Source organism: Medicago sativa, chromosome 8, assembly GCF_051527215.1.
Source record: "Medicago sativa cultivar Bolivia chromosome 8, Bolivia_mono, whole genome shotgun sequence".
Lineage (NCBI taxonomy): Eukaryota > Viridiplantae > Streptophyta > Magnoliopsida > Fabales > Fabaceae > Medicago > Medicago sativa.
Genome location: NC_140756.1, coordinates 22,029,443 through 22,173,621, shown reverse-complemented (window position 1 = coordinate 22,173,621; position 144,179 = coordinate 22,029,443). Strand labels below are relative to the sequence as shown.

Genomic DNA, 144,179 nt, shown 5'->3' with positions numbered 1-144,179 from the left:
GAAAAACTTATAGTATATTTGTTTGTACAAACATATTTTTATTTTATGATATTAAAATAAAGGGCAAAGATCTTAAACTTGACCATTGTGATATGAAATACTCGAGTTGGTCAAAATTCATTTAGTATAAAATAAAGCAGTCATATGATACATCGTGTGGCTATCATTGATTCATTCATTTTTCCGCTGAATTTATGTTCAAGGTAAAATGGGACGAACTGCAATGCAATCGTTCCAAACTTTGTCATTCCTCTTCAAAATTTCTGTTTTGTTTTTGGCATATGCTGGCCATTGGAGTGCATTTCTTGTCAAGTCATAATGGCAGGATTTTCCAACATCATTCACAAGGCTATGACAACAATAATCACTAACAATTTGATTTCCAACAAATACAGCAGAGAATATTTGTTTACCACATTCTGCAGGCTTTAATTTGCTTGCACAATTAGTTAAATACTTCTCATACGACGACAATGGCCTTGGGGCAGAAGTAACATCATGGGAAGGACCCCCAGAAGGTGGCTGAGAAATTTCAGAACACAATGACGTTGTGAAAAGCAAAGTAAAACTGATCATAATAGTCACAACATCGTAAAAGCCATTGAATGATGCCATGCCTATTTAGAGAATGATAGTTTAATCAAATTCTTAAAGATGATTTGCTTAGGTGAATTGGTTATGAACAAATTCTTATTTATAATATATGTAACACTATATTAACGTAAAAATGTATTTAGTATGTTCTTGTAACTCTCATAAAATACTAAGAAAGGTAAGTTTTCAAGTTCTAGAGAAACCGAGTTTTTTTATTGTTTTTTTAACTTCTCTTACAACTTTTACATATTAAAATAATCTAATTTTGTAACTTGCAAAAGTTTATGTTACATTTTAAAACGATACTTAAAATTTAGAAAATAGACATTATTTTTTATTTCGAAGAAATCTCACTTTTACCTAGACATTTTGTATCCTATTTTGACTTGTAGTATTTTTTTAAAAGAACTATTTAATCAAGTCGGTCCACGATATCATGGGTTTCTTTTGGACTAATATTAAATTTGGATAATGATAGGTTAAATCAGTTCTAAAAGGTTTAAAATAAAAGCTTACGTGTCAATAGAATATGATATACAAAGAATGAGGTAAATAAAGATAGATAATCAACTATGTTAGGACAAAGAGATTGTGTTCATATTTCTAAGAACTAATCATTACCCCGAAGTAAATCATTTTTCCACAAAACAGTGATTAGAAACAAATACATGAAGCATGTATTTAGTAATATCATCTCCATACGCCCTCATTCAAATCCAAAGGATAGGGAAAGAGACATGAGCAAATAGTGATTGACGAGGTGATCGTGTTTTCTACTATTCTTACATTAGGCGCCCAACTAATTCACATATAAAAATATGATACTTTTTATGTATTGTGTCTTCTAAATCAACTGTATAAAAGCTATTTTTCATTAAAAATTTAAACTTATGGATTATGTTCTTGAAGCTTTTCATTATTTTTTCATGCTTTAATTTGTTTTTTGGTTTTGACTTATTTAAAGTTATTTTAAACCGCGTAAATGAAATAGTTTTTTCAAAATATAAAATAAGAATGTACATGAAGTTCTACTAGTTTTTTTGTTATTGAAATTACAGTTTTTCAATATGACTTTTTTAACCACTAGTATGTGTTTGCTGATTATAAGAATTGGGGAAGGAAACTCACCTAATCGAACAAATATATTAGTTTACTTATTTAGGGTTCAACCTGCACTTTTATAACTTGTTTTAAAATTAATGGTTTAATCTTTTTTTGTTGTGAAGTTTTGGAATTTATTAGTTTTTCTAATAGTTTTTGAGACTCACATAATGGATCATGTAAGATAATTGAAACTCTAGTATTAGTTTAAATAAATATATTGGCTCGTATTAAATATCCTAAAAAGTATAAACTAAGCTTAAGTTATCAGTAGAAAGTATGGACTAGACTTTCTTAGTAGTATTATTTTTGCGGATTTGTGTTATTTTAGTGATATATTGTTTTTTATTTTCTTTGCCTACGTCTTGATATTTTGGAATGAGAGATAGAATGTTAGAGAGAGATATAGTGAAAAATGAGAGAGAATAGTCTACTTTCTGAGGTAATTACGAGCATATTTACTTTAATATTTCCAAAAGGCGGTCCATATGATTTTTGTTAGTTTTTATGTAATTTGTAAGAAACGACTATTTGATATTAATTTTGATGAGAAAAACTTATAGTATATTTGTTTGTACAAACATATTTTTATTTTATGATATTAAAATAAAGGGCAAAGATCTTAAACTTGACCATTGTGATATGAAATACTCGAGTTGGTCAAAATTCATTTAGTATAAAATAAAGCAGTCATATGATACATCGTGTGGCTATCATTGATTCATTCATTTTTCCGCTGAATTTATGTTCAAGGTAAAATGGGACGAACTGCAATGCAATCGTTCCAAACTTTGTCATTCCTCTTCAAAATTTCTGTTTTGTTTTTGGCATATGCTGGCCATTGGAGTGCATTTCTTGTCAAGTCATAATGGCAGGATTTTCCAACATCATTCACAAGGCTATGACAACAATAATCACTAACAATTTGATTTCCAACAAATACAGCAGAGAATATTTGTTTACCACATTCTGCAGGCTTTAATTTGCTTGCACAATTAGTTAAATACTTCTCATACGACGACAATGGCCTTGGGGCAGAAGTAACATCATGGGAAGGACCTCCAGAAGGTGGCTGATAAATTTCAGAACACAATGACGTTGTGAAAAACAAAGTAAAAGTGATCATAATAGTCACAACATCGTAAAAGCCATTGAATGATGACATGCCTATTTAGAGAATGATAGTTTAATCAAATTCTTAAAGATGATTTGCTTAGGTGAATTGGTTATGAACAAATTCTTATTTATAATATATGTAACACTATATTAACGTAAAAATGTATTTAGTATGTTCTTGTAACTCTCATAAAATACTAAGAAAGGTAAGTTTTCAAGTTCTAGAGAAACCGAGTTTTTTTATTGTTTTTTTAACTTCTCTTACAACTTTTACATATTAAAATAATCAAATTTTGTAACTTGCAAAAGTTTATGTTACATTTTAAAACGATACTTAAAATTTATAAAATAGACATTACTTTTTATTTCGAAGAAATCTCACTTTTACCTAGACATTTTGTATCCTATTTTGATTTGTCGTATTTTTTTAAAAAAACTATTTAATCAAGTCGGTCCACGATATCATGGGTTTCTTTTGGACTAATATTAAATTTGGATAATGATAGGTTAAATCAGTTCTAAAAGGTTTAAAATAAAAGCTTACGTGTCAATAGTATATGATTGTACAAAGAATGAGGTAAATAAAGATAGATAATCAACTATGTTAGGACAAAGAGATTGTGTTCATATTTCTAAGAACTAATCATTACCCCGAAGTAAATCATTTTTCCACAAAACAATGATTAGAAACAAATACATGAAGCATGTATTTAGTAATATCATCTCCATACGCCCTCATTCAAATCCAAAGGATAGGGAAAGAGACATGAGCAAATAGTGATTGGCGAGGTGATCGTGTTTTCTACTATTCTTACATTAGGCGCCCAACTAATTCACATATAAAAATATGATACTTTTTATGTATTGTGTCTTCTAAATCAACTGTATAAAAGCTATTTTTCATTAAAAATTTAAACTTATGGATTATGTTCTTGAAGCTTTTCATTATTTTTTCATGCTTTAATTTGTTTTTTGGTTTTGACTTCTTTAAAGTTATTTTAAACCGCGTAAATGAAATAGTTTTTTCAAAATATAAAATAAGAATATACATGAAGTTCTACTAGTTTTTTTTTTATTGAAATTACAGTTTTTCAATATGACTTTTTTAACCACTAGTATGTGTTTGTTGATTATAAGAATTGGGGAAGGAAACTCACCTAATCGAACAAATATATTAGTTTACTTATTTAGGGTTCAACCTGCACTTTGATAACTTGTTTTAAAATTAATGGTTTAATCTTTTTTTGTTGTGAAGTTTTGGAATTTATTAGTTTTTCTAATAGTTTTTGAGACTCACATAATGGATCATGTAAGATAATTGAAACTCTAGTATTAGTTTAAATAAATATATTGGCTCGTATTAAATATCCTAAAAAGTATCAACTAAGCTTAAGTTATCAGTAGAAAGTATGGACTAGACTTTCTTAGTAGTATTATTTTTGCGGATTTGTGTTATTTTAGTGATATATTGTTTTTTATTTTCTTTGCCTACGTCTTGATATTTTGGAATGAGAGATAGAAAGTTAGAGAGAGATATAGTGAAAAATGAGAGAGAATAGTCTACTTTCTGAGGTAATTACGAGCATATTTACTTTAATATTTCCAAAAGGCGGTGCATATGATTTTTGTTTGTTTTTATGTAATTTCTAAGAAACGACTATTTGATATTAATTTTGATGAGAAAAACTTATAGTATATTTGTTTGTACAAACATATTTTTATTTTATGATATTAAAATAAAGGGCAAAGATCTTAAACTAAACCATTGTGATATGAAATACTCGAGTTGGTCAAAATTCATTTAGTATAAAATAAAATAGTCATATGATACATCGTGTGGCTATCATTGATTCATTCATTTTTCCGCTGAATTTATGTTCAAGGTAAAATGGGACGAACTGCAATGCAATCGTTCCAAACTTTGTCATTCCTCTTCAAAATTTCAGTTTTGTTTTTGGCATATGCTGGCCATTGGAGTGCATTTCTTGTCAAGTCATAATGGCAGGATTTTCCAACATCATTCACAAGGCTATGACAACAATAATCACTAACAATTTGATTTCCAACAAATACAGCAGAGAATATTTGTTTACCACATTCTGCAGGCTTTAATTTGCTTGCACAATTAGTTAAATACTTCTCATACGACGACAATGGCCTTGGGGCAGAAGTAACATCATGGGAAGGACCCCCAGAAGGTGGCTGAGAAATTTCAGAACACAATGACGTTGTGAAAAGCAAAGTAAAACTGATCATAATAGTCACAACATCGTAAAAGCCATTGAATGATGCCATGCCTATTTAGAGAATGATAGTTTAATCAAATTCTTAAAGATGATTTGCTTAGGTGAATTGGTTATGAACAAATTCTTATTTATAATATATGTAACACTATATTAACGTAAAAATGTATTTAGTATGTTCTTGTAACTCTCATAAAATACTAAGAAAGGTAAGTTTTCAAGTTCTAGAGAAACCGAGTTTTTTTATTGTTTTTTTAACTTCTCTTACAATTTTTACATATTAAAATAATCTAATTTTGTAACTTGCAAAAGTTTATGTTACATTTTAAAACGATACTTAAAATTTAGAAAATAGACATTATTTTTTATTTCGAAGAAATCTCACTTTTACCTAGACATTTTGTATCCTATTTTGACTTGTAGTATTTTTTTAAAAGAACTATTTAATCAAGTCGGTCCACGATATCATGGGTTTCTTTTGGACTAATATTAAATTTGGATAATGATAGGTTAAATCAGTTCTAAAAGGTTTAAAATAACAGCTTACGTGTCAATAGAATATGATATACAAAGAATGAGGTAAATAAAGATAGATAATCAACTATGTTAGGACAAAGAGATTGTGTTCATATTTCTAAGAACTAATCATTACCCCGAAGTAAATCATTTTTCCACAAAACAGTGATTAGAAACAAATACATGAAGCATGTATTTAGTAATATCATCTCCATACGCCCTCATTCAAATCCAAAGGATAGGGAAAGAGACATGAGCAAATAGTGATTGACGAGGTGATCGTGTTTTCTACTATTCTTACATTAGGCGCCCAACTAATTCACATATAAAAATATGATACTTTTTATGTATTGTGTCTTCTAAATCAACTGTATAAAAGCTATTTTTCATTAAAAATTTAAACTTATGGATTATGTTCTTGAAGCTTTTCATTATTTTTTCATGCTTTAATTTGTTTTTTGGTTTTGACTTATTTAAAGTTATTTTAAACCGCGTAAATGAAATAGTTTTTTCAAAATATAAAATAAGAATGTACATGAAGTTCTACTAGTTTTTTTGTTATTGAAATTACAGTTTTTCAATATGACTTTTTTAACCACTAGTATGTGTTTGCTGATTATAAGAATTGGGGAAGGAAACTCACCTAATCGAACAAATATATTAGTTTACTTATTTAGGGTTCAACCTGCACTTTTATAACTTGTTTTAAAATTAATGGTTTAATCTTTTTTTGTTGTGAAGTTTTGGAATTTATTAGTTTTTCTAATAGTTTTTGAGACTCACATAATGGATCATGTAAGATAATTGAAACTCTAGTATTAGTTTAAATAAATATATTGGCTCGTATTAAATATCCTAAAAAGTATCAACTAAGCTTAAGTTATCAGTAGAAAGTATGGACTAGACTTTCTTAGTAGTATTATTTTTGCGGATTTGTGTTATTTTAGTGATATATTGTTTTTTATTTTCTTTGCCTACGTCTTGATATTTTGGAATGAGAGATAGAAAGTTAGAGAGAGATATAGTGAAAAATGAGAGAGAATAGTCTACTTTCTGAGGTAATTACGAGCATATTTACTTTAATATTTCCAAAAGGCGGTCCATATGATTTTTGTTTGTTTTTATGTAATTTGTAAGAAACGACTATTTGATATTAATTTTGATGAGAAAAACTTATAGTATATTTGTTTGTACAAACATATTTTTATTTTATGATATTAAAATAAAGGGCAAAGATCTTAAACTAGACCATTGTGATATGAAATACTCGAGTTGGTCAAAATTCATTTAGTATAAAATAAAATAGTCATATGATATATCGTGTGGCTATCATTGATTCATTCATTTTTCCGCTGAATTTATGTTCAAGGTAAAATGGGACGAACTGCAATGCAATCGTTCCAAACTTTGTCATTCCTCTTCAAAATTTCAGTTTTGTTTTTGGCATATGCTGGCCATTGGAGTGCATTTCTTGTCAAGTCATAATGGCAGGATTTTCCAACATCATTCACAAGGCTATGACAACAATAATCACTAACAATTTGATTTCCAACAAATACAGCAGAGAATATTTGTTTACCACATTCTGCAGGCTTTAATTTGCTTGCACAATTAGTTAAATACTTCTCATACGACGACAATGGCCTTGGGGCAGAAGTAACATCATGGGAAGGACCCCCAGAAGGTGGCTGAGAAATTTCAGAACACAATGACGTTGTGAAAAGCAAAGTAAAACTGATCATAATAGTCACAACATCGTAAAAGCCATTGAATGATGCCATGCCTATTTAGAGAATGATAGTTTAATCAAATTCTTAAAGATGATTTGCTTAGGTGAATTGGTTATGAACAAATTCTTATTTATAATATATGTAACACTATATTAACGTAAAAATGTATTTAGTATGTTCTTGTAACTCTCATAAAATACTAAGAAAGGTAAGTTTTCAAGTTCTAGAGAAACCGAGTTTTTTTATTGTTTTTTTAACTTCTCTTACAACTTTTACATATTAAAATAATCTAATTTTGTAACTTGCAAAAGTTTATGTTACATTTTAAAACGATACTTAAAATTTAGAAAATAGACATTATTTTTTATTTCGAAGAAATCTCACTTTTACCTAGACATTTTGTATCCTATTTTGACTTGTAGTATTTTTTTAAAAGAACTATTTAATCAAGTCGGTCCACGATATCATGGGTTTCTTTTGGACTAATATTAAATTTGGATAATGATAGGTTAAATCAGTTCTAAAAGGTTTAAAATAAAAGCTTACGTGTCAATAGAATATGATATACAAAGAATGAGGTAAATAAAGATAGATAATCAACTATGTTAGGACAAAGAGATTGTGTTCATATTTCTAAGAACTAATCATTACCCCGAAGTAAATCATTTTTCCACAAAACAGTGATTAGAAACAAATACATGAAGCATGTATTTAGTAATATCATCTCCATACGCCCTCATTCAAATCCAAAGGATAGGGAAAGAGACATGAGCAAATAGTGATTGACGAGGTGATCGTGTTTTCTACTATTCTTACATTAGGCGCCCAACTAATTCACATATAAAAATATGATACTTTTTATGTATTGTGTCTTCTAAATCAACTGTATAAAAGCTATTTTTCATTAAAAATTTAAACTTATGGATTATGTTCTTGAAGCTTTTCATTATTTTTTCATGCTTTAATTTGTTTTTTGGTTTTGACTTATTTAAAGTTATTTTAAACCGCGTAAATGAAATAGTTTTTTCAAAATATAAAATAAGAATGTACATGAAGTTCTACTAGTTTTTTTGTTATTGAAATTACAGTTTTTCAATATGACTTTTTTAACCACTAGTATGTGTTTGCTGATTATAAGAATTGGGGAAGGAAACTCACCTAATCGAACAAATATATTAGTTTACTTATTTAGGATTCAACCTGCACTTTTATAACTTGTTTTAAAATTAATGGTTTAATCTTTTTTTGTTGTGAAGTTTTGGAATTTATTAGTTTTTCTAATAGTTTTTGAGACTCACATAATGGATCATGTAAGATAATTGAAACTCTAGTATTAGTTTAAATAAATATATTGGCTCGTATTAAATATCCTAAAAAGTATCAACTAAGCTTAAGTTATCAGTAGAAAGTATGGACTAGACTTTCTTAGTAGTATTATTTTTGCGGATTTGTGTTATTTTAGTGATATATTGCTTTTTATTTTCTTTGCCTACGTCTTGATATTTTGGAATGAGAGATAGAAAGTTAGAGAGAGATATAGTGAAAAATGAGAGAGAATAGTCTACTTTCTGAGGTAATTACGAGCATATTTACTTTAATATTTCCAAAAGGCGGTCCATATGATTTTTGTTTGTTTTTATGTAATTTGTAAGAAACGACTATTTGATATTAATTTTGATGAGAAAAACTTATAGTATATTTGTTTGTACAAACATATTTTTATTTTATGATATTAAAATAAAGGGCAAAGATCTTAAACTAGACCATTGTGATATGAAATACTCGAGTTGGTCAAAATTCATTTAGTATAAAATAAAATAGTCATATGATACATCGTGTGGCTATCATTGATTCATTCATTTTTCCGCTGAATTTATGTTCAAGGTAAAATGGGACGAACTGCAATGCAATCGTTCCAAACTTTGTCATTCCTCTTCAAAATTTCAGTTTTGTTTTTGGCATATGCTGGCCATTGGAGTGCATTTCTTGTCAAGTCATAATGGCAGGATTTTCCAACATCATTCACAAGGCTATGACAACAATAATCACTAACAATTTGATTTCCGACAAATACAGCAGAGAATATTTGTTTACCACATTCTGCAGGCTTTAATTTGTGTAACACCCATACTAGACGTATCTAGAAAGTCTAGCATGTGCGTTATTTTAGTATTGGATACATTAAAAAAATTACAACATAATTACTCCGAATGAATTTATATACAACAACACGCGTTCGTACTATGTCAAACTCCATAACTTATCTAAATTAAAATAAATACATCCTTGAGATCCATAATCTTCATGCTTCAGGTACGAACGAGCTCTTGCTGAAAATCCATCCGGCTACTATCTTGACGTCCAATCTGATATCTGAAACAAATAAGGATTGGGATGAGACATAATGTCTCAGTGAGTTCCCCTAAATCCTAGGCTATAGGTAACCTCAGGGGAAAGCTACGGTCACCACGTGTCTACATTACAACCTAACGGTTGATTATACGTGTGTGGGGACTTGCGTTCTTAGACGGTTGTGCATACTAGGGCCGTCTTAATATTCTTAACTTGTTATTGGCTTCTCATCTTACTCGTGTCATGGCGGTTAAGGGGAAACTAATACCGCAATGCCAAGATACTATCTACGCATCAAGGCATTCACTTGCTAAAGTCATGACACAACTCTAAACCGGACGATTAGGGAAACCTATGATCGTCTTCGGTATATCTTTCTTTACTCGCTTACTTGCTTACTTGAATAAGTTGCATCTATCTTAAACTTGCCACCAAAGTGACTCTTTCTAGCTTGCTAGTTCTTGACTATCTTCTTCTTTATTCTTTCTACTTCTTGACAGTCTATGCCAAGGTTCTATGACATAACACATAAATATATGATGAATATGCATAGTCAGCTTTATTGATTATGTTAGCGTGTAACAAACAACTTATCTGAGTTCATTTTACGGATTAGTTCCGAGTGGAGTAACCCCGGAAGTTAATCCCTTACTACCGGTGAAAATGCTTTGCAATAGCGCACCGGACTCCCTTAGTGAACGTGCGGGTCCCTTACGGCTTACCCCATTCCCCTTGGAGAACCTTTTATATCCAACCTTGGAAGGAATATAAAAGACACGACACCTTAACTTAGTGAAATGCGGCTCCCTTTCGGCTTAACCATTCCCCTTGGGGAACCCCTTGAATCCAACCTTGGAAGGATTACAAGAGACATAACACTCTTTCTTTCTTATAAGTCTTAGTCTTATGCATATATGATGGTTAAACCTAGTCATACTATCTCTTTTACCTCGGATCTTTAAACGATCCCACTAGAGGTAACTTAAAGCTTGCTTATCTTACTTTGTGAATGGATACGGAATCGATTCACGTCTTGCCATACTCACATGGCACTTGCTTCTTGACGAAGATAATACTCACATTACCTTGCGTCTTATCAAGCATATTACTAATGCAAAGCATTCTATTCCTTTCTAACTATTCTAGTTCTCGATAACTATACCGAGGCTCTAGCTCTTCCCTTTCTTAATGGTTGACTTGCTACCCTGACTTATCTTACTATTCTTTCATTGCCATGCTTTGCTAACTATGCCAAATACTTGCTCCTTCTCAAGAAATCTTTACTTAAAATTAGCCAATAGAATCTTGGTTTGAGGGATTTATTTTCAAAAAGACTGCTCGGGTAACACCGGCTCGAAGGACGACAACAAGGCCTGAGACAAGCAAACAATGCCGTAGGCACTGTCTTGCTCGCGAGGCGAGCAGCATTACTCGCCGTGGCGAGCTGCATTGCTCGCGAGGCGAGCTAGGGGCGAGTAGTACCCCTGGTTCGGTTGTCTTGCTCGCCATGGCGAGCTCACTTGCTCGCGAGGCGAGCTGTGACAGTCCAGCCTGCATAAAAAGTGTTCTTGACCCAAAAGCCTCAAAACCAAATACCCTTATGCATAGTATGATTCTAGAGGTCATAGGAAACTTGAGAAACATTTGAATGGCAAGCATTGGCAAGTTTAACAAGCATAACATGAAAAGGGGTGCTTACATACTATATGCAAACCCTAACAACTTCATTTCTTATCTTACAAGTCAAACACATAAATTCAAGGTGGGAAATCTATCTAAGGAACTCACCTAAAACAAGTTCTTGAAGCATCAAGAAATTCCAAGCCCAATCAAGCCAAAACCCTAGATTTGTTCCTCTTGTTTCCTTGGCTCAAGCTTTACCAATCTTGTTGTTCTTTCTTGCATATAAAGACACCTTGACCATGAAGAAACTTTAGCTTGAATCATTTTTGTACTTTCCAACAAACAAACCCTAGCCCTTGATTTCAAAGCAAACCCTTAGTTATTTCTAGCTTGATTCAACAATCCCATGAAACATATTCTTCAAAAGCTCCCAAAATCATAACCCAAAGCCCTAGCTCCTTGCTCAAAACCAAACCCTAGATTATGAATCCATTCTTGGAAGAAAGATTAAAGAAAACCAACAAATCCCAAGCTTACTTGAGTTAAAGAGATCAAAAGGGAGTAAGATGAATTCACTTATCATGGGAGGAAGAAGATTTAAAAAGATTGGTGAAGAGAAGAGAGGAAGAGGGCATGAGCTTAGAGAGAGAAGGGAGGGGAAAGAAAATCTTTGCCATCTTAGAGAGAGAAAGAAAATAGAGAATGAGATATTTTGGGATAAAATCAATTAAATATCCTTCCCACGTGAAATTACCAAAATGCCCTTGCCTTTAAGCGTGTTATATTCGTCTCTGATACTTACTCTGTAATAAGCTGACATTACATAATAAATATTCTCCATTAACTTTCTTTCAAAATACGTTCTCTGGGACGATCGACTGATACAGTTCAGACACTGACAGGCGGGATGTTACAATTTGCTTGCACAATTAGTTAAATACTTCTCATACGACGACAATGGCCTTGGGGCAGAAGTAACATCATGGGAAGGACCTCCAGAAGGTGGCTGAGAAATTTCAGAACACAATGACGTTGTGAAAAGCAAAGTAAAACTGATCATAATAGTCACAACATCGTAAAAGCCATTGAATGATGCCATGCCTATTTAGAGAATGATAGTTTAATCAAATTCTTAAAGATGATTTGCTTAGGTGAATTGGTTATGAACAAATTCTTATTTATAATATATGTAACACTATATTAACGTAAAAATGTATTTAGTATGTTCTTGTAACTCTCATAAAATACTAAGAAAGGTAAGTTTTCAAGTTCTAGAGAAACCGAGTTTTTTTATTGTTTTTTTAACTTCTCTTACAACTTTTACATATTAAAATAATCTAATTTTGTAACTTGCAAAAGTTTATGTTACATTTTAAAACGATACTTAAAATTTAGAAAATAGACATTATTTTTTATTTCGAAGAAATCTCACTTTTACCTAGACATTTTGTATCCTATTTTGACTTGTCGTATTTTTTTTAAAAAACTATTTAATCAAGTCGGTCCACGATATCATGGGTTTCTTTTGGACTAATATTAAATTTGGATAATGATAGGTTAAATCAGTTCTAAAAGGTTTAAAATAAAAGCTTACGTGTCAATAGAATATGATATACAAAGAATGAGGTAAACAAAGATAGATAATCAACTATGTTAGGACAAAGAGATTGTGTTCATATTTCTAAGAACTAATCATTACCCCGAAGTAAATCATTTTTCCACAAAACAATGATTAGAAACAAATACATGAAGCATGTATTTAGTAATATCATCTCCATACGCCCTCATTCAAATCCAAAGGATAGGGAAAGAGACATGAGCAAATAGTGATTGGCGAGGTGATCGTGTTTTCTACTATTCTTACATTAGGCGCCCAACTAATTCACATATAAAAATATGATACTTTTTATGTATTGTGTCTTCTAAATCAACTGTATAAAAGCTATTTTTCATTAAAAATTTAAACTTATGGATTATGTTCTTGAAGCTTTTCATTATTTTTTCATGCTTTAATTTGTTTTTTGGTTTTGACTTATTTAAAGTTATTTTAAACCGCGTAAATGAAATAGTTTTTTCAAAATATAAAATAAGAATGTACATGAAGTTCTACTAGTTTTTTTGTTATTGAAATTACAGTTTTTCAATATGACTTTTTTAACCACTAGTATGTGTTTGCTGATTATAAGAATTGGGGAAGGAAACTCACCTAATCGAACAAATATATTAGTTTACTTATTTAGGATTCAACCTGCACTTTTATAACTTGTTTTAAAATTAATGGTTTAATCTTTTTTTGTTGTGAAGTTTTGGAATTTATTAGTTTTTCTAATAGTTTTTGAGACTCACATAATGGATCATGTAAGATAATTGAAACTCTAGTATTAGTTTAAATAAATATATTGGCTCGTATTAAATATCCTAAAAAGTATCAACTAAGCTTAAGTTATCAGTAGAAAGTATGGACTAGACTTTCTTAGTAGTATTATTTTTGCGGATTTGTGTTATTTTAGTGATATATTGTTTTTTATTTTCTTTGCCTACGTCTTGATATTTTGGAATGAGAGATAGAAAGTTAGAGAGAGATATAGTGAAAAATGAGAGAGAATAGTCTACTTTCTGAGGTAATTACGAGCATATTTACTTTAATATTTCCAAAAGGCGGTCCATATGATTTTTGTTTGTTTTTATGTAATTTGTAAGAAACGACTATTTGATATTAATTTTGATGAGAAAAACTTATAGTATATTTGTTTGTACAAACATATTTTTATTTTATGATATTAAAATAAAGGGCAAAGATCTTAAACTAGACCATTGTGATATGAAATACTCGAGTTGGTCAAAATTCATTTAGTATAAAATAAAATAGTCATATGATACATCGTGTGGCTATCATTGATTCATTCATTTTTCCGCTGAATTTATGTTCAAGGTAAAATGGGACGAACTGCAATGCAATCGTTCCAAACTTTGTCATTCCTCTTCAAAATTTCAGTTTTGTTTTTGGCATATGCTGGCCATTGGAGTGCATTTCTTGTCAAGTCATAATGGCAGGATTTTCCAACATCATTCACAAGGCTATGACAACAATAATCACTAACAATTTGATTTCCGACAAATATAGTAGAGAATATTTGTTTACCACATTCTGCAGGCTTTAATTTGTGTAACACCCATACTAGACGTATCTAGAAAGTCTAGCATGTGCGTTATTTTAGTATTGGATACATTAAAAAAATTACAACATAATTACTCCGAATGAATTTATATACAACAACACGCGTTCGTACTATGTCAAACTCCATAACTTATCTAAATTAAAATAAATACATCCTTGAGATCCATAATCTTCATGCTTCAGGTACGAACGAGCTCTTGCTGAAAATCCATCCGGCTACTATCTTGACGTCCAATCTGATATCTGAAACAAATAAGGATTGGGATGAGACATAATGTCTCAGTGAGTTCCCCTAAATCCTAGGCTATAGGTAACCTCAGGGGAAAGCTACGGTCACCACGTGTCTACATTACAACCTAACGGTTGATTATACGTGTGTGGGGACTTGCGTTCTTAGACGGTTGTGCATACTAGGGCCGTCTTAATATTCTTAACTTGTTATTGGCTTCTCATCTTACTCGTGTCATGGCGGTTAAGGGGAAACTAATACCGCAATGCCAAGATACTATCTACGCATCAAGGCATTCACTTGCTAAAGTCATGACACAACTCTAAACCGGACGATTAGGGAAACCTATGATCGTCTTCGGTATATCTTTCTTTACTCGCTTACTTGCTTACTTGAATAAGTTGCATCTATCTTAAACTTGCCACCAAAGTGACTCTTTCTAGCTTGCTAGTTCTTGACTATCTTCTTCTTTATTCTTTCTACTTCTTGACAGTCTATGCCAAGGTTCTATGACATAACACATAAATATATGATGAATATGCATAGTCAGCTTTATTGATTATGTTAGCGTGTAACAAACAACTTATCTGAGTTCATTTTACGGATTAGTTCCGAGTGGAGTAACCCCGGAAGTTAATCCCTTACTACCGGTGAAAATGCTTTGCAATAGCGCATCGGACTCCCTTAGTGAACGTGCGGGTCCCTTACGGCTTACCCCATTCCCCTTGGAGAACCTTTTATATCCAACCTTGGAAGGAATATAAAAGACACGACACCTTAACTTAGTGAAATGCGGCTCCCTTTCGGCTTAACCATTCCCCTTGGGGAACCCCTTGAATCCAACCTTGGAAGGATTACAAGAGACATAACACTCTTTCTTTCTTATAAGTCTTAGTCTTATGCATATATGATGGTTAAACCTAGTCATACTATCTCTTTTACCTCGGATCTTTAAACGATCCCACTAGAGGTAACTTAAAGCTTGCTTATCTTACTTTGTGAATGGATACGGAATCGATTCACGTCTTGCCATACTCACATGGCACTTGCTTCTTGACGAAGATAATACTCACATTACCTTGCGTCTTATCAAGCATATTACTAATGCAAAGCATTCTATTCCTTTCTAACTATTCTAGTTCTCGATAACTATACCGAGGCTCTAGCTCTTCCCTTTCTTAATGGTTGACTTGCTACCCTGACTTATCTTACTATTCTTTCATTGCCATGCTTTGCTAACTATGCCAAATACTTGCTCCTTCTCAAGAAATCTTTACTTAAAATTAGCCAATAGAATCTTGGTTTGAGGGATTTATTTTCAAAAAGACTGCTCGGGTAACACCGGCTCGAAGGACGACAACAAGGCCTGAGACAAGCAAACAATGCCGTAGGCACTGTCTTGCTCGCGAGGCGAGCAGCATTACTCGCCGTGGCGAGCTGCATTGCTCGCGAGGCGAGCTAGGGGCGAGTAGTACCCCTGGTTCGGTTGTCTTGCTCGCCATGGCGAGCTCACTTGCTCGCGAGGCGAGCTGTGACAGTCCAGCCTGCATAAAAAGTGTTCTTGACCCAAAAGCCTCAAAACCAAATACCCTTATGCATAGTATGATTCTAGAGGTCATAGGAAACTTGAGAAACATTTGAATGGCAAGCATTGGCAAGTTTAACAAGCATAACATGAAAAGGGGTGCTTACATACTATATGCAAACCCTAACAACTTCATTTCTTATCTTACAAGTCAAACACATAAATTCAAGGTGGGAAATCTATCTAAGGAACTCACCTAAAACAAGTTCTTGAAGCATCAAGAAATTCCAAGCCCAATCAAGCCAAAACCCTAGATTTGTTCCTCTTGTTTCCTTGGCTCAAGCTTTACCAAACTTGTTGTTCTTTCTTGCATATAAAGACACCTTGACCATGAAGAAACTTTAGCTTGAATCATTTTTGTACTTTCCAACAAACAAACCCTAGCCCTTGATTTCAAAGCAAACCCTTAGTTATTTCTAGCTTGATTCAACAATCCCATGAAACATATTCTTCAAAAGCTCCCAAAATCATAACCCAAAGCCCTAGCTCCTTGCTCAAAACCAAACCCTAGATTATGAATCCATTCTTGGAAGAAAGATTAAAGAAAACCAACAAATCCCAAGCTTACTTGAGTTAAAGAGATCAAAAGGGAGTAAGATGAATTCACTTATCATGGGAGGAAGAAGATTTAAAAAGATTGGTGAAGAGAAGAGAGGAAGAGGGCGTGAGCTTAGAGAGAGAAGGGAGGGGAAAGAAAATCTTTGCCATCTTAGAGAGAGAAAGAAAATAGAGAATGAGATATTTTGGGATAAAATCAATTAAATATCCTTCCCACGTGAAATTACCAAAATGCCCTTGCCTTTAAGCGTGTTATATTCGTCTCTGATACTTACTCTGTAATAAGCTGACATTACATAATAAATATTCTCCATTAACTTTCTTTCAAAATACGTTCTCTGGGACGATCGACTGATACAGTTCAGACACTGACAGGCGGGATGTTACAATTTGCTTGCACAATTAGTTAAATACTTCTCATACGACGACAATGGCCTTGGGGCAGAAGTAACATCATGGGAAGGACCTCCAGAAGGTGGCTGAGAAATTTCAGAACACAATGACGTTGTGAAAAGCAAAGTAAAACTGATCATAATAGTCACAACATCGTAAAAGCCATTGAATGATGCCATGCCTATTTAGAGAATGATAGTTTAATCAAATTCTTAAAGATGATTTGCTTAGGTGAATTGGTTATGAACAAATTCTTATTTATAATATATGTAACACTATATTAACGTAAAAATGTATTTAGTATGTTCTTGTAACTCTCATAAAATACTAAGAAAGGTAAGTTTTCAAGTTCTAGAGAAACCGAGTTTTTTTATTGTTTTTTTAACTTCTCTTACAACTTTTACATATTAAAATAATCTAATTTTGTAACTTGCAAAAGTTTATGTTACATTTTAAAACGATACTTAAAATTTAGAAAATAGACATTATTTTTTATTTCGAAGAAATCTCACTTTTACCTAGACATTTTGTATCCTATTTTGACTTGTCGTATTTTTTTAAAAAAACTATTTAATCAAGTCGGTCCACGATATCATGGGTTTCTTTTGGACTAATATTAAATTTGGATAATGATAGGTTAAATCAGTTCTAAAAGGTTTAAAATAAAAGCTTACGTGTCAATAGAATATGATATACAAAGAATGAGGTAAACAAAGATAGATAATCAACTATGTTAGGACAAAGAGATTGTGTTCATATTTCTAAGAACTAATCATTACCCCGAAGTAAATCATTTTTCCACAAAACAATGATTAGAAACAAATACATGAAGCATGTATTTAGTAATATCATCTCCATACGCCCTCATTCAAATCCAAAGGATAGGGAAAGAGACATGAGCAAATAGTGATTGGCGAGGTGATCGTGTTTTCTACTATTCTTACATTAGGCGCCCAACTAATTCACATATAAAAATATGATACTTTTTATGTATTGTGTCTTCTAAATCAACTGTATAAAAGCTATTTTTCATTAAAAATTTAAACTTATGGATTATGTTCTTGAAGCTTTTCATTATTTTTTCATGCTTTAATTTGTTTTTTGGTTTTGACTTATTTAAAGTTATTTTAAACCGCGTAAATGAAATAGTTTTTTCAAAATATAAAATAAGAATGTACATGAAGTTCTACTAGTTTTTTTTATTGAAATTACAGTTTTTCAATATGACTTTTTTAACCACTAGTATGTGTTTGCTGATTATAAGAATTGGGGAAGGAAACTCACCTAATCGAACAAATATATTAGTTTACTTATTTAGGGTTCAACCTGCACTTTTATAACTTGTTTTAAAATTAATGCTTTAATCTTTTTTTGTTGTGAAGTTTTGGAATTTATTAGTTTTTCTAATAGTTTTTGAGACTCACATAATGGATCATGTAAGATAATTGCAACTCTAGTATTAGTTTAAATAAATATATTGGCTCGTATTAAATATCCTAAAAAGTATCAACTAAGCTTAAGTTATCAATAGAAAGTATGGACTAGACTTTCTTAGTAGTATTATTTTTGCGGATTTGTGTTATTTTAGTGATATATTGTTTTTTATTTTCTTTGCCTACGTCTTGATATTTTGGAATGAGAGATAGAAAGTTAGAGAGAGATATAGTGAAAAATGAGAGAGAATAGTCTACTTTTTGAGGTAATTACGAGCATATTTACTTTAATATTTCCAAAAGGCGGTCCATATGATTTTTGTTTGTTTTAATGTAATTTGTAAGAAACGACTATTTGATATTAATTTTGATGAGAAAAACTTATAGTATATTTGTTTGTACAAACATATTTTTATTTTATGATATTAAAATAAAGGGAAAAGATCTTAAACTAGACCATTGTGATATGAAATACTCGAGTTGGTCAAAATTCATTTAGTATAAAATAAAATAGTCATATGATACATCGTGTGGCTATCATTGATTCATTCATTTTTCCGCTGAATTTATGTTCAATGTAAAATGGGACGAACTGCAATGCAATCGTTCCAAACTTTGTCATTCCTCTTCAAAATTTCAGTTTTGTTTTTGGCATATGCTGGCCATTGGAGTGCATTTCTTGTCAAGTCATAATGGCAGGATTTTCCAACATCATTCACAAGGCTATGACAACAATAATCACTAATAATTTGATTTCCGACAAATACAGCAGAGAATATTTGTTTACCACATTCTGCAGGCTTTAATTTGCTTGCACAATTAGTTAAATACTTCTCATACGACGACAATGGCCTTGGGGCAGAAGTAACATCATGGGAAGGACCTCCAGAAGGTGGCTGAGAAATTTCAGAACACAATGACGTTGTGAAAAGCAAAGTAAAACTGATCATAATAGTCACAACATCGTAAAAGCCATTGAATGATGCCATGCCTATTTAGAGAATGATAGTTTAATCAAATTCTTAAAGATGATTGCTTAGGTGAATTGGTTATGAACAAATTCTTATTTATAATATATGTAACACTATATTAACGTAAAAATGTATTTAGTATGTTGTTGTAACTCTCATAAAATACTAAGAAAGGTAAGTTTTCAAGTTCTAGAGAAACCGGGTTTTTTTATTGTTTTTTTAACTTCTCTTACAACTTTTACATATTAAAATAATCTAATTTTGTAACTTGCAAAAGTTTATGTTACATTTTAAAATGATACTTAAAATTTATAAAACAAACATTATTTTTTATTTCGAAGAAATCTCACTTTTACCTAGACATTTTGTATCCTATTTTGACTTGTCGTATTTTTTTTAAAAAACTATTTATTCAAGTCGGTCCACGATATCATGGTTTTCTTTTGGACTAATATTAAATTTGGATAATGATAGGTTAAATCAATTCTAAAAGGTTTAAAATAAAATCTTACGTGTCAATAGAATATGATATACAAAGAATGAGGTAAACAAAGATAGATAATCAACTATGTTAGGACAAAGAGATTGTGTTCATATTTCTAAGAACTAATCATTACCCCGAAGTAAATCATTTTTCCACAAAACAATGATTAGAAACAAATACATGAAGCATGTATTTAGTAATATCATCTCCATACGCCCTCATTCAAATCCAAAGGATAGGGAAAGAGACATGAGCAAATAGTGATTGGCGAGGTGATCGTGTTTTCTACTATTCTTACATTAGGCGCCCAACTAATTCACATATAAAAATATGATACTTTTTATGAATTGTGTCTTCTAAATCAACTGTATAAAAGCTATTTTTCATTAAAAATTTAAACTTATGGATTATGTTCTTGAAGCTTTTCATTATTTTTTCATGCTTTAATTTGTTTTTTGGTTTTGACTTATTTAAAGTTATTTTAAACCACGTAAATGAAATAGTTTTTTCAAAATATAAAATAAGAATGTACATGAAGTTCTACTAGTTTTTTTTATTGAAATTACAGTTTTTCAATATGACTTTTTTAACCACTAGTATGTGTTTGCTGATTATAAGAATTGGGGAAGGAAACTCACCTAATCGAACAAATATATTAGTTTACTTATTTAGGGTTCAACCTGCACTTTTATAACTTGTTTTAAAATTAATGGTTTAATCTTTTTTTGTTGTGAAGTTTTGGAATTTATTAGTTTTTCTAATAGTTTTTGAGACTCACATAATGGATCATGTAAGATAAATGAAACTCTAGTATTAGTTTAAATAAATATATTGGCTCGTATTAAATATCCTAAAAAGTATCAACTAAGCTTAAGTTATCAATAGAAAGTATGGACTAGACTTTCTTAGTAGTATTATTTTTGCGGATTTGTGTTATTTTAGTGATATATTGTTTTTTATTTTCTTTGCCTACGTCTTGATATTTTGGAATGAGAGATAGAAAGTTAGAGAGAGATATAGTGAAAAATGAGAGAGAATAGTCTACTTTCTGAGGTAATTACGAGCATATTTACTTTAATATTTCCAAAAGGCGGTCCATATGATTTTTGTTTGTTTTTATGTAATTTGTAAGAAACGACTATTTGATATTAATTTTGATGAGAAAAACTTATAGTATATTTGTTTGTACAAACATATTTCTATTTTATGATATTAAAATAAAGGGCAAAGATCTTAAACTAAACCATTGTGATATGAAATACTCGAGTTGGTCAAAATTCATTTAGTATAAAATAAAATAGTCATATGATACATCGTGTGGCTATCATTGATTCATTCATTTTTCCGCTGAATTTATGTTCAAGGTAAAATGGGACGAACTGCAATGCAATCGTTCCAAACTTTGTCATTCCTCTTCAAAATTTCAGTTTCGTTTTTGGCATATGCTGGCCATTGGAGTGCATTTCTTGTCAGGTCATAATGGCAGGATTTTCCAACATCATTCACAAGGCTATGACAACAATAATCACTAACAATTTGATTTCCGACAAATACAGCAGAGAATATTTGTTTACCACATTCTGCAGGCTTTAATTTGCTTGCACAATTAGTTAAATACTTCTCATACGACGACAATGGCCTTGGGGCAGAAGTAACATCATGGGAAGGACCGCCAGAAGGTGGCTGAGAAATTTCAGAACACAATGACGTTGTGAAAAGCAAAGTAAAATTGATCATAATAGTCACAACATCGTAAAAGCCATTGAATGATGCCATGCCTATTTAGAGAATGATAGTTTAATCAAATTCTTAAAGATGATTGCTTAGGTGAATTGGTTACGAACAAATTCTTATTTATAATATATGTAACACTATATTAACGTAAAAATGTATTTAGTATGTTGTTGTAACTCTCATAAAATACTAAGAAATTTAAGTTTTCAAGTTCTAGAGAAACCGGGTTTTTTTATTGTTTTTTTAACTTCTCTTACAACTTTTACATATTAAAATAATCTAATTTTGTAACTTGCAAAAGTTTATGTTACATTTTAAAATGATACTTAAAATTTATAAAACAGACATTATTTTTTATTTCGAAGAAATCTCACTTTTACCTAGACATTTTGTATCCTATTTTGACTTGTCGTATTTTTTTTAAAAATCTATTTATTCAAGTCGGTCCACGATATCATGGTTTTCTTTTGGACTAATATTAAATTTGGATAATGATAGCTTAAATCAATTCTAAAAGGTTTAAAATAAAATCTTACGTGTCAATAGAATATGATATACAAAGAATGAGGTAAACAAAGATAGATAATCAACTATGTTAGGACAAAGAGATTGTGTTCATATTTCTAAGAACTAATCATTACCCCGAAGTAAATCATTTTTCCACAAAACAATGATTAGAAACAAATACATGAAGCATGTATTTAGTAATATCATCACCATACGCCCTCATTCAAATCCAAAGGATAGGGAAAGAGACATGAGCAAATAGTGATTGGCGAGGTGATCGTGTTTTCTACTATTCTTACATTAGGCGCCCAACTAATTCACATATAAAAATATGATACTTTTTATGAATTGTGTCTTCTAAATCAACTGTATAAAAGCTATTTTTCATTAAAAATTTAAACTTATGGATTATGTTCTTGAAGCTTTTCATTATTTTTTCATGCTTTAATTTGTTTTTTGGTTTTGACTTATTTAAAGTTATTTTAAACCACGTAAATGAAATAGTTTTTTCAAAATATAAAATAAGAATGTACATGAAGTTCTACTAGTTTTTTTTTATTGAAATTACAGTTTTTCAATATGACTTTTTTAACCACTAGTACGTGTTTGCTGATTATAAGAATTGGGGAAGGAAACTCACCTAATCGAACAAATATATTAGTTTACTTATTTAGGGTTCAACCTGCACTTTTATAACTTGTTTTAAAATTAATGGTTTAATCTTTTTTTGTTGTGAAGTTTTGGAATTTATTAGTTTTTCTAATAGTTTTTGAGACTCACATAATGGATCATGTAAGATAAATGAAACTCTAGTATTAGTTTAAATAAATATATTGGCTCGTATTAAATATCCTAAAAAGTATCAACTAAGCTTAAGTTATCAATAGAAAGTATGGACTAGACTTTCTTAGTAGTATTATTTTTGCGGATTTGTGTTATTTTAGTGATATATTGTTTTTTATTTTCTTTGCCTACGTCTTGATATTTTGGAATGAGAGATAGAAAGTTAGAGAGAGATATAGTGAAAAATGAGAGAGAATAGTCTACTTTCTGAGGTAATTACGAGCATATTTACTTTAATATTTCCAAAAGGCGGTCCATATGATTTTTGTTTGTTTTTATGTAATTTGTAAGAAACGACTATTTGATATTAATTTTGATGAGAAAAACTTATAGTATATTTGTTTGTACAAACATATTTCTATTTTATGATATTAAAATAAAGGGCAAAGATCTTAAACTAAACCATTGTGATATGAAATACTCGAGTTGGTCAAAATTCATTTAGTATAAAATAAAATAGTCATATGATATGTAACATCCCGCTCGTCAGCTAATGGAAAATTCATATGTTAAATGTATCAGAGGAATTAAATTCATGGAAAAGTAAGATAATGGAAATATTTTATGACATGTCAGCATATTACGGATAAAGTATCAGTTTCAGATTAAACACGCTTGAGGCAGGGGCATAATGGAAATTTCGCACGAAAGGGGTATTTAAGTGGCTTTGGCCCAAAATATTCATTCTTCACTTGTCTTTCTCTCTCTAGGGTTGAGAGAAAGAGTTCTCTTCTCCCTCTCTCTCTAGGATCAAGCATGGATTATGGTAGCTTTGCAAGCAAGAATCAAGTGGGAGAATGGATTTAAGCATAGTTTGGTTGGGAAGCTTTGGATCATGGATGAAGCATGAGCTAGGGTTTGGGCTTGAAGCTTGAGGAATTGCAAGGAACACGTTAAGGTGAGTTCCATAGATAGATTACCCACCTTTGGGATTGATTAATCTTGTAGGAAAAATCATGATTTATGTTAGTTAGTGTTTATGGAACTTTAGTACCCCAAGCCAATCCTAGGTGATTATATGTTAAAATTGCCATGAGTTATGTTTAAATAAGTCTATATATGTTGTTGGATGTATTTGGTGCATTACAGGGTCGAATTGGACGAGTTTTGGGTCGAAAATGGCGAAAACCCGCGGCCGGAACACGCGAAAACGCAGAATTCGCAGCGCTGCGCCTGAACAAGGGCGCTAGGCGCCCACAAGTCAGGGAGCCAGCGCTAGGCGCCCTTCCTCTGGCGCCAGGCGCCCCAGACAGGACAACGTTCGCGTTGTTCTGCGCTCGGGTGCTTGGGGGCAGTCGCGTGGGGGTCCGTAGCGATCGTTTCGGTGTGTTCTTGTACTTTTTTCACTTGTTTTTCTACTGGAACAAATATGGTTTTATCAAATCTTAAGAACTTATAAACGGCTTGGAATTCGGGTTTTCGGCACGTCCGGTCTTTAGTAACTATTGGGAATTTGCACAACTCGTCAATTGATCCTTGCATCATTAATCATGGCAATGTTAGCATAAATTACAAGGATGGCTCAAGAGAGTTTAAGCATGATGGGGTAGTAATGAACTAGGAAAGGGAATGTATGTAGAGCCTCGGCTTAGCTAGTCGAGAACTAGTATGTTTAGCAAGAATCACTAGAAAGATAAGACGCGAAGTGTAATCTCTTCGCACAAGAGCTAGTATGATTTAGCAAGTACGTAAGCCGTGGTTTGACTAGTTAGTCTCTCCACCATGATTAGGTATGAATATGAACAAGTAAGAGTTTACCACTAATCGGTTCGATTAAGGTTCCGAGGTAAACACTCAAGTATGTATATGTTAACTTATGTATACGACAAGACTATGATTAATATGTGTAGGTGACATGTCTCTTGCTATCCACATCAGGGGGATACAAGGGGTTCTCGTAATGAGAACGATTTAAGCCGTAAGGGACCCGCATGTCACCGAGTAAACAAGATGTAGGTGTTCGTGTCTCTTGATATCCACGTCAGGGGGATACAAGAGGTTCTCGACCTAAGGGGAACGATTCAAGCCGCAAGGGACCCGCACGACACCGAGGGAGTCCGATGTACGTACATCGGTCATGTATGGGATTGATCTCGGGGTTACTCCACCCGGGACTATCCGTAAAATGAATCAAGATAATAACTGGTTGTTCAACGCTAACCCATGAATGAACTTAGACACGATTATGTTTATGATGAATATGATTATGTTATGTTTATGCTCATGATCGAGCCCATGTATGATATGTTTAAGAACAAGACTAAGAGCATGAAATGCTATTAGACGAGAGCAAGATATGTATAGGACAAGTAAAGAAAGCTATGGCCGTGACGACCCTAGGTTTCCCTAATCGTCCGGATTAGAATCATGTCATGAATATGCTATGTTATTTATGTTTAGGGCTTGTGACGTAGAGTGTACACTTGGTAATGCGGTTTAGGTTCCCTCAACCGCCATGACATGTATAGGTGAGAAGCCTATAACAAGTGAGATATGACTATGACGGCCCTAGTATGCACTACCGTCTAAGTATGCATGTCCCCACACACGTATAATCAACCGTCAGGTTGTAATGTAGACACGTGGTGACCGTAGGTTTCCCCTTGAGGTTGCCTATAGCCTAGGATTAGGGGAACTCACTGAGACATTATGTCTCATTCCAATCCTTATTTGTTTCAGATAAGCAGGATGATTATGTATGTGCTGAGCCGGATGGATATTACTTCAAGAGTTCGTTCGTAAAGCTGCAGGACATTATGGACATCAAGGATGTATTTTTATGTATGGTTGAGTTGTATTGTATTATGATTTATACGAACGTAACTTGATGTAAATATTATTCGTTCGAAGTTTTTAATTGTTGTATATTTTAATGTATCCAGTACTAATGTTAGCGCACGTGCCAGACTTTCTAGATACGTCTGGTATGGGTGTTACAATTGGTATCAGAGCAGGTCGATTCAGACCGTGCCTTGGGTCATTAAATTACAACTAAGGTAGTGGGACCATTGGGTTCCGGGTAAATGTTCTATTTGTTGTTGTTAGTTGAGCCTGATCAACTCAATTTAGCAGTCAACGATTAGAACGGATGCCTGAGAGCTGAATAGGACCCAAGAGGGATGAAGTATATGATGAAGAAGTTTGACTGTGCCAAACGGTGGCCGGTGAACTAATCAAGTGGAAGTGTGAATCCTCCGGGAATGTAAGGTATGTTAAGAAGGAACGTTCCAACAATGTCAGGTAAGATTTTAGTGATACTTTATGTACCCGTAAGTGAAGAAGTTGGATATATGTATCTAACCATGATCAAAAGTTTCGGTAAGAATTGTTGTTGGAACGGATTTATGATATTCTAGAATGTCCGAACAAGGCTACAAGGTAGTAAGAGGTCGGTGTATGTTGACGGAGTCAGCGGGCTCTCAGGATAGCAATATGAGAATGAAGTTAAGGATTCAAGAGAAAGTTTTATGTTATCAGGAGTAAGACATTGATTTCCGACGTGCCAAGAATTGTATCGAAAAAGGTTGATGTTGCCATGCATATGTTATAGAATATTTTACGACGATAGGAATGAATGATGTGCATTTTATACTTGAGAATAAGAGTTTTATGCAACAAATGTTTTCTGAAAAATACTGTTGGAGAAGCTCACCAATAGCAAGCCTGGGACGAAATTTTTCCGTTTTTTGTGAAACCTACTAGTTCGATCCTATGGTTTGCAATGACTATTGGGGAGATGTCTTCACAATAAATTTTACGTGACGAAAATCTTTTAAGACATCAAGTAATGAATGCATATCACCTCCTACAATTTCTAAGGAAAAGGACGTGGACAACCATCAACGAAAACGATACGGTTTAAGGTATTTTTGGAAGTTAATGTGTTGATGTGTCAAGAACAAGCCAAGATCAAGAGTATAGAAGTTCCTGCATTTAGAAGGAAAGTCACCAATGTTTATGCATGAGGTATGATGTAAGAATTAAAGCGGTGCAGAGTTATGAGAAAATCACAAGATTCATCGATTATGTGGAATTATGACGTATCGCTCGAACCTATGTTTTGCTTAATATACTTGCTAGGCTCGATATGATGTTGAAACATAAAGTAAATAATTTAGAAATATTTACGCGTATGGGTCGTTGAAGTTGATATTTTGAAAATTCACGAGATTTTCTAGGAACCGGTTTGCTATGATACTCGTAGAGCGAGCTAGACTTATGATAATCTAGAATTGATGACACATATGTGCTATCAACTCGTTCTATGAATTTAGAGCAACGGCCGGGGCCAAAACTCAATATATTTATAAAGTAGAAAATTATCAACGTCAATGACTTGTGCGCTAGTTTACGAAGTTTTCTTTAAAAGGAAAAATTAATGAGCAAGCATTGGTATGATTAAGCAAAATATAGTCCGCGAGAATGCGAAGGTACAAAGATTAGATGTTCAAGAAAGTTATGTTCAAGTGCTAGATGGGTTGTTAATGGAAATTTAGTTTACTCAAAAATAAGTTCAGATATGATATGTATGGTAAGTGCAACCAGCAAGAAAGTAAGGTTTACCCCCGAGTCAAGTATTATGAGCATAAGATAAACCATGATGAGTTTTGAATTCACAAGACAAGTGTAAGGTTGTGATGTTGGTTACAACATGGAAGATCTTGAGAATAATTCAAGAAGTAAATAATCAAGGGATAAGCATGAATTGAAGTCTCAATTGCTCTAACGGATTAGAGTAATGGTTTAAACCAACCGGTGGGAATCAGAGTAGCGCCATGGAAGCTAATCGTTAATTATGAAACATGGAAATTTTAGTATGTATGAATTTTAGTGAAGAATGTTCGGTTGGTAATGCAAGTTTAGCAGAAGCATCATAAGATAAGTGAGGAGTTCTTGATGTGATAAGTAAGTATGAATGTTTATATAGATAGCATTGGCCAAGGTAAAAGTTTTAAGTATGTGCCATCACCTAAGTAAGATGAGAATGACGAGAATTGCCTTGTATGAATTGGTCAGGATGCACGAAAGATGATAATGGGAAGTATGTAAGGTTCAGAAGGTTACATTTCGTGACTCAAGTAAAGAATCAAGGCATCAAGAATGGTGACCGGTTTCGGAAAAGGTATTAACGCTCAAGCGATAACCGAATGAGTTAATGTGGAGAATCAAGTTAGTGTTCCGAAGAAGAGGAATAAGTTTATGTTAAGAGGTCCAAGGATTGTTTACGGATATGTAAGCGGTATGGCAAGTATGTATAACGGTTGAATAAGGGAAGAATTTATCTTCGAAGTTAAGTATGTTATCATGAAAGGAGATGCAACTCTCGAGTTGTGCAATGAGAATCATACTCTCGTATGCAATACTTGTTGAGTGAAAACGATATTTGTTAAGACATGTTAAGTCATGATTTTAGCACTTTTAAAAGTTAAGATTGGTATTATGGAACTTGGGAACGATGTTTTTATTTAAACTCATGGGATTATACATTTTCGAAACTGATGAGATACGTCGTAAGTAAACTCACTTAAGGCGTACAAACTTCAGGACCAACTTGTTGTGGACAAGTTTTGGGCGAGTTGTAAAATCTTTTTCAAAATATAGAAACTCGTCCGGTGGTACTGGGGTGTTTTTATCAGTTTTGGAGATGATAAAATCCTTTTTAAACCATGTATTTATACGTTCCAAGAACCTGAATACCAGAGCTTAAGAAAATTTTCTTCAAGAAAGATTTTAGAACACGTATCGTTATCATTTAACAAGAGATGGCACTTGAAAGTATGTACATGTTATGGAAACGACAACGTGCGTATGAAGTTAATAACAAGTAGGATACACAACAGTGTGTTAAGAGTATACGATGTATGTGCAAGTAGATGTGCTAGGAGTTTCAAGGCATGTGGACCACGATGTTGATGTTAGATGGTCAGATGAAAGGGCAAAATTTGATTTCACTCCTCTATGTCAAGCTTTATGAGTTACCCATTAGTTCGGGTGCGATAAGATGCAATGACATCGAAAGATTTCCTAAGGCTCTGAAAAGAGATAAGAGATTCGTGGAATCGTCTAGGAGAGTAATGAAAGTAAGGGACATGTGTCTCAAGGTACAGTAAGATGTATGTATGAAAGATGTCTTAATGTTGCAAGAAGGCACTGTAGGGCAAACCTGGGCTCTGGTAGGATTCCAGTTAAAAGGCAAACCCTGAGTGTTCATGTCTATGACAAGATACCATTAGGCATGGATTATGTTAAGCGGGTAAGATCCGAGTCTGGGATAATAAGTTATGTGTAGCAAAGTAAGTTCGAAATCATAATATACTAAGAAAACTCTAAGTGAGTGAAATTAAGATCAATAAGGTATTGTTCAGTTATATGTGGATTAAGGAACGAGATAAGGACATGAACCGATGGACCCTTCCGATATGTACGAATGGAAAGAGTTTGGCTCAGACCACGTATGGTAAGTTTTGGTCATGATGATTGGTAGTTGACCTCTAAATTTCGAGGACGAAATTTTTTTAAGGGGGGTAGGGTGTAACATCCCGCTCGTCAGCTAATGGAAAATTCATATGTTAAATGTATCAGAGGAATTAAATTCATGGAAAAGTAAGATAATGGAAATATTTTATGACATGTCAGCATATTACGGATAAAGTATCAGTGTCAGATTAAACACGCTTGAGGCAGGGGCATAATGGAAATTTCGCACGAAAGGGGTATTTAAGTGGCTTTGGCCCAAAATATTCATTCTTCACTTGTCTTTCTCTCTCTAGGGTTGAGAGAAAGAGTTCTCTTCTCCCTCTCTCTCTAGGATCGCCCTCTCCCTCCATAATAATCATCCAAACTTTCTTAACATCATGATCAAGCATGGATTATGGTAGCTTTGCAAGCAAGAATCAAGTGGGAGAATGGATTTAAGCATAGTTTGGTTGGGAAGCTTTGGATCATGGATGAAGCATGAGCTAGGGTTTGGGCTTGAAGCTTGAGGAATTGCAAGGAACACGTTAAGGTGAGTTCCATAGATAGATTACCCACCTTTGGGATTGATTAATCTTGTAGGAAAAATCATGATTTATGTTAGTTAGTGTTTATGGAACTTTAGTACCCCAAGCCAATCCTAGGTGATTATATGTTAAAATTGCCATGAGTTATGTTTAAATAAGTCTATATATGTTTTTGGATGTATTTGGTGCATTACAGGGTCGAATTGGACGAGTTTTGGGTCGAAAATGGCGAAAACCCGCGGCCGGAACACGCGAAAACGCAGAATTCGCAGCGCTGCGCCTGAACAAGGGCGCTAGGCGCCCACAAGTCAGGGAGCCAGCGCTAGGCGCCCTTCCTCTGGCGCCAGGCGCCCCAGACAGGACAACGTTCGCGTTGTTCTGCGCTCGGGTGCTTGGGGGCAGTCGCGTGGGGGTCCGTAGCGATCGTTTCGGTGTGTTCTTGTACTGTTTTCACTTTTTTTTCTACTGGAACAAATATGGTTTTATCAAATCTTAAGAACTTATAAACGGCTTGGAATTCGGGTTTTCGGCACGTCCGGTCTTTAGTAACTATTGGGAATTTGCACAACTCGTCAATTGATCCTTGCATCATTAATCATGGCAATGTTAGCATAAATTACAAGGATGGCTCAAGAGAGTTTAAGCATGATGGGGTAGTAATGAACTAGGAAAGGGAATGTATGTAGAGCCTCGGCTTAGCTAGTCGAGAACTAGTATGTTTAGCAAGAATCACTAGAAAGATAAGACGCGAAGTGTAATCTCTTCGCACAAGAGCTAGTATGATTTAGCAAGTACGTAAGCCGTGGTTTGACTAGTTAGTCTCTCCACCATGATTAGGTATGAATATGAACAAGTAAGAGTTTACCACTAATCGGTTCGATTAAGGTTCCGAGGTAAACACTCAAGTATGTATATGTTAACTTATGTATACGACAAGACTATGATTAATATGTGTAGGTGACATGTCTCTTGCTATCCACATCACGGGGATACAAGGGGTTCTCGTAATGAGAACGATTTAAGCCGTAAGGGACCCGCATGTCACTGAGTAAACAAGATGTAGGTGTTCGTGTCTCTTGATATCCACGTCAGGGGGATACAAGAGGTTCTCGACCTAAGGGGAACGATTCAAGCCGCAAGGGACCCGCACGACACCGAGGGAGTCCGATGTACGTACATCGGTCATGTATGGGATTGATCTCGGGGTTACTCCACCCGGGACTATCCGTAAAATGAATCAAGATAATAACTGGTTGTTCAACGCTAACCCATGAATGAACTTAGACACGATTATGTTTATGATGAATATGATTATGTTATGTTTATGCTCATGATCGAGCCCATGTATGATATGTTTAAGAACAAGACTAAGAGCATGAAATGCTATTAGACGAGAGCAAGATATGTATAGGACAAGTAAAGAAAGCTATGGCCGTGACGACCCTAGGTTTCCCTAATCGTCCGGATTAGAATCATGTCATGAATATGCTATGTTATTTATGTTTAGGGCTTGTGACGTAGAGTGTACACTTGGTAATGCGGTTTAGGTTCCCTCAACCGCCATGACATGTATAGGTGAGAAGCCTATAACAAGTGAGATATGACTATGACGGCCCTAGTATGCACTACCGTCTAAGTATGCATGTCCCCACACACGTATAATCAACCGTCAGGTTGTAATGTAGACACGTGGTGACCGTAGGTTTCCCCTTGAGGTTGCCTATAGCCTAGGATTAGGGGAACTCACTGAGACATTATGTCTCATTCCAATCCTTATTTGTTTCAGATAAGCAGGATGATTATGTATGTGCTGAGCCGGATGGATATTACTTCAAGAGTTCGTTCGTAAAGCTGCAGGACATTATGGACATCAAGGATGTATTTTTATGTATGGTTGAGTTGTATTGTATTATGATTTATACGAACGTAACTTGATGTAAATATTATTCGTTCGAAGTTTTTAATTGTTGTATATTTTAATGTATCCAGTACTAATGTTAGCGCACGTGCCAGACTTTCTAGATACGTCTGGTATGGGTGTTACATGATACATCGTGTGGCTATCATTGATTCATTCATTTTTCCGCTGAATTTATGTTCAAGGTAAAATGGGACGAACTGCAATGCAATCGTTCCAAACTTTGTCATTCCTCTTCAAAATTTCAGTTTTGTTTTTGGCATATGCTGGCCATTGGAGTGCATTTCTTGTCAAGTCATAATGGCAGGATTTTCCAACATCATTCACAAGGCTATGACAACAATAATCACTAACAATTTGATTTCCGACAAATACAGCAGAGAATATTTGTTTACCACATTCTGCAGGCTTTAATTTGCTTGCACAATTAGTTAAATACTTCTCATACGACGACAATGGCCTTGGGGCAGAAGTAACATCATGGGAAGGACCTCCAGAAGGTGGCTGAGAAATTTCAGAACACAATGACGTTGTGAAAAGCAAAGTAAAACTGATCATAATAGTCACAACATCGTAAAAGCCATTGAATGATGCCATGCCTATTTAGAGAATGATAGTTTAATCAAATTCTTAAAGATGATTTGCTTAGGTGAATTGGTTATGAACAAATTCTTATTTATAATATATGTAACACTATATTAACGTAAAAATGTATTTAGTATGTTGTTGTAACTCTCAAAAAATACTAAGAAAGGTAAGTTTTCAAGTTCTAGAGAAACCGGGTTTTTTTATTGTTTTTTTAACTTCTCTTACAACTTTTACATATTAAAATAATCTAATTTTGTAACTTGCAAAAGTTTATGTTACATTTTAAAATGATACTTAAAATTTATAAAACAGACATTATTTTTTATTTCGAAGAAATCTCACTTTTACCTAGACATTTTGTATCCTATTTTGACTTGTCGTATTTTTTTTTAAAAACTATTTATTCAAGTCGGTCCACGATATCATGGTTTTCTTTTGGACTAATATTAAATTTGGATAATGATAGGTTAAATCAATTCTAAAAGGTTTGAAATAAAATCTTACGTGTCAATAGAATATGATATACAAAGAATGAGGTAAACAAAGATAGATAATCAACTATGTTAGGACAAAGAGATTGTGTTCATATTTCTAAGAACTAATCATTACCCCGAAGTAAATCATTTTTCCACAAAACAATGATTAGAAACAAATACATGAAGCATGTATTTAGTAATATCATCTCCATACGCCCTCATTCAAATCCAAAGGATAGGGAAAGAGACATGAGCAAATAGTGATTGGCGAGGTGATCGTGTTTTCTACTATTCTTACATTAGGCGCCCAACTAATTCACATATAAAAATATGATACTTTTTATGTATTGTGTCTTCTAAATCAACTGTATAAAAGCTATTTTTCATTAAAAATTTAAACTTATGGATTATGTTCTTGAAGCTTTTCATTATTTTTTCATGCTTTAATTTGTTTTTTGGTTTTGACTTATTTAAAGTTATTTTAAACCACGTAAATGAAATAGTTTTTTCAAAATATAAAATAAGAATGTACATGAAGTTCTACTAGTTTTTTTTATTGAAATTACAGTTTTTCAATATGACTTTTTTAACCACTAGTATGTGTTTGCTAATTATAAGAATTGGGGAAGGAAACTCACCTAATCGAACAAATATATTAGTTTACTTATTTAGGGTTCAACCTGCACTTTTATAACTTGTTTTAAAATTAATGGTTTAATCTTTTTTTGTTGTGAAGTTTTGGAATTTATTAGTTTTTCTAATAGTTTTTGAGACTCACATAATGGATCATGTAAGATAAATGAAACTCTAGTATTAGTTTAAATAAATATATTGGCTCGTATTAAATATCCTAAAAAGTATCAACTAAGCTTAAGTTATCAATAGAAAGTATGGACTAGACTTTCTTAGTAGTATTATTTTTGCGGATTTGTGTTATTTTAGTGATATATTGTTTTTTATTTTCTTTGCCTACGTCTTGATATTTTGGAATGAGAGATAGAAAGTTAGAGAGAGATATAGTGAAAAATGAGAGAGAATAGTCTACTTTCTGAGGTAATTACGAGCATATTTACTTTAATATTTCCAAAAGGCGGTCCATATGATTTTTGTTTGTTTTTATGTAATTTGTAAGAAACGACTATTTGATATTAATTTTGATGAGAAAAACTTATAGTATATTTGTTTGTACAAACATATTTCTATTTTATGATATTAAAATAAAGGGCAAAGATCTTAAACTAGACCATTGTGATATGAAATACTCGAGTTGGTCAAAATTCATTTAGTATAAAATAAAATAGTCATATGATACATCGTGTGGCTATCATTGATTCATTCATTTTTCCGCTGAATTTATGTTCAAGGTAAAATGGGACGAACTGCAATGCAATCGTTCCAAACTTTGTCATTCCTCTTCAAAATTTCAGTTTTGTTTTTGGCATATGCTGGCCATTGGAGTGCATTTCTTGTCAAGTCATAATGGCAGGATTTTCCAACATCATTCACAAGGCTATGACAACAATAATCACTAACAATTTGATTTCCGACAAATACAGCAGAGAATATTTGTTTACCACATTCTGCAGGCTTTAATTTGCTTGCACAATTAGTTAAATACTTCTCATACGACGACAATGGCCTTGGGGCAGAAGTAACATCATGGGAAGGACCTCCAGAAGGTGGCTGAGAAATTTCAGAACACAATGACGTTGTGAAAAGCAAAGTAAAACTGATCATAATAGTCACAACATCGTAAAAGCCATTGAATGATGCCATGCCTATTTAGAGAATGATAGTTTAATCAAATTCTTAAAGATGATTTGCTTAGGTGAATTGGTTATGAACAAATTCTTATTTATAATATATGTAACACTATATTAACGTAAAAATGTATTTAATATGTTGTTGTAACTCTCAAAAAATACTAAGAAAGGTAAGTTTTCAAGTTCTAGAGAAACCGGGTTTTTTTATTGTTTTTTAACTTCTCTTACCACTTTTACATATTAAAATAATCTAATTTTGTAACTTGCAAAAGTTTATGTTACATTTTAAAATGATACTTAAAATTTATAAAACAGACATTATTTTTTATTTCGAAGAAATCTCACTTTTACCTAGACATTTTGTATCCTATTTTGACTTGTCGTATTTTTTTTAAAAAACTATTTAATCAAGTCGGTCCACGATATCATGGTTTTCTTTTGGACTAATATTAAATTTGGATAATGATAGGTTAAATCAATTCTAAAAGGTTTAAAATAAAATCTTACGTGTCAATAGAATATGATATACAAAGAATGAGGTAAACAAAGATAGATAATCAACTATGTTAGGACAAAGAGATTGTGTTCATATTTCTAAGAACTAATCATTACCCCGAAGTAAATCATTTTTCCACAAAACAATGATTAGAAACAAATACATGAAGCATGTATTTAGTAATATCATCTCCATACGCCCTCATTCAAATCCAAAGGATAGGGAAAGAGACATGAGCAAATAGTGATTGGCGAGGTGATCTTGTTTTCTACTATTCTTACATTAGGCGCCCAACTAATTCACATATAAAAATATGATACTTTTTATGTATTGTGTCTTCTAAATCAACTGTATAAAAGCTATTTTTCATTAAAAATTTAAACTTATGGATTATGTTCTTGAAGCTTTTCATTATTTTTTCATGCTTTAATTTGTTTTTTGGTTTTGACTTATTTAAAGTTATTTTAAACCACGTAAATGAAATAGTTTTTTCAAAATATAAAATAAGAATGTACATGAAGTTCTACTAGTTTTTTTTATTGAAATTACAGTTTTTCAATATGACTTTTTTAACCACTAGTATGTGTTTGCTGATTCTAAGAATTGGGGAAGGAAACTCACCTAATCGAACAAATATATTAGTTTACTTATTTAGGGTTCAACCTGCACTTTTATAACTTGTTTTAAAATTAATGGTTTAATCTTTTTTTGTTGTGAAGTTTTGGAATTTATTAGTTTTTCTAATAGTTTTTGAGACTCACATAATGGATCATGTAAGATAAATGAAACTCTAGTATTAGTTTAAATAAATATATTGGCTCGTATTAAATATCCTAAAAAGTATCAACTAAGCTTAAGTTATCAATAGAAAGTATGGACTAGACTTTCTTAGTAGTATTATTTTTGCGGATTTGTGTTATTTTATTGATATATTGTTTTTTATTTTCTTTGCCTACGTCTTGATATTTTGGAATGAGAGATAGAAAGTTAGAGAGAGATATAGTGAAAAATGAGAGAGAATAGTCTACTTTCTGAGGTAATTACGAGCATATTTACTTTAATATTTCCAAAAGGCGGTCCATATGATTTTTGTTTGTTTTTATGTAATTTGTAAGAAACGACTATTTGATATTAATTTTGATGAGAAAAACTTATAGTATATTTGTTTGTACAAACATATTTCTATTTTATGATATTAAAATAAAGGGCAAAGATCTTAAACTAAACCATTGTGATATGAAATACTCGAGTTGGTCAAAATTCATTTAGTATAAAATAAAATAGTCATATGATACATCGTGTGGCTATCATTGATTCATTCATTTTTCCGCTGAATTTATGTTCAAGGTAAAATGGGACGAACTGCAATGCAATCGTTCCAAACTTTGTTATTCCTCTTCAAAATTTCAGTTTTGTTTTTGGCATATGTTGGCCATTGGAGTGCATTTCTTGTCAAGTCATAATGGCAGGATTTTCCAACATCATTCACAAGGCTATGACAACAATAATCACTAACAATTTGATTTCCGACAAATACAGCATAGAATATTTGTTTACCACATCCTGCAGGCTTTAATTTGCTTGCACAATTAGTTAAATACTTCTCATACGACGACAATGGCCTTGGGGCAGAAGTAACATCATGGGAAGGACCTCCAGAAGGTGGCTGAGAAATTTCAGAACACAATGACGTTGTGAAAAGCAAAGTAAAACTGATCATAATAGTCACAACATCGTAAAAGCCATTGAATGATGCCATGCCTATTTAGAGAATGATAGTTTAATCAAATTCTTAAAGATGATTTGCTTAGGTGAATTGGTTATGAACAAATTCTTATTTATAATATATGTAACACTATATTAACGTAAAAATGTATTTAGTATGTTGTTGTAACTCTCAAAAAATACTAAGAAAGGTAAGTTTTCAAGTTCTAGAGAAACCGGGTTTTTTTATTGTTTTTTTAACTTCTCTTACAACTTTTACATATTAAAATAATCTAATTTTGTAACTTGCAAAAGTTTATGTTACATTTTAAAATGATACTTAAAATTTATAAAACAGACATTATTTTTTATTTCGAAGAAATCTCACTTTTACCTAGACATTTTGTATCCTATTTTGACTTGTCGTATTTTTTTTAAAAAACTATTTAATCAAGTCGGTCCACGATATCATGGTTTTCTTTTGGACTAATATTAAATTTGGATAATGATAGGTTAAATCAATTCTAAAAGGTTTAAAATAAAATCTTACGTGTCAATAGAATATGATATACAAAGAATGAGGTAAACAAAGATAGATAATCAACTATGTTAGGACAAAGAGATTGTGTTCATATTTCTAAGAACTAATCATTACCCCGAAGTAAATCATTTTTCCACAAAACAATGATTAGAAACAAATACATGAAGCATGTATTTAGTAATATCATCTCCATACGCCCTCATTCAAATCCAAAGGATAGGGAAAGAGACATGAGCAAATAGTGATTGGCGAGGTGATCTTGTTTTCTACTATTCTTACATTAGGCGCCCAACTAATTCACATATAAAAATATGATACTTTTTATGTATTGTGTCTTCTAAATCAACTGTATAAAAGCTATTTTTCATTAAAAATTTAAACTTATGGATTATGTTCTTGAAGCTTTTCATTATTTTTTCATGCTTTAATTTGTTTTTTGGTTTTGACTTATTTAAAGTTATTTTAAACCACGTAAATGAAATAGTTTTTTCAAAATATAAAATAAGAATGTACACTAGTTTTTTTTATTGAAATTACAGTTTTTCAATATGACTTTTTTAACCACTAGTATGTGTTTGCTGATTCTAAGAATTGGGGAAGGAAACTCACCTAATCGAACAAATATATTAGTTTACTTATTTAGGGTTCAACCTGCACTTTTATAACTTGTTTTAAAATTAATGGTTTAATCTTTTTTTGTTGTGAAGTTTTGGAATTTATTAGTTTTTCTAATAGTTTTTGAGACTCACATAATGGATCATGTAAGATAAATGAAACTCTAGTATTAGTTTAAATAAATATATTGGCTCGTATTAAATATCCTAAAAAGTATCAACTAAGCTTAAGTTATCAATAGAAAGTATGGACTAGACTTTCTTAGTAGTATTATTTTTGCGGATTTGTGTTATTTTAGTGATATATTGTTTTTTATTTTCTTTGCCTACGTCTTGATATTTTGGAATGAGAGATAGAAAGTTAGAGAGAGATATAGTGAAAAATGAGAGAGAATAGTCTACTTTCTGAGGTAATTACGAGCATATTTACTTTAATATTTCCAAAAGGCGGTCCATATGATTTTTGTTTGTTTTTATGTAATTTGTAAGAAACGACTATTTGATATTAATTTTGATGAGAAAAACTTATAGTATATTTGTTTGTACAAACATATTTCTATTTTATGATATTAAAATAAAGGGCAAAGATCTTAAACTAAACCATTGTGATATGAAATACTCGAGTTGGTCAAAATTCATTTAGTATAAAATAAAATAGTCATATGATACATCGTGTGGCTATCATTGATTCATTCATTTTTCCGCTGAATTTATGTTCAAGGTAAAATGGGACGAACTGCAATGCAATCGTTCCAAACTTTGTTATTCCTCTTCAAAATTTCAGTTTTGTTTTTGGCATATGTTGGCCATTGGAGTGCATTTCTTGTCAAGTCATAATGGCAGGATTTTCCAACATCATTCACAAGGCTATGACAACAATAATCACTAACAATTTGATTTCCGACAAATACAGCATAGAATATTTGTTTACCACATCCTGCAGGCTTTAATTTGCTTGCACAATTAGTTAAATACTTCTCATACGACGACAATGGCCTTGGGGCAGAAGTAACATCATGGGAAGGACCTCCAGAAGGTGGCTGAGAAATTTCAGAACACAATGACGTTGTGAAAAGCAAAGTAAAACTGATCATAATAGTCACAACATCGTAAAAGCCATTGAATGATGCCATGCCTATTTAGAGAATGATAGTTTAATCAAATTCTTAAAGATGATTTGCTTAGGTGAATTGGTTATGAACAAATTCTTATTTATAATATATGTAACACTATATTAACGTAAAAATGTATTTAGTATGTTGTTGTAACTCTCAAATAATACTAAGAAAGGTAAGTTTTCAAGTTCTAGAGAAACCGGGTTTTTTTATTGTTTTTTTAACTTCTCTTACAACTTTTACATATTAAAATAATCTAATTTTGTAACTTGCAAAAGTTTATGTTACATTTTAAAATGATACTTAAAATTTATAAAACAGACATTATTTTTTATTTCGAAGAAATCTCACTTTTACCTAGACATTTTGTATCCTATTTTGACTTGTCGTATTTTTTTTAAAAAACTATTTATTCAAGTCGGTCCACGATATCATGGTTTTCTTTTGGACTAATATTAAATTTGGATAATGATAGGTTAAATCAATTCTAAAAGGTTTAAAATAAAATCTTACGTGTCAATAGAATATGATATACAAAGAATGAGGTAAACAAAGATAGATAATCAACTATGTTAGGACAAAGAGATTGTGTTCATATTTCTAAGAACTAATCATTACCCCGAAGTAAATCATTTTTCCACAAAACAATGATTAGAAACAAATACATGAAGCATGTATTTAGTAATATCATCTCCATACGCCCTCATTCAAATCCAAAGGATAGGGAAAGAGACATGAGCAAATAGTGATTGGCGAGGTGATCGTGTTTTCTACTATTCTTACATTAGGCGCCCAACTAATTCACATATAAAAATATGATACTTTTTATGTATTGTGTCTTCTAAATCAACTGTATAAAAGCTATTTTTCATTAAAAATTTAAACTTATGGATTATGTTCTTGAAGCTTTTCATTATTTTTTCATGCTTTAATTTGTTTTTTGGTTTTGACTTATTTAAAGTTATTTTAAACCACGTAAATGAAATAGTTTTTTCAAAATATAAAATAAGAATGTACATGAAGTTCTACTAGTTTTTTTTATTGAAATTACAGTTTTTCAATATGACTTTTTTAACCACTAGTATGTGTTTGCTAATTATAAGAATTGGGGAAGGAAACTCACCTAATCGAACAAATATATTAGTTTACTTATTTAGGGTTCAACCTGCACTTTTATAACTTGTTTTAAAATTAATGGTTTAATCTTTTTTTGTTGTGAAGTTTTGGAATTTATTAGTTTTTCTAATAGTTTTTGAGACTCACATAATGGATCATGTAAGATAAATGAAACTCTAGTATTAGTTTAAATAAATATATTGGCTCGTATTAAATATCCTAAAAAGTATCAACTAAGCTTAAGTTATCAATAGAAAGTATGGACTAGACTTCCTTAGTAGTATTATTTTTGCGGATTTGTGTTATTTTAGTGATATATTGTTTTTTATTTTCTTTGCCTACGTCTTGATATTTTGGAATGAGAGATAGAAAGTTAGAGAGAGATATAGTGAAAAATGAGAGAGAATAGTCTACTTTCTGAGGTAATTACGAGCATATTTACTTTAATATTTCCAAAAAGCGGTCCATATGATTTTTGTTTGTTTTTATGTAATTTGTAAGAAACGACTATTTGATATTAATTTTGATGAGAAAAACTTATAGTATATTTGTTTGTACAAACATATTTCTATTTTATGATATTAAAATAAAGGGCAAAGATCTTAAACTAGACCATTGTGATATGAAATACTCGAGTTGGTCAAAATTCATTTAGTATAAAATAAAATAGTCATATGATACATCGTGTGGCTATCATTGATTCATTCATTTTTCCGCTGAATTTATGTTCAAGGTAAAATGGGACGAACTGCAATGCAATCGTTCCAAACTTTGTCATTCCTCTTCAAAATTTCAGTTTTGTTTTTGGCATATGCTGGCCATTGGAGTGCATTTCTTGTCAAGTCATAATGGCAGGATTTTCCAACATCATTCACAAGGCTATGACAACAATAATCACTAACAATTTGATTTCCGACAAATACAGCAGAGAATATTTGTTTACCACATTCTGCAGGCTTTAATTTGCTTGCACAATTAGTTAAATACTTCTCATACGACGACAATGGCCTTGTGTAACACCCATATATGAAAATATCTAGAATATTCATAAGAGTGCTAGGACTGATATTGGATACATTAATTATACAATATTGGAACCACATTAAGTCTCGAGTCTAGGTACAACATCACTCCAAAGTTCCTATGTTACATTATCATACATAAAGTTCACCGAACAAAGTCTAAATACATGATTCATTACAAGCTCTTATAATATAACATATGCTTCTACTAGTACAACACCAAGTTGATTCCTCATGAGCACAATCAATCCAAAGCTTTTTCTTTACCTTTTCCACGTGAAACCTGAGAACCTGAACAAAAAGGAGGGGGATGAGACATAACGCCTCAGTGAGTTCTATCTACCCCTAAGCTAGTGATAACCTTGGGGAGAAACCTACGGTTACCACGTGCCTACTATACAACCTGACGGTTGATTATACGTGTGTGATTGTACTTATCTAGACGGTAGTGCTTACTAATCCCGTCATAGATTTCTACTTATTGTTTTAGGCTTGCTATCTCTATACGTGACATCGCGGTCATGGGAAAAATCTAAGACCGCTAGGCCAAGATACCCTGTATGTATCGAGGCCTATACATAAAGTTATGTCACGTTATCAAGTCGGACGATTAGGGGAAAACTATATTCGTCATTGACAAAAACTATCTTTAACTATTCTATTCATAAGCTGGAACGTATCTAACGTCATCTCGTAACCAATATAATTAAGTTAGGAGTTAGCGTTGAACAATAACATATCTGAATTCATTTTACGGAAAGTCCCGGGGTGGAGTAAACCCGAGCACAATCCCTATCTAACCGGTGGAACCTATCTAAGGTATAACCAACGGTACTCCCTAAGCGACGTGCGGGTCCCTTACGGCTAATCCCGTTTCACCTAATGGAAACCTCCCGAGACCAACCTAGTGTGGTCACGTGAGACACGGCACCTACATGTTATTAAAACATACTTTGTGAATAAAATATCTAATCATATCACATTCTAGCATACATCGTCTCTATGATGATGTTCTATTCTCGACAAGCTATGCCGAGGCTCTATGTTCAACCCTTTCTAAGTATGTTACTACCCCATCATATTACAACTCTCTCAAGCTATCCTTGTGTCATATGTTAAGATTGCCATGGTTTTTGATTTAAAGTTCAATGGATGATGAGTGCAACTTTTAGATAATTTCTAAAGACCAAAAGTGCCGAAAACCCAAGTTCCAAGCCGTTTATAAATTCTAAGTTTTGATGAAATCATGTTTGTTCCAGTTGTAAAATATGTGAAAACAGCGGAAATATGTTTCAACGCGATCGCATCGGAACCCCACAGGACTGGCACCAAGCACCCGAGCACAAAACAACTCGAAAATTGCACTGTCAGGGGCGCCTGGCGCCAGAAGGTGGGCGCCTAGCGCTAGCTCTCTGACTTCAGGGCGCCTAGCGCCCTTGCTCAGGCGCAGTGCTGCGAACTTTTGCGTTTTCGCGTGTTCCGGCCGCGGGTTTTCGCCATTTTCGACCCAAAACTTGGCCAACTCGAACCTGTAATGCACTAAACTCATCCAATAACATATATGGCTCATTTAAACATGTCTCATGGCAAATTTTAACACATAACATCAAGGATTAGATTGGGGATAACAAATCTCATAAAAACTAAACTATCATATTACTTGATTTTCTTCACAAGATTGAACAACCCAAAGGTAGGATGACTATCTAGAGAACTCACCTTGCTCAAAAGAAATGAAACTCTAATGTTCTAAGCTCAAACCAACATCCTAGATGAGTAGAGATCAAAAGGAGATAGCTTGCTTCATGATCCTATGCTACTTCCTTCAAAGACTAATCAACCATCCTTGCTTGCTTGGAGTAGAGATTTAAGATGAGAATGAATTTAAGTAGAGATTGGGGTTGGATTTCTAGAGATGGAAGAGAGCTAAATGTTTGCAAACCCTAGTGAGAGAAAGCCAAAGAGATAATGAATATTTTGGGCTCAATTTCCTTAAGTATACCTTTAGCGCAAATTCCTAATATGCCCCTGTCTTAAACGTGCGTATTATTTGTTAACAGGTATTAAGTCTCGATATAAAAGAGCGGGATGTTACACTCTACCCCCTTAAAAAAATTTCGTCCTCGAAATTTAGAATTTACCTGAAAACAAATGTGGATACTGATTCAACATCTCCGATTCTAATTCCCATGTAGCTTCACCATCCGGCGAACCTTTCCATACAACCTTCACTATGGGAATTTCTTTGCTTCTGAGAGTCTTGACATCACGGTCTACTATCTTTTCTGGTTCTGGTTGAAATGTCAAGTCTGATTTCAGCTCTATAGAATCTAACTCAACTGATTGGAAAGGATCCGGCACGTACTTCTTCAATTGAGACACATGAAACACATCGTGCAATCCTGACATAGCTGGTGGTAAAGCTAACTGGTAAGCCACTGGTCCGACACGTTTGAGTATCAAAAACGGTCCTATGTACCTAGGACACAACTTCTTGGTTCTAAAAACTCCTCTCAAACCCAGTTTAGGCGTAACTTTCAGGAACACATGATCACCTTCTTCAAACTCTAAAGGTCTTCGTCTATTGTCCACATAACTTTTCTGACGACTCTGAGCTATTTTCATCTTCTCTTGTATTGACTTAATCTTCAAAGTCGTTTCTTGAATGATCTCTGGCCCAATGATACTCTTATCTCCAACCTCGGCCCAACACAAAGGGGTTCTACATTTCCTACCATACAACGCTTCATATGGTGCCATCCCAATACTTGAGTGATAGCTATTGTTGTAGGAAAATTCTATCAAAGGTAAGTGATGGTTCCAACTTCCCCCATCTTCCAAAACACAAGCACGTAACATGTCTTCTAGAGTTTGGATAGTCCTCTCTGACTGTCCATCTGTCTGAGGGTGATGCGACGTGCTTAGCTTCAATTTAGTTCCCAAAGCTCTCTGAAAAGCTCTCCAAAAGTGTGAAGTAAAGATTGGATCCCTATCTGACACGATACTCACTAGAACTCCGTGTAACTTGACAATCTCGGAAATAAACAAATCCGCATATTGTGATGTTTTGTAGGTAGACTTTACCGGTAAGAAATGAGCTGATTTGGTTAGCCTATCCACAATTACCCAAATTGAATCATGACCTCTTTGAGTACGGGGTAAACCTCCTACAAAATCCATGGTAATGTGCTCCCATTTCCACTGAGGGATCTCCAATGGTTGTAACATACCAGCTGGTCTCTGATGTTCTATCTTGACTTGTTGACATATAATACACCGTGCTACAAATTCAGCAATATCCGTTTTCATGCCAGGCCACCAATACTCCTTCCTCAAATCTCGATACATCTTGGTAGCACCAGGGTGAATTGAAAAACTACTCTTGTGTGCTTCCTCCAAAATCAATCTTCTAAGCTCTTGATCATTTGGCACACATAACCTTCCTTCAAACAACATTGCTCCATCTGAAGCCATAGAGAATTCTGGGTGAACACTCCTTTTCTGAAGCTCTGAATCAACAATCTGAGCCTGAATAATTCTTGATCGCAAATCACATGAAACCTCTAATCTGTGCAACCAAATACCATCATTACCTTCTGTAACCCCAAGATTAAGGTCTCGGACCTTCTCATACATATTACAAGTGTGCATCATCACTTCCGCTTGAGCTATAGCTTTACGACTCAAAGCGTCCGCTACAACATTGGCCTTTCCCGGATGATATTTCAAATCAAAGTCAAAATCTTTCAGATACTCCATCCAACGTCGTTGCCTCATGTTCAAATCCCTTTGATCAAACAAGTACTTTAGGCTCTTGTGATCACTAAACAACTCAAAATGTGCTCCATACAAATGATGCCTCCATATCTTCAAAACAAAAATTATGGCTGCCAACTCTAAGTCATGAGTAGGATAATTTTCTTCATGCGTTTTGAGTTGCCTAGATGCATATGCTATCACATTATTATCTTGCATAAGTACTCCACCAAGTCCCTTAGAAGATGCATCACAAAACACAACGTACTTTTTCTCCGGGTCGGGTATGGCTAAGACTGGAGCTTGAGTTAACTTCTTCTTTAGAGTTCTAAAACTCTTCTCACATTCTTCATCCCATACAAATGGCACATCTTTCCTCATGAGTCGGGTTAAGGGTAGAGCAATCTGAGAAAACTTCATGATAAACCGTCGGTAATATCCAGCTAATCCCAAAAAGCTACGAATCTCTGAAACATTCCTTGGTCTTGTCCAATTTTGAACAGCTTCAACTTTAGATTGATCAACGGCCACACCACCTTGAGATATTACATGACCAAGGAACTTGACCTCTGACAACCAGAACTCACACTTGCTAAACTTTGCATATAACTGTTTTTCTCGAAGAATATCCAACACTATCCTCAAATGTTGCGCATGCTCTTGCGGATTCTTAGAATAAACCAATATGTCATCGATGAAAATAATGACAAATTGATCTAAATAAGGCTGAAAAATCCGATTCATATAATCCATAAAAACTGCTGGAGCATTGGATACGCCAAAAGGCATTACCAAAAATTCATAGTGCCCGTAACGCGTTCTGAAAGCCGTTTTGGACACATCTGAGGATTTAATACGAATCTGATGATATCCTGACCTGAGATCAATTTTAGAGAACACAGATGCCCCCTTAAGTTGATCAAGCAAATCATCAATCCTTGGCAAAGGATACTTATTCTTGATAGTCACCTTGTTCAGCTGACGATAATCAATACACAGCCGCATGCTGCCATCTTTCTTCTTGACTAACAAAACTGGTGCACCCCATGGAGACACACTAGGCCTGATGAAATGCTTCTGAATAAGCTCTTCCAATTGAGTCTTCAATTCTTTGAGTTCTAAGGGTGACATTCTGTAAGGTGCTACTGACACTGGTTCGGCTCCCGGAATCAAATCAATCGAAAACTCAATTTCTCTTTCCGGTGGCAAGCTAGTGATATCCGCAGGAAAAACATCCAGGTACTCACTTACAACAGGAATATCACTTGGACTCAAATCTGACTCTGAAGTCACCGTGAGCATGACATAAAAACCTCTATCCTGAGCACAAATAAACTGAGCCATCTGATACGTATGCTTAATCAATTCTGACAAGGCTACTCCTTCCACCGTATCACTAGTAGGCATATAAATACTCTTTTCAGCACATCCTATATATACATGATTGGCTGACAACCAGTCCATACCCAAAATAACATCGAGTTGCTTCATCGGAAGGCATACTAAATCTATATAGTACGTCTTGCTAGATACGGTGATGGGACAATTTTCACAAACATAATTCGCTATAATACTCCCGTCAGTGGCCGTGGTTACTTTCATAGGAGGATTTAATAATGAAACAGACAACTGAAGAGCCTCAACACATTGAAATGAAATGAAGGAACATGATGCACCACAATCAAATAAAACATTAACAGGATTCTGGCCAAGAAAACACGTACCACCAATCAAGTCTTCATTTGCCTGGGCTTTCTTTCCATCTAGTGAATAAACCCTGCCTCTGGTCATTGTGGTACTTACACCTTTGCCTTTGTCTCCTCTGTTTGGACAATTTGACATGTAATGTCCCGTCTGACCACAAGCATAACAAGAGTTATCGCCAAGCCTACATTCTCCCATATGAGCCTTTCCACATTTCTTACAAGTCGGATAAGATTTGAACGAGCCTGACTGCTTCCCTCTCTGCGGGGACCCCCTCGGCTTCAACTTTTCATGATGCCTGTCAACAAAGCTTCCTCTTCTTCTATCAAAAGCGGTAGTACCTTCTTTAACAGCTCTATCAAAACCTCTTTCGGCCTCCAAGCTGTTATGCACCATCTCATCATAATCTGTTACCCTTTGCTGACTTACTACTGCATAGAGTTCTCCCCTCAAAGCATGCTTATAATGATTAACTTTCCACATCTCATTAGCCGCATACTCGTTGTGAGTAGAGTAATGAGACAACTCCTCAAACTTCTTCGTGAAATCTGTCACCGACATATGACCTTGCTTCAAGTGGAGAAATTCTTGTTCCTTCCTTACCTTGTATGACAAAGGAAGATACTTATCCTTCATCACTTGTTTGAAGTTCTCCCAGTTCAAAGCTAACCCATTGGTCTCCATCCTACGCCGAGCAGTTTCCCACCAATCAAGCGCTGCACCTCGGAATTGATTCGTTGCAAAGATCACCTTATCTTCCTCAGTACAATTAACCATCTGAAAAATCTTTTCCATCTGCTTGATCCACCTTTTTGCTTCAGGTGGCTCACCACTACCATCGAACTCTGGTGGATGGTTCCGGTTAAATTCCCGAAAGATTGGATTTCCCACAATGGGAGGTGGTGGAGGGGGCTGATGAAAACCACCTGGACCTTGCTGCATATATGCAGCCCATTGCTGCTGAGCCTGAGCATTCTGCTGCATTTGCTGCTGCATCTGCTGCTGCATCATATTCATCATCTGTTGGTTTTGTTGCATCAACTGCGCCCACATCTGGGCATCAGGGTTAACATTATCCTCCTCATTCTGATTAGCTCTTGGCCGGCCTCTTGCCCTTCGCGCTCCAGACATTATCGCTCTAACTGTCATATTTAAGTCAAAGTGATCAGTTTTAACCAAATATAACAATGAGGACAAATATCCTAAGCTCAAAAAGAACAACTACTCATATTGTATCATTAATGACCCAAGGCACGATCTGAATCGACCTGCTCTGATACCAATTGTAACACCCATATATGAAAATATCTAGAATATTCATAAGAGTGCTAGGACTGATATTGGATACATTAATTATACAATATTGGAACCACATTAAGTCTCGAGTCTAGGTACAACATCACTCCGAAGTTCCTATGTTACATTATCATACATAAAGTTCACCGAACAAAGTCTAAATACATGATTCATTACAAGCTCTTATAATATAACATATGCTTCTACTAGTACAACACCAAGTTGATTCCTCATGAGCACAATCAATCCAAAGCTTTTTCTTTACCTTTTCCACGTGAAACCTGAGAACCTGAACAAAAAGGAGGGGGATGAGACATAACGCCTCAGTGAGTTCTATCTACCCCTAAGCTAGTGATAACCTTGGGGAGAAACCTACGGTTACCACGTGCCTACTATACAACCTGACGGTTGATTATACGTGTGTGATTGTACTTATCTAGACGGTAGTGCTTACTAATCCCGTCATAGATTTCTACTTATTGTTTTAGGCTTGCTATCTCTATACGTGACATCGCGGTCATGGGAAAAATCTAAGACCGCTAGGCCAAGATACCCTGTATGCATCGAGGCCTATACATAAAGTTATGTCACGTTATCAAGTCGGACGATTAGGGGAAAACTATATTCGTCATTGACAAAAACTATCTTTAACTATTCTATTCATAAGCTGGAACGTATCTAACGTCATCTCGTAACCAATATAATTAAGTTAGGAGTTAGCGTTGAACAATAACATACCTGAATTCATTTTACGGAAAGTCCCGGGGTGGAGTAAACCCGAGCACAATCCCTATCTAACCGGTGGAACCTATCTAAGGTATAACCAACGGTACTCCCTAAGCGACGTGCGGGTCCCTTACGGCTAATCCCGTTTCACCTAATGGAAACCTCCCGAGACCAACCTAGTGTGGTCACGTGAGACACGGCACCTACATGTTATTAAAACATACTTTGTGAATAAAATATCTAATCATATCACATTCTAGCATACATCGTCTCTAAGATGATGTTCTATTCTCGACAAGCTATGCCGAGGCTCTATGTTCAACCCTTTCTAAGTATGTTACTACCCCATCATATTACAACTCTCTCTAGCTATCCTTGTGTCATATGTTAAGATTGCCATGGTTTTTGATTTAAAGTTCAATGGATGATGAGTGCAACTTTTAGATAATTTCTAAAGACCAAAAGTGCCGAAAACCCAAGTTCCAAGCCGTTTATAAATTCTAAGTTTTGATGAAATCATGTTTGTTCCAGTTGTAAAATATGTGAAAACAGCGGAAATATGTTTCAACGCGATCGCATCGGACCCCCACAGGACTGGCACCAAGCACCCGAGCACAAAACAACTCGAAAATTGCACTGTCAGGGGCGCCTGGCGCCAGAAGGTGGGCGCCTAGCGCTAGCTCTCTGACTTCAGGGCGCCTAGCTGATAGAGCCAAACCGCAAGCGCACGGCCTATCGAAGTAATAGTAGTAAGTAGAGTATCGTTCCGCTAGGGAGTTGGTCAATTTAATTAACTTTCAATGAATGATTAGAGGAGAGAAAGTTGGTTAGAAAGGGTTTGATTGCTGAAGGTAAAAACAATAATAATAAAAGGGTCTTAGGATCATTGGTTCATCTTAATAACTAATCCTTCACTTGACAAAACCTAAACTTCTAATTTCATGGTTTACACACTAATTTCTAAAGATCGGTTTCCCTTAGCCCCTCACCTTTCCGATGAAAGTCCGGTGAGAGTTTACTTCTAGGAACCAAGCCTATTTCACTGCCATGATTACTAGAAGATGCATAGAGGATTGAAACTACTCTTTGTCTCAATAGTTGCAAAGACTATTTCACTGTTTTGCAACTATTGTCTAGATTCACTTGTTCCAACATCAAAGCTCCGCTCTCGCTTTATGAATTGATGTTTGGGATGATGGATTAACGATTATCAAACCCTCCGCTTTCGCTTCCACAGTTTGATAATTGTTAATCCACGTTAAGACGGTGAATCTAGATTAGAAATTAGGGTTACATGGAAATTAGGGTTTAGACATGTTTTGTTTAGGATTGAGTCATTAGACTCCCCAATAATCCTAAGACTAAGAAGTCTACTCACTCATGTTCATCGTAGACATGGAGGAAGAAGAGAGAAATACGGTAAAATAAATTGCAAAGAAAGTAAAAGGAAAATAAAGACTTTTATTAAAATAGCAATTGAAATAAACAAAGGTAAAGATGATTGTTCATGGTGGAGAGCTACTCTATTTATAGCTTTACAATCGACTTAGAAACTAAGCAACTAAAAGGGTAAAACAGTAAAGCTGCAACAGGGTAACTTGGCCTTGAAGAAAAAGCAGCAAAAAGTGGCTCTGGAGGGTGGCACGGCCGTGCCACATGTTGGCACTGGCCGTGCCAAGCTTCTGACTTGGTGGGAACATATTTTTGTCCCGTATCTTCGTATTCTTGTGCTGTATTTGCTCTAGTCCTCTTTCTTTTGCTCCAAGACACCTTCCACCATATATTTATTCCTAAAATAAAATAAAACATAATTTGAAGTAAAATATTCTAATATAAAATAAAATGCAATAAAACTAAATCAAATCTAAAATAAAACTAAACTAAATAAGGCAATAATTAATACTATCTAAGACTCATCAAACTCCCCCACACTTGAATCTTTGCTTGTCCTCAAGCAAAAGGCAGCAACATAGTAGCAACAAAAGATTTGATTATGGCAATATTAAGAACAAATGTCTCTAGAGAAAGGCCTTGCCTCAAGTACACTAATTACTATTTCAAATACTTCTCATGAACCTATTCTACCCAACATCAAGTCTCAAGTGAGTGTGTGTGTGCAGTCCAACCCTTTTCTTGCTCCTGTATAAGACAGATATTATGAGGAATAGGTTCTATCCTTAGTGCTAAAGTAACCGAGAAAAGTCCTTTCTTCATTTCATATAAGAGTGATGGGAATTTGAGTTAAACATTAAATTAGATATAACAATTAAGCACAAGGGGCTGCAGATGCTTAGGGGCTATCTATCCTCGTAGGGAGTCTTCTCGGATGTAATTGTCCTTTCCCCCTAGATTCAAAATCACCCTAAGTAGTGCTGCAAAATTATTGTTTGTTTCATCTCCGCGTAGGAAGTCTTTTTGGATGTAATTGTCCTTTCCCCCTAGCATTGATGAATTTGTTTCACTTTAGGTTCAAATTAGGGAGTCACCACCACAATTAGGAAGTTAGGGATTGTCCTTTCCCCCACATGTTGGTGCCATTCTCCCGCCCCATTTAACATTAACAAATTAATAAGAATATAACAATTAAGAGCAATTTGATTAATTTTCCCACACAAACTTATACTACTTTTACTCTTAAGACTTTAAAGGGTCTAAGTTAACACTAAAGATAGAACGTGTTCCTTAAAATACCTATTCATACATTTACTCAAGGATTGCAACCGGGTGCTTTTCTCATTGGAGAATTTCACAATAAAACATGATATGGGTATAGCAAGAACACAAGAAACACAAGAAACTATTTTCATGTACAAGAGGCGACCTAAAGAAGAGATAAAACAAAAATTTTCATGCCATTTTTACATTAAAAAAACAAGCTACTTAGTCATGCCTCTTGCTATAAAAACAAAACGAAAGAATAAAGTTCAAGGGAGTTTGGACACTACGACTCTAGACACTTTATTAGGCCCCCCCCACACTTAGGGGAAGCATTGTCCTCAATGATTCAAAAGAAAAAGAAATTAAAAGAAGAAGAAGAAGGAGTAGAAGAAGATGATAGAGATAGGGAGAAGAAGAATGGAAGAGAGGAAGAGGAAAGCTCACATTTGTTTATTGAGGTCCGTAAGGAGGACCTTGAAGTTGGAGGTGTTGCATCATCCGACGGAGCATCTCATTATTTTCATCATTGACACGGTTGCCCCTTTGAACTTCATTGCGAAGGCCGGAGATCTCAACACCTTGCCTTTGTTGCTCGGTGCTCATCCTCTCGATTTCATTGTGAATCCATGTCCATTGTTGATTTTCATGAAGCTCACCGGTTTCATGGCCATGGTGCCCCTCTTCATGGTGCAAGTTAGCACCTTCTCCTTCATCATGGTGCAAGTTAGCACCTTCTCCCTCATCATCACCAAGAACCTGCACATCATTAACATACAACCAATTTTCTTCCACCTCGGTGGTAGTCCGAGATGGGTTAGGCAATAAAAACATGATTGGCACGTTTAGCTTAAGTTGGTAATGGAGGGGTGGACGATGTTTGATGAAATTCATAGCAATAAGGGTCTCTATGTTAAGCCTATTATTTCCCTCAATTGGTTTGATCCCCTCATCTTCACCCACTCCAAAACACCTAGCTATATATGTAATGATGCCACCCACCACTATGTCTCCTCTACCGGCCGGTCTAGTACCGACAAAGTCTAGGTGATCAATCAAATAAAAACAGGTATTGACGGGGTGGTTGTGGAGCATTGCCCATAGCATGAACAACTCATCGGTTCTAGTGTTTCCTAGCTCGGTTCTACCCCAAATAGTGCAAGCCATTACCCTCTGAAGGTACCTAAGTACGGGGTTGTGAATATTGCTAGCTTTGTTCGCCCTAGGGACGTATTTGTTAAGACCGGTGATTTGTTTCCAAAAGGCAGCTGGGTCATAGTTATCCGGTTTAAGGCTGGGATCCCAATGATCATGAATATATCCCTCATTTGCAAAGCCTAAGGCATCACAAAAGTGCTGAAGTGACATGTCATAATCAATATTCATTAACTGGAAAACAACTCTATGGTTAGGGTTATCAAAATTCATCTTATCTTTAGTAAAATCTATTGAGCTCAAGAATTCATACGTGAAATTTTCATAACCCCTCATAGGTTTCAGCAATTCAGTCCAACCTAACTTTCCTATCAACCTAGTAACATCATCAAGCAGCTCTAGCATATCTAAAGTATGGGAATCAGGATAACGAGAAGGGTGCAGATGTTTAGAGATAAGATTTTTATACCTGTCCCTTTGCTTGTTGTTTTTGAACTGGATCCCATGATTCTTCACTTGGGCTTGCTTCTTTGGGGGAGGTCCTCCTTGAGAGCTTGCTGGTTCTTTACCACTTCTTCTTGAAGCCATTGACCTTTGGTAGAATTGGTTTTGAAGGTTTAGGGTTTGGGAAAATTTTTGGTGGAAAGGATTGGTTTAGGGTTGAGGTTGATGTTTAAGGAAGTTTTGTTGGTTTGGATATGGAGATTGGTTAAGGTTTTGTGGTGTTTGGGTTAGGTTTTGAAGGATTAGGGTTTTGGTGAATTGTGGGTTTGGATGGATGAAAGATGTTTTTGATTGGTGGTTTTTATTTTGGGTGAAGTTTGTGGTTGATTGGTGAAAGAATGGAGTGATTTGGTTAAGAATTGAGGGAGATATGAAGGTTTGAAGGTTTGAAGGTTATGGTGGTTTAGAGAGAAGTTTGAAAGATGAAAGAGGGTTGTGGTTTGTGAATGAGGAAGAAGGAAGAAAAATTTGAAGTTATAGGGTGCTAGAAGTCGGGCACGGCCGTGCCACCTATTGGCACGGGCCGTGCCATCATTCTGACTTCAATGGCCATTTTTTTTGTTAAAAACTTGGCACGGCCGTGCCATACCTAGCACGGGCCGTGCCACCTTTCTGGTCCTGGGGGCTTCAGAATTTTTCAATTTCTTGGTTTTCTTCGAATCAAACTTGGACAATTACCTACAAAACAACTTAAAACAAAGAAAAACAAAAGAAAAGCAATTAAATGCGTGGGTTGCCTCCCACGAAGCGCTCTTTTAATGTCATTAGCTTGACGGTTAGAAAGAGTCCTTAGAATGGATCAAAGATATCATATTGTGTAGATGACGCTATAAAACGTTCTTTCACAACATGATCGTTAAGCATGCAACAAGAGTAAAGAGCGGGACCCTTCATAACATTTTCCAACTCGTATCCTACCATTTTATCACTCACTTGAAAGACTATCCTACCAAGTTTCACATCAATGAGAGCTCCCGCAGTTGCGAGGAAAGGTCTACCTAGGATTATAGGGACGTCGTCGTCCTCTTCAATGTCAACGACTACAAAATCAGTGGGGATGTATATCCCCTCTATCTTAATAGGTATGTCCTCGACAAATCCTACAAGTTTCATGGTAGAACGATCAGCTATCTTTAGTTCCATTTCGGTAGGTTTCAATTCTCCTATCCCTATCCTTTTAAGAAGAGACAAAGGCAGCAAACTAACACTAGCTCCTAAGTCACATAAGGCTTTGTTTATGGTTTCATTCCCAATTTCACATGGTATGGCAAAGCTACCTGGATCTCTAAGCTTAGGGGGTGCTTCTTGGATGATTGCACTAGTTTCCTTAGCCAAGGCTATTGTCTCATTATGCTCTATAGCCCTTTTCTTTGAAAAAATTTTCTTTAAAAACTTGGCATAAAGAGGCATCCTAGACAAAGCTTCAGCAAAGGGAAGTTTAATGCAAATTTTCCTAAGTATGTTAACAAATTTTTCAAATTTACCCTCTAATTTAAGCTTTTCGGGATTTAAGGGGGATGGAGTTTTGTTTTCTTCAAGTGGTTTAGCTTCTTCTATCACAACTTTATCACCTAAGGGCTTGACATTTTCTTTCCCAATGTTTTTAACCTTAGCAAAAGTTTCGCCTAACTTACTACCCCTAAAAGATATGACATTAACTTGGGCTTTGGGGTTGGCTTCGGTTTGACCAGGAAAGACTCCCGGTGTTTGGGAAGATGTAGCCACTTGTTGGGCTATTTGAGCGATTTGAGTTTCAAGCATTTTAGAGTGAGTAGCAATAGAATCAACCTTGGTATTGAGCTTGGAAAGAGAATCATTCAGAAATCCAGTTTGGTTTTTAAGTTCTTGAAGTTGTTTGTTTTGGCTGGCAATAGAATTTTCCAACAAAATTTCCAAATTGGATTTTTGAGTGAATCTTTGGTTGTTTGCATAACCGGGTGGTGCTACTTGTCCATAGGGATTTTGGTTTTTATAAAAATTTTGATTTTGTCGCATCCCTTGGTTGTATTGAGCATAATTCATTTGCTCAACACCATTAATAGCACAACCTAGTTGGCAATCAACACCAGCATGACCAGCTATACCACATATTTCACAAGAAGGAGTAGATGCAGAATTGATAGCACTAACATTGAATTTTTCAAGTTTTTCAGTTAGTGTATCAATTTTAGAAGCAAGGTGATCATAGTTAGAGACTTCGTGTATACCTTCCTCCTTTTTGGAGGGTGAAGAACTAGAGATGGCTCTCTCGTCGGTCCATTTGTAATGATTCTGAGCCATGTCTTCAATCAAGGCATACGCCTCCGTGTAATTCTTGTTCATAAGTGCTCCACCTGCAGCTGCATCAACAGACATCTTAGTGGTATAAGACAAGCCATTATAAAAAGTGTGGACTATAAGCCACTTCTCTAGGCCATGGTGGGGACAAAGTCTTAGCATTTCCTTGAAACGCTCCCACGCCTCATAGAGAGATTCCCCATCTTTTTGATTGAACCGCGTGATTTGGTCTCTAAGTTTAGCGGTTTTAGATGGTGGAAAGAAACGGGCAAGGAATGCTTGCCTCATCTGATCCCATGAAGTAATGGAACCGACTTCGAGGGAATGGAACCAAGCGCTAGCTCTATCCCTTAAGGAAAAGGGAAAGAGATGAAGTCTTACGGCTTCTTGGTTCTCCTTCATGGTTCCACTAATTCGTAGGAAAACAGAGATGTGAAGATTGGGATCCTCAGTGGGGGATCCCGAGAATTGGTTTTGCTGCACCAAGTTAAGTAGGGCAGGCTTGATTTCAAAGTTGTCATCCTCAACCGTTGGGTACACTATAACAGCTTGTGGCTCAGCCGTAGACGGCGTTGCATACTCTTTGAGAGTGCGATTGGCCATGGCGGTGTTATTTTGTGCTGCTCTCCTCCTTCTATGTAAGAACCTTTCGATCTCGGGTATGAATACCGCTTGATTTCTAGTTCTTCGCATACAAGGTTGAGAACCCAAGAAGTTAACGATAACAGAAAAAAATAAAAAAGGTTAAAAATAAAAAAAAAAGAAAAGAGAAAGAAGAGAGAATTCTAATCACTAAGAAAAATCTAATTAAATTAGTTAACTCCTCGGCAACGGCGCCAAAAACTTGATAGAGCCAAACCGCAAGCGCACGGCCTATCGAAGTAATAGTAGTAAGTAGAGTATCGTTCCGCTAGGGAGTTGGTCAATTTAATTAACTTTCGATGAATGATTAGAGGAGAGAAAGTTGGTTAGAAAGGGTTTGATTGCTGAAGGTAAAAACAATAATAATAAAAGGGTCTTAGGATCATTGGTTCATCTTAATAACTAATCCTTCACTTGACAAAACCTAAACTTCTAATTTCATGGTTTACACACTAATTTCTAAAGACCGGTTTCCCTTAGCCCCTCACCTTTCCGATGAAAGTCCGGTGAGAGTTTACTTCTAGCAACCAAGCCTATTTCACTGACATGATTACTAGAAGATGCATAGAGGATTGAAACTACTCTTTGTCTCAATAGTTGCAAAGACTATTTCACTGTTTTGCAACTATTGTCTAGATTCACTTGTTCCAACATCAAAGCTCCGCTCTCGCTTTATGAATTGATGTTTGGGATGATGGATTAACGATTATCAAACCCTCCGCTTTCGCTTCCACAGTTTGATAATTGTTAATCCACGTTAAGACGGTGAATCTAGATTAGAAATTAGGGTTACATGGAAATTAGGGTTTAGACATGTTTTGTTTAGGATTGAGTCATTAGACTCCCCAATAATCCTAAGACTAAGAAGTCTACTCACTCATGTTCATCGTAGACATGGAGGAAGAAGAGAGAAATACGGTAAAATAAATTGCAAAGAAAGTAAAAGGAAAATAAAGACTTTTATTAAAATAGCAATTGAAATAAACAAAGGTAAAGATGATTGTTCATGGTGGAGAGCTACTCTATTTATAGCTTTACAATCGACTTAGAAACTAAGCAACTAAAAGGGTAAAACAGTAAAGCTGCAACAGGGTAACTTGGCCTTGAAGAAAAAGCAGCAAAAAGTGGCTCTGGAGGGTGGCACGGCCGTGCCACATGTTGGCACTGGCCGTGCCAAGCTTCTGACTTGGTGGGAACATATTTTTGTCCCGTATCTTCGTATTCTTGTGCTGTATTTGCTCTAGTCCTCTTTCCTTTGCTCCAAGACACCTTCCACCATATATCTATTCCTAAAATAAAATAAAACATAATTTGAAGTAAAATATTCTAATATAAAATAAAATGCAATAAAACTAAATCAAATCTAAAATAAAACTAAACTAAATAAGGCAATAATTAATACTATCTAAGACTCATCACTAGCGCCCTTGCTCAGGCGCAGCGCTGCGAACTTTTGCGTTTTCGCGTGTTCCGGCCGCGGGTTTTCGCCATTTTCGACCCAAAACTTGGCCAACTCGAACCTGTAATGCACTAAACTCATCCAATAACATATATGGCTCATTTAAACATGTCTCATGGCAAATTTTAACACATAACATCAAGGATTAGATTGGGGATAACAAATCTCATAAAAACTAAACTATCATATTACTTGATTTTCTTCACAAGATTGAACAACCCAAAGGTAGGATGACTATCTAGAGAACTCACCTTGCTCAAAAGAAATGAAACTCTAATGTTCTAAGCTCAAACCAACATCCTAGATGAGTAGAGATCAAAAGGAGATAGCTTGCTTCATGATCCTATGCTACTTCCTTCAAAGACTAATCAACCATCCTTGCTTGCTTGGAGTAGAGATTCAAGATGAGAATGAATTTAAGTAGAGATTGGGGTTGGATTTCTAGAGATGGAAAAGAGCTAAATGTTTGCAAACCCTAGTGAGAGAAAGCCAAAGAGATAATGAATATTTTGGGCTCAATTTCCTTAAGTATACCTTTAGCGCAAATTCCTAATAAGCCCCTGTCTTAAACGTGCGTATTATTTGTTAACAGGTATTAAGTCTCGATATAAAAGAGCGGGATGTTACACCTTGGGGCAGAAGTAACATCATGGGAAGGACCTCCAGAAGGTGGCTGAGAAATTTCAGAACACAATGACGTTGTGAAAAGCAAAGTAAAACTGATCATAATAGTCACAACATCGTAAAAGCCATTGAATGATGCCATGCCTATTTAGAGAATGATAGTTTAATCAAATTCTTAAAGATGATTTGCTTAGGTGAATTGGTTATGAACAAATTCTTATTTATAATATATGTAACACTATATTAACGTAAAAATGTATTTAGTATGTTGTTGTAACTCTCATAAAATACTAAGAAAGGTAAGTTTTCAAGTTCTAGAGAAACCGGGTTTTTTTATTGTTTTTTTAACTTCTCTTACAACTTTTACATATTAAAATAATCTAATTTTGTAACTTGCAAAAGTTTATGTTACATTTTAAAATGATACTTAAAATTTATAAAACAGACATTATTTTTTATTTCGAAGAAATCTCACTTTTACCTAGACATTTTGTATCCTATTTTGACTTGTCGTATTTTTTTTAAAAAACTATTTAATCAAGTCGGTCCACGATATCATGGTTTTCTTTTGGACTAATATTAAATTTGGATAATGATAGGTTAAATCAATTCTAAAAGGTTTAAAATAAAATCTTACGTGACAATAGAATATGATATACAAAGAATGAGGTAAACAAAGATAGATAATCAACTATGTTAGGACAAAGAGATTGTGTTCATATTTCTAAGAACTAATCATTACCCCGAAGTAAATCATTTTTCCACAAAACAATGATTAGAAACAAATACATGAAGCATGTATTTAGTAATATCATCTCCATACGCCCTCATTCAAATCCAAAGGATAGGGAAAGAGACATGAGCAAATAGTGATTGGCGAGGTGATCTTGTTTTCTACTATTCTTACATTAGGCGCCCAACTAATTCACATATAAAAATATGATACTTTTTATGTATTGTGTCTTCTAAATCAACTGTATAAAAGCTATTTTTCATTAAAAATTTAAACTTATGGATTATGTTCTTGAAGCTTTTCATTATTTTTTCATGCTTTAATTTGTTTTTTGGTTTTGACTTATTTAAAGTTATTTTAAACCACGTAAATGAAATAGTTTTTTCAAATTATAAAATAAGAATGTACATGAAGTTCTACTAGTTTTTTTTATTGAAATTACAGTTTTTCAATATGACTTTTTTAACCACTAGTATGTGTTTGCTGATTATAAGAATTGGGGAAGGAAACTCACCTAATCGAACAAATATATTAGTTTACTTATTTAGGGTTCAACCTGCACTTTTATAACTTGTTTTAAAATTAATGGTTTAATCTTTTTTTGTTGTGAAGTTTTGGAATTTATTAGTTTTTCTAATTGTTTTTGAGACTCACATAATGGATCATGTAAGATAAATGAAACTCTAGTATTAGTTTAAATAAATATATTGGCTCGTATTAAATATCCTAAAAAGTATCAACTAAGCTTAAGTTATCAATAGAAAGTATGGACTAGACTTTCTTAGTAGTATTATTTTTGCGGATTTGTGTTATTTTAGTGATATATTGTTTTTTATTTTCTTTGCCTACGTCTTGATATTTTGGAATGAGAGATAGAAAGTTAGAGAGAGATATAGTGAAAAATGAGAGAGAATAGTCTACTTTCTGAGGTAATTACGAGCATATTTACTTTAATATTTCCAAAAGGCGGTCCATATGATTTTTGTTTGTTTTTATGTAATTTGTAAGAAACGACTATTTGATATTAATTTTGATGAGAAAAACTTATAGTATATTTGTTTGTACAAACATATTTCTATTTTATGATATTAAAATAAAGGGCAAAGATCTTAAACTAGACCATTGTGATATGAAATACTCGAGTTGGTCAAAATTCATTTAGTATAAAATAAAATAGTCATATGATACATCGTGTGGCTATCATTGATTCATTCATTTTTCCGCTGAATTTATGTTCAAGGTAAAATGGGACGAACTGCAATGCAATCGTTCCAAACTTTGTCATTCCTCTTCAAAATTTCAGTTTTGTTTTTGGTATATGCTGGCCATTGGAGTGCATTTCTTGTCAAGTCATAATGGCAGGATTTTCCAACATCATTCACAAGGCTATGACAACAATAATCACTAACAATTTGATTTCCGACAAATACAGCAGAGAATATTTGTTTACCACATTCTGCAGGCTTTAATTTGCTTGCACAATTAGTTAAATACTTCTCATACGACGACAATGGCCTTGGGGCAGAAGTAACATCATGGGAAAGACCTCCAGAAGGTGGCTGAGAAATTTCAGAACACAATGACGTTGTGAAAAGCAAAGTAAAACTGATCATAATAGTGACAACATCGTAAAAGCCATTGAATGATGCCATGCCTATTTAGAGAATGATAGTTTAATCAAATTCTTAAAGATGACTTGCTTAGGTGAATTGGTTATGAACAAATTCTTATTTATAATATATGTAACACTATATTAACGTAAAAATGTATTTAGTATGTTGTTGTAACTCTCATAAAATACTAAGAAAGGTAAGTTTTCAAGTTCTAGAGAAACCGGGTTTTTTTATTGTTTTTTTAACTTCTCTTACAACTTTTACATATTAAAATAATCTAATTTTGTAACTTGTAAAAGTTTATGTTACATTTTAAAATGATACTTAAAATTTATAAAACAGACATTATTTTTTATTTCGAAGAAATCTCACTTTTACCTAGACATTTTGTATCCTATTTTGACTTGTCGTATTTTTTTTAAAAAACTATTTAATCAAGTCGGTCCACGATATCATGGTTTTCTTTTGGACTAATATTAAATTTGGATAATGATAGGTTAAATCAATTCTAAAAGGTTTAAAATAAAATCTTACGTGACAATAGAATATGATATACAAAGAATGAGGTAAACAAAGATAGATAATCAATTATGTTAGGACAAAGAGATTGTGTTCATATTTCTAAGAACTAATCATTACCCCGAAGTAAATCATTTTTCCACAAAACAATGATTAGAAACAAATACATGAAGCATGTATTTAGTAATATCATCTCCATACGCCCTCATTCAAATCCAAAGGATAGGGAAAGAGACATGAGCAAATAGTGATTGGCGAGGTGATCTTGTTTTCTACTATTCTTACATTAGGCGCCCAACTAATTCACATATAAAAATATGATACTTTTTATGTATTGTGTCTTCTAAATCAACTGTATAAAAGCTATTTTTCATTAAAAATTTAAACTTATGGATTATGTTCTTGAAGCTTTTCATTATTTTTTCATGCTTTAATTTGTTTTTTGGTTTTGACTTATTTAAAGTTATTTTAAACCACGTAAATGAAATAGTTTTTTCAAATTATAAAATAAGAATGTACATGAAGTTCTACTAGTTTTTTTTATTGAAATTACAGTTTTTCAATATGACTTTTTTAACCACTAGTATGTGTTTGCTGATTATAAGAATTGGGGAAGGAAACTCACCTAATCGAACAAATATATTAGTTTACTTATTTAGGGTTCAACCTGCACTTTTATAACTTGTTTTAAAATTAATGGTTTAATCTTTTTTTGTTGTGAAGTTTTGGAATTTATTAGTTTTTCTAATTGTTTTTGAGACTCACATAATGGATCATGTAAGATAAATGAAACTCTAGTATTAGTTTAAATAAATATATTGGCTCGTATTAAATATCCTAAAAAGTATCAACTAAGCTTAAGTTATCAATAGAAAGTATGGACTAGACTTTCTTAGTAGTATTATTTTTGCGGATTTGTGTTATTTTAGTGATATATTGTTTTTTATTTTCTTTGCCTACGTCTTGATATTTTGGAATGAGAGATAGAAAGTTAGAGAGAGATATAGTGAAAAATGAGAGAGAATAGTCTACTTTCTGAGGTAATTACGAGCATATTTACTTTAATATTTCCAAAAGGCGGTCCATATGATTTTTGTTTGTTTTTATGTAATTTGTAAGAAACGACTATTTGATATTAATTTTGATGAGAAAAACTTATAGTATATTTGTTTGTACAAACATATTTCTATTTTATGATATTAAAATAAAGGGCAAAGATCTTAAACTAGACCATTGTGATATGAAATACTCGAGTTGGTCAAAATTCATTTAGTATAAAATAAAATAGTCATATGATACATCGTGTGGCTATCATTGATTCATTCATTTTTCCGCTGAATTTATGTTCAAGGTAAAATGGGACGAACTGCAATGCAATCGTTCCAAACTTTGTCATTCCTCTTCAAAATTTCAGTTTTGTTTTTGGCATATGCTGGCCATTGGAGTGCATTTCTTGTCAAGTCATAATGGCAGGATTTTCCAACATCATTCACAAGGCTATGACAACAATAATCATTAACAATTTGATTTCCGACAAATACAGCAGAGAATATTTGTTTACCACATTCTGCAGGCTTTAATTTGCTTGCACAATTAGTTAAATACTGTAACACCCTATTTCTAATAAGCTGTAAAACGCGCGAATATACAACCATATCCTAGAAATAGATGCTACGTCGCCAAATAAACCACAATTGATACATGCATAACGATCATGTCACATCACATAGCAGCGGAACATATACATATAATTCATAGACATATCTGGATCTCCAATAAAATACATATGTATTCTCCAAACTCCAAATAACAAAATAGCTCAACAATTTCAAAACATAAAGTCAAATAACAACATGCAAAGACTATCCTAGATCAGAGCCCTAATCTAGACACTTGCATGAAAAAGAGGACTCCACTCCTCGGCATCAACAAGCAACACTAAGCATCCTGCACGCCGTCTACCCGTCCATACAGAAAGGTAGGCGGTCCACCACAGACCACTGAGGGTTAGCATTACATCATCATAATCCACGAAAAACATTTATCATGAACATTGGAAATGAAAGAATATATATATTCAAGAATACAGAATAACAAATCATACATGTATTCACAAGTATTCATGATTCTCATACCATTCAAACCATTCCATACAATCATTCCAAGTTCATATCAACAAGTGCATCATACACGTATCACATATACATAACCCTCCCTCCTAGAACACTAGCACCACATGATCATTATTATCCCCCATCACTTACATTGCAAGCTATCACATTAATATCATAGCATAGCATGCATATTCAACCTCTAATCAAGTCATCAACAAAAGCTCATCATTTATCAACATCAATCAATGAAAACATTACTCACTTCATTACTCATCTAGCATGCTTATCTCAACAAGTACAATTCATCATATCGAAGTTATAAGCAAGCCTGATCATTATCAAAGAACATCACCACATCATATATGTATATATACAAATCTCACCTCATCATTATTATTAAAATAACCATCATCCATTGATTTACCAAGTGCATAAGCACAAACAATTAAGACATGCAATTAGAGCATAATACAATTATTCACAACCATCCACAAAATTCACCAATGTACATATACACCAATCCACATAATCACAACATTCACCAAATTTCACCAATACACAAATTCACCAAGTCATATATTCAATTATGACACAACTCATCAATTATTCAAATGCATGCAATGTTCTAGACTCTTCTCTAGATGCATGTGGTACCAAAACACCTCAAGGTCGTCACCTTCGATGCAACAAAAACATCGTACTCACCTCAATTGGATATAAAATCCGCCACCATCAGTCTTGGATATAAAATCCACCACCATCAGTCATGAATGCATGAACATATGACTCAACTACAAATGCATATGTTCACACAAACAATAATCACCTCACCATCACCAATACATGTATATATGCAATCATCAATGATTCACCACCAACTTAACATATATACAATCACCAACAACATCAAAAATCACACAACATGAAGTTGTCACATAATTACACCACCAATCATCTTCACATAACATATAACAATTCTCCATAAAGGATTCGCAATCAATTGGTTCTCAAAAGTCATCTTTAGTCAAGTTCGTCTCTCAAAGTCAAAATATTCAAGTATTTGAGCATTTAAGTCAAAACCAAGTAAACAAGCTCAATTGCCTATGCCATGTACTCTCACAAGTCACATATATATGCAGTAGAGATTACATAAGCATTTCATCGGCCAAATGCGACGAATTCACGAAAAACTCAAAGTTCGTCTCATTTTATCACTTTTCACAAAATTTTCCATTTTCAAAGCAAAACAAGTTCAAACTTGATGGAACCAATCACAACCATTTTTAGAAATCATATAAACATTATACAACTCTAATCCCACTTCAATTTTCGAAGAAAACGGGTTTTTAGAAAAATCGACGTTTGGACCGTTTTTACAAAAGTTAGACGATTTTTCATAAATTCAAGTCCAAACCAAATCAAATCATGTTCCAATAGGATTAAAGGTGTAAACAGAGATTAATTATGTCCAAAGAAACATTTTAGAAGTATCGGATTGGTCCCCAAGTGCTCGAAAACAAAAATCAAAATTTGCTGAACTGAGGCTAGGACGCTTAAGCGTCCTCTGCACGCTTAAGCGTCCCTGCTCCAGTAGCTCCTGGAACAGCACGCTTTTGGCACGCTTCTGGGACGCTGATGGGATGCTTAAGCGTCCTAAGCACGCGAAAGCGTCCTACATCAGATTCCCAGAACTCAGTTACGGGTTCTAACCCAAATTCATCCCAAAATCCCATTTTCAATCCCCCAAATCACCAAAACAAGTTCCAGAAAGTGTTTATAGGTCAAAATAGGTTCAATACACTTAAACACATACAAGTTTTGGAATTAAATCATCAACATAACCAAATTCACCAATTTCTCAATTCATTCTCAACTTTCAACAACAATATCAAATCTCATCATTAATTCACCAATCTTGATACCCAAAGTACCAATTCAACAACAACATGTTCCAAATCAATAACAACAACTAATGAACACAAATTCATGCATAATTCAACATCACAACATCAATTCTCATCAAACTTGCTCAAGAACACAAAATACCAATAACTATGCATTTGAACATGTTAATTCACATACTAACATGCAATTATCACATAAATCATGTTCTCAAACATAACAACAACAATTATGCACGAATTTGACAACAATTGGGTTCAATTCATCAATTTAACACAAATGGGTAAAAAGAAAAAAAGATATGAATTATGGTTGAAACCTAACCCTCTTACCTCTAGCACCAAGAATCTCTAACCCAAGCTTCAATTGAGCTCCTAGATGATGAATCCCCTCTTCAAGCTCTAACCCTTGTTCTTCCCTCTAGCCTCTTTCTCTTCTCTTCTCAAATGAAATGAAAAATGTTTCTAAAACCTAGTTTTACCAACAACTAGAGTTTATATACTAGCTCTACTCAATTGGGCTTATTTCTTAAACCTTAATGGGCCTAACCCATTTCTATTCTAACACTCAAAATGTCACTACTCACTTACCGGTAAAATATAACACTAACGGTCACTTAACGGTAAATAAAATAATTACTACACCCTCTAGCAATTAGTAAAATAAAACCCTCACTAAACACTAAAAATAATTTTCTGCAAAATTACAAAATTGCCACTGCCCTCAAAATGACCAAAATGCCCCCTAAGCCCAAAATGACTAAAATACCCTTCTAACACCGAACTCTACGAATCCCAACCAAAAATACACACAGAGACAATTAATCACATAAGAGCACATAGAACACACATAAATAAATAATAAAATAAATCTAGCGAAAAACGGGCTGTTACAACTCTCCCCCACTAAAAAGAATTTTCGCCCTCGAAAATTACCTGAAGGAAACAACTCTGGATACGCAACCCTCATCCTACTCTCCGATTCCCAAGTGGCACTCTCACCCGTCGGTCCAACCCAAATCACTTTAACCAAAACGATCTCCTTGCCACGCAGACGCTTCACCTCACGATCCTCAATTCTAACCGGCCAAGTCTCAATGGTCAAATTATCTCTAACTTCCAAATCATCCACTTGAATCACATGAGACGCATCATACACATATTTCCTCAACTGAGATACATGAAACACATCATGAAGATTCGACAAAGATGGCGGTAACGCAATCCGATACGCTACAACCCCAACCTTTTCAACAATCTCAAACGGTCCAACAAAACGAGGAGTCAACTTCCGACACTTCAAAGCACGTCCAACACCAGTTACAGGATTCACTCTCAAAAACACATGATCACCAACCTAAAACTCAAGGTCCTTCCTCCTCTTATCATGATAACTCTTCTGCCTACTCTGAGACGCTCTCATCTTCTCTTGGATCATCTTAACCTTCTTGGTCGTCTCTTGCACAACTTCCGGTCCTAACAAAGCACTTTCTCCTGAAGCATACCAACACAACGGAGTCCTACACCTCCGACCATACAAAGCCTCAAACGGTGCCATTCCGATACTAGAATGAAAACTGTTGTTGTAAGTAAACTCAATCAACGGTAAACATTCAATCCAACTGACACCTTGCTCCAAGACACAAGCTCTCAACAAATCTTCCAAACTCTGAATAGTCCTCTCCGTCTGACCATCAGTCTGGGGATGATAAGCAGAACTCAATCTCAACTTAGTTCCCAAAGCATCTTGCAAACTCTCCCAAAACTTAGAAGTAAACCTCGGATCCCGATCCGACACAATACTAGAAGGAACACCATGCAATCTAACAATCTGCTCAATATAGATCTCAGCCAACTTAGCCACAGACATATCAGTCTTAATAGGAACAAAATGTGCCGACTTCGTCAACAGATCGACAATCACCCAAATAGAATCAAAACCCTTAGCAGTCTTCGGCAACGCTCCAACAAAGTCCATTGATATACTATCCCACTTCCACTCTGGCACAGACAACGGTTGCATCAAACCTGACGTCTTCTGATGTTCAATCTTAGACTTCTGACAAACCAAACAAGCATACACAAACTCTGCAATATCCTTCTTCATTCCAGGCCACCAAAACAACCTCTTCAAATCCTGATACATCTTAGTCGCTCCGGGATGAATACTCAAACTACTTCTGTGACCTTCTTCCAAAATCTGCCTCTTAAGCTCAAGAACTCTCGGTACACAAACACGATCACGAAACATCAAAACACCGTTCTCATCCAATCTAAAGTCTCCACCTTTGCCTTGATTAACCAACACCACTCGATCTACAAGTTCCAAATCTTCCTTCTGACCATTCTTGATCTCCTCCAGAATATTACTTGTCAACTTCAACATTCCCAACCTCACACCATTCGGTGTCAATTCACTAACCAAACTCAAATCTCGAAACTGCTCAATCAACTCTAACTCTTTCACCATCAAAGCAGACATATGCAACGACTTCCTACTCAAAGCATCAACAACAACATTGGCCTTTCCAGGATGATAGTTCAACTGGAAGTCAAAATCCTTAAGATACTCTAACCATCTCCTCTGCCTCATATTCAACTCCTTCTGGTCAAACAAGTACTTCAAACTCTTATGGTCACTGAACACTTCAAACTTAGAACCATACAGATAATGCCTCCAAATCTTCAACACATACACAACGGCCGCTAATTCTAAATCATGAGTCGGATAATTCTTCTCATGCACTTTCAACTGCCTCGAAGCATAAGCCACAACCTGACGATTCTGCATAAGCACACCACCAAGACCCATCTTAGAAGCATCACAATACACAACAAACGATTCCTTCGGATTCGGCAAAATCAACACTGGAGCTGACGTCAACCTCTTCTTCAACTCTTGGAAACTCTTTTCACACTTAGCATCCCAAACATAAGCTTGTCCTTTCCGAGTCAACTGCGTCAATGGCAACGCCAACTTAGAGAATCCCTCAATGAACCTCCGATAATAACCTGCCAATCCAAGAAAGCTTCTAACCTTAAAAACAGACTTAGGTGATTCCCATTGCAACACTGCATCAACCTTCGACGGATCCACCGCAATGCCACCTTTAGAAATCACATGACCAAGGAAACTCACTTCCCGCAACCAGAACTCACACTTCGACAACTTAGCAAACAACCTATTGTCCTTCAAGACTCCCAACACAATCCTCAAATGCTCGGCATGTTCTTCTTCAGACTTCGAATATACCAAAATATCATCTATAAACACCACCACAAAACGGTCCAGAAAAGGATGAAATATCCTATTCATGTATTCCATGAAAACACCTGGCGCATTAGACACTCCAAATGGCATCACAGAATACTCATAGTGTCCATACCTCGTTCTGAACGCAGTTTTGGATATATCTTCCGCCTTCACTCTAATCTGATGATATCCTGATCTCAAATCAATCTTGCTAAACACTTCTGCACCAACCAACTGATCCATCAAATCATCAATCCTCGGAAGCGGATACCGATTCTTGATTGTCACCTTGTTCAACTGCCGATAATCCACACACAACCTCATGCTTCCATCTTTCTTCTTAACTAACAACACAGGAGCTCCCCACGGACAAACACTCGGCCTGATAAACTGTTTCTCGAGCAACTCTTCCAACTGTTTCTTCAACTCACCCAATTCTGATGCAGACATCCGATAAGGCGCAATCGAAATAGGACTCGTTCCAGGCACCAAGTCAATTGCAAACTCAACCTCTCTCTCCGGTGGTAACTCGGTAATGTCGTCCGGAAAAACTTCTGGAAATTCTTGCACTACCGGCAAATCACCAACTCCTTTCTCACTACTCTCCTTCAAGGAAGCAAACATCATGAACACACAAGCTTCGCCATCCAAAGACTTCTTCACTTGCTCCGCGGTTAAGAACCTTAACACAAACCACAACCAACTGAGCCTTCGCCGCCAAAGATACCTTCCCTTGCCAGACTAAACATACCTGAAGCAACCTGCTACTCCCCCACTACGCTCAAACCCACCTAAAAGACGGAACAACACAACAAGTACCGACAATACTCCCGTACATGTCACATACAACAGGAAAATTCAACGGGTTTTGGTCTGGACAAGACCGACCACGGCTCTGATACCAACTTGTAACACCCTATTTCTAATAAGCTGTAAAACGCGCGAATATACAACCATATCCTAGAAATAGATGCTACGTCGCCAAATAAACCACAATTGATACATGCATAACGATCATGTCACATCACATAGCAGCGGAACATATACATATAATTCATAGACATATCTGGATCTCCAATAAAATACATATGTATTCTCCAAACTCCAAATAACAAAATAGCTCAACAATTTCAAAACATAAAGTCAAATAACAACATGCAAAGACTATCCTAGATCAGAGCCCTAATCTAGACACTTGCATGAAAAAGAGGACTCCACTCCTCGGCATCAACAAGCAACACTAAGCATCCTGCACGCCGTCTACCCGTCCATACAGAAAGGTAGGCGGTCCACCACAGACCACTGAGGGTTAGCATTACATCATCATAATCCACGAAAAACATTTATCATGAACATTGGAAATGAAAGAATATATATATTCAAGAATACAGAATAACAAATCATACATGTATTCACAAGTATTCATGATTCTCATACCATTCAAACCATTCCATACAATCATTCCAAGTTCATATCAACAAGTGCATCATACACGTATCACATATACATAACCCTCCCTCCTAGAACACTAGCACCACATGATCATTATTATCCCCCATCACTTACATTGCAAGCTATCACATTAATATCATAGCATAGCATGCATATTCAACCTCTAATCAAGTCATCAACAAAAGCTCATCATTTATCAACATCAATCAATGAAAACATTACTCACTTCATTACTCATCTAGCATGCTTATCTCAACAAGTACAATTCATCATATCGAAGTTATAAGCAAGCCATCATCATTATCAAAGAACATCACCACATCATATATGTATATATACAAATCTCACCTCATCATTATTATTAAAATAACCATCATCCATTGATTTACCAAGTGCATAAGCACAAACAATTAAGACATGCAATTAGAGCATAATACAATTATTCACAACCATCCACAAAATTCACCAATGTACATATACACCAATCCACATAATCACAACATTCACCAAATTTCACCAATACACAAATTCACCAAGTCATATATTCAATTATGACACAACTCATCAATTATTCAAATGCATGCAATGTTCTAGACTCTTCTCTAGATGCATGTGGTACCAAAACACCTCAAGGTCGTCACCTTCGATGCAACAAAAACATCGTACTCACCTCAATTGGATATAAAATCCGCCACCATCAGTCTTGGATATAAAATCCACCACCATCAGTCATGAATGCATGAACATATGACTCAACTACAAATGCATATGTTCACACAAACAATAATCACCTCACCATCACCAATACATGTATATATGCAATCATCAATGATTCACCACCAACTTAACATATATACAATCACCAACAACATCAAAAATCACACAACATGAAGTTGTCACATAATTACACCACCAATCATCTTCACATAACATATAACAATTCTCCATAAAGGATTCGCAATCAATTGGTTCTCAAAAGTCATCTTTAGTCAAGTTCGTCTCTCAAAGTCAAAATATTCAAGTATTTGAGCATTTAAGTCAAAACCAAGTAAACAAGCTCAATTGCCTATGCCATGTACTCTCACAAGTCACATATATATGCAGTAGAGATTACATAAGCATTTCATCGGCCAAATGCGACGAATTCACGAAAAACTCAAAGTTCGTCTCATTTTATCACTTTTCACAAAATTTTCCATTTTCAAAGCAAAACAAGTTCAAACTTGATGGAACCAATCACAACCATTTTTAGAAATCATATAAACATTATACAACTCTAATCCCACTTCAATTTTCGAAGAAAACGGGTTTTTAGAAAAATCGACGTTTGGACCGTTTTTACAAAAGTTAGACGATTTTTCATAAATTCAAGTCCAAACCAAATCAAATCATGTTCCAATAGGATTAAAGGTGTAAACAGAGATTAATTATGTCCAAAGAAACATTTTAGAAGTATCGGATTGGTCCCCAAGTGCTCGAAAACAAAAATCAAAATTTGCTGAACTGAGGCTAGGACGCTTAAGCGTCCTCTGCACGCTTAAGCGTCCCTGCTCCAGTAGCTCCTGGAACAGCACGCTTTTGGCACGCTTCTGGGACGCTGATGGGATGCTTAAGCGTCCTAAGCACGCGAAAGCGTCCTACATCAGATTCCCAGAACTCAGTTACGGGTTCTAACCCAAATTCATCCCAAAATCCCATTTTCAATCCCCCAAATCACCAAAACAAGTTCCAGAAAGTGTTTATAGGTCAAAATAGGTTCAATACACTTAAACACATACAAGTTTTGGAATTAAATCATCAACATAACCAAATTCACCAATTTCTCAATTCATTCTCAACTTTCAACAACAATATCAAATCTCATCATTAATTCACCAATCTTGATACCCAAAGTACCAATTCAACAACAACATGTTCCAAATCAATAACAACAACTAATGAACACAAATTCATGCATAATTCAACATCACAACATCAATTCTCATCAAACTTGCTCAAGAACACAAAATACCAATAACTATGCATTTGAACATGTTAATTCACATACTAACATGCAATTATCACATAAATCATGTTCTCAAACATAACAACAACAATTATGCACGAATTTGACAACAATTGGGTTCAATTCATCAATTTAACACAAATGGGTAAAGAGAAAAAAAGATATGAATTATGGTTGAAACCTAACCCTCTTACCTCTAGCACCAAGAATCTCTAACCCAAGCTTCAATTGAGCTCCTAGATGATGAATCCCCTCTTCAAGCTCTAACCCTTGTTCTTCCCTCTAGCCTCTTTCTCTTCTCTTCTCAAATGAAATGAAAAATGTTTCTAAAACCTAGTTTTACCAACAACTAGAGTTTATATACTAGCTCTACTCAATTGGGCTTATTTCTTAAACCTTAATGGGCCTAACCCATTTCTATTCTAACACTCAAAATGTCACTACTCACTTACCGGTAAAATATAACACTAACGGTCACTTAACGGTAAATAAAATAATTACTACACCCTCTAGCAATTAGTAAAATAAAACCCTCACTAAACACTAAAAATAATTTTCTGCAAAATTACAAAATTGCCACTGCCCTCAAAATGACCAAAATGCCCCCTAAGCCCAAAATGACTAAAATACCCTTCTAACACCGAACTCTACGAATCCCAACCAAAAATACACACAGAGACAATTAATCACATAAGAGCACATAGAACACACATAAATAAATAATAAAATAAATCTAGCGAAAAACGGGCTGTTACAAATACTTCTCATACGACGACAATGGCCTTGGGGCAGAAGTAACATCATGGGAAGGACCTCCAGAAGGTGGCTGAGAAATTTCAGAACACAATGACGTTGTGAAAAGCAAAGTAAAACTGATCATAATAGTCACAACATCGTAAAAGCCATTGAATGATGCCATGCCTATTTAGAGAATGATAGTTTAATCAAATTCTTAAAGATGATTTGCTTAGGTGAATTGGTTATGAACAAATTCTTATTTATAATATATGTAACACTATATTAACGTAAAAATGTATTTAGTATGTTGTTGTAACTCTCATAAAATACTAAGAAAGGTAAGTTTTCAAGTTCTAGAGAAACCGGGTTTTTTTATTGTTTTTTTAACTTCTCTTACAACTTTTACATATTAAAATAATCTAATTTTGTAACTTGCAAAAGTTTATGTTACATTTTAAAATGATACTTAAAATTTATAAAACAGACATTATTTTTTATTTCGAAGAAATCTCACTTTTACCTAGACATTTTGTATCCTATTTTGACTTGTCGTATTTTTTTTAAAAAACTATTTAATCAAGTCGGTCCACGATATCATGGTTTTCTTTTGGACTAATATTAAATTTGGATAATGATAGGTTAAATCAATTCTAAAAGGTTTAAAATAAAATCTTACGTGACAATAGAATATGATATACAAAGAATGAGGTAAACAAAGATAGATAATCAACTATGTTAGGACAAAGAGATTGTGTTCATATTTCTAAGAACTAATCATTACCCCGAAGTAAATCATTTTTCCACAAAACAATGATTAGAAACAAATACATGAAGCATGTATTTAGTAATATCATCTCCATACGCCCTCATAATTCAAATCCAAAGGATAGGGAAAGAGACATGAGCAAATAGTGATTGGCAAGGTGATCGTGTTTTCTACTATTCTTACATTAGGCGCCCAACTAATTCACATATAAAAATATGATACTTTTTATGTATTGTATCTTCTAAATCAACTGTATAAAAGCTATTTTTCATTAAAAATTTAAACTTATGGATTATATAATTGAAGCTTTTCATTATTTTTTCATGCTTTAATTTGTTTTTTGGTTTTGACTTATTTAAAGTTATTTTAAACCGCGTAAATGAAATAGTTTTTTCAAAATATAAAATAAGAATGTACATGAAGTTCTACTAGTTTTTTTTATTGAAATTACAGTTTTTCAATATGACTTTTTTAACCACTACTATGTGTTTGCTGATTATAAGAATTGGGGAAGGAAACTCACCTAATCGAACAAATATATTAGTTTACTTATTTAGGGTTCAACCTGCACTTTTATAACTTGTTTTAAAATTAATGGTTTAATCTTTTTTTGTTGTGAAGTTTTGGAATTTATTAGTTTTTCTAATAGTTTTTGAGACTCACATAATGGATCATGTAAGATAAATGAAACTCTAGTATTAGTTTAAATAAATATATTGGCTCGTATTAAATATCCTAAAAAGTATCAACTAAGCTTAAGTTATCAATAGAAAGTATGGACTAGACTTTCTTAGTAGTATTATTTTTGCGGATTTGTGTTATTTTAGTGATATATTGTTTTTTATTTTCTTTGCCTACGTCTTGATATTTTGGAATGAGAGATAGAAAGTTAGAGAGAGATATAGTGAAAAATGAGAGAGAATAGTCTACTTTCTGAGGTAATTACGAGCATATTTACTTTAATATTTCCAAAAGGCGGTCCATATGATTTTTGTTTGTTTTTATGTAATTTGTAAGAAACGACTATTTGATATTAATTTTGATGAGAAAAACTTATAGTATATTTGTTTGTACAAACATATTTCTATTTTATGATATTAAAATAAAGGGCAAAGATCTTAAACTAGACCATTGTGATATGAAATACTCGAGTTGGTCAAAATTCATTTAGTATAAAATAAAATAGTCATATGATACATCGTGTGGCTATCATTGATTCATTCATTTTTCCGCTGAATTTATGTTCAAGGTAAAATGGGACGAACTGCAATGCAATCGTTCCAAACTTTGTCATTCCTCTTCAAAATTTCAGTTTTGTTTTTGGCATATGCTGGCCATTGGAGTGCATTTCTTGTCAAGTCATAATGGCAGGATTTTCCAACATCATTCACAAGGCTATGACAACAATAATCACTAACAATTTGATTTCCGACAAATACAGCAGAGAATATTTGTTTACCACATTCTGCAGGCTTTAATTTGCTTGCACAATTAGTTAAATACTTCTCATACGACGACAATGGCCTTGGGGCAGAAGTAACATCATGGGAAGGACCTCCAGAAGGTGGCTGAGAAATTTCAGAACACAATGACGTTGTGAAAAGCAAAGTAAAACTGATCATAATAGTCACAACATCGTAAAAGCCATTGAATGATGCCATGCCTATTTAGAGAATGATAGTTTAATCAAATTCTTAAAGATGATTTGCTTAGGTGAATTGGTTATGAACAAATTCTTATTTATAATATATGTAACACTATATTAACGTAAAAATGTATTTAGTATGTTGTTGTAACTCTCATAAAATACTAAGAAAGGTAAGTTTTCAAGTTCTAGAGAAACCGGGTTTTTTTATTGTTTTTTTAACTTCTCTTACAACTTTTACATATTAAAATAATCTAATTTTGTAACTTGCAAAAGTTTATGTTACATTTTAAAATGATACTTAAAATTTATAAAACAGACATTATTTTTTATTTCGAAGAAATCTCACTTTTACCTAGACATTTTGTATCCTATTTTGACTTGTCGTATTTTTTTAAAAAAACTATTTAATCAAGTCGGTCCACGATATCATGGTTTTCTTTTGGACTAATATTAAATTTGGATAATGATAGGTTAAATCAATTCTAAAAGGTTTAAAATAAAATCTTACGTGACAATAGAATATGATATACAAAGAATGAGGTAAACAAAGATAGATAATCAACTATGTTAGGACAAAGAGATTGTGTTCATATTTCTAAGAACTAATCATTACCCCGAAGTAAATCATTTTTCCACAAAACAATGATTAGAAACAAATACATGAAGCATGTATTTAGTAATATCATCTCCATACGCCCTCATTCAAATCCAAAGGATAGGGAAAGAGACATGAGCAAATAGTGATTGGCGAGGTGATCGTGTTTTCTACTATTCTTACATTAGGCGCCCAACTAATTCACATATAAAAATATGATACTTTTTATGTATTGTATCTTCTAAATCAACTGTATAAAAGCTATTTTTTCATTAAAAATTTAAACTTATGGATTATATAATTGAAGCTTTTCATTATTTTTTCATGCTTTAATTTGTTTTTTGGTTTTGACTTATTTAAAGTTATTTTAAACCGCGTAAATGAAATAGTTTTTTCAAAATATAAAATAAGAATGTACATGAAGTTCTACTAGTTTTTTTTTATTGAAATTACAGTTTTTCAATATGACTTTTTTAACCACTAGTATGTGTTTGCTGATTATAAGAATTGGGGAAGGAAACTCACCTAATCGAACAAATATATTAGTTTACTTATTTAGGGTTCAACCTGCACTTTTATAACTTGTTTTAAAATTAATGGTTTAATCTTTTTTTGTTGTGAAGTTTTGGAATTTATTAGTTTTTCTAATAGTTTTTGAGACTCACATAATGGATCATGTAAGATAAATGAAACTCTAGTATTAGTTTAAATAAATATATTGGCTCGTATTAAATATCCTAAAAAGTATCAACTAAGCTTAAGTTATCAATAGAAAGTATGGACTAGACTTTCTTAGTAGTATTATTTTTGCGGATTTGTGTTATTTTAGTGATATATTGTTTTTTATTTTCTTTGCCTACGTCTTGATATTTTGGAATGAGAGATAGAAAGTTAGAGAGAGATATAGTGAAAAATGAGAGAGTATAGTCTACTTTCTGAGGTAATTACGAGCATATTTACTTTAATATTTCCAAAAGGCGGTCCATATGATTTTTGTTTGTTTTTATGTAATTTGTAAGAAACGACTATTTGATATTAATTTTGATGAGAAAAACTTATAGTATATTTGTTTGTACAAACATATTTCTATTTTATGATATTAAAATAAAGGGCAAAGATCTTAAACTAGACCATTGTGATATGAAATACTCGAGTTGGTCAAAATTCATTTAGTATAAAATAAAATAGTCATATGATACATCGTGTGGCTATCATTGATTCATTCATTTTTCCGCTGAATTTATGTTCAAGGTAAAATGGGACGAACTGCAATGCAATCGTTCCAAACTTTGTCATTCCTCTTCAAAATTTCAGTTTTGTTTTTGGCATATGCTGGCCATTGGAGTGCATTTCTTGTCAAGTCATAATGGCAGGATTTTCCAACATCATTCACAAGGCTATGACAACAATAATCACTAACAATTTGATTTCCGACAAATACAGCAGAGAATATTTGTTTACCACATTCTGCAGGCTTTAATTTGCTTGCACAATTAGTTAAATACTTCTCATACGACGACAATGGCCTTGGGGCAGAAGTAACATCATGGGAAGGACCTCCAGAAGATGGCTGAGAAATTTCAGAACACAATGACGTTGTGAAAAGCAAAGTAAAACTGATCATAATTGTCACAACATCGTAAAAGCCATTGAATGATGCCATGCCTATTTAGAGAATGATAGTTTAATCAAATTCTTAAAGATGATTTGCTTAGGTGAATTGGTTATGAACAAATTCTTATTTATAATATATGTAACACTATATTAACGTAAAAATGTATTTAGTATGTTGTTGTAACTCTCATAAAATACTAAGAAAGGTAAGTTTTCAAGTTCTAGAGAAACCGGGTTTGTTTATTGTTTTTTTAACTTCTCTTACAACTTTTACATATTAAAATAATCTAATTTTGTAACTTGCAAAAGTTTATGTTACATTTTAAAATGATACTTAAAATTTATAAAACAGACATTATTTTTTATTTCGAAGAAATCTCACTTTTACCTAGACATTTTGTATCCTATTTTGACTTGTCGTATTTTTTTAAAAAAACTATTTAATCAAGTCGGTCCACGATATCATGGTTTTCTTTTGGACTAATATTAAATTTGGATAATGATAGGTTAAATCAATTCTAAAAGGTTTAAAATAAAATCTTACGTGACAATAGAATATGATATACAAAGAATGAGGTAAACAAAGATAGATAATCAACTATGTTAGGACAAAGAGATTGTGTTCATATTTCTAAGAACTAATCATTACCCCGAAGTAAATCATTTTTCCACAAAACAATGATTAGAAACAAATACATGAAGCATGTATTTAGTAATATCATCTCCATACGCCCTCATTCAAATCCAAAGGATAGGGAAAGAGACATGAGCAAATAGTGATTGGCGAGGTGATCGTGTTTTCTACTATTCTTACATTAGGCGCCCAACTAATTCATATATAAAAATATGATACTTTTTATGTATTGTGTCTTCTAAATCAACTGTATAAAAGCTATTTTTCATTAAAAATTTAAACTTATGGATTATATAATTGAAGCTTTTCATTATTTTTTCATGCTTTAATTTGTTTTTTGGTTTTGACTTATTTAAAGTTATTTTAAACCGCGTAAATGAAATAGTTTTTTCAAAATATAAAATAAGAATGTACATGAAGTTCTACTAGTTTTTTTTTTATTGAAATTACAGTTTTTCAATATGACTTTTTTAACCACTAGTATGTGTTTGCTGATTATAAGAATTGGGGAAGGAAACTCACCTAATCGAACAAATATATTAGTTTACTTATTTAGGGTTCAACCTGCACTTTTATAACTTGTTTTAAAATTAATGGTTTAATCTTTTTTTGTTGTGAAGTTTTGGAATTTATTAGTTTTTCTAATAGTTTTTGAGACTCACATAATGGATCATGTAAGATAATTGAAACTCTAGTATTAGTTTAAATAAATATATTGGCTCGTATTAAATATCCTAAAAAGTATCAACTAAGCTTAAGTTATCAATAGAAAGTATGGACTAGACTTTCTTAGTAGTATTATTTTTGCGGATTTGTGTTATTTTAGTGATATATTGTTTTTTATTTTCTTTGCCTACGTCTTGATATTTTGGAATGAGAGATAGAAAGTTAGAGAGAGATATAGTGAAAAATGAGAGAGTATAGTCTACTTTCTGAGGTAATTACGAGCATATTTACTTTAATATTTCCAAAAGGCGGTCCATATGATTTTTGTTTGTTTTTATGTAATTTGTAAGAAACGACTATTTGATATTAATTTTGATGAGAATAACTTATAGTATATTTGTTTGTACAAACATATTTCTATTTTATGATATTAAAATAAAGGGCAAAGATCTTAAACTAGACCATTGTGATATGAAATACTCGAGTTGGTCAAAATTCATTTAGTATAAAATAAAATAGTCATATGATACATCGTGTGGCTATCATTGATTCATTCATTTTTCCGCTGAATTTATGTTCAAGGTAAAATGGGACGAACTGCAATGCAATCGTTCCAAACTTTGTCATTCCTCTTCAAAATTTCAGTTTTGTTTTTGGCATATGCTGGCCATTGGAGTGCATTTCTTGTCAAGTCATAATGGCAGGATTTTCCAACATCATTCACAAGGCTATGACAACAATAATCACTAACAATTTGATTTCCGACAAATACAGCAGAGAATATTTGTTTACCACATTCTGCAGGCTTTAATTTGCTTGCACAATTAGTTAAATACTTCTCATACGACGACAATGGCCTTGGGGCAGAAGTAACATCATGGGAAGGACCTCCAGAAGGTGGCTGATAAATTTCAGAACACAATGACGTTGCGAAAAGCAAAGTAAAATTGATCATAATAGTCACAACTGTAACACCCATACTAGACGTATCTAGAAAGTCTAACATGTGCATTAGTTTAGTACTGGATACAATAAATTTTTGCAACAATAAAACTTTTGAATAAATGTTTATACAACAACATGCGTTCGAACATAACTAACATAAACATCTCAACCATACATATATAATTACATCCTTAAAGTCCAAAGCATCCTGCAGCGACACGAACGCACACTTGCTGAAACATCCATCCGGCTACTAGCTTGCTAATCCAACCTGTTAATCTAAAACAAATAAGGATTGGGATGAGACATAATGTCTCAGTGAGTTCCGCCTAATCCTAGGCTATAGGTAACCTCAGGGGAAACCTACGGTCACCACGTGTCTAAAATACAACCTGCCGGTTGATTATACGTGTGTGGGGACATGCTTTCTTAGACGGCGGTGCTTGCTAGGGCCGTCTTAGTGTTCTTAGCTTGTTATAGGTTTCTCTTCTTATTCGTGTCAAGGCGGTTAAGGGGAAACTAAAACCGCAATGCCAAGATACTATCTACGCATCAAGGCCTTCACTTGCTAAAGTCTTGACACGACTCTAAACCGGACGATTAGGGAAAACCTAAGATCGTCGTCGGTATAGCTCTCTTTACTTGCTCACTTACTTACTTGAATAAGTTGTAGCTATCTTAATCTTGTCACAAAAGTGACTCTTTCTAGCCTGCTAGTTCTTGACGGTCTATGCCAAGGCTCTATGACATAACACTTAACCACATCTAATGCAATGCATAGTTAGGTTCATTGATTAAGTTAGCGTTGAACAAACAATTATCTTGATTCAAATTTTACGGATTAGTTCCGGGTGGAGTAGTTCCGAAATCAAATCCTCTTTCTACCGGTGAAAGGCTTAGCAAGAGCGCACCGGACTCCCTTAGTGAACGTGCGGGTCCCTTACGGCTTACCCCATTCCCCTTGGGAAACCTTTTATACCCATCCTTGGATGGAATACAAAAGACACGACACTCTTTCTTTCTTTCTTAAGTACTTTTTTAGTGACATGCATGAAGGTTAAACTTAACCATGCTAATTCTCTTTTACCTCGGATCCTAAACGATCCATCTAGAGGTAATCTTAATGCTTGCTTATCTTTCTTTGTGAATAGTTATCTAACCTTTCACACTTAGCATAAATACATTCTATGCATAACTCTATGCTTAACTATCTAGTTCTCGACAAGCTATGTCGAGGCTCTATATTCTTTCCCTTTCTTACTAATTAACTTGCTACCCATTCCATAACATAATTCTCTCATTTGCCATACTTTGCTAACTTGTCAAATACTTGCTTATTTCTTAATAAAACATTTAAATACCTATGCCTTGATGTCATGACTTGAGGGGTTTAACATAGTATAAGAATGCTCTAGAAAGCTGGACCGAAGTGCGTTTAAAAGGGACTGAAGCGAGCAAACAGCATGATGTCATGCTGTTACTCGCATCTGCGAGTTGCTCTACTCGCATCTGCGAGTTGCTTGCATGCAACTTACCCATTCGGTCTTCCAGCTCGCTATTGCGAGTACTTTACTCGCAACTGCGAGTTATGACAGTCCAGACCTGCAAAATTGGTGTTTTTGACCCAAAATCCTCAAATCCAAATGACTCAAAGCATAATATGACTCTAATGATCATTTAAAACTTCTAAAACATTTGTATAACAAGTATTTGCAAGCTTTGCAAGCATGGCATAAAAGGGGCAACTAAACTTATACTCATAAACCTTAAAATGCATATTAGCCTTACAAGACAAACACATAATCCCAAAGGGTGGGAACTATCTAAGGAACTCACCTAATGAATTCTTGTAACATCACCAAGTTCTAAACTCCAACAAGCATCATCTTGCCTTCACATAACCAAGCCCAAGTATGCTTCCTTGTTCCAAAGCTTTAGGTTAACCAAGCAACACAACCCCCAAAGCTTTCTAACCCAAAACCCTAATCTTGAATATCTTCTAAAGAGGAGAGGAAGTGAAAACAAACTTAATCCAAGCTACTCAATCTCTTGAAGGGTGATGGAGAAACCAAACTTGATAAAGAATCCATGAGGAAGGAGATTTGATAAGTTGGTGTGGTGAGGAGAGAAGAAAGGGCCGATGGAGAGGAAGAGAGGGAGAAGAAAATCTTTCCAAAGACTAGGAGAGAGAAAGAAAATGGGAAATGAGATATTTTTGTTGCCCAAAACCAATTAAATATCCCTCTCGCGTGAAATTACAAATATGCCCCTGCCTCAAGCGTATCTTAATGGCACTGATAATTTATCCGTAAATAACTGACATCACGCAAAATATTCCCATTAAACTTCCTTTTAATAATATACTATCTCTGGGACGATCGACTGGTAATATACAGTTACTAACAGGCGGGATGTTACAACAACATCGTAAAAGCCATTGAATGATGCCATGCCTATTTAGAGAATGTGTAACACCCATACTAGACGTATCTAGAAAGTCTAGCATGTGCGTTAGATTAGTACTGGATACATTAAAATTTACAACAAAACAACTACGACTGAATATATATATATATATATATATATATATATATATATATATATATACAACCAAATGCGTTCGTACATAATAATACAACTCAACTTTCTAAAGTATAAAGAATGCGTCCTTGCATATCCATCTCATCCTGCAGCGGTACGAACGAACACTTGTCGCATCATCCATTCGGCTACTAGCTTGCTAATCCAACCTGTTTATCTGAAACAAAAGAGGATTGGAATGAGACATAATGTCTCAGTGAGTTCCCCTAAATCCTAGGCTATAGGTAACCTCGGGGGAAACCTACGGTCACCACGTGTCTAAAATACAACCTGACGGTTGATTATACGTGTGTGTGGACTTGCATACTTAGACGGTCGTGCATACTAGGGCCGTCGTAATCTTATCTCACTTGTTAAAGGCTTCACTTCCTATACGTGTCATGGCGGTCAAGGGGAATCTAAAACCGCAATGCCAAGAATACGCTCTACGCATCAAGGCCTAAGCATACTATAATCATGACACAATTCTAAACCGGACGATTAGGGGGAACCTAAGATCGTCATCGGTATATCTTTCTCTATTCTTGCTCTATGCATAACTATGTTGTATCTAACAACATATTCTATCTTGCTATCATGCTAGTTTTGACGATCTACGTATATGTTCTACTATTCTTGACGATCTACGTCAAGGCTCTACTAATTCTTGACGATCTACGTCAAGGCTCTATGACATAACATAAATATATCTAATAAATATGCATAGTCAAGTTCATTCATAAAGTTAGCGTTTAACAAACAATTATTATCTGAGTTCATTTTACGGAAAGCCCCGAGTGGAGTAACCCCGAGCGCAATCCCTATCTATCCGATGGAAACCTATCTAAGGTATAACCAACGGCACTCCTGCAGTGACGTGCGGGATCCTTACGGCTAACCCCGTTTCTCCTAATGGAAACCCCTTGAACCAACCTAGTGTAATAGCCCGATTTTCGTTAGATTTATTTTATTATTTATTTGTGTTTGTTATATGTGCTCTTATGTGATTAATTGCCTCTGTGTGTATTTTTGGTTGGGGTTCGTAGAATTCGGTGTTAGAAGGGTATTTTAGTCATTTTGGACTTAGGGGTATTTTGGTCATTTTGAGGGCAGGGGTAATTTTGTAATTTTTGCCAAAGGTTATTTTTAGTGCTTAGTGAGGGTTTTATTTTACTAAGTGTTGGAGAGTGTAGTAATTATTTTATTTACCGTTAAGTGACCGTTAGTGTTATATTTTACCGGTAAGTGAGTAGTAACATTTTTGAGGTTGAATTAGAAATGGGTTAGGCCCATTAAGGTTGTGAGATAAGCCCATTAAGTGAGGCTTTATAAACTTGTGTTAGTGAAGAGATAGGGTTACAAACATTTTCATTTCATTTCACAATTAGAGAGAGTTAGAGAGAAAAGCTCAAGAGGAGAAAAAGGGTTTTGAAGAGAAGGCACTAGCTAGTGATTGTGGAGAATTAAGGTAAGAGGGTTAGGCTTCACTCATAATTTCATAACTTTTCTCTTTTACCCATTTTCATGAAATTGATGAATTGGTTTTAATTGATGTAAATTCGTGCATAATTGTTGTTGTTATGTTTGAGAACATGATTTGTATGATAATTGTGTTGTTGTTGTTGAATTTGTATGTCAAAATGGATATATATGAATATGATATGATTTTGTGTGAAATTGATGAAGAATGAAGTTGTGGTTGTTAAATTGTGGATGATTTCATGATTAGATGTTGTTGTTGTTGTTGTTAGATGTGTTGTTGATGAATTGATGCATTGGGTATCATGAATTGGAGAATTATGATGAGATTTGTTGTTGTGGTTCAAATTTGTGAAGTTGTGTTAAGTTGTTCATGTGAAGGACCAAAATGAAATTTTGATATATGAAGTTGTTGGCTGAGTTTTTGATATTGATGGATGAATTGAACTTGGTAGAATTTCTGTTTTCATGTTGCGATTTTGTTAGTCGAGTCGTTTGGGAGAAAACGGGATTTTCGTGTGAAAATTTGAGTGTTAACCGTTTTGAAAAATGAGTATGATGTGAGGTTTTGGAAAATGATTTTGGGATGGTTGAAACTTGAATTTTTCTGCACATTATGATAGAGCTAAGTGTTAGGAGAATGTAGGCGAAAACGGCATCGAAAACGGATTAACGGTTTGATTTTTATGCTCGAAAACGTGAAGGTTAAAAATCTGATGCTGTCTGTCAAACTAAGAACGTGCCACGATGCGGGACCAACGTGCCACGATTCTGCCCAGAAATTTTAGTGTTTTTGACTCTGGAAAAATCGTGCCACGATGGGAGACCCACGTGCCACGATCCTGTTTGACAAGGAACCCTAAAAATGCATTTTTCTTCAATCCAATTGCTTCCAAACTTGTTCCAAAGTGTAGGGGCTTTATCCTAACCATCAAGGGGTGTTTTATGAAGGAAATAACTTTGTTTAAAGGGGTCTATTGAGTTCTTATGTTGCTTGGCATTGAAATGAATTAATTAAGAGACGAACTTAGTGAATCGTATGATTTCGTTGTGTTTGACCGATGAATTGCTTATGTAATCTCTATTGCACGCATATGTGACTTATGAGAATACATGGCATAGGCAATTGAACTGTTTACTTGGTTTTGGCTTAGGTGCTCAATTATTTTCAATATTTTGATTTTTGAGACGAACTTGATTGAAAATGATCATTGAAGGCCAATTGCTTATGAACCCTCTATGATTAGATTGATATGATTATGAGATGACGTATGAATGGTTGTTAGGTGATTAATATGATGTTGTGATCATATGTTGTAATTGTTCTTTTATTTGGAATGTAAGCAACTATGTGGAGATATGAACTATATGATATAGTTGAATGATGATTATAGCCGTTGACTTAATGCCGTTGATTATAGCCTTTGAATTGTTGTGAACATATGCATAGTGAATTGAGTCATATGTTCATGCATCATATGCGTGTCGGATGTTATATCCATATTGATGTTGACTATAGCCGTTGATAATGATGTTTTTGTTGCATCATGGGTGACGACCTTGAGGAGAATTGGTACCACATGCATCTAGAGAAGAGTCTAGAACATTGCATGCATTTGAATAATTGATGAGTTGTGTCATAATTGAATATATGACTTGGTGAATTTGTGTATTGGTGAAATTTGGTGAATGTTGTGATTGTGTGGATGGATGTATATGTACATTGGTGAATTTTGTGGATGATTGTGAATGATTGTAATATGCTCTAATTGCATGTCTTAATTGTTTGTGCTTATACACTTGGTGAATCAATTGATGTTGGTTATTTTAATAATAATGATGAGGTGATATTTGTATATGTATGTATACATATATGATGTAGTGATGTTCTTTGATAATGATGATGGCTTGCTTATAACTTCGATATGATGAATTGTACTTGTTGAGATAAGCATGCTAGATGAGTAATGAAGTGAGTAATGTTTTCATTGATTGATGTTGATAAATGATGAGCTTTTGTTGATGACTTGATTAGAGGTTGTATATACATGCTAGGCTATAATGTGATAGCTTGAAATGTAAGTGACGGGGGATAGTAATAATCATGTGATGCTAGTGTTCTAGGAGGGAGGGTTATGTATATGTGATACGTGTATGGTACACTTGTTGATATGAACTTGGAATGATAATATGCATGTGTTGTGATTACTTATGAATATATGTATGGATTGTTATTCTTGAATATATTCTTTCATTTCCAATGTTCATGATAAATGTTTTTCGTGGATTATGATGATGTAATGCTAACCCTCAGTGGTCTGTGGTGGACCGCCTACCTTTCTGTATGGACGGGTAGACGGCGTGCAGGATGCTTAGTTGTTTGCTTGATGATGCCGAGGAGTGGAGTTCCTCTTTTATATGCAAGTGTCTAGATTAGGGCTCTGATCTAGGATAGTTCTTGCAAGTTGGTTTTTATTTTTGGACCATGTATTTTGGAGTTGAGATGTGGAGATGTTTTGTGAGTTATATGTCTGTTCCGCTGCTATGTGGTATAACATGATCCTTATGCATGTATGAATTGTGGTTATTCGGAGACGTAGCATCTATTTCTAGAATATTTCTGATGTATTCGCGCGTTTTACCGCTTAATAGAAATAGGGTGTTACACCTAGTGTGGACACAAGAGACACGACCACTACATCTTGTTTACTAGGTGACATGCGGGTTCCTTACGGCTAACCCCGTTTCACCTAATGGAAACCCCTTGAGCCATCCTAGTGTGTACACAAGAGACATGGCACCTTTAACTTAAAAGTCTTGGTCTATATATATATATGCATGAGTATTAAATCTATAAATGCTATCTCTTTTACCTCGGATGCCTATACAATCCGACTAGAGGTAAACTATATGCTTGCTTAACTTGCTATGTGAAGAGATGTCTGATCAATTCACGTCTGGCCACACTCGTATGGCACTCTAGTTTCTATACGAAGAGAATACTCTATATCACTTCGTATCTAATCAAGCATACTACTCATGCCTAGCATTCTATTCATTACTAACTATTCTAGTTCTTGACAAGCTATGTCAAGGCTCTATTTTCATCCCATGCCTAGTTCTTTGCTACCCGAGTAACTCGGCTAAACTCTCTTGAATCACTCTTGCCATTCATGTTAAGATTGCCATGATTTTCTTTTCAAGAATCGTTTGATGTTATGTGCATTGCCTAGATGTTGTTTTGGGGTTATAAAGTTATAAAACGTCGAAAGAAAGACTCCGGAATGCCCCACGGACCACAGGATGGACCAACAGGCCAAAAGCGTGTTGGCCAAACCAGAGGGCTGCGCTAATAGCGCCCCTGGAGCGTGGGTCATCTGAAGAATTTCGCTATTAGCGTAGATTTCGCTAATAGCGTAGTTCTTCGGGTCTGTGGTACCAAATTTCCAATTTTTGACCCAAAACTCAATCTAATGGTTCCTGCAATGCACCAGAACATCCAGCAACATATATATACTTTATAAAACAACTTACATAGCAATATTAACATGTACAAAGCAAGATCAAGGCTAGGGTACTAAAATTCATATTTCTCTAATCTTAACAAAAATCATGTTTTGCTTGCAATTAAACACAAAATCCCAAAGGTGGGTTCTATCTAAGAACTCACCTAATGATTAGCACTTGATCTTCAAGCTTCAAGCATCAACCCTAACTTCCTCTTCGTTCTTGATCTTTAGCCCTTTCCTCCAAACCATGCTTTAATCTCTTCCTCCACTTGTTTCTTGCTTGATAAGCTGCCTTAATCCTTGCTTGATCATGATTTGGAAGAAGATTGGATGTCTTAGAGAGGAGAGGGAGGCGAAATTCTAGAGAGAAGGAGGAGAGAAAGGTTTTCCCAAAAACCTAGAGAGAGAAAGTGTGGGTAGAAATGAAGGAAAATGGCCCTTGTGGCCTTATATAGTCGCTTGCGACGTTTTACCACTTTGCCCTTCGCCTTAGTCGTGTTTACCTGACACTGACACATAAGCCCATGCTTGACTGATATTACTCATTAATATCTTTCGTTGTACTTAACATTCTTCCCCAAAATCTCTTTCCATGAATCTTAGTCCTCTGATACATTTAACAGATGAAATTTCCCTTTAGCTGACAAGCGGGATATTACACTCTACCCCCCTTAAAAAAAAATTTCGTCCTCGAAATTTAGAATCATCTACCAATCATCGCAACAAAAATCTATTTCCTTTGGTTTCTGCTATACGATATCTAATCAAAACCACTCTAGGAAGGTTGAAGAATACTTTTCTCAATAAAGCATACAATTTATCCTCTTTCTTATTCTGCATATGATTGAATATGGTCTCTTCAATCTTACTATCTTTATCAAAATCACAGAACTGTCTGAGAACATAGTGATTAAAACTAACTTTTGTTATAAGAGGATTTCTTGTCTCGGATCTATTCCTTCCCTGCTTAGCATGAACTATGCATCTACGTAACTTTTCTCTATATGAATTACTCAGGATTTGCCCTGCAGTGCTTACGTGTACCTAACACATCTTCCATGTATACATCTTATCATGCATACATAATCTGTTTTACCGCACATTGCGATTTATGCTTCTTACTGTTGCTACTTATCTTGATGATTCTACTCATCTCTAATCATAGTCTTATGAAACCTTTCTATCTCTTCATAATCTCCCTATACTGCAATTCATGGGTAACTTGTCTAGCTTGGCATGAAGAAGTGAACTCAACTACACTGATTCATCTGACAATCTATTAACCTGTCTGGCGGTTCACATACTCTTGAAACTTTCTACTAAGTCCTTTTGCACTTGCATTGAACACTCTTAGCACAAATCCGTGCATCCCGTATGACACTAATATCACATGGGCCTTGTCATTCATTCATAAAAACTTTATCTTCTACTATTGGCATACTTTCTAGCGCCATTGCTTGTTAGTTAATAACGATACTCATTCTAGCTTTTGTTTCTAAGAGTTTCTAAACTTTGGTACATAGGTTCTTGGAACGAATAAATACATGACTAGAAAAATATCATTTTTAAAACTGAGTCTATACTAGTACTGCAGAACCACAAGACGAGTCTTTATATCTGAAAAAGGTTTTACGACTCTCCTTCACACTTGTCTCTAACAAGCTGGTCCTGAAGTCTGTACGTCTTAAGTGAGCTTACTCGCTTACGACGTATCTCTTTAGTTTTAACAATGTGAAATTTCATGTTTTTAAAATAACCATCGTTCCCAAGTTCCTTAATACCAATATTAACTCTAAAAGTTATAAAATCATGGCTTGACACCATTCTAGAAAGTATCGTTATCATTTAACAAGTATGGTATAAGAGGGTACGTACTTCGTCAGGCAGAACTCATAAATCGTACTCCATTAACATAGCACATACTCTTTCTGACTAACCAACAGCTCTTCTACGAATTCGACATCATCAAAAAGGCAACTCGATTAATTCATATGTGTTAACTCTAGTCTTTCTCATCTTACCTGAGTGAAGATGCTTTCTTTAAACTTTTACTTTAACCATTACTGACTGCATAAGCATCTATACTTACTTAGCATAACGAGAACTCCTCGCTTTCCACATAATACTTCTCACTGAAATGGTATTTCTATCTCGAACATTTTCACAAAGATTCTTACTACAAAATTCCATGTTCCATGGCTACTGTTCGCAACTTAAGTAATTAACTTCCGTTGCGCTACTCTGATTCCCACCGGTTGGCTTCAACCAATACTCTGATCCGTTGAGACGAGTGAACTTTATTCTTCTTCTATTATTACATTAATATCTGCTTGAACTCTGCTCGATATTTCTATGTTGCATTCTACTCTGCAACCACGCTCTAATCTTTGCTGGTAAGATTGAATCTCAAGGAAACTTACCTCTGGACATATCAATGTCATACTTACTCTTATTCCCGAGCAACTTAACTCAAGGAGCACATCTTTGCTATTACATACCTACTATTCCATGAAACGCTCTTACAACCTCCCATGGTAGACTAATCTTGCATTCGGACATACTTCCTTATGCATCTAACATTGTAGCTTCGTATCTCGCATACTATGTGTAACATCCCGCTCTTTACCTAATGGAATTTTTATCCGACAAACGTATCAGAGGACTAAGAGTCATGGAAAATAAGTATGGACTTATGTATTAGAGTCAAGCTAAACACGTTTAAAGCAAGGGCAATTGGGTAATTGCACGTGGTAAGGATATTTATTTGGTTTTCTCCCAAAATATCTCATTCCTTTCCATCTTTCCTCTCTCTAGGTTTGGAGAAAAAGGAATTGCTCTTCCTTCTCTCTACTCTTCTCCATCGCCCTCTTCCCTCACTCACTCCATCAATCCTTTCCAAATCTTTCTCTTTTTATGGCAAGCTTCTAAATTATGTTCTCTCATCATCTCTTGAGTTAAGGAAACTTGGGGTTTTGTTTGATTTCTCTATGTCTCATCTCAAAAATGGATTCAAGAGTTAGGGTTTGGTTTTGTGGTAATATGGAAGATGGTTCAAGCTAGGTTTACTTCAAGATTAAGAATCATGGTGTTTGTGTGACAAGAAAGAGCAATAGGATGGATTGGATTAAGTCAAGGAAACAAGTGTTCAAGAGCTAGGATGGGAGATTTCTTGAGCTAGAGGCTTGGAGCTATCACAAGAACATGTCTAGGTGAGTTCCATAGATAGATTACCCACCTTTGGGATTGATTAATCTTGTAGAAAATCATGATTCTATGTTAGTTTAAATTTTATGGAACTTTAGTACCCCAAGCCAATCCTAGTTGTTTACATGTTAAAATTGCCATGAGATATGTTTAAATAAGTCTATGTATGTTGTTGGATGGATTTGGTGCATTACAGGGTCGAATTGGACGAGTTTTGGGTCGAAAATGGCGAAAACCCGCGGCCGGAACACGCGAAAACGCAGAATTCGCAGCGCTGCGCCTGTACAAGGGCGCTAGGCGCCCACACACAGGGAGCCAGCGCTAGGCGCCCCACTCCTGGCGCCAGGCGCCCCAGACAGGACAACGTTCGCGTTGTTCTGCGCTCGGGTGCTTGGGGGCAGTCGCGTGGGGGTCTGTAGCGATCGTTTCGGTGTGTTCTTGTACTGTTTTCACTTGTTTTTCTACTGGAACAAATATGGTTTTATCAAATCTTAAGAACTTATAAATGGCTTGGAATTCGGGTTTTCGGCACTTTCGGTCTTTAGAAAGTATTGAAAATTTGCACGCATCGTCAATTGATCCTTGCATCCTTAATCGTGGCAATCTTAGCATGTAACACGAGGGTGGCTCAAGAGAGCTTAAGTATGATGGGGTAGTAATAAGCTAAGAAAGGGAATGTATGTAGAGCCTCGGCTTAGCTAGTCGAGAACTAGTATGTTTAGCACGACTCCCTAGAAGGATAAGACGCGAAGTGTAATCTCTTCGCACAAGAGCTAGTATGATTTAGCAAGTACGTAAGCCGTGGTTTGACTAGTTAGTCTCTTCACCATGATTAGGTATGTTTATGATCAAGTATAGGTTACCAATAATCGGATCGATCAAGGTTCCGAGGTAAACATGTATGTATGATTATGTTTAACTTATGCACGACAAGACTATGACTACTAAGTGTAGGTGACATGTCTCTTGATATCCACATCAGGGGGATACAAGGGGTTCTCATTATGAGAACGATTCAAGCCGTAAGGGACCCGCATGTCACTGAGTAACAAGACGTAGGTGCTCGTGTCTCTTGTTATCCACGCCAGGGGGATACGGGAGGTTCTCGACCTAAGGGGAACGGTTTAAGCCGCAAGGGACCCGCACGACACCGAGGGAGTCCGATGTACGTACATCGGTCATGTATGGGATTGTTCTCGGGGTTACTCCACCCGGGACTATCCGTAAAATGAATCAAGATAATAACTGTTTGTTCAACGCTAACCCATGAATGAACTTAGACACGATTATGTTTATGATGATGATTATGTTATGTTTATGCTCATGATCGACCCCATGTATGATATGTTTAAGAACAACAATAAGAGCATGAGATGCTATTAGGCGAGAGCAAAATATGTATAGGACAAGTAAAGAATATGATACCGATGACGGTCTTAGGATTCCCCTAATCGTCCGGTTTAGAATCGTGTCATGATTATGTTATGCTTAGGCCTCGATACTTAGCGTGTATTCTTGGCAATGCGGTTTTAGGTTCCCCCTCGACCGCCATGACATGTATAGGTGAGAAGCCTAAAACAAGTGAGATATGACTATGACGGCCCTAGTATGCACTACCGTCTAAGTATGCATGTCCCCACACACGTATAATCAACCGTCAGGTTGTAATGTAGACACGTGGTGACCGTAGGTTTCCCCTTGAGGTTGCCTATAGCCTAGGATTAGGGGAACTCACTGAGACATTATGTCTCATCCCAATCCTTATTTGTTTCAGATAAGCAGGATGTTTATGCATGTTCGGAGCCGGATGAATATTACTTCAAGGGTTCGTTCGTAAAGCTGCAGGACGTTATGGATATCAAGGACGTATTTTATGTATGGATGAGTTGGGTTGTATTATTATTTATATGAACGTAACTTGATGTAAATATTATTCATTTGAAGTTTTTAATTGTTGTATATTTTAATGTATCCAGTACTAATATTAACGCACGTGCCAGACTTTCTAAATACGTCTGGTATGGGTGTTACAATTGGTATCAGAGCAGGTCGATTCAGATCGTGCCTTGGGTCATTAGATCACAACTAAGGTAGTGGGACCATTGGGTTCCAGGTAAAAGTTCTAATTGTTGTTGTTAGTTGAGCCTGATCAACTCAATTTAGCATTCGACGATTGGAATGGATGCCTGAGAGCTGAATAGGACCCAGGAGGAACGAAGTATGTGATGGAGATGCACTGGAAAGTGTGAACTCGGATAAATATTAGAAAGAGTTTGATCGTGCCAAAAGGTGGTCGGTGAACTAAGCAAGCACAAGTGTGAATCCTCCGGGAATGTAAGGCATGTTAAGAAAGAACGCTCCGACAATTCGAGTATGATGTTAGTGATACTTTAAGTATCCGTAAGTGAAGAAGTTGGATATATATATATATATATATTCTGGAACGTAAGTGTGAGACTACAATTGAAGGATAAGTCGACACATGTTGATGGAATTAGTAAGCTCTCAGGGATTGAGATATGAGAACAAAGATTTATATGTTCAGCGAGAATAAGGTTCTAATAGTGAATGAAGTTGAAGTCTTATGTGGAATTTTTATGTGTCAAGTGATATGATGAACAAGACAATGGTTCCTAATGTGCCGTGAATTGAATTGATTGGTGTTAATGCTTGTCGTGCAACAGTTATGAAATTATTTTTTTTATGATGACCAGAATGAATGATGTGCATCAGATTACTTGAGAAAATGAGATTTTTATGTGAAGTATGTTTTCTTGAAAACTAATTTTTAGAAAATACGCCAATAGCAAAAATTTCACTAATAGCGAAATTACTCCAGAGGATTTCGCTAATAGCGAAACTGGGGCGAAAATTTTCAGTTTTTCCAAAAACTGTCATTTTGTCTCTAGGGCCTTAGTAGCTGTTGGGGGTTGTTTTTACCATCTTTTAGGTAACCAATACTCTCTATAACATCAAGTATCGAATGCACATCACATCCTATGATTTCTAAGGAAGAAATGCATGGACAACTATTAACGGAATCAATCCGGTTCAAGGTAACATTAGAACTTAACGTGGCAGGAGCTGGCGAAGAACTTGGGTCAAGAGTTTTAAGGTTTGACTTATGGAACGGATTAAGTGGATGCAAAGACATGAGATGGAAAGTAAAGTGGTAGAGAATTATACGAATGTCACAAGATTTTCAGGTTTTATGAAGTCATGAGTACCCCCGGATCTATGTTTTGCTTAATTGAATTGCTAAAGCCCGTTAAATGTTGAATTCAAAAGTTTACAAGATTTTAGAAAGGTAGACACATATGGGTGATTGGAGTTGATGTTTATAGATTTTAAAATGGAATTTTGTAGGTACCGGTTGTTACGACTCACGTAGAGTGGGCTAAACTCACGGGAACTAAAGTTAGATGACACAGTTGTGTTGTCAACTTATTCCGTGATTTTAGAGCAACGACTGGGGCCAAACTTATTACGTTTTTATATAAAGAGAAATTGTCAACGCCAATGACCCGTGTGTTGTATTATAATGTTTTCTTAAAGAAAGAAATTGACGAACAAGCATCCGTTGATTACGCAAAACATAGTATACGAGAATACAGGGATGCAATAAAGCAAGATCAAGAAAAGCATGTATAATTTATGATGAGTCTTCTATGGGAAATTCGAGATTGCTCGGAGACAAGTTTAAAGTATGATAAGTACATGTCATAAGGTAAACTCAACTAAGGAGAAAGTAGGGTCTATCCTCAAGTAAAGTATTATGGTGATGTGACAAGTCTAAAGGTGTAAGATTTTGGCATTGGTTACCACATGATAGGTCTTGACAAGAGTTCAAGAAGATGATGCTCATATGTAGAGTTTCAGTTGTCTTAATGGATTAGAATATTGGTTAAAGCTAACTGATGGGAATCAGAGTGGCGCAACGAAAGTTAATAGATAAAGTTTCGGACAGTAACCATGGAACTTGAAAGTAAGAGTCTTCTTAAGAGGTATTATGGAACAAGCGAGGAGTTCTCGGAATATTGAATAAGTAATGAGACTGATCCGGTCAGCGAAGAATATGACAAAGGCATAATGGATATGACTTTATTTAAGTATGATAAGAAGGATATACGTAAGGATATGTGCTATGACAAAAAAAAAATGCAGGTAAGAGTCGAAAGGTTTCTTTTTGCAACTCAAATTAAAGATGGAATTATCAAGTGTGAGGCCGGTATTAAAAGAAGAAGTATTATGCAGGATGAGGTGACATTGTGTGAACGTAACCGGATATGATGTTTTGAAGATTCACGTTATTTGTTCTCAGAATGAGGAGATGAGATAATGTTATGAGGGTCAAGGATCCTATATGAATTATGTTATGCAATTATGCGAGTACCCAAGATATGCATGTAAGTCAAGAAAGAATAAGAAAGAAGTTACTTTAAAGTTCAAGAATTTCATTCTGGATGGAGATATAAATCATGAGTTATGCACGATTAAGTGCATACTCTCTTATGTCAGACCTGTTAAACGATCACGATACTTGCTATGAAGATTTCGAACTATGATTTAAAAACTCTTAAAATTTAAAATGGGTATTGAGAGACTTGGAAACGAAATTATTTAAACATGACAATTTTTTTCATAAAATTCTTTTAAAAGATTATGTCTCTATTCGTTCCAAGGATCCGAATACTCATGTTTAGAAAACTTTTTAAAGTAATATGTTAGAACGAGTATCGTTATGATTTAAAAGAAGCGACATTAGGAAATATGCGATTGTTATGGTGAGTAAGATGTGTTGATGTAACCAACAAAGTTGCTCGAAAAGTATTATGAAGCGCACAAGTATATGATAAGAGTATTCAAATGCAAAAGGTTTAACTCGGAAGTTTTAAGAGCATGTAAGTTACGAGATGGGTTGATGAATGTTATATGTATAGGCGTAATTAATTTCACCTCTCTATGACAAGTTATATGAGTCATCCATAAATTTGGGTGCAATAGGAATGGTAATGAGATCGAAAGATTTCTTAAGACTCTGAAAAGAGACAAGAAATTTGTAGAATCGTCAAGATAAGTAATGTTGGAGTGAGGAAAATGTCTCAAGGTACACTAAGTAGACTGATGTATGAATTATACGTTACACGATAGGATTATGTATACATGAAAAGATGTTTTAACGTTACAAGTAAGCACTGCAGGGCAAACCTGGTTTCTGGTAGGATTCCAGTTAAAAGGCAAATCCTGAGTGTTCATGTTTATGACAAGATACCATTAGGAATGGTTATGTTAAGCGGGTAAGATCCGAGTTTGAGACAATAAGTTTATGTGTAGCAAGGTAAGTTCTGAATCATGATATACTAAGAAAACTCTAAGTTTGAGTGATATTAAGACCAAGAAGGCTATGCTCTGTTGCATGTGGGTTAAGAAACAAGATGATTGGTAGTCGATCTCTAAATTTCGAGGACGAAATTTCTTTAAGGGGGGTAGAATGTAACATCCCGCTCTTTACCTAATGGAATTTTTATCCGACAAACGTATCAGAGGACTAAGAGTCATGGAAAATAAGTATGGACTTATGTATTACAGTCAAGCTAAACACGTTTAAAGCAAGGGCAATTGGGTAATTGCACGTGGTAAGGATATTTATTTGGTTTTCTCCCAAAATATCTCATTCCTTTCCATCTTTCCTCTCTCTAGGTTTGGAGAAAAAGGAATTGCTCTTCCTTCTCTCTACTCTTCTCCATCGCCCTCTTCCCTCACTCACTCCATCAATCCTTTCCAAATCTTTCTCTTTTTATGGCAAGCTTCTAAATTATGTTCTCTCATCATCTCTTGAGTTAAGGAAACTTGGGGTTTTGTTTGATTTCTCTATGTCTCATCTCAAAAATGGATTCAAGAGTTAGGGTTTGGTTTTGTGGTAATATGGAAGATGGTTCAAGCTAGGTTTACTTCAAGATTAAGAATCATGGTGTTTGTGTGACAAGAAAGAGCAATAGGATGGATTGGATTAAGTCAAGGAAACAAGTGTTCAAGAGCTAGGATGGGAGATTGCTTGAGCTAGAGGCTTGGAGCTATCACAAGAACATGTCTAGGTGAGTTCCATAGATAGATTACCCACCTTTGGGATTGATTAATCTTGTAGAAAATCATGATTCTATGATAGTTTAAATTTTATGGAACTTTAGTACCCCAAGCCAATCCTAGTTGTTTACATGTTAAAATTGCCATGAGATATGTTTAAATAAGTCTATGTATGTTGTTGGATGGATTTGGTGCATTACAGGGTCGAATTGGACGAGTTTTGGGTCGAAAATGGCGAAAACCCGCGGCCGGAACACGCGAAAACGCAGAATTCGCAGCGCTGCGCCTGTACAAGGGCGCTAGGCGCCCACACACAGGGAGCCAGCGCTAGGCGCCCCACTCCTGGCGCCAGGCGCCCCAGACAGGACAACGTTCGCGTTGTTCTGCGCTCGGGTGCTTGGGGGCAGTCGCGTGGGGGTCTGTAGCGATCGTTTCGGTGTGTTCTTGTACTGTTTTCACTTGTTTTTCGACTGGAACAAATATGGTTTTATCAAATCTTAAGAACTTATAAATGGCTTGGAATTCGGGTTTTCGGCACTTTCGGTCTTTAGAAAGTATTGAAAATTTGCACGCATCGTCAATTGATCCTTGCATCCTTAATCGTGGCAATCTTAGCATGTAACACGAGGGTGGCTCAAGAGAGCTTAAGTATGATGGGGTAGTAATAAGCTAAGAAAGGGAATGTATGTAGAGCCTCGGCTTAGCTAGTCGAGAACTAGTATGTTTAGCACGACTCCCTAGAAGGATAAGACGCGAAGTGTAATCTCTTCGCACAAGAGCTAGTATGATTTAGCAAGTACGTAAGCCGTGGTTTGACTAGTTAGTCTCTTCACCATGATTAGGTATGTTTATGATCAAGTATAGGTTACCAATAATCGGATCGATCAAGGTTCCGAGGTAAACATGTATGTATGATTATGTTTAACTTATGCACGACAAGACTATGACTACTAAGTGTAGGTGACATGTCTCTTGATATCCACATCAGGGGGATACAAGGGGTTCTCATTATGAGAACGATTCAAGCCGTAAGGGACCCGCATGTCACTGAGTAACAAGACGTAGGTGCTCGTGTCTCTTGTTATCCACGCCAGGGGGATACGGGAGGTTCTCGACCTAAGGGGAACGGTTTAAGCCGCAAGGGACCCGCACGACACCGAGGGAGTCCGATGTACGTACATCGGTCATGTATGGGATTGTTCTCGGGGTTACTCCACCCGGGACTATCCGTAAAATGAATCAAGATAATAACTGTTTGTTCAACGCTAACCCATGAATGAACTTAGACACGATTATGTTTATGATGATGATTATGTTATGTTTATGCTCATGATCGACCCCATGTATGATATGTTTAAGAACAACAATAAGAGCATGAGATGCTATTAGGCGAGAGCAAAATATGTATAGGACAAGTAAAGAATATGATACCGATGACGGTCTTAGGATTCCCCTAATCGTCCGGTTTAGAATCGTGTCATGATTATGTTATGCTTAGGCCTCGATACTTAGCGTGTATTCTTGGCAATGCGGTTTTAGGTTCCCCCTCGACCGCCATGACATGTATAGGTGAGAAGCCTAAAACAAGTGAGATATGACTATGACGGCCCTAGTATGCACTACCGTCTAAGTATGCATGTCCCCACACACGTATAATCAACCGTCAGGTTGTAATGTAGACACGTGGTGACCGTAGGTTTCCCCTTGAGGTTGCCTATAGCCTAGGATTAGGGGAACTCACTGAGACATTATGTCTCATCCCAATCCTTATTTGTTTCAGATAAGCAGGATGTTTATGCATGTTCGGAGCCGGATGAATATTACTTCAAGGGTTCGTTCGTAAAGCTGCAGGACGTTATGGATATCAAGGACGTATTTTATGTATGGATGAGTTGGGTTGTATTATTATTTATATGAACGTAACTTGATGTAAATATTATTCATTTGAAGTTTTTAATTGTTGTATATTTTAATGTATCCAGTACTAATATTAACGCACGTGCCAGACTTTCTAGATACGTCTGGTATGGGTGTTACACTATGTTTTGCTCAATCCTTTCTATGCTTGCTCGTTAATTTTTCTTTCTAAGAAAATTTCGTAAATTAGCACACGGGTCATTGACGTTGATGATTTTCAACTATATAAAACATATACTGAATCTAGGTCCCAGTCGTTACTCTAAAATCTCAGGACGAGTTGATAACACGTATGTGTCATCAAATCTTAGTCCTAGTGAGTTTAGCCCAAACTACGCGAGTCGTAACAAACCGGTACCTACAAAATTTCATTTTGAATTTCAAAAATGTCAACTTCAATCACCCATATGCGTATGTCTTTCTAAAATCATGTAAATTTTACAACTTAGCATCCTAACGAGCCTTCGCAAGTTCATCAAGCAAAACATAGATTCGAGGGGTACTCTTAACTCTGCGAAATCCAAAATCCTCGTGATTTCATATGACTTTGCATCATTTAACTTCTTGCTTCATGATTTCACATCTGTGACTTCCATTCTAGATATTGGTGCCTCTAAACTCTTGGTCCAAACTCATTCTTATTTCTTGACACATTAAATTCCAAAGTCACGTTAAACCGAATCGATTTTCGTTGATGGTTGCCCATGCCTTTTTCCCTTTTTGAAAACTTTAGGGGGTGATATGCATTCGTCACTCAATATCAAAAAAAACAATTTCTCATTGCATAAAAGATGGTGAAGACAACTCTCCAATAGTCACTGCATTCCCTAGAGACGAACTGAAAAATTTCGCTTCGGGTTCGCTATTGATGAGTTTCTTCAGCTCAATTTTTAAAAACATACTTTGCACGAAAATTCTTATTTCTCAAGTAACCTAATGCACATCATTCTTCCCTAGCATCGTAAAACATTCTATAATATATGCATGGCAAGCATCAACCTAATTCGATACAATTCTCGGCACTTTAGAAACTGATGCTTCATTCATGATAACATAAAACTTTCACTGAATCCTTTTCTACTACGAGTAACTTATTTTTCTGCGTTACCAATTAACGTAGCTTCCCGAACATTAGAACCTTGTTCACTTTGAACATTCAAGTCCATAATCTCAATAACATAACGCTATTCCTGAGAGTCTACTAATCCCGTCAACCTACGTCGACTGCTCTCTATCTTGTAGCCTTGCGCTTACCTTCTGGAATACAATTTCCGTTCTAATTACGACCCTTACTGAAGATTCAGGTCCTGCTAAGATATTTTCATATCCTTCTCTTATGGGTATACGAAGTATCATCAACAACTTACCCAACGCTGTCTAAACGTCCCTTCTCAACATTGCCTTACATTCCCGGAGGATTCATACTTCTACTTGCTTAGTTTACCGGCCACCTACTGGCACGATCAACTTCTTACTAATACTCATTCTGAGTTCTTGCTTCTAAGTTCACACTTTCCGGTGTATCTTCATCACATACATCGCTCCTCCAGGGTCCTATTCAGCTCTCAGGCATCCATTCTAATCGTCGAATGCTAAATTGAGTTGATCAGACTCAACTAACAACAACAACTAGAACATTTACCCGGAACCCAATGGTCCCACTACCTTTGTTGTAACTTAATGACCCAAGGCACGATCTGAATCGACCTGCTCTGATACCAAATGTAACACCCATACTAGACGTATCTAGAAAGTCTAGCATGTGCGTTAGATTAGTACTGGATACATTAAAATTTACAACAAAACAACTACGAATGAATATATATATATATATACAACCAAATGCGTTCGTACATAATAATACAACTCAACTTTCTAAAGTATAAAGAATGCGTCCTTGCATATCCATCTCATCCTGCAGCGGTACGAACGAACACTTGTCGCATCATCCATTCGGCTACTAGCTTGCTAATCCAACCTGTTTATCTGAAACAAAAGAGGATTGGGATGAGACATAATGTCTCAGTGAGTTCCCCTAAATCCTAGGCTATAGGTAACCTCGGGGGAAACCTACGGTCACCACGTGTCTAAAATACAACCTGACGGTTGATTATATGTGTGTGTGGACTTGCATACTTAGACGGTCGTGCATACTAGGGCCGTCCTAATCTTATCTCACTTGTTAAAGGCTTCACTTCCTATACGTGTCATGGCGGTCAAGGGGAATCTAAAACCGCAATGCCAAGAATACGCTCTACGCATCAAGGCCTAAGCATACTATAATCATGACACAATTCTAAACCGGACGATTAGGGGGAACCTAAGATCGTCATCGGTATATCTTTCTCTATTCTTGCTCTATGCATAACTATGTTGTATCTAACAACATATTCTATCTTGCTATCATGCTAGTTTTGACGATCTACGTATATGTTCTACTATTCTTGATGATCTACGTCAAGGCTCTACTAATTCTTGACGATCTACGTCAAGGCTCTATGACATAACATAAATATATCTAATAAATATGCATAGTCAAGTTCATTCATAAAGTTAGCGTTTAACAAACAATTATTATCTGAGTTCATTTTACGGAAAGCCCCGAGTGGAGTAACCCCGAGCGCAATCCCTATCTATCCGATGGAAACCTATCTAAGGTATAACCAACGGCACTCATGCAGTGACGTGCGGGATCCTTACGGCTAACCCCGTTTCTCCTAATGGAAACCCCTTGAACCAACCTAGTGTGGACACAAGAGACACGACCACTACATCTTGTTTACTAGGTGACATGCGGGTTCCTTACGGCTAACCCCGTTTCACCTAATGGAAACCCCTTGAGCCATCCTAGTGTGGACACAAGAGACATGGCACCTTTAACTTAAAAGTCTTGGTCTATATATATATATATATGCATGAGTATTAAATCTATAAATGCTATCTCTTTTACCTCGGATGCCTATACGATCCGACTAGAGGTAAACTATATCCTTGCTTAACTTGCTATGTGAAGAGATGTCTGATCAATTCACGTCTGGCCACACTCGTATGGCACTCTAGTTTCTATACGAAGAGAATACTCTATATCACTTCGTATCTAATCAAGCATACTACTCATGCCTAGCATTCTATTCATTACTAACTATTCTAGTTCTTGACAAGCTATGTCAAGGCTCTATTTTCATCCCATGCCTAGTTCTTTGCTACCCGAGTAACTCGGCTAAACTCTCTTGAATCACTCTTGCCATTCATGTTAAGATTGCCATGATTTTCTTTTCAAGAATCGTTTGATGTTATGTGCATTGCCTAGATGTTGTTTTGGGGTTATAAAGTTATAAAACGTCGAAAGAAAGACTCCGGAATGCCCCACGGACCCCAGGATGGACCAACAGGCCAAAAGCTTGTTGGCCAAACCAGAGGGTTGCGCTAATAGCGCCCCTGGAGCGTGGGTCATCTGAAGAACTAATCATTACCCCGAAGTAAATCATTTTTCCACAAAACAATGATTAGAAACAAATACATGAAGCATGTATTTAGTAATATCATCTCCATACGCCCTCATTCAAATCCAAAGGATAGGGAAAGAGACATGAGCAAATAGTGATTGGCGAGGTGATCGTGTTTTCTACTATTCTTACATTAGGCGCCCAACTAATTCACATATATAAATATGATACTTTTTATGTATTGTGTCTTCTAAATCAACTGTATAAAAGCTATTTTTCATTAAAAATTTAAACTTATGGATTATGTTCTTGAAGCTTTTCATTATTTTTTCATGCTTTAATTTGTTTTTTGGTTTTGACTTATTTAAAGTTATTTTAAACCGCGTAAATGAAATAGTTTTTTCAAATTATAAAATAAGAATGTACATGAAGTTCTACTAGTTTTTTTTTATTGAAACTACAGTTTTTCAATATGACTTTTTTAACCACTAGTATGTGTTTGCTGATTATAAGAATTGGGGAAGGAAACTCACCTAATCGAACAAATATATTAGTTTACTTATTTAGGGTTCAACCTGCACTTTTATAACTTGTTTTAAAATTAATGGTTTAATCTTTTTTTGTTGTGAAGTTTTGGAATTTATTAGTTTTTCTAATAGTTTTTGAGACTCACATAATGGATCATGTAATATAACTGAAACTCTAGTATTAGTTTAAATAAATATATTGGCTCGTATTAAATATCCAAAAAAGTATCAACTAAGCTTAAGTTATCAATAGAAAGTATGGACTAGACTTTCTTAGTAGTATTATTTTTGCGGATTTGTGTTATTTTAGTGATATATTGTTTTTTATTTTCTTTGCCTACGTCTTGATATTTTGGAATGAGAGATAGAAAGTTAGAGAGAGATATAGTGAAAAATGAGAGAGAACAGTCTACTTTTTGAGGTAATTACGAGCATATTTACTTTAATATTTCCAAAAGGCGGTCCATATGATTTTTGTTTGTTTTTATGTAATTTGTAAGAAACGACTATTTGATATTAATTTTGATGAGAAAAACTTATAGTATATTGTTTGTACAAACATATTTTTATTTTATGATGTTAAAATAAAGGGCAAAGATCTTAAACTAGACCATTGTGATATGAAATACTCGAGTTGGTCAAAATTCATTTAGTATAAAATAAAATAGTCATATGATACATCGTGTGGCTATCATTGATTCATTCATTTCTCCGCTGAATTTATGTTCAAGGTAAAATGGGACGAACTGCAATGCAATCGTTCCAAACTTTGTCATTCCTCTTCAAAATTTCAGTTTTGTTTTTGGCATATGCTGGCCATTGGAGTGCATTTCTTGTCAAGTCATAATGGCAGGATTTTCCAACATCATTCACAAGGCTATGACAACAATAATCACTAACAATTTGATTTCCAACAAATACAGCAGAGAATATTTGTTTACCACATTCTGCAGGCTTTAATTTGCTTGCACAATTAGTTAAATACTTCTCATACGACGACAATGGCCTTGGGGCAGAAGTAACATCATGGGAAGGACCTCCAGAAGGTGGCTGAGAAATTTCAGAACACAATGACGTTGTGAAAAGCAAAGTAAAACTGATCATAATAGTGACAACATCGTAAAAGCCATTGAATGATGCCATGCCTATTTAGAGAATGATAGTTTAATCAAATTCTTAAAGATGATTTGCTTAGGTGAATTGGTTGTGAACAAATTCTTATTTATAATATATGTAACACTATATTAACGTAAAAATGTATTTAGTATGTTGTTGTAACTCTCATAAAATACTAAGATAGGTAAGTTTTCAAGTTCTAGAGAAACCGGGTTTTTTTTATTGTTTTTTTAACTTCTCCTACAACTTTTACTTATTAAAATAATCTAATTTTGTAACTTGCAAAAGTTTATATTACATTTTAAAATGATACTTAAAATTTATAAAACAGACATTATTTTTTATTTCGAAGAAATCTCACTTTTACCTAGACATTTTGTATCCTATTTTGACTTGTCGTATTTTTTTAAAAAAACTATTTAATCAAGTCGGTCCACGATATCATGGTTTTCTTTTGGACTAATATTAAATTTGGATAATGATAGGTTAAATCATTTCTAAAAGGTTTAAAATAAAATCTTACGTGTCAATAGAATATGATATACAAAGAATGAGGTAAACAAAGATAGATAATCAACTATGTTAGGACAAAGAGATTGTGTTCATATTTCTAAGAACTAATCATTACCCCGAAGTAAATCATTTTTCCACAAAACAATGATTAGAAACAAATACATGAAGCATGTATTTAGTAATATCATCTCCATACGCCCTCATTCAAATCCAAAGGATAGGGAAAGAGACATGAGCAAATAGTGATTGGCGAGGTGATCTTGTTTTCTACTATTCTTACATTAGGCGCCCAACTAATTCACATATAAAAATATGATACTTTTTATGTATTGTGTCTTCTAAATCAACTGTATAAAAGCTATTTTTCATTAAAAATTTAAACTTATGGATTATGTTCTTGAAGCTTTTCATTATTTTTTCATGCTTTAATTTGTTTTTTGGTTTTGACTTATTTAAAGTTATTTTAAACCGCGTAAATGAAATAGTTTTTTCAAAATATAAATTAAAAATGTACATGAAGTTCTACTAGTTTTTTTTTATTGAAATTATAGTTTTTCAATATGACTTTTTTAACCACTAGTATGTGTTTGCTGATTATAAGAATTGGGGAAGGAAACTCACCTAATCGAACAAATATATTAGTTTACTTATTTAGGGTTCAACCTGCACTTTTATAACTTGTTTTAAAATTAATGGTTTAATCTTTTTTTGTTGTGAAGTTTTGGAATTTATTAGTTTTTCTAATAGTTTTTGAGACTCACATAATGGATCATGTAAGATAACTGAAACTCTAGTATTAGTTTAAATAAATATATTGGCTCGTATTAAATATCCAAAAAAGTATCAACTAAGCTTAAGTTATCAATAGAAAGTATGGACTAGACTTTCTTAGTAGTATTATTTTTGCGGATTTGTGTTATTTTAGTGATATATTGTTTTTTATTTTCTTTGCCTACGTCTTGATATTTTGGAATGAGAGATAGAAAGTTAGAGAGAGATATAGTGAAAAATGAGAGAGAATAGTCTACTTTTTGAGGTAATTACGAGCATATTTACTTTAATATTTCCAAAAGGCGGTCCATATGATTTTTGTTTTTTTTTATGTAATTTGTAAGAAACGACTATTTGATATTAATTTTGATGAGAAAAACTTATAGTATATTTGTTTGTACAAACATATTTTTATTTTATGATATTAAAATAAATGGCAAAGATCTTAAACTAGACCATTGTGATATGAAATACTCGAGTTGGTCAAAATTCATTTAGTATAAAATAAAATAGTCATATGATACATCGTGTGGCTATCATTGATTCATTCATTTTTCCGCTGAATTTATGTTCAAGGTAAAATGGGACGAACTGCAATGCAATCGTTCCAAACTTTGTCATTCCTCTTCAAAATTTCAGTTTTGTTTTTGGCATATGCTGGCCATTGGAGTGCATTTCTTGTCAAGTCATAATGGCAGGATTTTCCAACATCATTCACAAGGCTATGACAACAATAATCACTAACAATTTGATTTCCAACAAATACAGCAGAAAATATTTGTTTACCACATTCTGCAGGCTTTAATTTGCTTGCACAATTAGTTAAATACTTCTCATACGACGACAATGGCCTTGGGGCAGAAGTAACATCATGGGAAGGACCTCCAGAAGGTGGCTGAGAAATTTCAGAACACAATGACGTTGTGAAAAGCAAAGTAAAACTGATCATAATAGTGACAACATCATAAAAGCCATTGAATGATGCCATGCCTATTTAGAGAATGATAGTTTAATCAAATTCTTAAAGATGATTTGCTTAGGTGAATTGGTTGTGAACAAATTCTTATTTATAATATATGTAACACTATATTAACGTAAAAATGTATTTAGTATGTTGTTGTAACTCTCATAAAATACTAAGATAGGTAAGTTTTCAAGTTCTAGAGAAACCGGGTTTTTTTTATTGTTTTTTTAACTTCTCCTACAACTTTTACTTATTAAAATAATCTAATTTTGTAACTTGCAAAAGTTTATATTACATTTTAAAATGATACTTAAAATTTATAAAACAGACATTATTTTTTATTTCGAAGAAATCTCACTTTTACCTAGACATTTTGTATCCTATTTTGACTTGTCGTATTTTTTTAAAAAAACTATTTAATCAAGTCGGTCCACGATATCATGGTTTTCTTTTGGACTAATATTAAATTTGGATAATGATAGGTTAAATCATTTCTAAAAGGTTTAAAATAAAATCTTACGTGTCAATAGAATATGATATACAAAGAATGAGGTAAACAAAGATAGATAATCAACTATGTTAGGACAAAGAGATTGTGTTCATATTTCTAAGAACTAATCATTACCCCGAAGTAAATCATTTTTCCACAAAACAATGATTAGAAACAAATACATGAAGCATGTATTTAGTAATATCATCTCCATACACCCTCATTCAAATCCAAAGGATAGGGAAAGAGACATGAGCAAATAGTGATTGGCGAGGTGATCTTGTTTTCTACTATTCTTACATTAGGCGCCCAACTAATTCACATATAAAAATATGATACTTTTTATGTATTGTGTCTTCTAAATCAACTGTATAAAAGCTATTTTTCATTAAAAATTTAAACTTATGGATTATGTTCTTGAAGCTTTTCATTATTTTTTCATGCTTTAATTTGTTTTTTGGTTTTGACTTATTTAAAGTTATTTTAAACCGCGTAAATGAAATAGTTTTTTCAAAATATAAATTAAAAATGTACATGAAGTTCTACTAGTTTTTTTTTATTGAAATTATAGTTTTTCAATATGACTTTTTTAACCACTAGTATGTGTTTGCTGATTATAAGAATTGGGGAAGGAAACTCACCTAATCGAACAAATATATTAGTTTACTTATTTAGGGTTCAACCTGCACTTTTATAACTTGTTTTAAAATTAATGGTTTAATCTTTTTTTGTTGTGAAGTTTTGGAATTTATTAGTTTTTCTAATAGTTTTTGAGACTCACATAATGGATCATGTAAGATAACTGAAACTCTAGTATTAGTTTAAATAAATATATTGGCTCGTATTAAATATCCAAAAAAGTATCAACTAAGCTTAAGTTATCAATAGAAAGTATGGACTAGACTTTCTTAGTAGTATTATTTTTGCGGATTTGTGTTATTTTAGTGATATATTGTTTTTTATTTTCTTTGCCTACGTCTTGATATTTTGGAATGAGAGATAGAAAGTTAGAGAGAGATATAGTGAAAAATGAGAGAGAATAGTCTACTTTTTGAGGTAATTACGAGCATATTTACTTTAATATTTCCAAAAGGCGGTCCATATGATTTTTGTTTTTTTTTATGTAATTTGTAAGAAACGACTATTTGATATTAATTTTGATGAGAAAAACTTATAGTATATTTGTTTGTACAAACATATTTTTATTTTATGATATTAAAATAAATGGCAAAGATCTTAAACTAGACCATTGTGATATGAAATACTCGAGTTGGTCAAAATTCATTTAGTATAAAATAAAATAGTCATATGATACATCGTGTGGCTATCATTGATTCATTCATTTTTCCGCTGAATTTATGTTCAAGGTAAAATGGGACGAACTGCAATGCAATCGTTCCAAACTTTGTCATTCCTCTTCAAAATTTCAGTTTTGTTTTTGGCATATGCTGGCCATTGGAGTGCATTTCTTGTCAAGTCATAATGGCAGGATTTTCCAACATCATTCACAAGGCTATGACAACAATAATCACTAACAATTTGATTTCCAACAAATACAGCAGAGAATGTAACATCCCAGACTGCTTACAGGATTGCCGACTAACCCCACAAACCAACACGAGTCTTTTCAGCATGCTTTGTCCTCACTCACATGCTTACCGGGAAACTTCCCGGTAGGTCACCCATCCTAGTACTACTCCAAGCCAAGCACGCTTAACTGTGGAGTTCCTATGGATTGAGCTCCCGAAAAGAAGATGCATCTTGTTGATATGGGTAGTACCTAACAATTCTTATAAGCCTTCCTTCAACCATGTAGTCCCATACCTACACGGCCTCCGGATCCCTCTCATTCCGATGTGTTTCGGTTCCTACTATTGTCGTGGGGGTCCCTTGCGGCTTAAACCGTTCCCCTTAGGTCGGGAACCTTTCGTATCCACCTAGCGGGATATCGAAAGCCACGACGTGGGTGTTACAATTGGTATCAGAGCAGGTCGATTCAGACCGTGCCTTGGGTCATTAAATTACAACTAAGGTAGTGGGACCATTGGGTTCCGGGTAAATGTTCTAGTTGTTGATGTTAGTTGAGCCTGATCAACTCAATTTAACATTCAGTGATTAGAATGGATGCCTGAGAGCTGAATAGGACCCAGGAGGAATGAAGTATATGATGAAGTAGTTTGATCGTGCCAAAAGGTGGCCGGTGAACTAATCAAGTAGAAGTGTGAATCCTCTGGGAATGTAAAGCATGTTAAGAAGAAACGTTCCGACAATGTCAGGTAAGATGATAACGATACTCCACAGTTAAGCGTGCTTGGCTTGGAGTAGTACTAGGATAGGTGACCTACCGGGAAGTTTCCCGGTAAGCATGTGAGTGAGGACAAAGCATGCTGAAAAGACTCGTGTTGGTTTGTGGGGTTAGTCGGCAATCCTGTAAGCAGTCTGGGATGTTACAGAGAATATTTGTTTACCACATTCTGCAGGCTTTAATTTGCTTGCACAATTAGTTAAATACTTCTCATACGACGACAATGGCCTTGGGGCAGAAGTAACATCATGGGAAGGACCTCCAGAAGGTGGCTGAGAAATTTCAGAACACAATGACGTTGTGAAAAGCAAAGTAAAACTGATCATAATAGTGACAACATCGTAAAAGCCATTGAATGATGCCATGCCTATTTAGAGAATGATAGTTTAATCAAATTCTTAAAGATGATTTGCTTAGGTGAATTGGTTATGAACAAATTCTTATTTATAATATATGTAACACTATATTAACGTAAAAATGTATTTAGTATGTTGTTGTAACTCTCATAAAATACCAAGATAGGTAAGTTTTCAAGTTCTAGAGAAACCGGGTTTTTTTTATTGTTTTTTTAACTTCTCCTACAACTTTTACTTATTAAAATAATCTAATTTTGTAACTTGCAAAAGTTTATGTTACATTTTAAAATGATACTTAAAATTTATAAAACAGACATTATTTTTTATTTCGAAGAAATCTCACTTTTACCTAGACATTTTGTATCCTATTTTGACTTGTCGTATTTTTTTAAAAAAACTATTTAATCAAGTCGGTCCACGATATCATGGTTTTCTTTTGGACTAATATTAAATTTGGATAATGATAGGTTAAATCATTTCTAAAAGGTTTAAAATAAAATCTTACGTGTCAATAGAATATAATATACAAAGAATGAGGTAAACAAAGATAGATAATCAACTATGTTAGGACAAAGAGATTGTGTTCATATTTCTAAGAACTAATCATTACCCCGAAGTAAATCATTTTTCCACAAAACAATGATTAGAAACAAATACATGAAGCATGTATTTAGTAATATCATCTCCATACGCCCTCATTCAAATCCAAAGGATAGGGAAAGAGACATGAGCAAATAGTGATTGGCGAGGTGATCTTGTTTTCTACTATTCTTACATTAGGCGCCCAACTAATTCACATATAAAAATATGATACTTTTTATGTATTGTGTCTTCTAAATCAACTGTATAAAAGCTATTTTTCATTAAAAATTTAAACTTATGGATTATGTTCTTGAAGCTTTTCATTATTTTTTCATGCTTTAATTTGTTTTTTGGTTTTGACTTATTTAAAGTTATTTTAAACCACGTAAATGAAATAGTTTTTTCAAATTATAAAATAAGAATGTACATGAAGTTTTACTAGTTTTTTTTATTGAAATTACAGTTTTTCAATATGACTTTTTTAACCACTAGTATGTGTTTGCTGATTATAAGAATTGGGGAAGGAAACTCACCTAATCGAACAAATATATTAGTTTACTTATTTAGGGTTCAACCTGCACTTTTATAACTTGTTTTAAAATTAATGGTTTAATCTTTTTTTGTTGTGAAGTTTTGGAATTTATTAGTTTTTCTAATAGTTTTTGAGACTCACATAATGGATCATGTAATATAACTGAAACTCTAGTATTAGTTTAAATAAATATATTGGCTCGTATTAAATATCCAAAAAAGTATCAACTAAGCTTAAGTTATCAATAGAAAGTATGGACTAGACTTTCTTAGTAGTATTATTTTTGCGGATTTGTGTTATTTTAGTGATATATTGTTTTTTATTTTCTTTGCCTACGTCTTGATATTTTGGAATGAGAGATAGAAAGTTAGAGAGAGATATAGTGAAAAATGAGAGAGAACAGTCTACTTTTTGAGGTAATTACGAGCATATTTACTTTAATATTTCCAAAAGGCGGTCCATATGATTTTTGTTTGTTTTTATGTAATTTGTAAGAAACGACTATTTGATATTAATTTTGATGAGAAAAACTTATAGTATATTGTTTGTACAAACATATTTTTATTTTATGATGTTAAAATAAAGGGCAAAGATCTTAAACTAGACCATTGTGATATGAAATACTCGAGTTGGTCAAAATTCATTTAGTATAAAATAAAATAGTCATATGATACATCGTGTGGCTATCATTGATTCATTCATTTCTCCGCTGAATTTATGTTCAAGGTAAAATGGGACGAACTGCAATGCAATCGTTCCAAACTTTGTCATTCCTCTTCAAAATTTCAGTTTTGTTTTTGGCATATGCTGGCCATTGGAGTGCATTTCTTGTCAAGTCATAATGGCAGGATTTTCCAACATCATTCACAAGGCTATGACAACAATAATCACTAACAATTTGATTTCCAACAAATACAGCAGAGAATATTTGTTTACCACATTCTGCAGGCTTTAATTTGCTTGCACAATTAGTTAAATACTTCTCATACGACGACAATGGCCTTGGGGCAGAAGTAACATCATGGGAAGGACCTCCAGAAGGTGGCTGAGAAATTTCAGAACACAATGACGTTGTGAAAAGCAAAGTAAAACTGATCATAATAGTGACAACATCGTAAAAGCCATTGAATGATGCCATGCCTATTTAGAGAATGATAGTTTAATCAAATTCTTAAAGATGATTTGCTTAGGTGAATTGGTTGTGAACAAATTCTTATTTATAATATATGTAACACTATATTAACGTAAAAATGTATTTAGTATGTTGTTGTAACTCTCATAAAATACTAAGATAGGTAAGTTTTCAAGTTCTAGAGAAACCGGGTTTTTTTTATTGTTTTTTTAACTTCTCCTACAACTTTTACTTATTAAAATAATCTAATTTTGTAACTTGCAAAAGTTTATGTTACATTTTAAAATGATACTTAAAATTTATAAAACAGACATTATTTTTTATTTCGAAGAAATCTCACTTTTACCTAGACATTTTGTATCCTATTTTGACTTGTCGTATTTTTTTTAAAAAACTATTTAATCAAGTCGGTCCACGATATCATGGTTTTCTTTTGGACTAATATTAAATTTGGATAATGATAGGTTAAATCATTTCTAAAAGGTTTAAAATAAAATCTTACGTGTCAATAGAATATGATATACAAAGAATGAGGTAAACAAAGATAGATAATCAACTATGTTAGGACAAAGAGATTGTGTTCATATTTCTAAGAACTAATCATTACCCCGAAGTAAATCATTTTTCCACAAAACAATGATTAGAAACAAATACATGAAGCATGTATTTAGTAATATCATCTCCATACGCCCTCATTCAAATCCAAAGGATAGGGAAAGAGACATGAGCAAATAGTGACTGGCGAGGTGATCGTGTTTTCTACTATTCTTACATTAGGCGCCCAACTAATTCACATATAAAAATATGATACTTTTTATGTATTGTGTCTTCTAAATCAACTGTATAAAAGCTATTTTTCATTAAAAATTTAAACTTATGGATTATGTTCTTGAAGCTTTTCATTATTTTTTCATGCTTTAATTTGTTTTTTGGTTTTGACTTATTTAAAGTTATTTTAAACCGCGTAAATGAAATAGTTTTTTCAAAATATAAATTAAGAATGCACATGAAGTTCTACTAGTTTTTTTTTATTGAAATTACAGTTTTTCAATATGACTTTTTTAACCACTAGTATGTGTTTGCTGATTATAAGAATTGGGGAAGGAAACTCACCTAATCGAACAAATATATTAGTTTACTTATTTAGGGTTCAACCTGCACTTTTATAACTTGTTTTAAAATTAATGGTTTAATCTTTTTTTGTTGTGAAGTTTTGGAATTTATTAGTTTTTCTAATAGTTTTTGAGACTCACATAATGGATCATGTAATATAACTGAAACTCTAGTATTAGTTTAAATAAATATATTGGCTCGTATTAAATATCCAAAAAAGTATCAACTAAGCTTAAGTTATCAATAGAAAGTATGGACTAGACTTTCTTAGTAGTATTATTTTTGCGGATTTGTGTTATTTTAGTGATATATTGTTTTTATTTTCTTTGCCTACGTCTTGATATTTTGGAATGAGAGATAGAAAGTTAGAGAGAGATATAGTGAAAAATGAGAGAGAATAGTCTACTTTTTGAGGTAATTACGAGCATATTTACTTTAATATTTCCAAAAGGCGGTCCATATGATTTTTGTTTGTTTTTATGTAATTTGTAAGAAACGACTATTTGATATTAATTTTGATGAGAAAAACTTATAGTATATTGTTTGTACAAACATATTTTTATTTTATGATGTTAAAATAAAGGGCAAAGATCTTAAACTAGACCATTGTGATATGAAATACTCGAGTTGGTCAAAATTCATTTAGTATAAAATAAAATAGTCATATGATACATCGTGTGGCTATCATTGATTCATTCATTTCTCCGCTGAATTTATGTTCAAGGTAAAATGGGACGAACTGCAATGCAATCGTTCCAAACTTTGTCATTCCTCTTCAAAATTTCAGTTTTGTTTTTGGCATATGCTGGCCATTGGAGTGCATTTCTTGTCAAGTCATAATGGCAGGATTTTCCAACATCATTCACAAGGCTATGACAACAATAATCACTAACAATTTGATTTCCAACAAATACAGCAGAGAATATTTGTTTACCACATTCTGCAGGCTTTAATTTGCTTGCACAATTAGTTAAATACTTCTCATACGACGACAATGGCCTTGGGGCAGAAGTAACATCATGGGAAGGACCTCCAGAAGGTGGCTGAGAAATTTCAGAACACAATGACGTTGTGAAAAGCAAAGTAAAACTGATCATAATAGTGACAACATCGTAAAAGCCATTGAATGATGCCATGCCTATTTAGAGAATGATAGTTTAATCAAATTCTTAAAGATGATTTGCTTAGGTGAATTGGTTGTGAACAAATTCTTATTTATAATATATGTAACACTATATTAACGTAAAAATGTATTTAGTATGTTGTTGTAACTCTCATAAAATACTAAGATAGGTAAGTTTTCAAGTTCTAGAGAAACCGGGTTTTTTTTATTGTTTTTTTAACTTCTCCTACAACTTTTACTTATTAAAATAATCTAATTTTGTAACTTGCAAAAGTTTATGTTACATTTTAAAATGATACTTAAAATTTATAAAACAGACATTATTTTTTATTTCGAAGAAATCTCACTTTTACCTAGACATTTTGTATCCTATTTTGACTTGTCGTATTTTTTTAAAAAAACTATTTAATCAAGTCGGTCCACGATATCATGGTTTTCTTTTGGACTAATATTAAATTTGGATAATGATAGGTTAAATCATTTCTAAAAGGTTTAAAATAAAATCTTACGTGTCAATAGAATATAATATACAAAGAATGAGGTAAACAAAGATAGATAATCAACTATGTTAGGACAAAGAGATTGTGTTCATATTTCTAAGAACTAATCATTACCCCGAAGTAAATCATTTTTCCACAAAACAATGATTAGAAACAAATACATGAAGCATGTATTTAGTAATATCATCTCCATACGCCCTCATTCAAATCCAAAGGATAGGGAAAGAGACATGAGCAAATAGTGATTGGCGAGGTGATCTTGTTTTCTACTATTCTTACATTAGGCGCCCAACTAATTCACATATAAAAATATGATACTTTTTATGTATTGTGTCTTCTAAATCAACTGTATAAAAGCTATTTTTCATTAAAAATTTAAACTTATGGATTATGTTCTTGAAGCTTTTCATTATTTTTTCATGCTTTAATTTGTTTTTTGGTTTTGACTTATTTAAAGTTATTTTAAACCGCGTAAATGAAATAGTTTTTTCAAAATATAAATTAAAAATGTACATGAAGTTCTACTAGTTTTTTTTATTGAAATTACAGTTTTTCAATATGACTTTTTTAACCACTAGTATGTGTTTGCTGATTATAAGAATTGGGGAAGGAAACTCACCTAATCGAACAAATATATTAGTTTACTTATTTAGGGTTCAACCTGCACTTTTATAACTTGTTTTAAAATTAATGGTTTAATCTTTTTTTGTTGTGAAGTTTTGGAATTTATTAGTTTTTCTAATAGTTTTTGAGACTCACATAATGGATCATGTAAGATAACTGAAACTCTAGTATTAGTTTAAATAAATATATTGGCTCGTATTAAATATCCAAAAAAGTATCAACTAAGCTTAAGTTATCAATAGAAAGTATGGACTAGACTTTCTTAGTAGTATTATTTTTGCGGATTTGTGTTATTTTAGTGATATATTGTTTTTTATTTTCTTTGCCTACGTCTTGATATTTTGGAATGAGAGATAGAAAGTTAGAGAGAGATATAGTGAAAAATGAGAGAGAATAGTCTACTTTCTGAGGTAATTACGAGCATATTTACTTTAATATTTCCAAAAGGCGGTCCATATGATTTTTGTTTGTTTTTATGTAATTTGTAAGAAACGACTATTTGATATTAATTTTGATGAGAAAAACTTATAGTATATTTGTTTGTACAAACATATTTTTATTTTATGATATTAAAATAAAGGGCAAAGATCTTAAACTAGACCATTGTGATATGAAATACTCGAGTTGGTCAAAATTCATTTAGTATAAAATAAAATAGTCATATGATACATCGTGTGGCTATCATTGATTCATTCATTTTTCCGCTGAATTTATGTTCAAGGTAAAATGGGACGAACTGCAATGCAATCGTTCCAAACTTTGTCATTCCTCTTCAAAATTTCAGTTTTGTTTTTGGCATATGCTGGCCATTGGAGTGCATTTCTTGTCAAGTCATAATGGCAGGATTTTCCAACATCATTCACAAGGCTATGACAACAATAATCACTAACAATTTGATTTCCAACAAATACAGCAGAGAATATTTGTTTACCACATTCTGCAGGCTTTAATTTGCTTGCACAATTAGTTAAATACTTCTCATACGACGACAATGGCCTTGGGGCAGAAGTAACATCATGGGAAGGACCTCCAGAAGGTGGCTGAGAAATTTCAGAACACAATGACGTTGTGAAAAGCAAAGTAAAACTGATCATAATAGTGACAACATCGTAAAAGCCATTGAATGATGCCATGCCTATTTAGAGAATGATAGTTTAATCAAATTCTTAAAGATGATTTGCTTAGGTGAATTGGTTATGAACAAATTCTTATTTATAATATATGTAACACTATATTAACGTAAAAATGTATTTAGTATGTTGTTGTAACTCTCATAAAATACTAAGATAGGTAAGTTTTCAAGTTCTAGAGAAACCGGGTTTTTTTTATTGTTTTTTTAACTTCTCTTACAACTTTTACATATTAAAATAATCTAATTTTGTAACTTGCAAAAGTTTATGTTACATTTTAAAATGATACTTAAAATTTATAAAATAGACATTATTTTTTATTTCGAAGAAATCTCACTTTTACCTAGACATTTTGTATCCTATTTTGACTTGTCGTATTTTTTTTAAAAACTATTTAATCAAGTCGGTCCACGATATCATGGGTTTCTTTTGGACTATTATTAAATTTGGATAATAATAGGTTAAATCAGTTCTAAAAGGTTTAAAATAAAAGCTTACGTGTCAATAGAATATGATATACAAAGAATGAGGTAAACAAAGATAGATAATCAACTATGTTAGGACAAAGAGATTGTGTTCATATTTCTAAGAACTAATCATTACCCCGAAGTAAATCATTTTTCCACAAAACAATGATTAGAAACAAATACATGAAGCATGTATTTAGTAATATCATCTCCATACGCCCTCATTCAAATCCAAAGGATAGGGAAAGAGACATGAGCAAATAGTGACTGGCGAGGTGATCGTGTTTTCTACTATTCTTACATTAGGCGCCCAACTAATTCACATATAAAAATATGATACTTTTTATGTATTGTGTCTTCTAAATCAACTGTATAAAAGCTATTTTTCATTAAAAATTTAAACTTATGGATTATGTTCTTGAAGCTTTTCATTATTTTTTCATGCTTTAATTTGTTTTTTGGTTTTGACTTATTTAAAGTTATTTTAAACCGCGTAAATGAAATAGTTTTTTCAAAATATAAATTAAGAATGTACATGAAGTTCTACTAGTTTTTTTTTATTGAAACTACAGTTTTTAAATATGACTTTTTTAACCACTAGTATGTGTTTGCTGATTATAAGAATTGGGGAAGGAAACTCACCTAATCGAACAAATATATTATTTTACTTATTTAGGGTTCAACCTGCACTTTTATAACTTGTTTTAAAATTAATGGTTTAATCTTTTTTTGTTGTGAAGTTTTGGAATTTATTAGTTTTTCTAATAGTTTTTGAGACTCACATAATGGATCATGTAATATAACTGAAACTCTAGTATTAGTTTAAATAAATATATTGGCTCGTATTAAATATCCAAAAAAGTATCAACTAAGCTTAAGTTATCAATAGAAAGTATGGACTAGACTTTCTTAGTAGTATTATTTTTGCGGATTTGTGTTATTTTAGTGATATATTGTTTTTTATTTTCTTTGCCTACGTCTTGATATTTTGGAATGAGAGATAGAAAGTTAGAGAGAGATATAGTGAAAAATGAGAGAGAATAGTCTACTTTTTGAGGTAATTACGAGCATATTTACTTTAATATTTCCAAAAGGCGGTCCATATGATTTTTGTTTGTTTTTATGTAATTTGTAAGAAACGACTATTTGATATTAATTTTGATGAGAAAAACTTATAGTATATTGTTTGTACAAACATATTTTTATTTTATGATGTTAAAATAAAGGGCAAAGATCTTAAACTAGACCATTGTGATATGAAATACTCGAGTTGGTCAAAATTCATTTAGTATAAAATAAAATAGTCATATGATACATCGTGTGGCTATCATTGATTCATTCATTTTTCCGCTGAATTTATGTTCAAGGTAAAATGGGACGAACTGCAATGCAATCGTTCCAAACTTTGTCATTCCTCTTCAAAATTTCAGTTTTGTTTTTGGCATATGCTGGCCATTGGAGTGCATTTCTTGTCAAGTCATAATGGCAGGATTTTCCAACATCATTCACAAGGCTATGACAACAATAATCACTAACAATTTGATTTCCAACAAATACAGCAGAGAATATTTGTTTACCACATTCTGCAGGCTTTAATTTGCTTGCACAATTAGTTAAATACTTCTCATACGACGACAATGGCCTTGGGGCAGAAGTAACATCATGGGAAGGACCTCCAGAAGGTGGCTGAGAAATTTCAGAACACAATGACGTTGTGAAAAGCAAAGTAAAACTGATCATAATAGTGACAACATCGTAAAAGCCATTGAATGATGCCATGCCTATTTAGAGAATGATAGTTTAATCAAATTCTTAAAGATGATTTGCTTAGGTGAATTGGTTATGAACAAATTCTTATTTATAATATATGTAACACTATATTAACGTAAAAATGTATTTAGTATGTTGTTGTAACTCTCATAAAATACTAAGATAGGTAAGTTTTCAAGTTCTAGAGAAACCGGGTTTTTTTTATTGTTTTTTTAACTTCTCTTACAACTTTTACATATTAAAATAATCTAATTTTGTAACTTGCAAAAGTTTATGTTACATTTTAAAATGATACTTAAAATTTATAAAATAGACATTATTTTTTATTTCGAAGAAATCTCACTTTTACCTAGACATTTTGTATCCTATTTTGACTTGTCGTATTTTTTTTAAAAACTATTTAATCAAGTCGGTCCACGATATCATGGGTTTCTTTTGGACTATTATTAAATTTGGATAATGATAGGTTAAATCAGTTCTAAAAGGTTTAAAATAAAAGCTTACGTGTCAATAGAATATGATATACAAAGAATGAGGTAAACAAAGATAGATAATCAACTATGTTAGGACAAAGAGATTGTGTTCATATTTCTAAGAACTAATCATTACCCCGAAGTAAATCATTTTTCCACAAAACAATGATTAGAAACAAATACATGAAGCATGTATTTAGTAATATCATCTCCATACGCCCTCATTCAAATCCAAAGGATAGGGAAAGAGACATGAGCAAATAGTGACTGGCGAGGTGATCGTGTTTTCTACTATTCTTACATTAGGCGCCCAACTAATTCACATATAAAAATATGATACTTTTTATGTATTGTGTCTTCTAAATCAACTGTATAAAAGCTATTTTTCATTAAAAATTTAAACTTATGGATTATGTTCTTGAAGCTTTTCATTATTTTTTCATGCTTTAATTTGTTTTTTGGTTTTGACTTATTTAAAGTTATTTTAAACCGCGTAAATGAAATAGTTTTTTCAAAATATAAATTAAGAATGTACATGAAGTTCTACTAGTTTTTTTTTATTGAAATTACAGTTTTTCAATATGACTTTTTTAACCACTAGTATGTGTTTGCTGATAATAAGAATTGGGGAAGGAAACTCACCTAATCGAACAAATATATTAGTTTACTTATTTAGGGTTCAACCTGCACTTTTATAACTTGTTTTAAAATTAATGGTTTAATCTTTTTTTGTTGTGAAGTTTTGGAATTTATTAGTTTTTCTAATAGTTTTTGAGACTCACATAATGGATCATGTAAGATAACTGAAACTCTAGTATTAGTTTAAATAAATATATTGGCTCGTATTAAATATCCAAAAAAGTATCAACTAAGCTTAAGTTATCAATAGAAAGTATGGACTAGACTTTCTTAGTAGTATTATTTTTGCGGATTTGTGTTATTTTAGTGATATATTGTTTTTTATTTTCTTTGCCTAGGTATTGATATTTTGGAATGAGAGATAGAAAGTTAGAGAGAGATATAGTGAAAAATGAGAGAGAATAGTCTACTTTTTGAGGTAATTACGAGCATATTTACTTTAATATTTCCAAAAGGCGGTCCATATGATTTTTATTTGTTTTTATGTAATTTGTAAGAAACGACTATTTGATATTAATTTTGATGAGAAAAACTTATAGTATATTTGTTTGTACAAACATATTTTTATTTTATGATATTAAAATAAAGGGCAAAGATCTTAAACTAGACCATTGTGATATGAAATACTCGAGTTGGTCAAAATTCATTTAGTATAAAATAAAATAGTCATATGATACATCGTGTGGCTATCATTGATTCATTCATTTTTCCGCTGAATTTATGTTCAAGGTAAAATGGGACGAACTGCAATGCAATCGTTCCAAACTTTGTCATTCCTCTTCAAAATTTCAGTTTTGTTTTTGGCATATGCTGGCCATTGGAGTGCATTTCTTGTCAAGTCATAATGGCAGGATTTTCCAACATCATTCACAAGGCTATGACAACAATAATCACAAACAATTTGATTTCCAACAAATACAGCAGAGAATATTTGTTTACCACATTCTGCAGGCTTTAATTTGCTTGCACAATTAGTTAAATACTTCTCATACGACGACAATGGCCTTGGGGCAGAAGTAACATCATGGGAAGGACCTCCAGAAGGTGGCTGAGAAATTTCAGAACACAATGACGTTGTGAAAAGCAAAGTAAAACTGATCATAATAGTGACAACATCGTAAAAGCCATTGAATGATGCCATGCCTATTTAGAGAATGATAGTTTAATCAAATTCTTAAAGATGATTTGCTTAGGTGAATTGGTTATGAACAAATTCTTATTTATAATATATGTAACACTATATTAACGTAAAAATGTATTTAGTATGTTGTTGTAACTCTCATAAAATACTAAGATAGGTAAGTTTTCAAGTTCTAGAGAAACCGGGTTTTTTTTATTGTTTTTTTAACTTCTCTTACAACTTTTACTTATTAAAATAATCTAATTTTGTAACTTGCAAAAGTTTATGTTACATTTTAAAATGATACTTAAAATTTATAAAACAGACATTATTTTTTATTTCGAAGAAATCTCACTTTTACCTAGACATTTTGTATCCTATTTTGACTTGTCGTATTTTTTTTAAAAAACTATTTAATCAAGTCGGTCCACGATATCATGGTTATCTTTTGGACTAATATTAAATTTGGATAATGATAGGTTAAATCATTTCTAAAAGGTTTAAAATAAAATCTTACGTGTCAATAGAATATGATATACAAAGAATGAGGTAAACAAAGATAGATAATCAACTATGTTAGGACAAAGAGATTGTGTTCATATTTCTAAGAACTAATCATTACCCCGAAGTAAATCATTTTTCCACAAAACAATGATTAGAAACAAATACATGAAGTATGTATTTAGTAATATCATCTCCATACGCCCTCATTCAAATCCAAAGGATAGGGAAAGAGACATGAGCAAATAGTGACTGGCGAGGTGATCGTGTTTTCTACTATTCTTACATTAGGCGCCCAACTAATTCACATATAAAAATATGATACTTTTTATGTATTGTGTCTTCTAAATCAACTGTATAAAAGCTATTTTTCATTAAAAATTTAAACTTATGGATTATGTTCTTGAAGCTTTTCATTATTTTTTCATGCTTTAATTTGTTTTTTGGTTTTGACTTATTTAAAGTTATTTTAAACCGCGTAAATGAAATAGTTTTTTCAAAATATAAATTAAGAATGTACATGAAGTTCTACTAGTTTTTTTTTATTGAAATTACAGTTTTTCAATATGACTTTTTTAACCACTAGTATGTGTTTGCTGATTATAAGAATTGGGGAAGGAAACTCACCTAATAGAACAAATATATTAGTTTACTTATTTAGGGTTCAACCTGCACTTTTATAACTTGTTTTAAAATTAATGGTTTAATCTTTTTTTGTTGTGAAGTTTTGGAATTTATTAGTTTTTCTAATAGTTTTTGAGACTCACATAATGGATCATGTAAGATAACTGAAACTCTAGTATTAGTTTAAATAAATATATTGGCTCGTATTAAATATCCAAAAAAGTATCAACTAAGCTTAAGTTATCAATAGAAAGTATGGACTAGACTTTCTTAGTAGTATTATTTTTGCGGATTTGTGTTATTTTAGTGATATATTGTTTTTTATTTTCTTTGCCTACGTATTGATATTTTGGAATGAGAGATAGAAAGTTAGAGAGAGATATAGTGAAAAATGAGAGAGAATAGTCTAATTTTTGAGGTAATTACGAGCATATTTACTTTAATATTTCCAAAAGGCGGTCCATATGATTTTTGTTTGTTTTTATGTAATTTGTAAGAAACGACTATTTGATATTAATTTTGATGAGAAAAACTTATAGTATATTTGTTTGTACAAACATATTTTTATTTTATGATATTAAAATAAAGGGCAAAGATCTTAAACTAGACCATTGTGATATGAAATACTCGAGTTGGTCAAAATTCATTTAGTATAAAATAAAATAGTCATATGATACATCGTGTGGCTATCATTGATTCATTCATTTTTCCGCTGAATTTATGTTCAAGGTAAAATGGGACGAACTGCAATGCAATCGTTCCAAACTTTGTCATTCCTCTTCACAATTTCAGTTTTGTTTTTGGCATATGCTGGCCATTGGAGTGCATTTCTTGTCAAGTCATAATGGCAGGATTTTCCAACATCATTCACAAGGCTACGACAACAATAATCACTAACAATTTGATTTCCAACAAATACAGCAGAGAATATTTGTTTACCACATTCTGCAGGCTTTAATTTGCTTGCACAATTAGTTAAATACTTCTCATACGACGACAATGGCCTTGGGGCAGAAGTAACATCATGGGAAGGACCTCCAGAAGGTGGCTGAGAAATTTCAGAACACAATGACGTTGTGAAAAGCAAAGTAAAACTGATCATAATAGTCACAACATCGTAATAGCCATTTGTAACATCCCGCTCATCAACTAAAGGAAAATCTATCTGTTAAATGTATCAGAGGACTAAGGTTCATGGAAAACGGTTATGATGAAGAAAGTTATGTACGATGGAAGATATTTATAGGTAATATCAGTTAAGCATGAGTTATGTATCAGTGTCAAGTAAACACGACTGAGACGAAGGGCATTTAAGTAATCTCGCACAAGGGAGTATATAAGTGATTTTGAGGGTGGAAACCTCATAATTCCTTCCTCTTTCTCTCTCTAGGTTTTGAGAGAAAGAGTTCTCTCCTCCTTCTCTCTACCATGCGCCCTCCCTCTCTTATTTAATCAACCAAACTTCTTCCAAATCATGATCAAGCATGATTAAGCATGGCTTAGCAAGCAAGAAACAAGTGAAGGAAAGGATTAAAGCTTGGTTTGGTGAGAAAAGCTAAGGATCAAGATTGAAGCAAAAGCTAGGGTTTGATGCTTGGAGCTTGGTTTTTGCAAGAAACATGTTTAGGTGAGTTCCATAGATAGATTACCTACCTTTGGGTTTGATTAATCTTGTGAAGAAATTATGATTTATGTTAGTATATGTTTTAGGGTTTTAGTACCCCTTTGTACCATTTATGATCAAAACATGTTAATTGATGCCATGCACAAGATATAAGTTGTTTTTTATGATGTTTTGGATGATTATAATGAATTAGAACACTTGAATTGAGGTTTTTATGCAAAATCACGTTTTCTGCACAATTCTGGACTGCTACAGTTCGCCTGGCGGAATTTAGCTCGCCATGGCGAGCTGGGAATCAGGGCTCTCTGGAGTAGCTCGCCATTGAGCTCGCCATGGCGAAAAATTTCGCCATGGCGGAGAGAATTTGGCCAGGCGAAATTGACTGCACAGCATGTGTTGTCAATTTGTTTTGCGACCAACAAGGGCTATCCGAGGCTCGATCTTGCAGTATCTTTTTAAACTATGAAACCCCTCAATTCCAAGTGTCTAAAGTACAATTCCAAATAAGATTTTATACAAAGTAAAGGCATGGCAAATTGTTAACAATGTTTGTTAATAAATGATACACAAGAGTGTTATGTTATGCAATACGTCTGGGTAGTGACAAATTAAGAAAGGGCATGAATGTAGAGCCTCGGCATAGTGTTGAGAACTAGAAAGATAGCATGAATGATAAGTAAGACAAGTATAGGATATGATTCCCTGGAATGATAAGACGCGAAGTGTAATCTCTTCGCATATGAGCAAGTATGACCTAGCAAGTAAGTAAGTCGTGGATTGACTAGTTAATCTCTCCACCATGATAATATGTTTATGAACAAGTATAAGTTACCGTTAATCGGATCGATTAAGGTTCCGAGGTAAATATGTATGTATGATTATGTTTAACTTATATGCACGACAAGACCATGATTAATATGTGTAGGTGACATGTCTCTTGTTATCCACATCAGGGGGATACAAGGGGTTCTCATTATGAGAACGATTCAAGCCGTAAGGGACCCGCATGTCACTGAGTAACAAGACGTAGGTGCTCGTGTCTCTTGTTATCCACGCCAGGGGGATACGGGAGGTTCTCGACCTAAGGGGAACGGTTCAAGCCGCAAGGGACCCGCACGACACCGAGGGAGTCCGATGTACGTACATCGGTCATGTATGGGATTGATCTCGGGGTTACTCCACCCGGGACTATCCGTAAAATGAATCAAGATAATAATTGTTTGTTCAACGCTAACCCATGAATGAACTTAGATACGTTATGCACGATATGACTATGGTTAAGTTTCATGATTATGCAAGAATGAACTTATGCACATTTATGTTTAAGAACAAGAGCACTAGATGCTACATGATAAGTATAAGGCATGGATTAGAGCAAGTAAAGAATATGATACCGGTGACGATCTTAGGTTTCCCTAATCGTCCGGTTTAGAATCATGTCATGATATGCTATGTTAATTTATGTTTAGGCCTTGTTACGTAAAGTGTACACTTGGCAATGCGGTTTAGGTTCCCTTCGACCGCCATGACATGTATAGATGAGAAGCCTATAACAAGTAAGATATGATTATGACGGCTCTAGTATGCACTACCGTCTAAGTATGCAAGTCCCCACACACGTATAATCAACCGTCAGGTTGTAAAGTAGACACGTGGTGACCGTAGGTTTCCCCTTGAGGTTGCCTATATCCTAGGTTTTAGGGGAACTCACTGAGACATTATGTCTCATCCCAATCCTTATTTGTTTCAGATAAGCAGGATGATTATGCATGTTCATAGCTGGATGGACATTACTTCAAGGGTTCGTTCGTACTGCTTCAGGACATTGGACATTAAGGATATATTTTTATGTATGGATGAATGTATTGTATTATTATTTATACGAACGGGACTTGATGTAAATATTATTCATTCGGGAAAAATTTTATGTTGTATATTTTAATGTATCCAGTACTAATATTAACGCACGTGCCAGACTTTCTAGATACGTCTGGTATGGGTGTTACACCATTGAATGATGCCATGCCTATTTAGAGAATGATAGTTTAATCAAATTGTTAAAGATGATTTGCTTAGGTGAATTGGTTATGAACAAATTCTTATTTATAATATATGTAACACTATATTAACGTAAAAATGTATTTAGTATGTTCTTGTAACTCTCATAAAATACTAAGAAAGGTAAGTTTTCAAGTTCTAGAGAAACCGAGTTTTTTTATTGTTTTTTTAACTTCTCTTACAACTTTTACATATTAAAATAATCTAATTTTGTAACTTGCAAAAGTTTATGTTACATTTTAAAACGATACTTAAAATTTATAAAATAGACATTATTTTTTATTTCGAAGAAATCTCACTTTTACCTAGACATTTTGTATCCTATTTTGACTTGTCGTATTTTTTTTTAAAAAACTATTTAATCAAGTCGGTCCACGATATCATGGGTTTCTTTTGGACTAATATTAAATTTGGATAATGATAGGTTAAATCAGTTCTAAAAGGTTTAAAATAAAAGCTTACGTGTCAATAGAATATGATAAACAAAGAATGAGGTAAACAAAGATAGATAATCAACTATGTTAGGACAAAGAGATTGTGTTCATATTTCTAAGAACTAATCATTACCCCGAAGTAAATCATTTTTCCACAAAACAATGATTAGAAACAAATACATGAAGCATGTATTTAGTAATATCATCTCCATACGCCCTCATTCAAATCCAAAGGATAGGGAAAGAGACATGAGCAAATAGTGATTGGCGAGGTGATCGTGTTTTCTACTATTCTTACATTAGGCGCCCAACTAATTCACATATAAAAATATGATACTTTTTATGTATTGTGTCTTCTAAATCAACTGTATAAAAGCTATTTTTCATTAAAAATTTAAACTTATGGATTATGTTCTTGAAGCTTTTCATTATTTTTTCATGCTTTAATTTGTTTTTTGGTTTTGACTTATTTAAAGTTATTTTAAACTGCGTAAATGAAATAGTTTTTTCAAAATATAAAATAAGAATGTACACGAAGTTCTACTAGTTTTTTTTTATTGAAATTACAGTTTTTCAATATGACTTTTTTAACCACTAGTATGTGTTTGCTGATTATAAGAATTGGGGAAGGAAACTCACCTAATCGAACAAATATATTAGTTTACTTATTTAGGGTTCAACCTGCACTTTCATAACTTGTTTTAAAATTAATGGTTTAATCTTTTTTTGTTGTGAAGTTTTGGAATTTATTAGTTTTTCTAATAGTTTTTGAGACTCACATAATGGATCATGTAAGATAACTGAAACTCTAGTATTAGTTTAAATAAATATATTGGCTCGTATTAAATATCCAAAAAAGTATCAACTAAGCTTAAGTTATCAATAGAAAGTATGGACTAGACTTTCTTAGTAGTATTATTTTTGCGGATTTGTGTTATTTTAGTGACATATTGTTTTTTATTTTCTTTGCCTACGTCTTGATATTTTGGAATGAGAGATAGAAAGTTAGAGAGAGATATAGTGAAAAATGAGAGAGAATAGTCTACTTTTTGAGGTAATTACGAGCATATTTACTTTAATATTTCCAAAAGGCGGTCCATATGATTTTTGTTTGTTTTTATGTAATTTGTAAGAAACGACTATTTGATATTAATTTTGATGAGAAAAACTTATAGTATATTTGTTTGTACAAACATATTTTTATTTTATGATATTAAAATAAAGGGCAAAGATCTTAAACTAGACCATTGTGATATGAAATACTCGAGTTGGTCAAAATTCATTTAGTATAAAATAAAATAGTCATATGATACATCGTGTGGCTATCATTGATTCATTCATTTTTCCGCTGAATTTATGTTCAAGGTAAAATGAGACGAACTGCAATGCAATCGTTCCAAACTTTGTCATTCCTCTTCAAAATTTCAATTTTGTTTTTGGCATATGCTGGCCATTGGAGTGCATTTCTTGTCAAGTCATAATGGCAGGATTTTCCAACATCATTCACAAGGCTATGACAACAATAATCACTAACAATTTGATTTCCAACAAATACAGCAGAGAATATTTGTTTACCACATTCTGCAGGCTTTAATTTGCTTGCACAATTAGTTAAATACTTCTCATACGACGACAATGGCCTTGGGGCAGAAGTAACATCATGGGAAGGACCTCCAGAAGGTGGCTGAGAAATTTCAGAACACAAAGACGTTGTGAAAAGCAAAGTAAAACTGATCATAATAGTCACAACATCGTAAAAGCCATTGAATGATGCCATGCCTATTTAGAGAATGATAGTTTAATCAAATTCTTAAAGATGATTTGCTTAGGTGAATTGGTTATGAACAAATTCTTATTTATAATATATGTAACACTATATTAACGTAAAAATGTATTTAGTATGTTCTTGTAACTCTCATAAAATACTAAGAAAGGTAAGTTTTCAAGTTCTAGAGAAACCGAGTTTTTTTATTGTTTTTTTAACTTCTCTTACAACTTTTACATATTAAAATAATCTAATTTTGTAACTTGCAAAAGTTTATGTTACATTTTAAAACGATACTTAAAATTTATAAAATAGACATTATTTTTTATTTCGAAGAAATCTCACTTTTACCTAGACATTTTGTATCCTATTTTGACTTGTCGTATTTTTTTTAAAAAACTATTTAATCAAGTCGGTCCACGATATCATGGTTTTCTTTTGGACTAATATTAAATTTGGATAATGATAGGTTAAATCAGTTCTAAAAGGTTTAAAATAAAAGCTTACGTGTCAATAGAATATGATATACAAAGAATGAGGTAAACAAAGATAGATAATCAACTATGTTAGGACAAGGAGATTGTGTTCATATTTCTAAGAACTAATCATTATCCCGAAGTAAATCATTTTTCCACAAAACAATGATTAGAAACAAATACATGAAGCATGTATTTAGTAATATCATCTCCATACGCCCTCATTCAAATCCAAAGGATAGGGAAAGAGACATGAGCAAATAGTGATTGGCGAGGTGATCGTGTTTTCTACTATTCTTACATTAGGCGCCCAACTAATTCACATATAAAAATATGATACTTTTTATGTATTGTGTCTTCTAAATCAACTGTATAAAAGCTATTTTTCATTAAAAATTTAAACTTATGGATTATGTTCTTGAAGCTTTTCATTATTTTTTCATGCTTTAATTTGTTTTTTGGTTTTGACTTATTTAAAGTTATTTTAAACCGCGTAAATGAAATAGTTATTTCAAAATATAAAATAAGAATGTACATGAAGTTCTACTAGTTTTTTTTTATTGAAATTACAGTTTTTCAATATGACTTTTTTCACCACTAGTATGTGTTTGCTGATTATAAGAATTGGGGAAGGAAACTCACCTAATCGAACAAATATATTAGTTTACTTATTTAGGGTTCAACCTGCACTTTTATAACTTGTTTTAAAATTAATGGTTTAATCTTTTTTTGTTGTGAAGTTTTGGAATTTATTAGTTTTTCTAATAGTTTTTGAGACTCACATAATGGATCATGTACGATAACTTAAACTCTAGTATTAGTTTAAATAAATATATTGGCTCGTATTAAATATCCAAAAAAGTATCAACTAAGCTTAAGTTATCAATAGAAAGTATGGACTAGACTTTCTTAGTAGTATTATTTTTGCGGATTTGTGTTATTTTAGTGATATATTGTTTTTTATTTTCTTTGCCTACGTCTTGATATTTTGGAATGAGAGATAGCAAGTTAGAGAGAGATATAGTGAAAAATGAGAGAGAATAGTCTACTTTTTGAGGTAATTACGAGCATATTTACTTTAATATTTCCAAAAGGCGGTCCATATGATTTTTGTTTGTTTTTATGTAATTTGTAAGAAACGACTATTTGATATTAATTTTGATGAGAAAAACTTATAGTATATTTGTTTGTACAAACATATTTTTATTTTATGATATTAAAATAAAGGGCAAAGATCTTAAACTAGACCATTGTGATATGAAATACTCGAGTTGGTCAAAATTCATTTAGTATAAAATAAAATAGTCATATGATACATCGTGTGGCTATCATTGATTCATTCATTTTTCCGCTGAATTTATGTTCAAGGTAAAATGGGACGAACTGCAATGCAATCGTTCCAAACTTTGTCATTCCTCTTCAAAATTTCAGTTTTGTTTTTGGCATATGCTGGCCATTGGAGTGCATTTCTTGTCAAGTCATAATGGCAGGATTTTCCAACATCATTCACAAGGCTATGACAACAATAATCACTAACAATTTGATTTCCAACAAATACAGCAGAGAATATTTGTTTACCACATTCTGCAGGCTTTAATTTGCTTGCACAATTAGTTAAATACTTCTCATACGACGACAATGGCCTTGGGGCAGAAGTAACATCATGGGAAGGACCTCCAGAAGGTGGCTGAGAAATTTCAGAACACAATGACGTTGTGAAAAGCAAAGTAAAACTGATCATAATAGTCACAACATCGTAAAAGCCATTGAATGATGCCATGCCTATTTAGAGAATGATAGTTTAATCAAATTCTTAAAGATGATTTGCTTAGGTGAATTGGTTATGAACAAATTCTTATTTATAATATATGTAACACTATATTAACGTAAAAATGTATTTAGTATGTTCTTGTAACTCTCATAAAATACTAAGAAAGGTAAGTTTTCAAGTTCTAGAGAAACCGAGTTTTTTTATTGTTTTTTTAACTTCTCTTAAAACTTTTACATATTAAAATAATCTAATTTTGTAATTTGCAAAAGTTTATGTTACATTTTAAAATGATACTTAAAATTTATAAAATAGACATTATTTTTTATTTCGAAGAAATCTCACTTTTACCTAGACATTTTGTATCCTATTTTGACATGTCGTATTTTTTTTTTAAAAACTATTTAATCAAGTCGGTCCACGATATCATGGGTTTCTTTTGGACTAATATTAAATTTGGATAATGATAGGTTAAATCAGTTCTAAAAGGTTTAAAATAAAAGCTTACGTGTCAATAGAATATGATATACAAAGAATGAGGTAAACAAAGATAGATAATCAACTATGTTAGGACAAAGAGATTGTGTTCATATTTCTAAGAACTAATCATTATCCCGAAGTAAATCATTTTTCCACAAAACAATGATTAGAAACAAATACATGAAGCATGTATTTAGTAATATCATCTCCATACGCCCTCATTCAAATCCAAAGGATAGGGAAAGAGACATGAGCAAATAGTGATTGGCGAGGTGATCGTGTTTTCTACTATTCTTACATTAGGCGCCCAACTAATTCACATATAAAAATATGATACTTTTTATGTATTGTGTCTTCTAAATCAACTGTATAAAAGCTATTTTTCATTAAAAATTTAAACTTATGGATTATGTTCTTGAAGCTTTTCATTATTTTTTCATGCTTTAATTTGTTTTTTGGTTTTGACTTATTTAAAGTTATTTTAAACCGCGTAAATGAAATAGTTTTTTCAAAATATAAAATAAGAATGTACATGAAGTTCTACTAGTTTTTTTTATTGAAATTACAGTTTTTCAATATGACTTTTTTCACCACTAGTATGTGTTTGCTGATTATAAGAATTGGGGAAGGAAACTCACCTAATCGAACAAATATATTAGTTTACTTATTTAGGGTTCAACCTGCACTTTTATAACTTGTTTTAAAATTAATGGTTTAATCTTTTTTTGTTGTGAAGTTTTGGAATTTATTAGTTTTTCTAATAGTTTTTGAGACTCACATAATGGATCATGTACGATAACTGAAACTCTAGTATTAGTTTAAATAAATATATTGGCTCGTATTAAATATCCAAAAAAGTATCAACTAAGCTTAAGTTATCAATAGAAAGTATGGACTAGACTTTCTTAGTAGTATTATTTTTGCGGATTTGTGTTATTTTAGTGATATATTGTTTTTTATTTTCTTTGCCTACGTCTTGATATTTTGGAATGAGAGATAGCAAGTTAGAGAGAGATATAGTGAAAAATGAGAGAGAATAGTCTACTTTTTGAGGTAATTACGAGCATATTTACTTTAATATTTCCAAAAGGCGGTCCATATGATTTTTGTTTGTTTTTATGTAATTTGTAAGAAACGACTATTTGATATTAATTTTGATGAGAAAAACTTATAGTATATTTGTTTGTACAAACATATTTTTATTTTATGATATTAAAATAAAGGGCAAAGATCTTAAACTAGACCATTGTGATATGAAATACTCGAGTTGGTCAAAATTCATTTAGTATAAAATAAAATAGTCATATGATACATCGTGTGGCTATCATTGATTCATTCATTTTTCCGCTGAATTTATGTTCAAGGTAAAATGGGACGAACTGCAATGCAATCGTTCCAAACTTTGTCATTCCTCTTCAAAATTTCAGTTTTGTTTTTGGCATATGCTGGCCATTGGAGCGCATTTCTTGTCAAGTCATAATGGCAGGATTTTCCAACAACATTCACAAGGCTATGACAACAATAATCACTAACAATTTGATTTCCAACAAATACAGCAGAGAATATTTGTTTACCACATTCTGCAGGCTTTAATTTGCTTGCACAATTAGTTAAATACTTCTCATACGACGACAATGGCCTTGGGGCAGAAGTAACATCATGGGAAGGACCTCCAGAAGGTGGTTGAGAAATTTCAGAACACAATGACGTTGTGAAAAGCAAAGTAAAACTAATCATAATAGTCACAACATCGTAAAAGCCATTGAATGATGCCATGCCTATTTAGAGAATGATAGTTTAATCAAATTCTTAAAGATGATTTGCTTAGGTGAATTGGTTATGAACAAATTCTTATTTATAATATATGTAACACTATATTAACGTAAAAATGTATTTAGTATGTTCTTGTAACTCTCATAAAATACTAAGAAAGGAAAGTTTTCAAGTTCTAGAGAAACCAAGTTTTTTTATTGTTTTTTTAACTTCTCTTACAACTTTTACATATTAAAATAATCTAATTTTGTAACTTGCAAAAGTTTATGTTACATTTTAAAATGATACTTAAAATTTATAAAACAGACATTATTTTTTATTTCGAAGAAATCTCACTTTTACCTAGACATTTTGTATCCTATTTTGATTGTCGTATTTTTTTAAAAAAAAACTATTTAATCAAGTCGGTCCACGATATCATGGGTTTCTTTTGGACTAATATTAAATTTAGATAATGATAGGTTAAATCAGTTCTAAAAGGTTTAAAATAAAAGCTTACGTGTCAATAGAATATGATATACAAAGAATGAAGTAAACAAAGATAGATAATCAACTATGTTAAGACAAAGAGATTGTGTTCATATTTCTAAGAACTAATCATTACCCCGAAGTAAATCATTTTTCCACAAAACAATGATTAGAAACAAATACATGAAGCATGTATTTAGTAATATCATCTCCATACGTCCTCATTCAAATCCAAAGGATAGGGAAAGAGACATGAGCAAATAGTGATTGGCGAGGTGATCGTGTTTTCTACTATTCTTACATTAGGCGCCCAACTAATTCACATATAAAAATATGATACTTTTTATGTATTGTGTCTTCTAAATCAACTGTATAAAAGCTATTTTTCATTAAAAATTTAAATTTATGGAATATGTTCTTGAAGCTTTTCATTATTTTTTCATGCTTTAATTTGTTTTTTGGTTTTGACTTATTTAAAGTTATTTTAAACCGCGTAAATGAAATAGTTTTTTCAAAATATAAAATAAGAATGTACATGAAGTTCTAGTAGTTTTTTTTATTGAAATTACAGTTTTTCAATATGACTTTTTTAACCACTAGTATGTGTTTGCTGATTATAAGAATTGGGGAAGGAAACTCACCTAATCGAACAAATATATTAGTTTACTTATTTAGGGTTCAACCTGCACTTTTATAACTTGTTTTAAAATTAATGGTTTAATCTTTTTTTGTTGTGAAGTTTTGGAATTTATTAGTTTTTCTAATAGTTTTTGAGACTCACATAATGGATCATGTAAGATAACTGAAACTCTTGTATTAGTTTAAATAAATATATTGGCTCGTATTAAATATCCTAAAAAGTATCAACTAAGCTTAAGTTATCAATAGAAAGTATGGACTAGACTTTCTTAGTAGTATTATTTTTGCGGATTTGTGTTATTTTAGTGATATATTGTTTTTTATTTTCTTTGCCTACGTCTTGATATTTTGGAATGAGAGATAGAAAGTTAGAGAGAGATAAAGTGAAAAATGAGAGAGAATAGTCTACTTTTTGAGGTAATTACGAGCATATTTACTTTAATATTTCCAAAAGGCGGTCCATATGATTTTTGTTTGTTTTTATGTAATTTGTAAGAAACGACTATTTGATATTAATTTTGATGAGAAAAACTTATAGTATATTTGTTTGTACAAACATATTTTTATTTTATGATATTAAAATAAAGGGCAAAGATCTTAAACCAGACCATTGTGATATGAAATACCCGAGTTGGTCAAAATTCATTTAGTATAAAATAAAATAGTCATATGATACATCGTGTGGCTATCATTGATTCATTCATTTAGTCATATGATACATCGTGTGGCTATCATTGATTCATTTAGTATAAAATAAAATAGTCATATAAAATAAAATACTAAATACATTTTTACGTTAATATAGTGTTACATATATTATAAATAAGAATTTGTTCATAACCAATTCACCTAAGCAAATCATCTTTAAGAATTTGATTAAACTATCATTCTCTAAATAGGCATGGCATCATTCAATGGCTTTTACGATGTTGTGACTATTATGATCAGTTTTACTTTGCTTTTCACAACGTCATTGTGTTCTGAAATTTCTCAGCCACCTTCTGGAGGTCCTTCCCATGATGTTACTTCTGCCCCAAGGCCATTGTCGTCGTATGAGAAGTATGTAATATCCCGCCTGTCAGTATCAGAATATTACCAGTCGATCGTGCCAGAGGATTAAATTTAAGGAAAGTAAGTATGGATAATATTTATTATATGATGTCAGCTCATTACGTAATAAGTATCAGAGTCGGATATAGCACGCATGAGGCAGGGGCAATTTGGTAATTTTGCATCCAAAGGATATCATTCTTCATTTTTCTTTCTCTCTCTCTAAGCTTGGCAAAACTTTTCTCCTTCTTCTCTCTTCTACCTCACGCCCCCATCTCTCTTTCTCAACACCAAATCTTCCAAATCTTCTTCTTACCATGGCAAGTGAATCTATATTGCTTCCTCTTGATTCTTAAACTACTAAAAGCTTGGATTTTTGTTAGATTCCTTTATTTTTCTTCTCATGGATGGATCCAACAAGTTAGGGTTTGGTTTGATTAAGAGGCTAAAGCTCCTGATTGGTGATTGGGAGCTTATGTTGATTATTGTTGCATGGAATTGAAGATTGATGAACAAGCAAGGATCATGGTGTCTTGGAGTTCAAGGGAATATCAAGATTGAGTGGCATAAGCTAAGTTTGCAAGAGAAGCAAGTTGGGGTTTTGTTGCTTGAGCTTGGAAGCTTGGGAATCAAGTTTATGTCTTGATTAGGTGAGTTCCATAGATAGATTTCTCACCCTTTGGGTTTATGTTATGTCATGTTAGTATATTATGAGAACTATGAAATTCTAGGGTTTTATGTATATGGTTAATTGCCCCTTTTTATGCCATGCATGCTATACATGCTAATACTTGCCATATACATGTTTTACAAGCGTCATATGATCAACTATGTTCCAAAATACTTAGAGACACTTGGTTTGAGGTTTTTGGGTCAAAAATACCATTTTTAAGTGTTCTGGACTGTCATTACTCGCCATGGCGAGCTATTACTCGCCACGGCGAGTTAGAAGGTCGAATGGGGGGTACCACTCGCCCCCAACTCGCAACTGCGAGCAGCTACTCGCCACGGCGAGCAAGCTTACTCGCAAGGCGAGTGAACAGGGCACAGAGCTCTGTTTGTTCGTTTCGCGTGATGTTGGCATGTCCCGGCTCAAGTTTTCTTCAAGCAGTCTTTTATAAATTAAACCCCTCAAACCAAGGTCCTAAATGATGATCAAAGAAAGCATGATTCATATGTTGTGAAGCAAATATTAAGTATGTTAGTAAGGCATGGCATACGAGAGAAATCACGTCATGGAACGGGTAGTAGATTAATCAGTAAGCAAGGGAAAAACTAGAGCCTCGACATAGTCGTCGAGAACTAGCTAGTTAGTATGAATTCTTAGAATGACAAGATGTGAAGTATAAGCTCTTCGCATATGTTTAGAGAGTTTAGAAAGTATGTTAAGCCATGGATTGATTAGTTAATCTCTCCACTATGAATAAGTATGTGCAAGCATGAACAAGTATGTATTTACCGCTAATCGGATCGATCAAGGTTCCGAGGTAAACATGTATGTATGATTAAGTTTAACTTATATGCACGATAAGACCATGATTAATGATATGTAGGTGGCATGTCTCTTGCTATCCACATCAGGGGGATACAAGGGGTTCTCATGATGAGAACGATTCAAGCCATAAGGGACCCACATGTCACCGAGTAAACAAGACGTAGGTGTTCGTGTCTCTTGTTATCCACGCCAGAGGGATACGGGAGGTTCTCGACCTAAGGGGAACGGTTTAAGCCGCAAGGGACCCGCACGACACCGAGGGAGTCCGATGTACGTACATCGGTCATGTATGGGATTGATCTCAGGGTTACTCCACCCGGGACTATCCGTAAAATGAATCAAGATAATAATTGTTGTTCAACGCTAACCAATATGAATGAACTTAGATGCGTTTATGCATGATATGAATACGATTATGTTTCTTATGTTTATGTTATGACATGTAGAATGATCCATGCAAGACCATGTTAAGGACAAGAGCATTAGATGCTATATGACAAGTATAAGACATGAAATGGAGCAAGATAAGAATGATACACCGATGACGATCTTAGGTTTCCCCTAATCGTCCGGTTTAGAAACATGTTATGATATGTTAAGCTTAGGCCTTGATACGTAAATCGTAAACTTGGAAATGCGGTTTTAGATACCCCTTGACCGCCATGACATGTATGGGAAGTGGAACCTATAACAAGTAAGATAAGACTATGACGGCTCTAGTATGCACTACCGTCTAAGTATGCCTGTCCCCACTCACGTATAATCAACCGTCAGGTTGTAATGTAGACACGTGGTGACCGTAGGTTTCCCCTTGAGGTTGCCTATAGCTTAGGATTAGGGGAACTCACTGAGACATTATGTCTCATCCCAATCCTTATTTGTTTCAGATAAGCAGGATATTTATGCATGTTCGGAGTCGGATGGATATTACTTCAAGGGTTCGTTCGTAAGCTGCAGGACGTTATGGACATTAAGGATGTATTTTTATGTATGGATGAATGTATTGTATTAAGTTTTATACGAATGTGACTTGATGTAAATATTATTCATTCGGAAAAATTTTAAGTTGTATATTTTAATGCATCCAGTACTAATATTAACATACTTGCCAGACTTTCTAGATACGTCTGGTATGGGTGTTACAATCGGTATCAGAGCAGGTCGATTCAGACCGTGCCTTGGGTCATTAAATTACAATTAAGGTAGTGGGACCATTGGGTTCCGGGTAAAAGTTCTAATTGTTGTTGTTAGTTGAGCCTGATCAACTCAATTTAGCATTCGACGATTGGAATGGATGCCTAAGAGCTGAATAGGACCCAGGAGGAACGAAGTATGAAATGGAGATGCACTGGAAAGTGTGAACTCATAAGTAAGAACTCGGATAAGTATTAGTAAGAGTTTGATCGTGCCAAAAGGTGGCCGGTGAACTAACCAAGCACAAGTGTGAATCCTCCGGGAATGTAAGGCATGTTAAGACAGGATGTTCCGACAACGTTGGGTGAGATGTTAGTAATACTTCGTATAACCGTAAGTAAAGAGTTGGAATATCTAATTCATACCGGAAGCTTCGGTAGAAGTAGTTGTTGGAACGGGTTTATTGTATGCAAAGAAAATATATTTTGGAACGTAAGTACAAGATTACAAGTTAAGGATAAGTCGATATGTGTTGATGGAATTAGTAAGCTCTCAGGGATTGAGATATGAGAACGGAAGATAAAGATTTATATGTTCAGTAAGAATAAGGTTTTAATAATGAATGAGTTGGCAGAGAAATAAGTTAAGCCGTTCTTAGCGGACGAAGTGGAAGTTTATGTTAAGTGCTACGATAACAAGATATCAGTTTCTAATGTGCCGTGAATTGAATCGATTAATGTTAATGCATGTCATGCAAAGGTTATAGAATTGTTTTTAAGATGAACGAAAGGAATGATATGCATTGGGATACTTGAGGAAATAAGATTTTATGAAAAAAATATGATTTTCTGGAAAACTAATTTTTAGAAAATACGCCAATAGCGAAAAATTGCGCTAATAGCGAAATTACTCCAGAGGATTTCGCTAATAGCGAACCTGGGGCGAAATTTTCAGTTTTTCTGAAACCTGTCATTTCGTCTCTAGGGTCAGTAGTAGCTATTGGGGGTTGTTTTCACAATCTTTTATGTAACAAACACTCGCTATAACATCAAGTATCGAATTCACGTCACACCCTATGATTTCTAAGGAAGAAAATGCATGGACAAGTATTAACGGAATCAATCCGGTTTAAGGCAACATTAGAAGTTAATGCGGCAAGAGTTGACGAAGAGCTTGGGTCAAAAAGTTTTAAGGTTCCGGCATATGAATGGATAAAGTGGATACGCGTGCATGAGATGGAAGGTAAGTGGTAAAGAATTATGTAAAGTCGCGAGATTTTCAGATTTAAGAAAGTTATGAGTACCCCCGGATCTATGTTTTGCTTAATTGAATTGCTAAAGCCCGTTAAGATATTGAATTCGAAAGTTTACAAGATTTTAGAAAGGTAGACACATATGGGTGATTGGAGTTGATGTTTATAGATTTTAAAATGGAATTTTTTTGTAGGTACCGGTTGTTACGACTCACGTAGAGTGGGCTAAACTCACCGGAACTAAGGTTGGATAACACAGTTGTGTTGTCAACTTATTCCGTGATTTTAGAGTAACGAATGGGGTCAAATTTATTACGTTTTTATATAAAGAGAAACCGTCAACGCCAATGACCCGTGTGTTAAATTATGATGTTTTCTTAAAGAAAGAAACTAACGAGCAAGCATTAATTTGATTACGCAAAACATAGTATGCGAGAATACAAGGATGCAATGAAGTATGATCAAGAAAAGTATGTATGAATTATGATAAGTCTACTATGGGAATTCAAGATTTCTCAGAAACAAGTTTATGTATGATAAGTGTATGTCATGAGGTGAACTCAACCAGTGAGAATATAAGGTCTATTCCCAAGTAAAGTATTATGGTAATGTGACAAGTCTACTATGAGATTCAATCTTGCAAGGTATTGTGAGGTGCATGTTTATGTCAATGGTTTCCATATGAAAAGTTCAAGAAGATGATGCTAATAGGGGAAAATTAGTGTGAAGTTTCAGTCGTCTCAAGGGATTAGGATATTGGTTAAAGCCAACTGGTGGGAATCAGAGTGACGCAACAAAAGTTAATAAATAAAGTTCAGACAGTAATCATGGAATATGGAATGTGATAGTAAGAGCCTTCGTTAGAAGCACTATGGGACAAGCGAGAAGTTCTCAAAATGTTAAGTAAGAAAGGAGACTTATGTAATCAGTCATGAAAAGGGATAAGGTATGTGGATGTGACTTCAACTAAGTATGACAAGGAAGGCTAGAGACACAACAAATAAAGAATATGTACTATGATAAGGAAGATGCATGTAAGAGTATGTGCTATGACAAGAGAAATACATGTAAGAGAGGAAGGATTCCTTTTTGTGACTCAAAGTAGGGATTGAATTATTAAAGTGTGGAACCGGTATTAAAGAAGAAATGTTATGCAGAATAAGGTAGTAATATGTGATCGCAACCGGATTTGATGTTTTGAAACTTCAAGTTTATTGTTCTTAGAATGAGATAATGCTATGAGGATCAAGGATCATATAAGATATATGTTATGCACTTATGTGAGTCTCCAAGATATGTATGTAAGACAAGAAAGAATAAGAAAGAAGTTAATTTTGAAGTTCAAGGATTTCATTATGAATGGAGATATAAACCATGAGTTATGCACGAGGAAGTGCATACTCTCCTATGTCGAACTTGTTAAATGATCACGATACTTGCTACGAAGATTTCGAATTATGATTTATAACTTTTAAAGTTAAAATGGGTAGTAAGGGACTTTGGAACGATGATTATTTTAAAAAAAATATATGATTTCGTAATGTTTTCTTTTAGGTTATACAATTATTCGTTCCAAGGACCCAAATACCAAAGTTTAGAAAATTTTCTTAATCAAGATGTAAGAATAAGTATCGTTATTATCTCACAAGATGCGACACATGAGAGTATGTAGGGTACCATGTGAGGTAAGATTTGATGAATGTTATATGTATAGGTGTAATTAATTTCACCTCTCTACGACAAGTTATATGAGTCATCCATGAATTTGGGTGCAATAAGAATGGTAATTAAGATCAAGAAGGCTATGTTTAGTTATATGTGGATTAAGGAACAAGATGAGGACATGAAGCGATAAACCCTTCGGATATGTATGAATGGAAAAATGTTTGACTCAGACCATAGATGATAAGTTTTGTCATGATGATTGGTAGTCGATCTCTAAATTTCGAGGACGAATTTTTTTTAAGGGGGGTAGAATGTAATATCCCACCTGTCAGTATCAGAATATTACCAGTCGATCGTGCCAGAGGATTAAATTTAAGGAAAGTAAGTATGGATAATATTTATTATATGATGTCAGCTCATTACGTAATAAGTATCAGAGTCGGATATAGCACGCATGAGGCAGGGGCAATTTGGTAATTTTGCATCCAAAGGATATTTATTTATGTATGGACCAAAATATCTCATTCTTCATTTTTCTTTCTCTCTCTCTCTAAGCTTGGCAAAACTTTTCTCCTTCTTCTCTCTTCTACCTCACGCCCCCATCTCTCTTTCTCAACACCAAATCTTCCAAATCTTCTTCTTACCATGGCAAGTGAATCTATATTGCTTCCTCTTGATTCTTAAACTACTAAAAGCTTGGATTTTTGTTAGATTCCTTTATTTTTCTTCTCATGGATGGATCCAACAAGTTAGGGTTTGGTTTGATTAAGAGGCTAAAGCTCCTGATTGATGATTGGGAGCTTATGTTGATTATTGTTGCATGGAATTGAAGATTGATGAACAAGCAAGGATCATGGTGTCTTGGAGTTCAAGGGAATATCAAGATTGAGTGGCATAAGCTAAGTTTGCAAGAGAAGCAAGTTGGGGTTTTGTTGCTTGAGCTTGGAAGCTTGGGAATCAAGTTTATGTCTTGATTAGGTGAGTTCCATAGATAGATTTCTCACCCTTTGGGTTTATGTTATGTCATGTTAGTATATTATGAGAACTATGAAATTCTAGGGTTTTATGTATATGGTTAATTGCCCCTTTTTATGCCATGCATGCTATACATGCTAATACTTGCCATATACATGTTTTACAAGCGTCATATGATCAACTATGTTCCAAAATACTTAGAGACACTTGGTTTGAGGTTTTTGGGTCAAAAATACCATTTTTAAGTGTTCTGGACTGTCATTACTCGCCATGGCGAGCTATTACTCGCCACGGCGAGTTAGAAGGTCGAATGGGGGGTACCACTCGCCCCCAACTCGCAACTGCGAGCAGCTACTCGCCACGGCGAGCAAGCTTACTCGCAAGGCGAGTGAACAGGGCACAGAGCTCTGTTTGTTCGTTTCGCGTGATGTTGGCATGTCCCGGCTCAAGTTTTCTTCAAGCAGTCTTTTATAAATTAAACCCCTCAAACCAAGGTCCTAAATGATGATCAAAGAAAGCATGATTCATATATTGTGAAGCAAATATTAAGTATGTTAGTAAGGCATGGCATACGAGGGAAATCACGTCATGGAACGGGTAGTAAATTAATGAGTAAGCAAGGGAAAAACTAGAGCCTCGACATAGTCGTCGAGAACTAGCTAGTTAGTATGGATTCTTAGAATGACAAGATGTGAAGTATAAGCTCTTCGCATATGTTTAGAGTGTTTAGAAAGTATGTTAAGCCATGGATTGATTAGTTAATCTCTCCACTATGAATAAGTATGTGCAAGCATGAACAAGTATGTATTTACCGCTAATCGGATCGATCAAGGTTCCGAGGTAAAGATGTATGTATGATTAAGTTTAACTTATATGCACGATAAGACCATGATTAATGATATGTAGGTGGCATGTCTCTTGCTATCCACATCAGGGGGATACAATGGGTTCTCATGATGAGAACGATTCAAGCCGTAAGGGACCCGCATGTCACCGAGTAAACAAGACGTAGGTGTTCGTGTCTCTTGTTATCCACGCCAGAGGGATACGGGAGGTTCTCGACCTAAGGGGAACGGTTTAAGCTGCAAGGGACCCGCACGACACCGAGGGAGTCCGATGTACGTACATCGGTCATGTATGGGATTGATCTCGGGGTTACTCCACCCTGGACTATCCGTAAAATGAATCAAGATATATAATAATTGTTGTTCAACGCTAACCAATATGAATGAACTTAGATACGTTTATGCATGATATGAATACGATTATGTTTCTTATGTTTATGTTATGACATGTAGAATGATCCATGCAAGACCATGTTAAGGACAAGAGCATTAGATGCTATATGACAAGTATAAGACATGAAATAGAGCAAGATAAGAATGATACACCGATGAAGATCTTAGGTTTCCCCTAATCGTCCGGTTTAGAAACATGTTATGATATGTTAAGCTTAGGCCTTGATACGTAAATCGTAAACTTGGAAATGCGGTTTTAAATACCCCTTGACCGCCATGACATGTATGGGAAGTGGAACCTATAACAAGTAAGATAAGACTATGACGGCTCTAGTATGCACTACCGTCTAAGTATGCCTGTCCCCACACACGTATAATCAACCGTCAGGTTGTAATGTAGACACGTGGTGACCGTAGGTTTCCCCTTGAGGTTGCCTATAGCTTAGGATTAGGGGAACTCACTGAGACATTATGTCTCATCCCAATCCTTATTTGTTTCAGATAAGCAGGATATTTATGCATGTTCGGAGTCGGATGGATATTACTTCAAGGGTTCGTTCGTAAGCTGCAGGACGTTATGGACATTAAGGATGTATTTTTATGTATGGATGAATGTATTGTATTAAGTTTTATACGAACGTGACTTGATGTAAATATTATTCATTCGGAAAAATTTTAAGTTGTATATTTTAATGCATCCAGTACTAATATTAACATACGTGCCAGACTTTCTAGATACGTCTGGTATGGGTGTTACAAAGTATTTAACTAATTGTGCAAGCAAATTAAAGCCTGCAGAATGTGGTAAACAAATATTCTCTGCTGTATTTGTTGGAAATCAAATTGTTAGTGATTATTGTTGTCATAGCCTTGTGAATGATGTTGGAAAATCCTGCCATTATGACTTGACAAGAAATGCACTCCAATGGCCAGCATATGCCAAAAACAAAACTGAAATTTTGAAGAGGAATGACAAAGTTTGGAACGATTGCATTGCAGTTCGTCCCATTTTACCTTGAACATAAATTCAGCGGAAAAATGAATGAATCAATGATAGTCACACGATGTATCATATGACTATTTTATTTTATACTAAATGAATTTTGACCAACTCGGGTATTTCATATCACAATGGTCTAGTTTAAGATCTTTGCCCTTTATTTTAATATCATAAAATAAAAATATGTTTGTACAAACAAATATACTATAAGTTTTTCTCATCAAAATTAATATCAAATAATCGTTTCTTACAAATTACATAAAAACAAACAAAAATCATATGGACCGCCTTTTGGAAATATTAAAGTAAATATGCTCGTAATTACCTCAAAAAGTAGACTATTCTCTCTCATTTTTCACTATATCTCTCTCTAACTTTCTATCTCTCATTCCAAAATATCAAGACGTAGGCAAAGAAAATAAAAAACAATATATCACTAAAATAACACAAATCCGCAAAAATAATACTACTAAGAAAGTCTAGTCCATACTTTCTATTGATAACTTAAGCTTAGTTGATACTTTTTAGGATATTTAATACGAGCCAATATATTTATTTAAACTAATACTAGAGTTTCAGTTATCTTACATGATCCATTATGTCAGTCTCAAAAATTATTAGAAAAACTAATAAATTCCAAAACTTCACAACAAAAAAAGATTAAACCATTAATTTTAAAACAAGTTATAAAAGTGCAGGTTGAACCCTAAATAAGTAAACTAATATATTTGTTCGATTAGGTGAGTTTCCTTCCCCAATTCTTATAATCAGCAAACACATACTAGTGGTGAAAAAAGTCATATTGAAAAACTGTAATTTCAATAAAAAAAACTAGTAGAACTTCATGTACATTCTTATTTTATATTTTGAAAAAACTATTTCATTTACGCAGTTTAAAATAACTTTAAATAAGTCAAAACCAAAAAACAAATTAAAGCATGAAAAAATAATGAAAACCTTCAAGAACATAATCCATAAGTTTAAATTTTTAATGAAAAATAGCTTTTATACAGTTGATTTAGAAGACACAATACATAAAAAGTATCATATTTTTATATGTGAATTAGTTGGGCGCCTAATGTAAGAATAGTAGAAAACACGATCACCTCGCCAATCACTATTTGCTCATGTCTCTTTCCCTATCCTTTGGATTTGAATGAGGGCGTATGGAGATGATATTACTAAATACATGCTTCATGTATTTGTTTCTAATCATTGTTTTGTGGAAAAATGATTTACTTCGGGGTAATGATTAGTTCTTAGAAATATGAACACAGTCTCTTTGTCCTAACATAGTTGATTATCTATCTTTGTTTACCTCATTCTTTGTATATCATATTCTATTGACACGTAGGCTTTTATTTTAAACCTTTTAGAACTGATTTAACCTATCATTATCCAAATTTAATATCAGTCCAAAAGAAACCCATGATATCGTGGACCGACTTGATTAAATAGTTTTTTTAAAAAAAATACGACAATCAAAATAGGATACAAAATGTCTAGGTAAAAGTGAGATTTCTTCGAAATAAAAAATAATGTCTGTTTTATAAATTTTAAGTATCATTTTAAAATGTAACATAAACTTTTGCAAGTTACAAAATTAGATTATTTTAATATGTAAAAGTTGTAAGAGAAGTTAAAAAAACAATAAAAAAAACTCAGTTTCTCTAGAACTTGAAAACTTACCTTTCTTAGTATTTTATGAGAGTTACAACAACATACTAAATACATTTTTACGTTAATATAGTGTTAC

The 144,179-nt window shown here is 33.7% G+C and overlaps 3 long non-coding RNA genes and 1 other non-coding gene across 5 annotated transcripts; 2 read left to right on the top strand and 2 right to left on the bottom strand.

The window, feature by feature from the left end:
- Positions 1-29,749: 29,749 nt before the first annotated feature.
- On the top strand, positions 29,750-98,370 carry LOC146897822 (uncharacterized). Of its 2 annotated transcripts, none has more exons than XR_015021450.1 (3): positions 29,750-30,196; positions 92,085-96,405; positions 98,175-98,370. It is a non-coding gene; the product is annotated as an uncharacterized LOC146897822 (long non-coding RNA). The 2 variants fall into 2 exon arrangements; XR_015021449.1 differs by lacking the exon at positions 29,750-30,196 and adding an exon at positions 89,803-90,315.
- LOC146897825 (small nucleolar RNA R71) lies at positions 55,751-55,857 on the top strand. Its single transcript, XR_015024280.1, has one exon. It is a non-coding gene; the product is annotated as a small nucleolar RNA R71 (small nucleolar RNA).
- Positions 62,902-65,671, bottom strand: LOC146897824 (uncharacterized). Its single transcript, XR_015023814.1, has 2 exons — positions 65,556-65,671; positions 62,902-63,165 (listed from the first exon to the last, which is right to left on the bottom strand). It is a non-coding gene; the product is annotated as an uncharacterized LOC146897824 (long non-coding RNA).
- Positions 69,472-72,242, bottom strand: LOC146897823 (uncharacterized). Its single transcript, XR_015022907.1, has 2 exons — positions 72,127-72,242; positions 69,472-69,735 (listed from the first exon to the last, which is right to left on the bottom strand). It is a non-coding gene; the product is annotated as an uncharacterized LOC146897823 (long non-coding RNA).
- Positions 98,371-144,179: the final 45,809 nt, after the last annotated feature.